At 39.8% G+C, this 123,451-nt stretch overlaps 3 protein-coding genes across 3 annotated transcripts; 1 reads left to right on the forward strand and 2 right to left on the reverse strand.

Moving 5' to 3' along the window:
- Nucleotides 1-25,592: 25,592 nt before the first annotated feature.
- Nucleotides 25,593-45,169, forward strand: dbh (dopamine beta-hydroxylase (dopamine beta-monooxygenase); the record flags this gene model as incomplete). The annotated part of the gene is made up of 12 exons (XM_080509758.1): nucleotides 25,593-25,961; nucleotides 29,599-29,745; nucleotides 32,022-32,279; nucleotides 32,568-32,744; nucleotides 36,332-36,434; nucleotides 38,713-38,879; nucleotides 39,043-39,186; nucleotides 40,825-40,863; nucleotides 41,334-41,393; nucleotides 41,574-41,701; nucleotides 42,041-42,200; nucleotides 45,077-45,169. 12 exons carry the CDS (start codon nucleotides 25,593-25,595, stop codon nucleotides 45,167-45,169), a joined length of 1,845 nt encoding a protein of 614 aa, XP_080365884.1.
- A 1,185-nt stretch (nucleotides 45,170-46,354) lies between these two features.
- Nucleotides 46,355-96,053, reverse strand: sardh (sarcosine dehydrogenase). Its single transcript, XM_080509724.1, has 22 exons — nucleotides 95,891-96,053; nucleotides 93,485-93,674; nucleotides 92,873-93,009; nucleotides 92,096-92,274; nucleotides 89,624-89,803; nucleotides 88,262-88,385; nucleotides 86,467-86,567; nucleotides 81,991-82,095; nucleotides 77,645-77,774; nucleotides 75,879-75,965; nucleotides 70,251-70,341; nucleotides 69,955-70,096; nucleotides 65,674-65,757; nucleotides 65,293-65,406; nucleotides 64,181-64,319; nucleotides 61,900-62,013; nucleotides 60,222-60,369; nucleotides 55,503-55,596; nucleotides 53,022-53,184; nucleotides 52,650-52,818; nucleotides 51,728-51,863; nucleotides 46,355-49,252 (listed from the first exon to the last, which is right to left on the reverse strand). Exons 2-22 carry the CDS (start codon nucleotides 93,667-93,669, stop codon nucleotides 49,124-49,126), a joined length of 2,751 nt encoding a protein of 916 aa, XP_080365850.1. The 5' UTR covers nucleotides 93,670-93,674; nucleotides 95,891-96,053; the 3' UTR covers nucleotides 46,355-49,123.
- A 3,212-nt stretch (nucleotides 96,054-99,265) lies between these two features.
- Nucleotides 99,266-112,770, reverse strand: cercam (cerebral endothelial cell adhesion molecule). The gene is made up of 12 exons (XM_080510282.1): nucleotides 112,376-112,770; nucleotides 110,016-110,126; nucleotides 109,160-109,277; nucleotides 108,831-108,965; nucleotides 108,504-108,708; nucleotides 108,144-108,263; nucleotides 107,933-108,009; nucleotides 106,950-107,056; nucleotides 106,007-106,139; nucleotides 105,703-105,830; nucleotides 104,799-105,002; nucleotides 99,266-102,402 (listed from the first exon to the last, which is right to left on the reverse strand). The coding sequence occupies exons 1-12, from the start codon at nucleotides 112,576-112,578 to the stop codon at nucleotides 102,168-102,170; spliced, it is 1,776 nt and encodes a 591-aa protein (XP_080366408.1). The 5' UTR covers nucleotides 112,579-112,770; the 3' UTR covers nucleotides 99,266-102,167.
- Between the last annotated feature and the right edge of the window lie 10,681 nt (nucleotides 112,771-123,451).

Here is a 123,451-nt window from a genome sequence, read left to right on the forward strand (position 1 = left end):
CGTGAGCCTTGAGCTTGTATTGATCAAGCTCTGCCAAATCGCAGTGCACATCTACATTCATTATCATGGGGATTGATCAATGCAGCTTTAGGTTGAGCATGCTTTCCATTTGACTGACGCACACATTCTACATTGTCCAATGAAAAGTTAAACTGTTTAAGTTGATGTACATTGGTAGATTGCACAAAAACATGGAACAATCAATGTGGTTTATTGAACACCTTTTGTTATAGCCTTTGGCCTGTAGAGCAGGGTGAGGCAATAAAATATCACAAGGGGAAATTATAAAAACTCAGGATTACTTTGGAGGGTTGGGGCCCAAGTTAAACTATGCTTGGGCCTCAACCAATTACCAATAAACAAAGAAAAATATTATAAAACATTATTTTTAGTGGAAGATCAAAAGCGTGTGATGATTGCAAGGTGTTTGCAAAGATCTACATTATTTTTTAAGCATGAAGCTTTAACAAGTCCCCGTCAACAAATGTCTTTTACAGCCTTTGGATCAGCTGGGAACATCTTTATCGTCGAATGTGAAAATACAACAAATCTGAGATCGAACAGAAATGTCCTACTGAGGTTGAATTATTATGAGAGCAGCTCGAGTTTAAAGTTAATGAGCTGTTCCACTTCCTTCATGGAAGCAGTGCCATGTCTATCGAGGTTAGATAGAGTAGATACAAGTACGCGTGGATCATGTACACAAATATTCATGTGGTTACTGATGTATCTTTGACATCGTGCAGGAGGAACAAGGACAAGAGAGGTCATCTGTGGCCGACAGGCTGTACAACGGTCAACGTGCTCTGGAGGGAGTCGACTTCCAGGGACAGATATTCATTTTACATCTGCTGATTTTGCACTGTAAACCCATAATTGTAACATTAGTCAAATCTAAACGTTTACACATATGTTCTATGATCTTAATTTTGGTGTATAAACGGGGATATTAAGTAAATAAATTTTTTTTTTAATTATATTCCAATAAAGATGTGCATGTTTAAGTAGGTAATTAAAAAGCTGAAAAGATCTACTCAAAGATAAGGGATATTACTGAGAAATACAGTTAAAAATGAAATATGATTGTGAAAAGTATATTCCTTCTAGCTGATAATGCTGCATTCCTTCTTTTATGGTGCTTTTTCTTTTTCAAATCCCACTGCTGAGAGTTCACCACTGTGGGCGCTGCCCACTGCTCTTAGTCTGTGCAGTGAAGGTTAACTATGAACAGGATGGGTTAAATACAGAGAAATGATTTTCCCGAGGGGATAAATAAAGTATGTTTTCTTTCTTCTTTTCCCCTCTGCACTGGTGATGTCACATTATTGTACAAAAACATTATACATTTGCTATGTTTTCTCACAACAGTGTGAAAATAGACATGAAAAAGTTGTCATTCAGTCACCATGTTTGGGAAAAAATCTATATATTTGGAAAAACCCTGCAGGCACTTGACAGATGTGGACACGGGCCCCTTTGCCTTTATTACATCCACAATATGGATGTGTCATGAGACCACAGCAACACACTGTATTGTGGATAATTGCCTGAAACCAAAAATAGGCCAGCAGGCTTGTTGCTAAGCTATGACTCAATGGTGCACGCCATTATCAGCAGCAAGCGCGCTGCAGTATTGGTCTGTGTTGTCAAGATGTAACTCAAATGTGACGTGGACACACCTTAAAATAGAAACACTAAAAAAAGGACTGCGAAAGTTATGACACAAGATATGGATTACACTGAGCTAATCATTAATAAATAGTAATATAACAGATTCAATGTTTCTTTGACATTGACTTTACTCCGGTTTTATTATTTCACCACCTGGCCGAAATGATGTCCCAGCTCCTCACATTCAGCTTACTTTAGAGTGTATGAGAGAGTAGATTAGCTATTTACAGAGTCACCAGGCAGCTGTGACATTCTCAAACTTGAAACAACACCCAACCTCACTGAAATCCTTAGTGGGTAACTTAATTCAATCGTATTGCCTTTCATTATAATTTGACTCTCCTAGACGTTAGAATGGTGTTTCTACTGAAGCTACGATATCTGCGGTGGTGACAAACGGCAATCCACTCAAGGTGCAGTGCAACTGGACTCTAATCTGATCTGCAAGCCACGCAGATCAAATCAATGAAGGAGCAGCAACAAGTACACACAGTTTCAGCCTCAAACCATTTAGAAGGAAATGTTGTACAATCCTAACTGTCAGGAAAAAAAAACAACCCGCCACAAAGACCAAGTTTATATAAAGGTCCCACATTCTATAGCTTTTCAATAATTTCACATAGGTGTCAGAGGTCCAACAACATTATATTCAAAGTGTATTTCCCCAAAGCCAGCCTTGGTCTTGATTTTCAGCCAGTCTAAAAGTCCCTTTCGTGAGCTCTACTGAGGACAGACCGTTTCTGTGTCTATAACATTATACGTTAATGAGTTGTGTCTGATCACTACCTAAACTGTGTCTCTTTTCCAGTAGCATTTGTGAGGGGGGGTGGACAAACTGCGCCCTCTCGTAATTAAAGAGGGCAGACCTCACCTACCTGTGGGATGGTCAAAGGGGAGTATCTACTCTCAGGGAGCGATTATATCCCAGTTAATGTCATGAAGGGAAAATCTCTGATTCGCCTGTATGGCTAAACATTCAAGTTTGTATCTGTTAAAAATCAAAAGATTTAAAACGATTATTAAAGTTCACAGTAAATTTTGGCAAACTATCATAATTGTTAAGATTTGGTATATACGTACTATGTAAACATATTACAAGTATTAAAGCATGCATTTCAGAGATTAATGTAATATGCATACAACGGAGAGAATTTGGAACTGAATGAGGCTCACTTTAAAAAAACCTAGGTGTAAATGATCCAACATTGCAGGATTTCATATAAAGAAGCATCTGACTTTCACAGGAGAAGCATCAAGCAGACAACCGTTTTTATTGTCCAAGATTCTCCAACAACGTTCAGCGTTTAACCATAAGCTGCTACATGAGGCAAAGTATAAGTGTCATGTGAGTGTAGAGTTATTTTGAATTTCACTGTCAATACGTGTACCCTGCTTCACTGTATGACCTTTTTGTTCGGTTTTCTGGTGAACTGACTTTAATCACTATGGAGATTACTCTAACCCCCTTGCGGTAAAAATTATTTAGCAGTCAGGATGTGACATGCAACCTTCCCACTCCCTCAGGCAAATCACACCCCTCTTAGTTGCATTCCAAATGACAGCCTTTTAACGCAACAGTGTCCTTAAATAAGGCTGGCATGAGAGGCAACACAAATTTGGACGAACTTCACAGAGAGCCACATAACATAATCAAACAGTATACAATTCTAAATCACATATTCTAAATAATCATTATATGGATATGATTTGGTCCAAAAAGGGAAAAACTGATGTGGATTTACAAGAGATAAAATCAGGGTGTTTCCATCATGCCCTCGTGTGTTAAATGATTGGAGATTGACATCTGAGTGCACACAAATTATGAAAACACCTGACAAAGAGCACAAAACAAACGGGACAGGTAAATCAAAACTGTATATTCCTTACTTGAATTTCACTTTCATAGTTTATTGGAAAAGTAATTACAGTTATTACTATACACACACACAGTGTCACTCTCCAAATGAGCACATGCATGTACTGTATGTGTGTGTATTTATATATAGCGTAGTCATAGAGCTGGCTAGACAGGGTGTGTGTATCTTCTGAGGCTCCATTAATCAGATCAGTGTGAGAGGGACGTGTCGCAATGAGGCGATAAAAAGCGTTAATTACAACACACATAGACTCACACACAGGCACACACGGACACAAATTAAATCCAGACCCCGATTTTGAAATCGTATTAGAAAAATTCTAAGTTGTCCACTCAGCTGGTTTTGCTGGTGTTCCTTCCCAAGTATGTTACAGGAGCACATACAGGGGGAAAAGGTGCGGACGCACACAAGCACACACAAACACTCACATGTAATACTTTTAGCAGTAGCTAACCTGCTCAGACAATGGGCTTTGGAATAAATTGCCACGCTCAGATGAAACATGGCAGGGATCACAGCAGAGGTCTTGTTCGGAATAATGGCTGTTGACAGGCTTTCAGTTCAATGGGAGAGGAGTATGCACGAGGTGGTGGATTTGAGCTGTACACAAGAGACAATAACATGCCCTGAGAACAATGGGAAGAGCTCCATTACAACTGTAGCTGTCAAAGGGTGACTCCGCACACACGCCACCGTGCATAAACACTCACATGGCTCTTGAAGGAAATGAAAAAAGCCAAACAGTTAGGAAAAATTTGCATTTTCCAGTGAACATGCTTAGGAATTTATAAGTTTCCATAACAAGAACCTGTTTCAAATCTCAGGTACCCTTTTTGGTTTTCTGAAACAAAGCTTCAATTTGGCAACAGAAAAAAACAAAATGACCAATACTGACAAAGCTTACATACAAACATTTTTGTCCTCTGCAAATCCTGCATGAAACAATACAAATGTCAATGTAAATGTATTGTGCTGTCAGTTTGCAATCACTAGTAGGGTTAGGGTTTGTTAACCCTAACCCTACTTTTTGTTTCTTCTTCTTCTCAAGTTTCAGAGGCACAACACAGAAAATGCCTTCTAATAAAGTGTGAAGAAACGCCTCTCACCACAATAACAGCAGCTCAGTCTGTTTGTGCCACCTTTTAAAGTGTCTTACAAAAACAATCATTAACAATGGATGTGTAGACAGGCATTTTAAATCACACTGTGTGTTGTACATAAATTAGCATACACTCTTCTCAGTATCTTGACCAATACTCTTTTGATAGTGTTATTTTGTGTGTCTGTCAGACTTGATCCTCAGTCTAATAAAGACCAAGAGCACAAAAAGTCAAACCTATAGCTCGTGTTTAATTTGTTTTATACTGTATAGTCAGGTTGGTAGAAAACAGTGAGCTCTGTGGAAGAGAATTGTCTCAAAGTGTGATGCATGTGATGTATACACACATTGAAACATGGTCCATGATTGTTTTTATATCTTTCAGCAATCAAGGCTCGTCCTTTACATGAGAAATTCCTTCTTTTTATTTTTTTAATGTGCTTTATAAACAAAGAGTAGATAAGATGATGTGTGCTCCTTTTGTTTTGTAGCTGTACACTATGAAATTGTACACATGTCCTAATCAATCAAAATGATTCCCAACATGATAAATAGTGAGTGTTTTCCCTGTGTTGGTGGGTTAACCGTTTCTCCCAAATTTCAGGATCTATTTGGAACTAAGAATAGAATAGAATAGAAATAGAATAGCCCCATTTCCACCAACCTGATAGAAATGTGCAGATTTCAGATTCACAATAAAGTGTTACATGTGCCTAAAATAGATCATGTTCACTGGTACCAATAAAATTCAGAATATATTGTACACAAGTAACTCTGTGACAAGTTGATGTATGTCGCAGAAGGAAGGATCCAGCACCTCACAACACAAAGATGGATGAATCAATTTAGAATATAGATGGATGGATGATAATGTCACAAATAGACCATCACGTGGCGCTCTGCTGTCTCATACAGCCTGACACACAATGCACTGCTCCTCGAACTTAGACAGCCATGGCGCAGGGTTCAGGGGGAGGCTGGTTCCAGGTCAGAAGGGCTCTCTGTGACCTTCTTTGGGCAAAGCACACATTGATTTGCAATCCTCCAGCATGGAGGTTTATCAAACTTTTTGAGACAGATTGAGGAGCCTGATCATCGAGAAGACAGGAACCAATTGGGATGGTTTGGGCATCTGAATAAGATGCCCCTCTGTGATCTTCGGCCTGTCTGCCAGACAGTCCGACTGGGATGAAGCCCTGGGGGGTCAACCATGGATGGATGGATGAACGATATCCCCACCAGGTCAATAATTCACATCAGAAAGAAATTAATAAATATTATTTCTTACTCATACAATATTTTTATATCAGAACTAAGCTGTAATGTCAACTCAAATACCTTAACTAACATACTTCTGATTGGATTCCTCATTTTTACTTAAACCTTTTTACACTTGCGTCATCGACAGCATCCTGCCTAACCACACTGGCCCCGACCATGACATTACTCAATGCCCTCTTCCTGACTCACGCTGTTCCAGTTAGAAATTTCACCAGGCACACATAAATGTCTTTTACCACCGTTTCTTTATGTCCCTGCTTCCACCTCCAGGAATAATGACAGCACACACAGGCCTGAGGTAAAGCTCTCTTCTTTCCCCATCCCTCTGATGAAAGCCACTGACCATTTCAGTTATTTCCAATCCCCGACCTTGAATCAGGCAGCACCAGAGAAATCCAAAACACCCTTTGAGCAGAGAAAAAAGGAGCAATGTGAGGTTTCAGAAGAAGCAAATGAAGATTAATTAATTTTCACTGGTAGCCACAAATGAAATCATTTTCATCCTTCCCACGTTCCAAAACATGGTCCGAGCAACATTCCTGTAATTATTTCCCCTCTATGAATGATACATCATGGAGATGACTCTCGGCTGGTATGAATATAGCCCGATGAGGATGATAAAAAAAAAAAAAAAAAAAAACTTAACAGTGACCTTGGGGTCTCTTCATTTAATTATACAGCCTGCTAAATGTCTCTCATTCGTCTGAGTGACCTTGCTTCTTTGTTCTTCTTGTTCATATTACTGGCTAATGTAAGAAACGCTGTTCTAACTTTGATTGGGTTGTACGTGCTCTGAGGTACTAAGGCATATGGAAACACCTTGTCCATAACATACTGTATGAATTGATGATGTCCACTGAGGCTTTTTACAGGAGTATTTATTAATCTAGTAGTACTACTTTTCATTTGAAGACACTAACAATGTCATAAAATGAATATTGCAAAACCGGGCAGATTAATTAAATTTTTTATTTTGCCAAACTTTCCCTCTGAGCAACATAACTCATATGTAATTGTTTTGAGAATGCAAAGTTAATACAGCATGTACTGTATCATCAATATTTATCATACCAGAAGTGGTAAGTAATCAAGTATTTGTTTTAAGTTACTGCACTATGTTTTTAGGTTTTTAGGTTTCTCTACTTTACTTGAGTATTTTTTGGAGTATTACACTCTATTCAAATTATTTGTACATTGTCCTCCTTATGGTCTTTAAACGGGTTCATTATTTGTTTTAACCTGTATGAGGATGATTCAGAGTTAGTGAAACATGAAGTGTACAAACGTTGACAAATTTAAGAGTAACCGCATTGCATACATATTGGCTGATGGAAAGCATTTTTTTTATATTCACAGATTAACGAATAATAAATGATACTAATAGTCATAATTATTGCATATGACCCCTCTCTCCCTGCCCAACTGTTGAGGCACCAAGAAAGTTCTGTATCAATAAATTCCAAAACTAATTTTTAGTTTGTAAGATCTTCTACTTTTCTCTACTTTCACTTTGGTAAAGATGTGAAATTGGTCATTTTATTTCTACCCTGCAGTTCTATTTTTTTTTCTCCCTGCCTCTATGTCAAACCCGATGGAGTAGTCAGCTCATGCAATTGGTGCCGAAATGTAGCAGAACATGGTGCTCCTGGAGAAACTTATAATTTGAGTATTTTTCTCAATCGTTCTGGTGCAGGTTCTCATCGTGCCAGAGCAGAGGAAACTAAATTACTGCAGACTTTATGTGAGCTCTGTGTGTCTGCAGTCAACACAGAAAAACTTCTCTATTTCAAAAAATGTTCTCCATGTGCTTTAATGTTGGTGCCTTGGTTTTCTTATGTCCGTTCCATTCTTTGTTGCCCATTACAGAACTAATTAGATCTTTTTTTTTCAAGTGAAACAATGACATCTATCTGTCTTCCTGACATTTATTGGTCTGTCCTCCTTTGCAGTTGAAGAAAATGAGCTTTTGCTTTCAAATCACCTCAAAATAATTGCATACAGTATAATCACATTTTTGTCAGTCTGTCAGTGCACTTCCTGCTCCTCCCATCTGTCATACAGTACTCTTACCCTCCACTGTGAAAATAATACCACTAATGTGTGTGTGACAGGCTATAATCTTGGCACCAGCAGGAGAGTCAGGGTTGGCTCAGGAATATTACAGTCCCTTGAACTTCACAGTTGATGCATTGAATTGCAGCAGTTAGTCCTAAATCTGAGTCAGTACACATACATACAATACATATATACTCTCACACACACACACACACACACACACACACACACACACACACACACACACACACACACACACACACACACACGCACGCGCACATATAATAAGGGGGATTATATATATAAATATATAATTCATATTATTCATATTTGCATACATACAGGAATAATCACATGAAGTTAGATAAAAAAAAATGCATGCTTAATAGCAAGCACTACCATAACATGCCTGTATCTTCCTGACACACAGTCACCTACAGATATCTTCAAAGGAAAAGCAGAAATTACATTTGTGCTCAGCACAGCACAAATACAGAGTAAAGCTATGGCAGTTTATCTAGTGTGTAATTTATATGCAACATTTCTGTTCATTCGTATTGAATTTTAGAGAGCTGCAGGGATGATGGATCTTTGCATTCACGTCACCCTCAACTAAAAGTCAATAGGGGGTTTCTATTAGTGTTTGGATTGTTGTCAAAAAATAACCTCTGTTACAAATTAAAGGCTAAAATTCCTGCTATTCTTTTAAAACCAAAAGAGTGCCCACCTGGACACATACGTTGATGCTTTTAAGCTTAAATACAATTGGCAGGGGTAAAAACACCACTGACTTGTATTTTGGTTTAGTGTCCTCACCTATTCTGCAAATGGTTTTGTTGTCTGGTTGCCTTTAAATCATTATGAAACTTAAAAAGCTGTTAGTTGCATGCTGCAGTTTGGAAAAAAACAGAAGATAACGATGTATGAGTTTGTGCCTGACATGATGGTACAACGTCACGAATAACTTCTGTCTTTCCAACCATGTTAAGATATTTTTAGGAGCACAATGTATTTCTAGCATATAAATAGACTTATTTTGGAATATTGCTGTATAAAATCCTGAAATGAGTTTGTGTGAACAACATTTTTTATGTTCCCAACAAAAATGCCATTAACTTCTGGACAAACAGACGGGACATGCAAAAAGTTCATATTTCAACAATGAACAGCAGCAAAAAGTGTATTTTCACTACTACAGAGCATAATTAAAATGCACTTCAGTGCCATGTTATATTCTTTTCTGTACTCTGAAGAAGCTGTCCAATAACACAATCACTTGTTACTGATTGGCTCCTGGTTTATAGGTTCTGGGCCAGTCAAATGGTCCCCTGAGAAATTATAGTGTCAGGCGAGACAGTTTGCAGAAACACTCAGAGCTCCATTAGGTCTGAAAAACATTAGTAATCCAAACACAACAACCAACTAATATTGTAGTAAGTCTTTCATTATGAGAGGTTAACACATTAATGCAACATATTTAAAGCAGGGACTGACACACACACACACACACACACACACACACACACACACACACACACACACACACACACACACACACACACACACACACACACACACACACACACACACACACACACACACACACACACACACACACACACACACACACACACACACACAGTTTCCCGCTGGCTATGTCTTCTGTTCAGAGTAATTTGGTGCCCTAAAATAAAAGTAATAGATTTTCTTTCCTCGCCCTTAATTAGCTAAGACACCGTTAAATTACATCGTTCCTTGACACTTGACAAGGAGAGCTCCAATTTTAGACTTTTCCCCTTACTTTGTAATCCCCTGCCAAGCAACAGGATTTTATAGGCTATTCAACTTCAGCCATTAAGTGAGATTGGGTTAATTTAGTTAGTTTTGATTACTTTGTGAAAAGTTCACCCATGTGTTTCAGAGAGGCTCCCAATGGTTATCGGTTAAACTGAGTACGGGCTTTTAAAAAACAGCAACTCACCACCAGAAGTCAGTTCATGACTCATGGCTGTTTTGTATCGTATTTCCGAAAACCATGGTGTTTACAGCCAGTCGACCCCCAGTGTGCCACAGGTTGTCATCTTGTCGAACAAAAGCTTGTGGCAAACAGAAAGACTGCACCCACATCGATCAGTCCTGAACATGTGGGTGAAAAACACTATAATTATGTGAAATTATAATTACTGCACATTACGAGACTTTGAAGTTGAACTCTGGGAGAAGAAACTTTTAACCTTCTTCACCACTTTTCTTTTCAATTGCACAAAGAAACCTTTTCTTCCCTTCAAATGTCTCCAGCAGCCCACACAGGATTTCTCTTGGTTTCCAGAGATGAGGAATAATGTTTCTCTTTTCAAATACAGATTAAAAGAAAAGTGAAAGGGAAGACAAGGTTGAGAGGAAGGCAGGTTTTTTTTGCAGACTAGAGTCCTGAGCTCCTTAAAAGTGAAGGACAAGTAACCTCGATACGGGTAATGGATATTTCATCTAAATGTATGCATTAAATTGCACCATACAGTATCTGAGGGACACGCACGCACGCACGCACGCACGCACGCACGCACACACACACACACACACACACACACACACACACACACACACACACACACACACACACACACACACACACACACACACACACACACACACACACACACACACACACACACACACACACACACACACACACACACACACACACACACACACGGCCAGATGCCATAGTAAATGTAGCAAACAAGAGATGGTCTTGTGAAGGTCAAGTCATATTATAACATTTTAACCTGGTTATCCAAGCGTTCACCACAACATAGTCCCTGCTGCTGCATTCAGGAGAAGAGAAAAGAAAAGAAAAGAGCATGACGTTTAGTTGATTTCCAGAGTATTGTTGTCCTGGTAACACCAGGTATATGACCTAAAGCTCACGGAATAACACCACTGGCATACCGATAACACAGTGCATCCTTGTTTGTACACCTGGGACACACTCAGTCACAAAAAAACACCTAAAATGCCACATGCGATTTTCCTGTGAATAAATCAATTTTTCTTCATCACAACATTGGCACAGAGCTGATGTCTGTATATTACTCATCATATCACACTAGATTTGCAACCTTTTGTATAGTAAGCAATCAAATATCATTAGTGTAATTTCAAAAAGATAAGTTTGCCTTCCACTTTCCATTATATATAAAGTGAATTCAGACCAGACTTTGGGCCTAAATTGCTTTTATGGAGTCAGATTGCAAAAAATCAATCAATCTGCAAAGGTTTTATAAAGTGAAATCAGACTGAAGCGTACAAGGCCTTAATTTCAGAATTCACCAAAGCCTTGTCACATATATATGCGACCCCAATGTGGCGCAGCTTGCAACAGTGTTTATGTGCTGTCAGCTTTATTTAATTCGATAAGGTATCTTGAAATGGGAAATTGGTTTTGTCTGAGTGTAACTCATATAAAGAAGGAAACAGATCTGAAAACCACCAACACTTTGTACACATTTTTGCCTGTTCTGTGTTGAAATTATGACCAATACTGCACAGTGAACACTCGCGTTTATATTTGTAACCGTTAAATCGCTAAATGTCCTCACTGCTGCATTTCATTTAAGTGCCTGTTAAATTTTGAGAACAGTCTATGTAAGGCTGAAAAGAGCTCATTAAGTGGAATAAAAGGTGAACCTTATACAGCAGCCCACATCCACAGGTTTGATTCTTTAACTGGAAATTGAACAATTGAGGAATCAGTTCCTTTTTTTTTTTATTTTCACGATATTTAAAAGTCAGTGTGAATAAACACCCTTTAACTCAATTTATGTGTGACAAAAATTTTGAAAAGTGTAATACTAATGTCAATCACACATATTTTACAATTTCAAGCTTTCGTAAATAAGGTTGAATACAAGGGTTACAGAAGTTGCGTGAATAATCCATGCAGTTTGCATGTTCTCTCTGTGCTTGTGTAGGTTTTATTTAGATACTCTTGGTTTCCTCCCATACTACATACTGTTTTTGATTAATACATTACTGCAATTTCACCATAGGTGTGAATGCTTATGGGTGTGATTGCCTGTCTCTCACTGGTTGTCCTGTGATGGATGGGTGACCTGTCCAGGGTGTGACCTGCCTTCACCCACTGTCAGCTCAGATCAACTCCAGCTCCCAGAGAGTCTCAGACGGACTAAACAATAATGTTGCAAATTATTTCTGCTATTGAACACAAACTTCCAACAAGATGCTGTTTGCCAAAAAAAAAAAAAAAGTGCCTGTAACATGACTTGCTTGAAGCACTGGGCGTATGTATGAACATGTACATACAGTTGCTTGTACTGGATTTACATGCACAGAACATACAGTTTGTTGAAGGTTTTTATTAATTTTTTTCCATTTCTAACTGCAGCAATCAGTAAGCAGCACAGACCCCGAGAAAGATGCTTCTCCAAAACAAAGCAGTGTTTTAGTCATGATAACTGTAAACAAGAACTGACAAAAATTTAAAAAAATCTATTTATGACGTTCAGCAAAAGCATTCAATCCTTTGTTTCATGACCATTACTAATTTCTCATGGTTAATTTGGAGTACAGACACGGTGGACTTGGAGACGAGTGTCAGGCGTGAACTGTGATCGAAGGGTCCCAGGTAGGTTGAAAAGTAACGTACAGTAGTATGCCCAATTTCATTGTATAGTTTAGAGATAGTGGCACTGACAAAAAGACTTGTGGCAGACCTGGCGATGTTGAGCTTTTCACTGGAAATTGGCAAAATGGACGGGACTAAGAATGAGTGCATTAAAGGGACGTCTTTTGATTGTGCAGCTTTGTGGGACAGGTCAGTGAGAGACGTGGTTGATATGGGTTAACTGTATGGCATAGAGGTGATAGCTGTGTTGGTAAAATGATCTTGACAATGGAGCTGAGAGAGAGAGAGAGAGAGAGAGAGAGAGAGAGAGAGAGTAGGAAAATCTATATAAATGTTCACTTGCACAATAAGGGGATAAAATTAGAAATAGACTGTAATGCAACATGTGCAGAATACTCAGTGGTACGCTTGACAGTTATCTACTGCTTGAGTGCCTCTTATGAGCTGCAGCATCATGTTGACACAATAGTGGACTTGTATAATTAAACTGTGGAAGGCCAATGAGAAGGGGCAAAAACAGATAACTTAAAGAAATTAGCAGGGGGAGGGAAAATGCGGCAGAGGTTATAGAGCAGGCACAGGGTGTGCAAAAACTGGAGAGGAATTCAAGAGTGAAGAAGAAGATGAGGTGACCGAAGGCACCCCTGAGAGGACAGAAGATGAAGATGTAGATGAATTGTAAAGATGGTTAAAGGAAATGTGTTAAAAGCTCAGGGCGGGCAGATGCCTGGTTGTTACTGCGAATGGTCAGCGCTCAAGAGCCAGTCTACGCAAAGATGGCGATGAACAGGTCTTCAGTTGCTATGGCGACAGGCCTATTACTGACTGATATTTTACCGTCACCTTTTCTATTTTTCGAGTGGGCGATTTCTGCTTAAAACTTCCCGACTGACTGAGTTCATTCTTTTTGGGCTGATGAAAAGTGAATAAAAGCGAAGGATGGGGGATTCAGACGGAACTGCAGAGTGAGAACATGAAAACATAGGTTGAAACATTGATAAAAACACATTTATGACTGAGAAACTCAGCCCCAATATGCATTTTTGTAGTGAACTCGTACTCGGACTCAGTCATGACCTTGCTGAGCTGGCTTGTTCTTTAATTCTATTCACTTCATCACTTTCCAAAAAGAGCCTGCTGACATTTGCAACATTTCAGTCTCAGATTTAACATCATAACTCCACATGCTCCAATAGTGACAATGAAAAAGAAATGCTTAGGACCATGAATCTGCTCTCAGAGTCCTTGAAGCATATACTGTTGATTACAGACTTAATTCACAGTGTCAAAGTGAGTGCAATATGCTGTCTGCCTTTATGTTTAGTGTGTAATGTATGCAGCCTGCTGCAGGCCATATGTGCAGACAGACAGACCAGTTGCACAAGGATCTAGAGGGGAAAAAAATCCATGCTTTTACAACATATTGATCTCATCTTACGTAGGCACAGCCATCATTCCTACTGAGTCTTGTAACATTTTAATCGAGCGCTGAGGTCTGGGACCACAGCAACACTAGAACCCCGTTGGATAAATTATATAAAAACCTTGTTTTTACCATTTTATCACGTGATAAATTCAAATACGAGTCATTCCATAGACTCTTTGCAGGTTTATTCACCGGAGCATGTTTAGTCTTTCCCACTTAACAGGGGTGATATTATACAGTTTGTGAATGCTTTGCAAAACTGCAACAAACAATGAATGGGGTTATTTGCTGCAGTAACGTTGAAATAATTTGTTTCACAAAACTGTGGCAAACTGCTGGTTTGTGTACAACCTGCCTGATTGTCTGATTGCTCATTCTGCATAGTCTGAATTTGAAGCAAGTCTGGTGATGCTGTCCTGTCCCACATATCTCACTCATTATGTCATCAGACATAATTTCATAATGATGGGCGGGGGGGGGGGGGGGGGGGGCTAAAAAGCCACAATAACAGCACACCCAGGTGTAGTATCTTATTGAATATATTTTGGTTAGAAATACTTGCAAATGTTGGTTTAATGCTAAGTTTGCGGCCCATGCAACTATTGGCGCAAATCACAACATACTTATGCCAATATTTCTTACATGGAATGAGAATGGAATGGAATGTGTATAGCTATGAATGAGACATATGGAGGAACATTACTACATTTTATTCTGCTTCTCGTACCCCACACCCTCCTCCAGCTCTCCCTCAACTCTCCTCTTTGCAAATGAGCTTCAGTTTTTCCCAATCACTCAGTGGGATGAGACCAGCTGACCAATGGCTTGTGCACACGTGTGTGTTCATGCCTGCATGCACATGCTGGCTGCATCGGGGTGTATGTGGGAATATGTTGGTGCACAAGGGTGATGTGTGACCATGTCAGGGTGTAGCTGTGAGAGTGGGGTGGGGGTAGTGAGGGGGAGGGGAGGAGCGAGGGAGGAAGGGAGGAAGGGAGGGAAGAACGGGTGGTGACTGTTTAACATGATCAGTGAGCAGCCATATTCCCCTCCCCCAGTCTCAATCCATCCACTCCACTTCTCTTTATCTCAGTCCAAAGCAGATGCACAATGAGTCCTTCTCCCAATAGTGCATTTTAAAGGTAATTAAACTGATATGTGACTACACTCCAAATGCCCACAACAAAGAAGTGATGTGCTGCCTGTATAACTGTACTCACTGCTGACCAGTCTCGCACTCTTCAAACCTCTACCTCCTCTTATCCATCCTCCTCTCTGTTTTATATGCCTCCTTCTCTTCACACCTTTTCTTCATCTTTTTTCATCACCCATCTGTCTTTGAAATTTGCCTTTCCGTCCTACTCATCTGTTTGTCCTTCAATTCACTCTCTCTCTCTCTCGCTCTCTCTCCTCTTCTTCTTCCTGCTGCTGCTGTAAAGACTGAGAGGCTGAACCAGCAGCAGCAGGCAGACAAGAAACACACAGTCTCTCATAGCCATGCTTGGAGGGGTGTGTGTGTGTGTGTGTGTGTGTGTGTGTGTGTGTGTGTGTGTGTGTGTGTGTGTGTGTGTGTGTGTGTGTGTGTGTGTGTGTGTGTGTGTGTGTGTGTGTGTGTGTGTGTGTAGGAGTATGACTGATCTCCCAGGGGGCCAAGGTTGGTCTGAGGGTCACTGAGGAAGTCGCCATGGGAACACAAGCCCCGCCTTTTCTTTCACTGTCGAAGACTCTAAAACCACAGTATGAGTGTATATATTTTCTTTCCCAACTCTAGCTTGATGTAATACTCACTGTATGCACCAAGTGGAATTAACTAATTTGCTGTACCGGTACTCATGTTTGCTATAGTAAAGTGGCATATTTATCGGCCACCGACTTCGATGCACAAGCTAATCCTACTTATAACTGAAAGAAACTATTTAGTGCTCTATTATTGTTTGTAAAGTGCTTAGTGTATGCGGAGGAGCTGTGATATTAAGAATAATAAGGGAGAGTAAACATATGTGATGCACATGTTACCACATAATATGAACGTTGAATGACTTCTGCTCATAGACCACCCTACTTTATTTTTTCTTGGAATAACAGTTGGGCTGAAGAGTTTTAATAATATCACAACTGTAGTTAGGGTGCATTACTTCAGATCGTTTTCGCCAACCCTCCATTGTAAAACCAAAATAGCTACCACAGCTTTCTGTAAATTACTTTTAATAGGAATAAACTCTCTCTGCTGGTAATAAAGGGAACACTTTTGTTAATATTAGCTTTAATTAGTCCTACTCAGCACACAACAATCCAGTATTCCCACTTCTACTACACACATTAATGGGGTATTATAACCACCACAGTGTTTTGAGCAGGTAGTTAGTAGGGTTGCATTTACAGGAGCTCTCCATTTCCCAAAACATGTCATCTTTAGCTGCATTTCAGTGAGTATTTTTTATTTTTTGTGCATGTGTGTGTTTTACGACCTAAATGCATTTCCATCCTGCCTAAAAATATCTGCAACAAACAGTTTGGATATGACCGTGGCTAACAGTTGGTGACAGTAGCCGTGGCTCACAAGCCATGCTGTTTAGTCAGCATGTGGCAAGCCATCCAGCCAGTCAGCAAGCGCCTCATACAAAAACACTGAATCTCTCAGCAGCCTTTAACCCTCTGCTTCTCAGCTATGACTTAATGTATCTGTCGATTCAACCTTTGCTCTCAGCTTTCACTGAAAGCTTCTGGAGACACACTGCCACATGTATATGATAGTGGTGGACGTAAAGACAATGGACTATTCATGTTGTGGATAAAATAAGGAGACGTGAAGGCAGCCAAGTTTGACATGTGGCAAGTGTATGGCTCTGTCCATGGTGCTGAAAGAGAAAGCGGCTCTTGCTGTCAGCTCTATCCTATCAATATAATTATTCATATATCCATCAATGCATGACTTAATTAAGCTGATTTAAAATAACGCGGAAAATGGTAAATTGTGGAGTAAATGCCGCTTGCTTTCTGAAAAGCATTACCTTCATCGATAAGAGGAATTCGCAGGGTCACATCGGTGAAGTGGTTGCTCCGTGGAGCTCAGGTCCCGATCACTGCTGGTTGGAGTTTAGTGTCGACCTCAGTCACTCGGATAATGCAACCAATGGCGAGGTGGGGGGAAAGTGATGAATTTATTCAAACGGGAGCTGGTAAAAATAAAGCCCACTGAGCCTGATCTTCTTGAAATATCACATAAATCAAAACAAACAAACAAAAAAAATCAGCCGGTAATTATTGTTATTCTTTGTTTGAAAATTACTTTTCAAATCGCCCTCTTGTGATGCAAAATATTTTCTGTCCAATTCCAGAGGCAAACAAACAAACAAACAAAAAAACACTCCGAAGGAAAAAGGAAAAAAGATAGAAAGAAAGAAAACGGGTCCAGCTCCAATAATGAGAACACCTCCGGGGAAATGTTTGGGATCAGACACACCATCCGCCGCTTCTCTGGAGTTGTTTGAACAGTACAGACTGGCTAACCGATGCAAAATAAAATACTCCTACGCAAACACCATCATCATCATCATCTTCTTCATCATCATCATCCTCATCATCAGCGCCAAGCTCGGCAGCGCGCGAGTTGGAGGAGGAGACGGGATGAAAGAGAATCTCGCCATCTCCATTTCAACAGCCAGTTTTTTCCACCGTGCCGGGAGGTCGAGGTCAGATAGTCGGTGTAGGGTTGCTCCGGGCTTTTTTACTTTCTTCCTCCCTGTCGGCTTCTCTCTTTCCGTGTCGCTCCTCTCTCCCGGTGCGCTCGTTACTGCACGTGAGCCTGCGTGCGTTTTGATGCTTGTCGAAAAGCAGACTGGCCAGTCGTGGGGAAGCTGTGCACTTCTGAACAATGTACCTCACTATTTAGTTGATGCACGGTTGTTGGATTACTGCGTAAATGCAGATTTTTGCATGGTTTTTTTTTCTAAGAGCAACGGGCGTACAGGCTTTACGACGGGTAAAAAAAAAAAAGGGGGAAAAATGCGCTTTTTATCCAGAGGTGGCTCTCGTTCAGTGCCTGCAGACCCTGTGAGTGAAAGCAGCCTGGAGTGAACAGCCTGGGAGATGGCGCTTTAGTCACAGCCTCAGATTGGCTATGGGTGCTGAGATGGGAGGAGGAGAAGATGCTGGCTTCCAAATTGAAGTCTGAAAGCTGTTTGAAGGGATCTTTACGAGGTTTGAAGACAAATGATGTTGTGACAAATTTGCTGCACTGCACATTAAATCTAACTGTATCAAGTGCAGAAATGTCCAAGAAAAAAGATTCCTTACACATGCTCCAGTTCTGAAAGTGTCATCTGACCCCATAGCACAAGTCCCACAACTGAGAGCCAAGCTCCAATCAGGCTGCAGCAGCATTTAAAAGCATACCGATTTAGCTTCCCATTGAAGTCAGTGCTATTGATCATCCTAACAAGATGTTTATGTGACAGTTAAATCCATAAGGGTCATTTTAATACTGCACCTGTCCTCTGCCCAAGGTTCAGCCAAGGTGGAAAAAACACACTGTCCCTCCACATGGAACAAAATGTTCATTAAACTCCATTAGGACATCAGGCACGATTGTACCTCGAAGGATCGTTTTTCTCACTGCACCTCCTGCTGTCTCATGTCCTCTCACTCAGCCTCTGCTGCTCTGCCTGCAGACGAGAGAAGCATTAGGATTCTCTCCATGGATGTGAAAGACTGCTTCCCACTTGTTACCCTCTGTGATGTGAACCATGAGCTCCTCTTTGTGCCACAATATTTTCTTCAAGCCAGCCTCTCAACACAAACCGTTTCACCACTTTTTTTTCCCCCTCGACTCCTTTTGCAGTTTTTTATTTGTCTTCTTTAATCATCCGATCCAAGCCTAGAACAACGTGCCTCTCTAATAATACAGCTCAGCTGAGGGGCAGTTTGAGGCCATGTTAAGGAGAGCGGAGTGTATTTTCTATTGCATTTATTATTCAAACTCACAGAAGGAGAGATTAGTGCAGTTTGCAAGTCTTCGCTGTTGAAATATTTATATCAGGAGAGAATGAGATGTCTGGATTGGTCTTGTTGAGTTGAATTCATTCCTCTCTTTTTTTTCATGAGAGGACTTGCATTATGCCATGTGTCTATTTACTCACATGTTCTTTTTTCTTGTCAGGACAAAAACAATTAAGAGGAGATTTTTAAACACAGATGGAGATTAAGCCAAACTTGAGGGTGCAATACCAGTTCAAACATTGAAGGAACATTAAAATTATAGGCTTTGGGTTGTGAAAATGGTTCGTAAACATTGAAGAATGTGCCATAAAATGAGCATTTCTATTGGATCAAATAGAAGAGGGTCAGAGGAGGTATTTATGCACGTGTCTGTGTGTGCCCACACCATGCAATCATGGTAATATTTGTCAATGGGGCTGGTATGGTCTTCTCTGCTGACACTCATTGTTCTTCTCTTCAAAAAATAACGTTTAAAAAGAGCTTTTATTTTTTTTGTATTTAAAATTGCATGGTGGAACTCACAAATACATCCGTGCAGTTTAATACAATTGAGTACAATCTGTTTGTCTACGCAAGACCATCAAAGAGTCACACAGAAGTGGGCCACTGCCTTGGGGTCCAAAACCCTTTGGGGCTTTAAACATCACAGCATCATTTTATCGCATGAGCATTTGAAGGAGGAATTTGCACTTAAAGAAATACCATGTGACTTTACAAATAACACATTAGGATTCAACTCGCATGCTTCAGAAATGTCTGTGTGATTAATAGAACTACTAGGCATGAAATAGAGCTGCCTTCACTCATATATTGCCATTGTGCACCTATCAAAAATTTACAACTGCGACATTCAAGCTGACAAAACATCTGCAGACTCACTTGACTTTATACATATTCGATTTGTAGATAACTTATCCTCCATATTAGGGCTTTTCTATGCATGGGAGCCTTCCACCCTTCACTGAGTTACAGCATGTACATTCCTATGCTATTGATCTGGGCTTTCATTTACAGAGGGCTCTGTGCATCTGCTTTGTACTCATTTTCATTGCCAAAACCTTCTTAAACAGATGAGTTTCTCCACTACTGTGGAGTGAACTCATTCTCTACGTGTCAAACAATACTATTGAACCCAAGTAGCCTATTTTTATATTGCAGCTTCACTAGGTTTGAATCCATCCCTCTTCTATTCTGCTTTATCCTGTTCAGGGTCGATAGAGCTGATCCCAGCTAGCTACTGTATGGCTGAGGGCAGATCACCGGTGGTTTGAATACAGGCGTTATAATTACATTGCTACTACACAAACAAGTTAAATTAATGGAGGTGGAAACCCTGAGGGTAGAAGATGTGAAAAAAGTAACTACAGCATAGCAGTAGACAGCCAGAGCTCCTAAACTCTGCATTGCTGTGACATCCAGGTACATCTCTAGGGAGTTCTACATCAGAAAAACAGTGTTATAGGCGACAAATTTAGTCCATAGCCCACAGTACAAGTAGCACAGATGTATAAATCCAACTTTCCTTCAGAGTGTAAGCACACAGATTTTCTTTTAGTTTTCAGTACACTTTGCACATGTTTATGAATGTGCAAACTGAAAACATGTCTCAAAACTACTGTTTGAAAATGCATTTATACTTTTATTTATCAATTGAACTTTTTTCCTGCAAATTCTTTCAGATGAGTTGGTTGTCCATAAATCCATCCATTTCATATCCATTTCACTTCATTGAATTTGCAGGGTTGCGAGGGGTTGGGGCCAATCCCAGTCGACAATGAAAGGTAGAAACACCCAGGACATTTCACCAGTCTATCATGACCAACACACACCCACACATACTATAAATTACCCAGAAACTATGTGTACTTTAAAATCAATGATTCTCTGCTCCTGTGGACTGTTCGGCTTGTAGAAAAACAACTTTCAAAGTACTCACAAGACCCACAAGCTACGAGTCAAATCGGTAATATTGTCATTGTGAGGCAAGAGCCATCGTGCCACTGAGGAGCCCTACGCAAAGTTTTCTCAAAGTCTTGCATACAGTGCAGGGTCGGGAAATATTATTTCTCTATAGTGATTGGTCTCAGCATCCCTGAGCTAATAAGACAGCCACCATGTCCAATTCGCTGACTTAATCGGAAGTTGGTGTTGACTGGTACATGCACATTGCCCTCACTGTGGCGGGACACTTGGTCATCAGTGGGAATTAAAAGTAAAAGAGTTTGATCCCTTGGATCTTTCTAACAGATTAGGTGAAGTTTATTTATCAGTTTATCAGTTGATGAGTCGAGCAGAGCTGAATCACTGAGGAGGTAAATAAGTGGGACATTTGCATGATGCTGCATTAATTATTTTGTCCCTGTTCATATATTGTAAATAAGCAAGCAATTTACAGCGTTTAGCAAACCTGATGGCAAAATTAATCATGGCTGTTTATTAACAACCGAGACAGTAAATGTATAATGCACAGTATAGCCTCGCATGACCACATATGATAACACTCTTTCACAACGCATGAAACGACAGCATGTTCATCCGTTGGGGACCATTTGTTGCAAACATTTGTTTTTGCCCGTGTTGATGCTTGTCCCTAGCTGAAAGCAGTGCATGGTGGGTAAGTGTTTGGGGCAATATCCAAATTGTCCCAGGCAGGATAATGTCACATAAAAAACAGGCTTTCTGCATAAACTGGCAGACACAAAGGAGCATCATTTTCCTCAAATCTGTCCTCCTCCACTCATCCAAACTCCACCTCCCCTCCTCTTCTTTTACCTCAGGATCACAGCTGACTTTTACGGCATCTCCTCTCATTTGTGTTTGCTGACACTTCAGCAGTGGCAGCAGGGAGATAAGTGAGCATGTAAGAGAGCTGAGAAGGTGCAGAATGAATGAAAGGGATGATCCAGCAGCAACTGAGTGCAGCATGATGGAACAGAAACAGATGGGTAAAGAGGTTGAAGTGCGATGGTGTGAAAGATAAAAAAAAAAAAAAGAAGCAGTTATTGTACAGACGGGAGAGCCACATGGAGAGGGAAGTGGGAAGACAACTCGGCCTCACACGAAGGCCAGTGACATCAGAAAGACGCACAGATCTCTGTTTTTGCCTCAGGGAGCAGCCTCCTTTATTACATTAACCGACACAATCCCAGCCTCTCTGTTCTGCTCCCTGCTGTCTGCTCTCATCCAGTCTTTTTTTTTTTTTTTCTGTTAAGAGCCTCTTCCAAAACAAACAGACAAAAAATAAAATCAGTGGTTTGACATTATGCATGAAATTTAAACTAATTCAAGCTGAATTTGCATCAAAGATTCAGCCAATAACATGTCACATTTCAGATTTCTGTCATGGAAACTCATAAAGGATCCAGGCATCTCTGTAGAAAATAAATGTTTCTTTGAAGTTGCAATTAAAATTTGTACTCATCCACCTAATCAGTAGGAAGCTCACTAAACTAATCTGAATTTTGTTTCCACTGATTAAAAGTTTTGCGTCTGCATCTGAAAGCATTCCTTTGTACAGCTCAGCGAGTTGCTCTTTTAGCATTAAAAGCAGCAAAAGAAGCTGTATTGCAATCAGTCCATAATTATTCAGAAGACTGCTGGTTTGTTTTTTGTCATTTAAAAAAATATTTCTTCATCAACTCTCTTTGTATGTATTTTTTGACATGTTTCGGGTTTTCTTTCACACTTTCACAGTCAAACTAAAGGCTTCACCAGCTGGTTCAGGCACTGTTAAACAGAGGGAGAGAAAGCATTATTGAAATTGCCTTCTGGGATTATCGTTGGAGTTCACTTTTTTCCACAGCAGATATTTCGTCTCGTCATTATTGAAAAGGCTTTGGTGATACAATAACCATTCGCAGTCGCTCCTATTTGGTCGAGTGACACAGTGAGGCATGAAACCAACGTAAAAAAAATAAAAAAAACTCTGACATCAATGCAGCCAAATGGAAATTATTCTTTGTTAACCTTTTCTGACATGTCAGAATGTCTGCTGTAGAAATGATTCATAATAATGCAATGATCCAGACTGTACATAAGCTTTACTTTTACTCCTGCAGAACTCAAGAAAAGCCAAAATATCCATCTTGCAAATTTGTAAAATGTTCTACAGCTATAATCCACCAGTCCTCTGAAAAATCTCAAAAATCCTTACTTCTCTCAAAAGAGGTGACATTTCTTCTTGATCCAAACAATTGCTTACAAGGAAAAGTAACTCCTGTTTCAAATGTCCTCCTTATATAATTTGTCTAACTGCAAATAGCTTTAAATTTTAAGTCGAACAACAATCCATGTTGTGTAAGTCAACATATGGGTCAGAAGACAACACTGACAACAGACATGGAAATGCCAAAATGTCATAACTTATAAGCTTGAGGACCTTACTCTATGGAGTTTGCATGTTGTTGTTTTTCCAGATGTTTCTCCCCCCAAAAAAAGCAGTTTGAATTATTGATTGATGGCTCCAAAGTGCCCATAGACATGAATGTATGCATTTGTTCTGTGAGGGACCGGTGACCTCTCAAGGCTGCACCCGGTGTTCACTTACAGTCAGCTGTGATAATTGCTCCAGCAGTGAGACCAAGTTGGATAAAGTGGTTCAGTGAAGAGGTAATGTTAGTTCTTCGATAAAGCAAAATATGCTACAACCAAAAAAATCTTCTTGCCACTGTAAGTCTCTTCTACCTAACACAGTTGTAGCCTATTAAAGTAATTTGTTTCTGCAATTAGAATGTATGTAAATTTTGTTTTCCATGATAGTGGCAGAGAAACGGTTGTTGAAGTCATGTTGACAGAAACTGATGGAACAGGTTTGCCTCTTCACATATAGAACTAGTCATTCAGGTAGCACTTAAACAGATTGTCATTAATTTACGTAACTCTTGCTCTTACTTGTTTTTCAGTGTGCTATAAGGTTCTGTATAGAGGTTTCAGTGCATGTGAAGAGGCAGTCCAGACAAAATTCTATGCCGAGTGGATGTGTGGACATTTTGTTTTGTATTTTATTTTATTTATTTCCACACATGTACAAAAATAAAAAGAGAAACAAACAGAATGAACAAAAAAAGAGACACTCATTCAATGAGTAGTCCAGAGATCCCTCAACATACACACAAATTTTACGATATGTGCATAACATGTTGGAATAAGGGGCAGGAAGATGTATAACTTAATTCAACAAGCTATTTCCTGTAAATTTGGAAAGTACTGTATGTGAGCACTTGCTTACCTCTCAGCAAGCTGTGTACATCCTGAGAGAATAACAACTCCCACAGTGTTGCCAAGTACAAACTGAACATATTGGTTCTTTTATTTAAAAGAAAAATCACTTTATAACCAGTGGTAACCATTAGTTCATCTGTATCACATTTGAATGCTATTGGTCAAGTACTCTATTCCGAGTCAGCATTCCAAATGCAATTATTCAGTCAACAAAGCTGAATTGAGCTCTTTCTGAATCCTTCCCTTCCCTCTCCCTGAACTCTTGACTCAGCACTTCCACACCTTCGAGACACGTTTCCTGAAGGTGAGGACATGATCAAGTACAAGGTTTGTGCACTTATATGTAAGTTGACTCACTGTGTTTAAGCTAAGTATAAACACAGGAACAAACACACACACTGTGAACCAACAAGGACTCATTGTCTCTAACCTTTAAAACCTTGACCTTTTTGCTTTTGAAACCTATTATTGACAGCTTGATTAGGTCATCAGTAGCCTTAGGCAATGGCTTAAGAAAAGCACCCGATACGTGAAAGCCTCATTTATAAGTCTGCAAGACGCTGCTGTCCCCAAAATCCTTGTGAATTAAATATCCTAAAAGCCATTTAAAAGAGAGGAACAGCGGATTTTTCAATGTACATGGAGATGCATTAACCACCCTCCCCAACGCCAAAAAAGACAAAGATGGAGCGACCAATAAAGTTTAGTTAGTCGAAACTGATTGTCATTGATAGTGTCCATGGTTGAATTTGGATCAATTAGGGTCTGGCAGATGTGCAGAATCATGGTTGACCCCAGGGCTTAAAGAATACAATCCAATTTTCTGCAATAAATGTAATACTATTAGCCTGGATAAAAACAGACAACTCACAAGGGAGGAGTCTCTTAAAAACAAGAGGTGGATGAGACAGAGGGAGACAGAGCAGCATCTCAGAGGAACGAGACAATACCCACAAGCGCTTCACAACATTACTGTAACGACTGCAAAATCGGTGATACTCAAAAGAAGGTCAGACGTTTTCAGAAATGAGAGCCTGAGAGGAGGGAGAACATGCAAAAGAAAGAATGAATATTCTGCACCTGATCTCAGAAAGGGAGTCTACTGTTGGCCTGAAAGTGAAGAAGACAAACAAAGGGAGTGTTTGAGTCCGGAGAACTTCAGCTTAGACAGAACCACAGAAGCAAAAGTTGACATCTTTGTGAAGAGAACAAAAACTTTGATTGGAGAAACTTAAGAAGACAAGAAAGGAACAAGGTGAAACCTCCCCGGAGAGAATCTGTCCTCCACTGCCCTGGAGCTGGCTGCGATCGTCTTCAGCTATGAGGATCTTTAACAAAAACCTTCGCCTTCAAGACGTCACCGTCATGTATTTCACCGCTCTGGCTGCTCTGATGGTCATCCTGGTGGCGTCGTACCACGCGCCCGACAACGCTGTCGACCTGTCCAGCCTTAAACAAAAGCCTTCTAGCCCTCTTCCTTATCTCCCCATGCCTTTCCGCGTCCCCCTTGATCCTCGAGGGGAGCTCCAGTTGGCTTGGAACATCAGCTACGCCAACCAGGAGATTTACATGGAGCTGACGGTGGCGGAGCTCAGGGATGGCGTCGTCCTGGGGATGTCTGACCGCGGAGAACTCACCAATGCAGATCTGGTGGTGCTGTGGGACTCTGGAGACAGCAGCTACTTTGGGGTAAGAAAGCCTGCAATGTGTATTCACAATAATACAAGTTTCTCGAATGTGACTTTTAGAATTTAAAGATGTACTTTTACAAAAAGTGACGCACAGCTGGTTTTCAAAAATGCAATAAAAAAAAAAAAAGAAAGAAAGAAAATCAGGCCAATTCATAAACCACAGGGTTTGGATGAAACCCTTTTTAAAAGAGGAGATTTGCATCATTCTCACACTGTCTGAGGTCTTTGGGGTGTATGATTGGTGTTTTTCGCTCGAGGAGTCAGCGGACGGTTTGCTTCATGATATCATTAAAACAAAGGGTGTCATCAGCCTCTGCTAATTAGAAATCATTCAAACTGCACAAATAACTGTTCCCGTGGGAATCATTAGCAGGTATTAACATATCAACTTTGAATCCTGTGCAGATTAAGATGTGTACATTGCTGTTTCTTATTTTTTCTTTTTTTGCCTGAATAAAGCTTTTCAAAATGAGAACATTATCTGCCTCAAATTTGTTGATAAATTACTGTGAAAATATAAAGAATTAATTTTTACCTAGCCTTTTTAATTGAATATCTTCCCATAGTCTTAGTATTGTGATAAGAGCTGCTGTGGACACATTATTAAAACGCAAGTGTGGAGCAGCTAGGATAAGTAGGAAATACAAATTCATTACAGTGAACACTTATTTTTTGAATTCCTCCTAATTTTTTCTTTGTGTCACATTAGTAGCATGAGAAAAGAGGCTATTTACTTTACTAATAACTTGTTTGGTAATTAAATAAAAAATATAAATTCCCACCTTGACAAGATCATCCAATATTTACAATACAAAAGAAATACAAAAAACTTGGTGAACTGAAGCTTAACTAACAATTTTGTTTATCAATTGCTCTGTCCGTTATTCTCAACTTGACAAACAGTCAGGCCACTAACATGCAATCAGCACCATCTTTAACGACTGTGTTTCTAACAAATGAAATTACTGTCTCACAAATGAAAACGGACCCTTACTTATAAAATATATTGTACCGCTCCTCGATGCATTTCACATGATCATTGTAATCCACAGAGTTACGCACACGCATTCACACATCATTGGTGGTGGCTGCCATGCAAGGCTTTCGCACCCCACTGGAAAAAAAAACCTTGGTTTTCCTTGTCTTGAGAAGAGCACTACAGTACATGGACCATCTGTGCCACAGTTCCTTAAACTGCAACATGAGCTGCTGCGTCAGAGCGAAATTGTTCTGAATAATCACATAATTGTAATGAAGAGAATGAATAAATTATGCAATGAGTAAAAGTTTCCAAGGGATGGTACATTTTGACGGTTGAATTTGCTGACATTTACAACATTTGTACGTATATTCGAATCAGTCTGAAATTTCCCATGAAAAACAATTTGACCAGAATAACACAGCACTCCTGTCAAGTATTTTGCAGGTAAATAAAAAGATGGCTTCTTTTCCAACTCTCTTTCTCAACCACTTTCATTTTTCTTCAATCAGCAGGGCAACATGACCCTCAAAGGTCACTGCTGTGCAACACTGTCACACTTGTTCCACTGCACACTCACATCCACATAAAGACAGACACACCCACACACCACCAAGAAAATACAAAGAAGGAAAGGGGAAAAAATAATAAAAGCCTATTCAATCATCATTCTGCAACCTCACAAATGGCCTTGAGACAACGTTACCAAATCAAGCTACAATGACTTCTAATCGTCTCTGGTCAAATCATAGACCATTGGAACAATCTTCTTCATCACTCTCATCCTCGTCATCATCAATAAACTGTGCTTTAATGTGGTGACGTGTTCCGTCGCTTATCATTCATGCCTTTATATAACCATGAATACTGTGGTGGAAAATGTCTCAAGTCTCGTCACATTTTAAAATCCATCGCACTAATTTAAAACATAGTTCCCTTAAAGTAGCATCATGGTGAATAAACTAATTCATCTGAAACAACTAAATACATGTACTATATAAATACATATTTACAAACAAAATCTATATTTATATAGATCTTTCATGGGGGGAAAAACTGAAGCTGTATTTGATCCTCTAACCTTTGCTACTCTGCACATTTACTGCTTAAAATGTTGGCTGCCAAACAAGAATGACTACTAATCCCTAAACTGGTTAAACATTTAAAGTTATGACACAAAAGAGGCTGTACTCATGCTGATCTGTTGGTGTGCAGTTTCACTGTGTTTAACCGTTACCCACTGGCTCATGAACAAGATATAAACTAAAATATTGTGTATGCAGATTAAACATGAAACTATTTTACATATTCATGAGATTCTTCTCTAAATGTTATTAATATTTAAGTACGGTTGTATTGTATTGAATAATTACTAAAATGTTCTCATGACAATTCACATATTCAAGTGTATGTTAAGTTAATTTAACTGTAACTTATACCCCAACAATGAAATGAAATTTCCACCTTTGACTTAATTCTACAGGCAGACAAACTGTAATGAGATGGATTAGATAAAGAAGTGGACATACTTATTTGTTTACTGCCAAGTTTGGAATTTTCTTTAACAGGCTTTTTTTTAAACGCGTCATTGACTACACTTTTTTTTTTTAACTGTCAAAATTTATGAAGAGAGAATTGCCCGCATTTTTTTTTATTCTATACACTGCATGCTTTTTTGCAATGGCACTGAAAATGTCCCTGGTTTTCATTTCATAAATGAATTCACTTTATGCCAACTGGTCATTGGTGATAATGATATTTGTTTCACTTCTTTTAGTTTGGAAGAACAAAGTGCTGCATTGCAGCTATAAACAATAACCTAAAAAGTACACGCATGCATATTCAGAGGATTTGGGAAAAAAAACACCTCTTTGTTTGACTCAAACAGAAACTTAGCTTTTTCATCCCTCGTTCAGTCATCCACTGACCAACAGGCCCTGTAGGAGCTCTGTTTCGGTACAGACAGATAAGAAAGATCACTGAGCCCTCTAAACACATGCTACACTAACTCATAACCATCAAGATGCAGAAACTTTTTATATAAACAGGACACGGCTCTGTATATCAGCCATCTGCAGCACAGACTGCTTGTGTTCAGTCTCCGATCCATAGAGGTCACATACAGCTCGTGTGCTGCAACTTGTATCTCACATCGCCTACATTTCTTCAAGATTATTTTATTTTTATATATATATATATATATATTGTTCATTTTCTTTTTAAATCACTGGCTTCAATATCTTCACAGCTGCAGAACAGTTACATAAGAGGGACATAGAGGGAGACGGAAATAAAGAGAGCAATCTCAGGTGCTATTCTGGACAGGTATGAATGTGAGAAACATAAGAGAAGACTGAGCAGTGGCAAAGCCTTCTGGCACAGAATAAGAATATCTCGTACATTGGGTTGAGAAGGTATCACAACATAAACTGCAACAGTCTTTGCTCATTTCTAATTGTGCGGTTTTCCCATCCGTTCACAGACACAGGTGATAATTACCTATAATAGTTCTTTGGGTACCTTAACATTTATTTGAACAATTTCTCTGTCTGACCTTGCTCTCACACCCATTAATTAATTTCTTTCTAATTTGCTTTGCTCATAATTAGCCATTTATAAGTTTCCAAAAGCTTTCACATTGTATCTTCTCCTTCAGGATGCCTGGAGTGACAGCGATGGCCACGTTTCGCTGGACAGCCAGCAAGACTACGAGCTGATTGAAGCCAAGCAGAAAGCTGGGGGTTTCTACTTGCTGTTCAAGAGACCGTTCAGTACCTGCGATCCCAGAGACTACCTGATAGAAGTGTGAAAAATCTCTTTTCTCATCTTAGAGTGTGAATATGGGCACAAAATTGTTTTTGGAACTTGGTAGCATCGATACTTTCCACCACCGGCTTTTTCTTGAATTTATTTTGAGAGTATTTTAAAGCAAATTTAATATGATGTCTACATTTGTAGAATCTGAATTATCCAGGGATCAGCTTCCCTTAACTCAATCTCTTTCACATTATGAGAGAAAATTGTCAATAGTGAAGTTACACTGAAAAAAATCAACTAAGCAGTTGTTTAGTTTACATATCCGAAATATATTTGATTAACATGAGCAAATTAAGTTTCTCCTTGCTAAATGGTTCATCGTAATACATATTCAGATAACATGATTAACATGGATTCAACCTACTTAATCTGAATAGATGGAAATGTATGACATGATTAAAATACATTAAAATATTCATAATTAAACAAATAAATTGTTTTGAGCACTGGTGCCTGCTCCATACTTAACTGATCCAGATATAAAGGACAGGTCAAATCTTTATTCGCTGTATAAGCTACAGGGGCAACTAGTCAAAAGCTCAAAAATTCAACTTGCATATATTGTACATATTTGGAGAATATATACAAACACTGATGTTTGATAGACCAACCACCAGTTTTCCCACTTGATCGTTACAGCTTGTGCGAAGGGTGTGTTCTTCATGTCACAAAGTGACATGGCCTAAAGTCATATAATGTCTGTCAGTCCAATAATTGACCTGGTTTGACATGTGGCAACTATAGCATGAGTCAGTGGCAGGAAGAACAGAGTTTTAAGTCATCACATGTGTACAACTCAGTATTACAGTGTCTTTGTTTTGTGTTTGTGAGCACCCAATGCAGCGTGGGAGTGTGTGTGCATGCTATCTTTTGTGCATATAAAAGCGAGACTGCTTATTAAAGACATCTCAAGGTTTCATGGGCAAACATAAAGTGCTATGAAAGTTGGAACGATCAGCGCTGCTCCCTCTGAAGCACTTATTGCTATGATTATGGTTTCCATGGTAATACATTAGAGTTTCTAAGTAGCAGGCACAAAATCAACACTCATCACTATGGCAACATAATAAAAGTTATCTTGCATTTTCTTTTTAAGGCCTTTCAGCCACATAGCTTTTCATGAGAAATGACTCGACCACTACCAAGTGAGTTTAAGAGTGCAATGAGAAGATTATTGGATGAAAAGGAAGACTGTGATAGAGTCTTCTGGCGACTTACTTGCTGGCTGAGCAGAAAGACGCTCGTTGTGGGTGTTTAGCAGATCATTCATCAAACCAGCAATGGACCCTGCAGATGGTTCCTAAAAGAAGAGATAAGAAGCCAGAAGGAATTTTATATAAAGATCAAAAAACACACAAGTTGGCAACGGATGTGGCAGAAGAATGAACTAGTGGGACAACGATTAGATGGGCTTGAATCGTAATGAACGGGAGAGAATGAATCAATGTGAAGGAAGGACTGATTTAGTAGGATGAAGATGAATGAATGAAGTAAAGGATGCGCAAGTGTGGCCGAGGGATGAATCGATGAAAGCAGGATGACAGAGAAGGATGACAGACCAGGATAGATGCATGAAATCATGGATGTTGGGGAAAGGATGCAGGAATGAATGAATGGATGAAAATAGGGGTGGGTAATGATGAAAGTGAGATGAATGGTCAAAACCAGGGCTATAGGAGATGGGTGTAGAAAGAGGATGAATTGACAGGAGGTTGAGCAGGATGTATGATTGAAACCAAGGATTGTGGGGTAGGAGTGTAGCATGAAAATAGATGGATGAAACTCCAGCTGAGTAAGAGGGGAAGTAGGACAGATGGATGAAACAGGGATGGTAACAAATTAAGGCAGGATGTGGATGAAATGATAAATAGGTAAGGGCGGAAATGAGATGAATGGATGAAACAATGCATGCTGGAGAAGGGATGTCAGAATAGGATAATTCAATAATGGATGAAACAAGGCATGGAGAGAAAGAGCATGACGTAGCTAAAACAAAAGATGGCAAACAAGGATGGAAGGATGAAACCAGAGTGGTCGAGAAGCCAGTTGAGGAGGAATCAATAGAGTGAGGGATGGGCACAAGAGAGGAAATTGAATGGATGAGAGTGGGGAGCAGAGCGGGGCTCAAGTATGACCTTGCTCCCAAATTAATTTCATTTATTATTTATTGACTATTAATATAAAATGCACATCATTTGTGGTCATATTCACATTGCCAGCAAACAAACACTTGTGTATTTCTGATTTGTGTGTGTGATTTAGGAAGGAACTGTGCACGTCATCTATGGGTTCTTGAATCAACCGCTTGCCTCACTGGAGCAGCTAAACCTGTCCAAGATCCACACGGGAGTACAGCGAGTACTGATGCTGCGCCCTGACACGCCGTCGCCGTCCCTGCCTCCAGATGTGCAGACGTTGGACGTGGTGTCGCCAAGTGTCATCATACCAAACCAAGAAACCACATACTGGTGCTTCATCCACAAGCTGCCTGAAAATATGCCCAAGAACCACATTGTTATGGTATGAAAGCCTCTTAAAGGCAAAATGCTTTCATGGGTTGTATTTACACATAACCAAGTGGGTGGTTTCAGATGGAGACTGTGCACAGAGCTTTTACTGCTCTTTATTTACCAGCTCGGGCCAAACAAAACATCAACTTGCTTAGTCATGGTTGCACTGAAGAAACGTATCACAAGCATCAACAGTATGACATTTTTCTTTGACATGCATGCCTCAGGTAGCAAAACTGCCTAACATAAATAGTGATGGATAAAAACGTTTTTTCTGCTCTTTCCCTCTATGTGTCAGTACGAGTCAGTGATAACTCCAGGTAACGAGGCCATCGTGCATCACATCGAGGTTTTCGAATGTGCTCCAGATATCCGCAATGTTCCCCAGTACAGCGGCTCCTGTGAAGACAAGATGAAGCCGGGCAAGCTCAACTTTTGCCGCCATGTGCTTGCTGCTTGGGCTATGGGAGCTGAGGTATACTGAGAAACACACATGCAATCACTAAAAGAAATCATATTATTCAGCTTTTCAACACTTTCACATGGGTCTTCCATGCCATTTGAATATTGCCTCATTTTATCTGCATTTACAATCTGCTGTGTCTGTGTGAGCCAGACTGGCTCTGCCCACACATGCCCACTTAAGGAAGAGAAGGAAATACTTCCTCTCCTGGTACCATGTACCAGAACAGAGTTGCCCAATTGTGGGAGCAACACACTTTTTAAAAACTGAAAGAAGCCAGGAAGAGAGGTGACAGACTTTTTCATTCCTTGAGGGTCATTCCCAGGTATAGGGACCCATATTACTGTTTGAAAACCATTTGAAAATTTATTTAGCATAATATGACCCCTTTAAATACCAACAAAAGTGGCGACTTTGCCACACCTTCTCTGGCTATACATGAAGAAACAAAAATAGATCAGCACTCACTCAAATTGTTCTATAAAACTCAATAAACCAAAGATTGAGCATAGAGATTGACTTTGAGCCAGTCATTGTGACTATTACGAGAGGTAAACAGAAACTCCTACATAAGGAATACACATGCCTGAAACTCCACGTATTAAACAGAGTAAAGAGGATCCCACACACACCACATGTCTATTAGGAGTGTGGAGACAGTCTGCATGTGGGAAGCACTCTAAAACACATATTAACTTGCGATCCTGGAAGTACAAATACACAAATGAATATCACATTTTCATGATATTATTAGCTCCTACTAAGGACACTCATGTTTTTTTTTTTTTTGAAAAGCAAATCTGTGGTTTTTCACAACTTGAGGAAACTGCACTTCACAACTGATTGCCGCATTCCACTTTGTGTTTCGTGTTGAGCTAATATTAGTTTTATGAAAATATTTGATCAAGATTTATTCTGCAGTCAGTGGAGGCCGGAGGGGCAGGGGGCAGAAGGAAAAGCTCAGCTACAAACCACAAGGAACTTTGTACTATCAATCAATCAACTTTATTTGTATCGCACTTTTGTATACAATCAAAGTAATAGAAAGTGCTCGACATAATTTAAAAACAGTGCAAAGATACACTAGATAATTAAAAAACACACACACACACACACACACACACACACACACACACAATGTGGTTTGAAGACATGGCAGGGCACTGAAGACTAAGGTGAGGAAAGGGCCACATTTGTGGGCCGTTCACACTGGGGGCAGCACAGATTCTAACCACAGGGGGCGCTGCCACACAGATCCCCCCCAGCCCGGGCAGACTGGCGAATCCCACAACATCCGTAGGGGACCAGCCAGGTGTCCGGGGCAGAGAAACCCAATGGACCGCACCACCAGAGGGGAACCTGACCACCACCAGTGTAGTGACCCCTGAGAGGGACTACTGGAGATAAAAATTCAGTTATGAACCCAATAAAAGTAGATAAATAGATGATAGGTACGGTAGATAAATAGATAAAGTAGATAAGTAAATAAACAAGACACATATCTGCATATATACATATAAATAAGTCAGTTAAAAGCCTGATTAACAAGGTGAGTTTTTAACCGTTATACTATTAAAATATAGTAATGTTACAAATCAAATAAACCAAGAAAATGCCCATTTTTGAATCTGATGAGGTGGGTTGGTGTTTTGAGGCACTTAAAGGTCCACCTCCACCGGTAAAATCAAAAATCCCAGATCACCAGATTTAGTTTCATTTTATGGATACGACTGGAATTCCAGTTTTTCCTCCTGTTGTTTCCGAGGAACAATCATTGCAGTTTTGTTTTTTTTAATGCAAAGCACGTGCCTGAAAATCATCCTGCTTCCCTTTATAAACAAGTCAACCCACTCTTGTCAGTCATTTGTAAGACAAACGATGCACCACACTGAGGAACAACAGCCACCGACCAGCCAGCGAAGTGTGCGAGCAAGCCGGCAGCCTGCTACCCACATAAAGCAAAAAGGACAGGGAACGGTGCGGCTGTCACCATATTTCTCTGCACTACTCCCCACTGTATCACAGCCAGCCTGGCCCCTCTCCGATTGGATTATCTGCCAGCCTAACAAAAACAAGCAGGATGCCTTCTGCGAGCTGTGAGCTGTGAAGACAAGATTAGGTGGGAAATATTCAGGCCCCTTTCATCACCTCTTAATAGTGTTGTTTCATTCTCTTCGGCGCCACATCAGAAGAGAAATGTGGCCTCAACAAACACAAACCAAGAGAGAATGAAGCAAGTAGAGTGAAGGAAGTTGGAAGAGGAGTGAAACAACAATGCATGACACTGTCAGGATTGCAAAGAGAGGACAATGCTGGAAAAAGAAGTAGCGTGTGTGTTTCAGTGTGTGCATGTAGGAGAAGTGTCTGAGGATTTTCTGTTGCAACAATGAGAATAAAACAACTCTTTGTCTCATTGAAAAACACTGTGCATCAACAGATGTGGCTCCAGATGAGACTGTATGACATAAGCAGGGGGAGTGACACTGAATCCAGATTAAATCGTACGTGCATTTAACTTTAGTGATCGTGACACCTGCACTCAATGACTCAAAAGATATTTTCTTTTAGGCTACAAAAGGCAAGACTGTTCTCGTCATCTCAGGGGAAACATCCATGTGAGAATACAACCTTTGTCTGTGTAAGAATAATCAATATGTGGTTGTAAGGCAGTGCATGGAGCCACACGAGACCTCAGACACATTTGAAGGCTCAAAAAAGGAACTCTGCTGATGCAATCTATGAGCCGATGCTCGGTTTTCTGCAAAATAATCAATTTGTCGCAGCTATGAATTTTAAATTCAGTGCTTCACGAATTTGGAAGAATCTGTTTATCTTTGGAAGAAATCATAATCTTTCAAATGCAAGCAGTATGTGGGATAAGCTTGATATGTAAAAATGACTCTTTAGAAATAAGACTTTTCTGAGAGGCTGATGGGTATACTTTTGCTTAACAAGAAGAATATCCCAGATTTCAGCTCAGACTGGAGGGTTTTATTGTGGAGAGATCACATTTTTCTCTGGCTGCTCCTCCCACAGTGAGAAAACATTCATAAGAGGTTAACTGGTGACTCTAAATAGACTGTAGGTTTAAATGCATGTATTTTTTGTTGCAATTTTCTGTTGATCAAGAGAGTCACAGTTTATGAAAGCACTGGACTCAACTTTCTAGACATCCTAGAAAATATTAAATCAAACTCACACCTGTAACAGCTGACAAGACAAGCGTCCAGGAAAGGCAAACATTAATGCCCCCACCCCCATTTCTTTGGTTTCAAATGGTAAATATATTCTGGGTTACAAAATGTATGTTGTTTTTTTTCTGTCATCCTCTCAGAATGTATTTAATACTGAGGCTTCAACTGTCAAAACCTACTTAAACTCTCATTTACATGTGGATATCGCCACCACTGAACTGTAGCGCCTACTCCCAGATGAGCAAGTATGCCAACCTGCACATATTGTGAAGCCACTGGAGTAAATCTGGAACAGGTTCTTCCAAATCATCACTGAGATACCTGACAAATAGTTCAAGCCAGAGCTCCAAATGAGAGAAGAATTGACGAGGTATTAAACCATGCATGTCTTCAATGTCTTTGCAGGCTTTTTACTATCCTCCCGATGCTGGTCTGGCTTTGGGCGGACCCGATTCTTCGAAGTTCCTTCGCCTGGAAGTCCATTACCACAACCCTCTCCTTATATCTGGTACATTCGGGGTTGAGTCCCGCACATGCTCAGATACTCTCTCTTTTTCTTTCACTCACACGCGCACACACACACACATCTCCATATCTCTCACTCGGAGCCCTCAGCTTATCTGAAACTGAGCAATTCATTTAGAATGATGCGGTAATAACTTTTGATCTCACTTTTACTAGTCAGTACACGCTTTGCCTTCTATATCCTGATCTGACCTTACAATACACATACATACATCCCATTTACAGCTTGTCTCCATTTTGATCTTTTTTGTAAGACTTTGACTCTTGCTTTTCAGTAGTTTCATGTTCTTTTGTTACGTTCTATGAAACCTAACATTCAGAGACGTAAATATAAAGTAAGGTGAAAAGTTATGACAGAGGTTTGCATGTGGATGATAATAAAAAAAAATTGTATAATAGAAATGCGGCATTTTAGCCTAATGTAATATGATAGATATATTAAAAGTAAAAACACAAGGCGAAACACAACTGCAAACATATGTTGAAACGGGTATAACGATGATGGGTCTATACAGCATCGAAGCACAAATCCAACCGATTTCCACCTTTAACTAAAAGTTTCTCATTATTACTCCTACTGTACTGCTTTTCTCAAGTTCATAGAGCCTTACAAAAGTTTTCTTCAGGACAATCTTCAGGAAGTCCAATATAAACCAAAATATGTTGCTTCTTGAGACACAAAGTCTGGTGTGTTTGTGATCTTGGAAATACTTGTGTGACTTTCACCCTTGATGGCCTGAGAATTGGCAGCACTGCCTTACTTGGATTTAAAAATACATTTATTTAATGTGGGGTTTTTTTCTGGTCTGTTGGAGAAGCAGCTATAATCACTGTGAAAGGGAGAGATTCTACGCCTCCCCTTCTCCATGATGAAGAAATAACTTTCTGGGGTAGATCCCACCCCATCTCTGCAAGCAAATTGCACCCTGATTATGTCCTTTGGCCACGTTGGCATCTCATTTATTTGTATAACTTTAGAACTTACCACAATGTGGCCTAGAGCAGGGAAGTCAAACATACAGTTTGTGAGCCAAAACTAGTCTGCCAGAGCCAGCAAGACGAAACATTTGGAAGTGTCATTGTTTACAAGTTATTTTGCTTCCATTTTGCTGGTCTCTTCCAATCAAGATTGAAAAGAATTTGACATCTCTGGTGTAGAGGATATTTTCAAGTTGTTTCTGCTTCAATGCCCACTTAAAAGTCAAATCAGCAAGGATGGCAACAGAGGACTCTCGACAAGTCCACTCATGTTTGGTCTTTATTTTGTTGATAAACAAATGTTGAGTGTTCTGTTAGTTGAAAACCTCAAAACAATTCAAACCACATTAGTAAAACAAGTCACCCTCAATTTGACGCCTTGAAAAAAATTGTCAAAAGAAACCGCTTTCACCATATAACTTTAATGGCAATTAAAGAATTGTCCAACAAATTTTTCAGGGATTAAAACCATTGAAATTTCATTTTCTCGTTTGATCTTGAACCAAAATCAAACAATCTCATTAACCAACATTGTTAATATAATTGCAGAGTGTGAAGAAATAATTTTAAATCAGAAAACCATGGCAGTTTTGAATGAGCACAACCTAAGTTCACCCCAAGCCCCAAGTATTAAATTACATCACAATAAATATCTCAGGGCTTTAAAAACACCCAAATGCACCAGATCAAATAAATGTCCTACCAGTTGCATTACCACAGGGATCCATGCACCGAAGCAAACAGTTTAGCTGCTCCTCTCTCGAGCAGCATGCCACTCCACGCAACCAAAGGGCCACGCCTGCCCATCGATCCGCCCACTGAGCGCAGGCTCTCTTGCTCTGCCTACACACCAGGTGACACAATCTACCCTGTCCAGCTTGCTAGTGCCCTCTTGTGCATTCCTCCAGACCAATTACTGACATGACTGAAACAAAACTAGAGGAATTGTACAGACCAAAGGAAAAGAATTGAAAAAGACTCAACATTTATGCAACTGAGCTTGTCACTGAAAGTCCACTGGCTTGAATCCCACTGCCGCTGTGTCACCACCGTGGGTTCAATCAAACATCCAGTGCCATTATAAATCTCACACCTATATTTTCCCCATCGTTCTTCCTGCAGAAGTCGGTTGCTCGAAGCAATACATATAATACATGAATTATTCCCTGATTTATCTATATTTCATAGTGTGTCAGAGTGCACAGTGAATTTGGCTGTTGCACAGTGAGTAGTAAAACCTCTTGAATGCTCAATACATTAATGATTCAGTATTTTTCACACAGGCCGGCGCGACTCATCTGGGATACGACTGCACTACACCCCGAGTCTGAGGCGATATGATGCCGGGATCATGGAGCTGGGCCTTGTTTATACTCCTATAATGGCTATTCCACCCAAGCAACAGACTTTCTACCTGAGTGGATACTGCACAGCCAAGTGTACTCAGACAGTATGTGGACAAAAAAAAACCCCATATTGACTGCACTATTTGTGGTTGAAATGTTAATAACATAAGGTCAATATTCCAGGTGACATGCCACTGTCCCTATAGACGTCTTACTTGGAGCCTGACCCAAAGGCTTGTTTCTCTGCCCGTCTATTTGTGTATCCAGGCTTTGCCTCCAGGAGGAATCCATATATTTGCGTCTCAGCTGCACACCCACCTGGCAGGCCGCGGAGTGAGGACAGTTTTGGTGAAGTCAGACAGGGAGGTAGAGGTGGTACAGGAGGACCAGCACTTCAGTACACACTATCAGGTGAGAGAATGGCTGCGTTTATACTCCGAGGAATTCCACTTTATACAATGCACCTTAAATTAGACTGCGGAAAAGTGAGCGTTACCTCATTTCTGGCTGAGCTTAGTCCTTCTGGGATAAAGATCCTTTATATATCTGTGAAACTCTAAGTGTTTCCGCTTGCTGCCATTTCTGCATCTTTAAATTCTGTCTCATGAGAGTTGGTCTTTAATCTTGCAGCGCGAGACACCTGCACACAAAGAAAGAAAGCTTAACCAATGTCACGTATTGAAAGATAAAGCATTCATTGGGCAAAATTCCAGAGGTATCATAGTTAATTTATTTAATGTTTGCTTGGACCTGATTTTAACAGTAATTTCTTAAAACATAGAAAGCAAAGAGAAGTTTTCATTAAATACTACTCATCAGTGGGTGTATGTACCTTTCACAGATGGCTAATTTTAAAATGGTTTATTGGAGCATAGCTGATGCTAAATAGATTAAGGAGTCTGTTATTTCTTCACCAGAGAGGAAAAGTGCAGGTCTAGCATGATCTTAACAGTTTACAGATTGTAGTTATTGTAATTAAATTCCAACTAGAATAATCTTTGTTTAGTTTTCAGACAACAGTAGAACACCACCTTTTTTTAACACTGCTTTGAGACATGAAACACATACAGTCTGGGTTTAAATGAATTGGAGTTTTAGGTGTATAATTTTAGAGGACAGAGAGCAATGTTTGTTAAGATAAAATAATTGTTGCTTGCAAGATCTTCTGCTGCCAAAAGAAAAAATAAATGGATGTAGTCAAATTACCAGTAGTTAATAGATTTCAGAAGGTGAGTTTGGTTACAACAGAGTGAGGTGAATCATAAAGTGAATCACAAAGACATGAACGCTGGTGCTCTACAGACATATGGAGGCCTTTTATGATACACAGTCCTAAGTTGTTTCGTGAATTCGAAACTCATCAAACACACACAGAAAAAAAAAAAAAAAACACCTATTGATTGTCAGCTGGACATCTAAACCGACAAACAACAACATTAACATTGTTGAGAGACAGCAGTCGACATCTGTTGTGCTTTATTTATGCTCAATAACCTGAGGCAAGCAGTCTAACACACATGCACACACACACTTCACACACACTTCACACACACACACACACACACACACACACACTGGGAGCAGGACATCTGCTGACTGTCTGATAAAATCTCCAGCTGCTGTTGATGTCAGGCTAATGTGAGTGTACCTGAGTGGTGTTGTTTCAAACCCTGCAGACTCATTAGGCCTATGAAGTCTTTATCAGAAACATTCTGAGCAAACCTAATGGACCCTTTGATGCACAAAGGCAGCAACTCTAAAAGCTCAGAGGCAAAGCTTCGAAAACGGCCACTGTCATCATGGTGCACTTGAAATGAATGCACAGTATGTATCCAATTAAATCACAAATCCAGATAATAGAGAAGGACATTGCGAACTCGGTACTCTACAGAATATTCCTCCATGAAAAACTTAAAGAAAGTACTGTTCAGTTCAAATAACAACTTTTTGTCCCAACAGAATCTGTCGTTTACTTGTATTTTCTTGTGAATAAGAACAGAAAAACCTCACATACTACTTATTACTTTAATGTGCTTCTTTTTTTAACAGACAATTCGAGTCTTGAGGAAAATGGTGACTGTTCTACCTGTAAGTATAAAATGATGACGATGGCTGCAACTGGTAATTCCAAAAGCAAGGTCTGCAATTTGCTTTAGATTTCCACTGTGATGATTGTACCCTTGAGAGAATCAAGAAACGAGAATGAATTTTGCTTTTTCTGCAAGCTCAGCTGGGAAGGCTACATCTGAATGGTAGTGCCGCAGATGCATTTTCACTTCTTCTCTTTGCATTTAAAGTATTGAATTAGAATACTTCACTGCTGTGTTGGGTGTTTAAACAAAGGGGAAGTAGGGACAGACTGTCAAAAAAAAAAAAAAATAAGTGCTGTGATAGAAAATTCCTGGGGGACGGGCCGAACAACAGCAGCTGAGCCGCAAACTGGCCACTGGCTCTCTTACGTAATAATTTCTCTTTCAGTAACCTTATTGTCCGTGCTCTTTGGTAAATGTAAACTATGGTGGACTGCTGGCGTTTTGTTTTTCTGCTTAATCCTGCAGGGTGACGTCCTCATAACAAAGTGTACTTTCAACACAGAAGATAGGAGCAAGCCGACAGTGGTGAGAGCATTACTATCACCAAACGTCCCTTTGATCGCCTCTCAATAAGCTTGAATGAAACTTTAATCTCACTCCTTTAAGCTCCACCTTATTCCTTTCATCCTTCGATACCTGCAACTGATTTTTGTATTATATCTTTGAAAATTCTCTCATCTCTCGACGTTGATCTTTCTACCTCAGGGAGGTTTCGGCATCATGGATGAAATGTGTGTCAACTACGTTCACTATTACCCCCGTACTCAGCTGGAGCTGTGCAAGAGCCATGTTGATCCTGGGTATCTGCAGAAGTACTTTAACTTCATTAACAGGTGAGGCATGCACAGACCTTCTCTCCCCATAAGTCATTATCTTGGCCCTCTCCTCCTTCACCCTCTTTCCCATTGAGCATCTGCTTCTCCATCTCACGTGTGACTAAGCAGTTTTCAGCATCCCTCCTCTTCCTCTTCCTCCTCACTCTGTCTTTCAGCGCCCTCTGGGACTACAGTGGTGATTACTTTGTTTAAGCTTGAAGTGCGTCGTCCTTTCAAAGTGAAACTCACACAGTTTCTTGCCCACTTTTTTCAATCTCTTCCTTCTTTTGCAATCTCTCTCAGCCATCGACTTTCATCTACCTTTTCCAATCTCTCCCTCCTCCCGCCTCCCTCCAGGTTTCATGGAAATGACCAGTGTGTGTGCGGCGAGGTCGATGTGACAGAGCAATATTCTCAACTACAGTGGGATCCATTCACTGAGGAAGTGCTGGACTCCCTTTATAACACGGCTCCTATCTCGATGCACTGCAACCAGTCGACTGCACATCTCTTTCCTGTAAGTCACTGCTGTAGCACGCACACGTATACGATCATCTACCGAGCCACCAATTAAACCCGTTCAAAAGCAGACATGAGTCAGACTGGCTGAACAATTTGCAATATAAACACAGACACACTGTGTTTGGATCAGAGTGAATAAATCAATTACAAACTGCACAGATCAAACTTTTCTCTCAGAAAATACGAGTTTCACTGGTGCAAAGCATCATACAAACCAAGTGCAGCCACAGAAACAGAGTTCAGTGTTTTAGTGAATACAAAATGGAGAGGGCTGGATAATAAACACCCAGCAGTGGAAAAAAAGATTCACACATTTTTCATTCATTCATTCATTTGAAGTGATACATTTATTTTATCGAACTCAGGGTCACAAGATGCTGGGGGCCAATCTCAGGTCACTATGGGTAAAGGAAGAGAACCCCATATTCAAACCTCCAGACAATTTAAGGCTACTGGTTGACCTGGATGCATGTTTTGTGGACGCAGGATCAAACCGGTGGAAGTCTTTTTTTACACCTCATGAATCACGAGTACTAAACACTACACCATTGTATGGCCCTCTACCTGAGTAAAATATAACCCAATGATGGACCTGTAATCTATTACAGTTGGAAGTCCTGCATACAACACAACCTGAGTCGTTGTATGAACAGTGAATGTGTTTCAAGGTGTCACATTTTAAAGCAGTCAAGCACTGGCATGAGGCCAGCATATTACCGTGAAAGCTGGTGGAGGGGAAAGTACCTTCATTTACGCTGTTCTCTATTACACAGGAATTGCAATTTCAACTTGAAGGAAGCTCTGATCCACAAGTAAATTTTTTAGCTCCTTCTCTGGTTATTTAAATGTTTTTTGTTCATTTAAATATTTAATGTGAATTGCGTGATAAGTTTAGAGGAAACGCTGTTATCAACTCAAAGATGTGTTAAATGTGAGTAAGGTGGAAGAAAACCACTGGTTTAATTTTTTAAATTGTGCTGTATTTTTTTAAGCCTGATATTTTTAACTACCTAATCTAAATTTGAAAACAGACACTGTCAAATGAAAACAGAATAAATAGTCACTGTAGGTTGTTGAGTGTGGAAAAAATTTCATCAAATTGAAATTTTAGCTCAGTACTACAAGTGTAGCGAATCACAGCCTGTGATTAAATGTACTAAGGTAGTATTGGCATGAGGCCAGCACATTGCTGCGAGAGCTGCTCGAGGTGAAAGTACCTTTATATATGCATTTATCATTTACACAGGAGTTGGAATTTCAACTTGAAGGAAGCTATGCTCCACATCTATTTTGAAAAACAAGCAATGAATCCAAAACAATAACATTTGCATACAGCACATGTACTTATTATAGATCCTGTCTCATGTGTCATTCAATATTCCAATTACGTTTGTAAAACAAATCTTTCTCTTGCATCAATAATAACTTTGTGTCACTGTTAGTTTTGGAGGAAACGTTTCTGGTTTCAAGAAAAAATTATATCACGCACTTTGATTTACAACAGTATGGTGGTGACAACTTTCTCCTCATTGTGGGAAATTCACAGTTTCAGTCTGGGCTTGGGGTCCTTTCGGAATGGAGTTTCTCTGAGTAGTTTAGTTTCCTCCCACATTCCCAAAACGTGTTTAATTAGATCATTTGAAACATTTGAAATAACATTTTGATGTGGTGGGCTGCACAGTGGTGCCCTTGCCCCACAATGAGATTATCACCCAGTTGATCAGTCTGTCTGGTCTTTTTTCTGGAGAGTTTACATGTTGTCCATGTTGTCCTTCTTTTCAGTAGGAACTTCCAAACTCCTAGGTTAATTGGTGTCTCTGAAATTGCTTGTAGGTGTGAATGTGGGTGTGTGTGGTTTTGTGTCCCTCTGTGTTTTCACCTATAGTCATCTGGTATCAACTTCCAAGTGATTGGTAAGTGATAATAATAATAATCATCATCATCATCATCTGACTCGGATGAGTCAGATGATGAAAAACCCATTTCAGAAAAATGGGTTTTTATAAACTTCAAAATCGACTGCAGTTGCTCGTCTTTTTTAATAAAATGGTCTTTAATGCACTAATGGTCACATTAAAGGAAGGCATAATGTTTTCAAAATTATTATTCTGGCGATATGTGATGAGCCAAAAACCAAAAAAATAAGTAAACCTTCCACTCATTCAGCAGTGATGTTTGTACTTTTTTTTCCCCTTTGAGCTGCCAGCACGCTGTAAAAAACAGTAGACGCTGTTTGGCAGGGGGATGATGAGCAATGCAGCAATTGCTGGCAGAAGCTTGTGCAATAAATCAGAATTTTATGAAGCAAAATGATGGGATTCGACATGAGGCAAACATGTGCAGCTGAACAAAGTGACTGGGAGCCTGTGCACACAGTTGAAGGCCTCACAGCAGGCCGCCATATACAACAGGAGTTATTGTACTGAACATTGCACATGCTAGTAAAACTTGCTTCAGCGCATCGTCGTGCAGACAAAGTAAGTTGAACACAAAAGACACGCCTCAACTCACAGGTAAATAAAATCGAAAACACATTTGTTTCTGTTAAATTTAACTGCTGCTTCAGCTAATGCTCAGTTTACACAATCTGCTTGCCGTTTTCCTTTTTTGCGCATCTCAGACAAGGAAACCACACTTACTACCACAATGCGCAAGCTTTTCCACACAAATAAAAGCGATGCTCCAATCTAAAATACACACAAAGAAATGCAGTTGAGTGAACCATTTAGGAGTGGCACACTGCGTAGGACCAACTGGGTCAATACTTCAATAAAAGCCACTGTCTAAATAGCGATGGCAGAAGGTCATTTGATGAGTTTTGGGCCACTTGACACTCCAGATGTGAAGAGCATTATTTATCTATTTCCTCAGGGGGAGTGGGAAAAGCAGCCTCTACCTGTGGTCACCTCTGTCCTGGAAAAACCTCGCTACCCCTGCGAGGGAGGCAAACCACCAACGAGCTGATCTCTTTGAAGCCCAACATGCATTTCAGCCCAGCGAGGAGGTCCCTAACACATGGAAATTAAAGCTCTTTGGGTTTTAGCCATTTATTTCAAAGTCGATGATGTCCTCTATTTGATGTAATATGTTGTTTACACAAACCACTGTGTGCTGTATTTCTAACAATCTGTGCAACAAGTTTGTGACTTCAATGGGGAATAGTTATGATATAGCCAACCTCTTTCCTCTGTCCTTCACGGATTCAATTATAGCATTATGCAGAGGTGGCAAACAACAATTGTGTACCTTACTGTACTTAAGTAGAGCTTTCAAGTATTTGCACTTGAGCATTTTTTGGGATGATGGTATTCTTGTACAGCCATCTTTTTAAATTTAAGAAGTGGTATTGTGTCCAATTCAAAACTATAATCATGAGCTGTATTAGACACACTATATTGTGTGTGCACATGTACATACATGTGTTTATATGACCCCATCAGCCGCAAACAGGAAGTTTGATGCCGATACTTTAATGTATTTCAGAGCACTCAGGTTTTTTTGTTTTGTTTTTTAATTTGTCTCAAGTAAAGATGCAAAAGTGCTTTTATCAGACTTTGTTTCTTTAAAAAAATCCTGCAATTCTATTTAGGTAAAGAGTGTGAGTACTTCTGCCACCTCTGACATTGTGTGCTTTGATGAATATCTTCAGCCTGTGATAGAAAGTGTCTAATTCTGTCTAATTTGAGTGGCATTTCAGGGAAGCTTATCGCATTCATACAACAACTGAAAAGAAAAACAAAATGCAGATTTGCAATGAGATACTCCAAACGACCAGGAGAAGCCTCAGTTTCTACATGGATCCGATTTCTTCAGATAATCCAGTGCGACATGCTCCATTTCTATAAGGCGATATATCTGAAATGCATTAAAAAAAAAAAAAAGTCATGTATTCGTGCAACAGCAAATTAAGTTTTGTTAGGTCTCCTGAAAATTATGAAATCAAAAAACTGAATAAACTTATCTTGTTCAAAGAGAACAGTGTGACCTTTTCTTATTTGAATCTCTGTGACATGAAAGAAAAAATCCAAAATATAAACATTTCATTGGAATAATATCTGGAATTTCTCATGTGTCACTCGCTCCTGTGCTGCCTTGAATTTTCAAGTCTTGAGTAATAAAGGTTGAAAAGCAGTAAATGTCAAATATAAATTTATTGATACACAAATTGCTTTTGACAGGAAAAATGAGTTTGCATGAACATTTACTTGACATCCTTCCACAGTTTATTCAGACTTGTCAGAGTAATAGTCCAAACACACACTGGGGCCCAAAAAAGGCTTTGCACTGAGAAATTAAATGTCATTATACTCAAGAATTCATGTCACAAGTTCTTTTTGCAATATTTCCATCACATAATGGGGGAAAGGGAATTCTATCAACTGTATAGCATTAGAAATGATCGCTCCATACACATTGTGGCAGAGGACATATAGTGTTTCATCAGAGTTTCACATTTCCCATATAAATCTTTGTTATTAAGCTGAGCCACTCCTGAGAACCACCATTCCAATGATGAATGGCCTCATGGGCAGAATCAATGAATCATTCCACATTAGTAAACATTTTGTGCTGAACGTGCAGCAACAAACATCTGAGAGGCAAGTGGGAGTCACACATATGATCTCCTGCTTTCACGTACACACCCTGGATTTGGCTTCAGTTCACAAACTGTGCGAGACGAGTGGAGGTTATCCTTCAGTCTGAAGTGAATTACCATAAATTGGAGTAAACAAAGAAAGAAAATCATATTTGTAAATAGAGCGTTGGAGAACTGTGTGTAGATTGTATAAAAGATTTCATAAATTCACATAAACACAAAAAAATTACTATACATAACAGCAAATGTAATTTTCAAGTTTGCTTTAATCTAGACTTCTTATGAATTGCCCTTAGAAAAGCTTGGTGAGACAACGCTAATCAAATGCGAGACAATTCTCAAGTAAATATCTGTACATTTCTTGCTTCACTCACTTCTCTTGCAGCCACGAGATGATATTTGCTTTCTAAAATATGAACTGATGAGTATAATCTGACTTTTAAAGCTCATGGCTTCACGGATCACGTCGACTGTATCGAAACAAAATGTGATTATTCTCATGCTGCTGGAAGAGCAGACTGTACAAAATGTTGATTCTGATTTGTTGCTCTCATAAGACAAAATGAGAGTTCTTGCCACTGCTTAAGAAAATAAATTTCGCCACGCTAAAAAAACAACAAAGCTGGAAGAATTGAGTTTGCAAACAGTAGCGACAGCAGATTAAATGTTGTGAGAGCAGCATCGGGGACATGGTTCCCAAAACAAAAGCGGTTATATCCATAAAAGCTGCTTTGAGATAACGGTTGTCTTCTTTTGTCAGTCTTCAGCAGAATTTACTACACTGGGCCTTAGGGGTGTTTTTTTTTTCTCCTATTACCTCCAATATTGATAAACTCTCAGGATGCCTCCCTCAGGTTTTGATAGCATAAGACAGGTAAACCTGATTTTCGTCATCCCTATCGGTGTCAGGCACTGTAATCTCTCTTCACCTGCCTGTAAGGGAGACTGTATCATCTGAGAGTTATTATAACTCTAACACAAGACACTGTGGCCTCACAGGGTCCATTAGAAATGAAACATGCGGCAGTAAAACATTATATATTGTAGTGCACAATGAGGACAACGTTAAAATTAATAGGTTGACGGTAAAATCTGAGAGCTTCGAATCATAATAATAATTTATTGGATTTACTTTAAGCAAAACACACACATACGCAGGGTTGTAGCAATATCTTTGTGGGGCCTTCTCATTGACTAATGATGCACTGGCATAGCCTCTGACTTGAACCTTCAATACAATGTTACGTTTGATCTAAAGCCACATCTTTACCTGCAGAAAGTGGGGGATCCTACATGTTGTGCGTCAGTTCTCACAAGTGTGTTGTGATCTCAGTTTTTAGACCGGGTATCGTGGAAAAACCAGCCCACTCACACACACAGATTGTGTTGTGTTCTTTTTTTGGTTGCTTTGCTACAAAGGCAACAGCTGTGTGTGCTTTGTACCAAACATCACCCCACACACCTATAATCATGATAATGAATGCCGTCCAAATGCTCACTGTGAAGCCTGCTGCTGGAAAGATTAAGACTGTAAGTGAACCCATGACTCCACTGTAAAATCTGTGGAAGTCACAGATTATAAACCCATTAAAAGCATTTCGTTAATTTGACTGATTTTGTTTAGGCGTACAAGGGCAGTCTAGTTCATGAGTATGAATACAATTATTTGTGTACTTCACTTTAGTCAAGGACAGCTAACGGTCGGCTGTGGAATGACTTCATCTGTTTCAGTTTAAAGAATTGAAAGTTTGATAGTGAGAGGCAATAAGACTGGTTTGATCCAACACATTAGTTTTAAAGTGTTAACTGCTTACATGAAAAGGCACGCTATAACACATGTTGATATGAGGGGAGTAACAACAAAAAAATTGTCTTTTAGATGGATTTGAAACACGTATGATGACTACATTAGACATTGACGTCGATTGCACTTCAGCATATTCTGTTTGGAGCAGCTCAGAGGGCAGTTGGCTAAAAAGGAGAAAAAAAAAAAAAAAAAAAAAGAATTCTGAAAGGCAACATTTTATATAGTCTGTAAAGAACAAGCTAAAATCAACTTTCAGCATCAGACTAATTGTACCAGATTGGCACCGACTTTAAAACACACGCTAGACCATCTGAAAAAGGTTCTATTTTAGAATGGGCCTGTTTGATCATATAAACTTCAGCTTTATCAAAATGACACATAATCCAAATAAATGCTCAACATTGAATGTATACAACAGAGGTGTTAAGATAATTTCATCCATTTGAAAAAACAAAGTTGTACATTTCATCATGTGCGTTTCTCCTTTTTCTTTTGTCCACATTGGTGGCTCCCCTCAAGCGTAGATGCCCTTCACGCGTTTATTCTCAGGGTCGAATGGAGACTTGAGGTGGGCTTTGGCCTTGTATGTCACGCCCATCCTTTCCAAGGTAAACTCACCGCTCTTTATGAAATCCGCATTGACCTGATAGAAAAAGGCAGAAGAAAAGAGCGAGGGAGACGGTGACTGAGAGCATGCACATGAATGAGGAGTAGGAAGGAATATGAATTTGGGTGTGATAAGAAGACAATGTGGATTAAAAGGGAGAGTGAAAATGACCCACTAATCCAGTCGTAGAAAAAAGAAAAAAAACAGAGTGCTGCAGAACAGACAATTTCAAAGCATCCATATCTGTCAGAGGAGAACCGAGCAGGAGTTATAACACCATGGAAGCAATTAATTCACTCATGAGTCAATGTGAGTTTCATCGTAACACCGAGAGCTAATTTCCACGGACCGACTCCCTTTTCTCTCCCTGCAGCCCTCCCACTGATTTTGTCACTCCATCTCTTTTACATTCACACGCAGACACCAGGTTGTATCACTCGTTTTCTTTTGACATAAACCAGTCAAGCCAAATCAGCTTTATTTATATAGAACATTAAAACAGCTGCGACTGAAGCTAAAGTTCAAATAACAGACAAGTGATAATTACAACAAAAGAGGAACTAACACTTCTTGCCTCAAATTCAACTAATCCAGCAATATAACTGATATGTTGGATGAAATGTGTTAGTTACGTTTAGTTGATTGTCGACTTAACATTTGTCTGGGCACAAAGCCTCGACCCAATCACTCACACATAAACATGCTGCTTTTACCTCAAAACATCAACTTTACTACTATTTGATGTGCCGGTAAAAGCCCACCCAGCATGGCTGTAACTCATTTTACATAACTCACAACTCCACACACTGCAATAATCCACCACGAAGAGGTCAATTACAACATCAACCTATAGAAAGAAAACCTTCTCTTATTTGGTATTTTGTCTCACTTTTCAGAATTAGATACAGCTTCAAATATTTCAAGTCAAAAGTAGCTATTACATAATGATAAAATGGGACTTCATATGTTCAATTTAAAAGAGATACGGTATGGTATGGTAAGAGCCCTCTCGAGAAGGAAATATAGCCAATTTAGCCAAGACCTCACTTGTTGAGAATGCAAACCACACTTTGCATGGCCACATATTTCCAGAAAATGTGCATGGTTTATTTTCCTTCACCCGATTTATCAAAACAGGAGAGTGAACAGGCCAGTGAACATACAAATTTGACAGAAAATAGTGCCTTTCATTTATACAGACTTTATGGAGAGTACAGTTACAGTGAAAAGATGAGAGGATGAGGAAAAAAGTCAAGCGACATCAAGCCTGTTGCCAGGGCAGAGATAATATATAACGCTTGACTTGTAAAGAGGATCAGGTGTCCTGTCACTCAGTGTTACACAGCGCAGCTTTAACATTCACTGCTCGTGTCGCTGTGAATGTGTTTCCAAACATTTGTCACCAACAAAGCAAAAGGTCAATCCATTCTGTTGTGTGGATGATTGCTGAATCGATGAGCACATGCAAACACAAACATGTTTCCATTAAACCAGAACTGATTGAATGAGTTTCGCTTTGCTGGCTTGCACGGCTTTAGACAAACAAGCTACTGGTTGGATCAAGTGGGCATGGCAGAGGGGAAACATCTCTGCTGGATTGGAGAAATGTCTTGGTCGACATCAATCAAAAACCCCAAAATATAACAGGTCAGCTGTATGGGTGGTATTGAGAGATATGTAGTAATCAGGAGAAATAAAGACTATATAATTTCATATAATCTTCATGGGTGTTTTCATACTGAGGCTTATTTCCACAATTTCAGTGGATGTCACATGTGACTTACATGTACTTACTGCAGTTAAAATGTCCCATTATCTACCTTCACTCTGACCTTCTACCAAGTGTTTACCCACCCTTGTTCAGAAAACTTGGCAGCAGAAATAGAGGTAAGTGGGAAATAGCACCTTTTACTACACCTTAATTCTCTAATCCCTACATCTCGCAGAACTAAAAAAAAAAAAAAAAACTACACCTGCTGATGTTTCAGCTCGTCTGTTGGATGTTGAACTTGTTATTCTGTGCATCAGTGTGATAATCGTGAGTGTCTAACACTGAACCGTGCCTCTCGGTTTCTAATTATATTTGTTTTTCTACAAATTACAAAAGAAGGTAACAAGAAATACAATAACATAAAATTCACAAATACTGAAAAAATTATAATTTAAAGAAACTTTATCCACCTTTACTCCAACTTATCATCAACTCAAGAGATGTTTTTGCTTGTGTGAAAATGCTAGAGATATTGTTAAATAAACATCTTTTAAAGCTACTGCCACCTTTCTTGAGATGTTTGTTTAAGATACTGCCACAGAATTTCACACTATCCATGACAAATGGGCTCATCTAAGCGTGCTTGTAAAATGTTATTCAAATTCATGTTCAATATGAGACCAAACTTACCGCAGAGAGCTTGTAACAACGGAAATTAATTAAATGTAGGAGGTGCGTCTGCGCGCGCGCGTGCGTGCGTGCGTGCGTGCGTGCGTGCGTGTGTGTGTGTGCGTTCTTACCACTCCTCCAGTTGGGTTGCGGATGTAGCCATAACCGATAGTTTTATCAATAAAAAAGCCATAGTCAGAGCGGCGCAGGTGACCAACAGGAACTCCGTTGCGGAAAATAGCCTCCAGGCCAAACATGGGCACTTTTCTAGAAATGAGGAGAGGGAAAAAAAGAAAAACTAAAATTAATACCTTCTGAAGTGATTGAAAAAAACATGAACTGTGGAAAAACAAACAAAGAACACTGGGCTGAGTCCTGTGGACCAATAACAATAATGATGAGAAAAGTATCTCTATTTCAAAGCAAGTAATGAGTGAATACAAAATATCGCAATAAAAAAACAAAAAAAACATGAAATAAGGAATATTAGAACAACATTTTCCTCAATGAAATCCATCCTTCATCTGTGGCTGAGTTTTTGATCTGGATTGATTCACTATTTATGTACATAACAGCAAGGGAACTGGATGGAACCTGGCTTAACTACGGTAAACCTGTAAGCCTAGACTTGGGGCAAAGATAAAGATAAATAAATACAAATAATAATCATAAAGATAAATCTCTGTCATAGCAGGAGAACAGTGTCCACTTCTATAAGCAGCCAACTGATAGGCTGAGGTGGAGACAGAGACATTTGCAGGTCCTGAAGTTATACTCGTACAAATTGTATTTCAGACTGCCAGTCTTACAAATTTTTATACACCTTTGCAGATCTGTGCAAGTCATTCCATACACCCACAAGCAATTCTCATTATAGACAGAAAACTTTCAATTTGTATCCAAAAATACGTACAAGCCTCCAACAGCTTCTGTTAAAAAAAAAAAACATCTCAGTGCCTAAACTACAGTAAATCAATTAAATCTTGTCATTAAAACACTTCCCTCATTTTCAAATTTCTTTGCAATCACAAAACAGTGTCAACGAGAACTGACTCATCGATGGTGAAGCAGACGATACGCCTCTTCAGCCCCTCCTCCTTCTGTTTATCCAGGATGTCACGGCCCTGGAATGGGATTGAACTCTTCAGTTTGCAGGTGAAAGCCAGTCCCGCCTCCAGTGGTGTGTCATCGGGGCGCAGGTCAGCATGCCAGTGTCTGTACCCTAAAGGAAGTTGCAAGATGGAAAGCAGCAATCTTAGTAAAATTATTGCAAATAAACGTTATTGAGCAAAAACTTCCTTGACTGGTTCAAACCAGCCTTACACGCAACATTAACGTTAGCGAGTTGTTTTGTTTACTCGTAAAGTCTCGGTAAATCAGGGCCTGAACTGGCAGTGCATGACACACACTTCGGCTGAGCATTACCTTTCTCTATACTGAGCGAATCGATGGCTCGGTAGCCAGAGTTGATGATGCCGTGTTTCGCGCCAGCAGCCATGACTGCATTGTAAACAGGAAGGCAGGCGTCTTTGGGAATGTGCAGCTCCCAGCCGAGCTCGCCGACAAACGACAGACGCATAGCTCGCACCTGGACGGGAGACGGGGCAGAGAGGAGGTGATGGATGTGGACGACCAAGCTGTCCTGGCTCTTCTTGTGCACAATAAACTCAAAACGTGCTCGCAAACACGCACGCACACAACCGATTTTCAAGACCCAAATGTAACGGAAACGCATTTTCAGACTGAACATTGGATTTCACATGCTGGAGCAGGATAAAAGCAGCGCCGATTTAAACATCAGTCGAAAAGAATGAAAATAGATGCAAGGAAGAGATAAGATGTACAAAGAAGGAAAATGTAATCTCCTTGGAAATGAATGTCGTGCCAATACACTAAAACTGCACTGGAGGTGACAGGTGGAAGAAAACGACGTGTAATGAAAGCAGAGAGAGACGCTTCAAGGGAAAAGTGAAAGTACTTTCTCACATTCAATACACCAAAAAAAAATCATATATATATATATATATATAGCAAACTGTATTTTTGCTGAATGGTAACATTTCTGTACCAGAAATCAAGTTGTATTTATGTTTCTAAAAGCAACGTCTGAACTGTATCTTCCTCATTATGGTAACCTGGTGAATTAGTGACAATGTGATAAAGAAAATACAATCACATATAATGTTGGAGGCTGTGTAGAGTCACGGTCAATGATCACTGATGTTTCATGGATCAGAATAACAATTCTGGAAGATTGTAAACAATATTATGAGAAAACATTTCTGTATATTAAATACCCGATATATTCTCTGTGATGTATATTGGAAAGAGTGACAGGAGTCATGGAAGAATATGAATATTTGATGAAATGTCACTTCAAGCAAGGGAAAACTATCAAAAGTAATTAGTTGAATGTAAATGCTCAGTGACAATGGATTGAAATTGTCAATCAAAATTATCTAAAAGTTGATGAAACAATATGATAAGATGGAATGTGACACCAGCTAAAATTAATCTTGGAAGCTTTTCAAGATTACTGTTGTTGCTTGTGTGCTTTTGTATTCGTAGATTGTTCGATAGTATGTTTATGAAGAGAATATGTAAAAACTAAAACAAAAGAAACATCCTGTGAAACAAATTTCTCCTGAGAAGATGTGAAGGCATTTAAATGTTTAAATACTGGCAGAAAGGGACAACGGGTCAAATACAAATCATAGCAGGGAGGAAAAATGTGAGGAGAAAAACTTCTTCCAACAGAGTCCCTCATGTGTGCGGTGAGAAAGAGCCAGGCCATCTGGTCTGTAAGGGATCACCCTGGGCTCCATATGTAAGGCATGAAGCTCAGGGGAGGAAAGTACATGTAGATCCTGGCTTATTCACAACAAACACTAGACATGCAAATGACAAACCTCAAACACAGAGATGCATGCACGACAATGTCACTCATACTTTTACCATGCAAATTTTTTTTCTTTTTTTTTAATATCCCAGTACGCTCACACAAGGAGCACAGCAATGCATACAAACATGAATTCGTATGACCTGACATGCAAGCCAACGCTCTCACAGCCAGAGACGGGAAAGGAGAGCGAGAGAGAGCGAGAGCTCAGAGTCTAATGAGCTATGAGGGAAGCAGAGGGCAGGGAGAACGCTGCTCTCACAGCAGTGCAGCCATTAAAATGTCACCCAGACAAGGCCAGCAACCAGCTGGAACGCAACACAACTGACGCGCCCGCACACATGCACAAATACTCCTGCCGAGCCGCGAGAAGATGCTGACTGGGATCACCAGAGCGTTGCATAATTCATGCGAGCGCCGGAAAGGCGGCACGAGTGTGTGTGGACATATGTGTCGCTGCATGTGCTGGTACAGCATGCTTTTTTTATAATCTGAGGCGAGAAACACCTGAGAGGTCAGTGCACGAGGTCGAGGCTAAAGACCACAATGCTGCAGTTTACCTGCAAACAAATGGGTATTACAGTTGTAAATATGTAAGAGAGCTCTAAGTGTGAGACTTTCCTGGAGAATGTGAACAACACTGTGGTTGTCTGTGACTCGACCCCAGGGGTGGCAGGTGACAGGTAAAAAGTGGGAAGAGGAACAGAAAACATTTGGACACGCTTGACTTGTAAGTGAATCAAAAGGAAGCCTTGAGGAGAAGTCATCCGTCTCCTGCCATCAGCAGCCTCTGATCTCTGGTGACTGAAACCTTTGAAATAATAAACCTGTTTCACTCAACGTGATGTGATTTGCAGGCGGGAAGTGTTTTCTAATTAACTGCATTTTTCCATTTAAACACTTTTGACAAGGCTATTTTGAAGCAGACAAATGTACCACATCCAAATATTGCAGGAACGAGCTGAGACACGGCATGCGTGCGTGCGTGTGTGTGTGCGTGTGGTCACCTGATGTCCTGCTGCATTGACGACTTTGTGGGTTGAGAAGGGAAAAGCTTCATTGCTGAGATCCGTGTCCAGAACCTCCTGTAAAACTTCACGACTGCAAATAAAAACCAGAGAAAAAAAAAAGAAGTCAAAAACAGTATGGAAGTGGGTCAATGTATTTCCTATTTTGCAAAACAAATCTATGTGCTGATGAGACAAAGCGTTTTCTCTTTAGAGAGAGCTAAAAGTGCTGTGTTTGTCGAACACTGATTACTGCTCACAAACCACTTGAGAAGGAGATAAAGAGTGCTCTTGGTTGCAGAATAAATCACAGCGTGCTACTGTGCATTTATCTATGGGCTAACTGCCCAGGAAGACAATTATTTATTCAAATTGTTGTGTTACTTTAGTGCATTTAAATTTAAGAGTGTCGTGCTGTATTTGTAAACCAATTACACAAATCTCCAGATGCAGCTTAAAAAAAATTGAAGACAATTTACTGTTGTATAATTTTACAATTTTTACACATTACCTAAAAAATCTCAAACCTAATTTGTGTTCTTTAAAATGCTGGCTTATGTCATGGATATCCAAAATAAATAATCTTGAAATACTAGAATATTTGATAAATTCTTGTTTTTTCTTGTTTCAAGAATTTCTCTTGAGGATTAATCAAGTATTTCTATTCCTTTTTTTCTCTTACAGCAGGGGACTGCTGCAGGTCCCAGCAGCTCCCCGTACCACTGCACAACCACAGGCACTGTCTCCCAATGCGTGCAGTAAAGGTTAATTATGAATAGGAGGGGTTAAATGCAAATAAACAATTCCACCAAGGGAATCAATACAATAGTCTTTCTTCTGTCTTTTTTCAATTTTTTTTTACCAGAGGCTGTAATCATCACAAAGTTGTGAAAAAAAAAAAAAAGGATTGAAATGTTTTAGTTTAGATTGCCTAATCTTTATTTTTTGTGTGCATTTTCATCAGTGCAGTAAACATATTTCAGTGTATTTCTACATGCATGTTCTGTATGTTTCTTGAAGCAGAAGTGGCTTTATCGGAAAATGCACTCGCTCAACACACACACACACACACACACACACACGAAAGTCAATATTACATAAAGATGAGTCAACAGAAAGAAAAGCACTAAGTTTAGCCGTCTTTGCCGTTTGTGTCTTTGTGAGTGGGCAGGTGGAGAATACAATGCGTGAGGCCGTTACTGGGAGTTATTTTTGCACTAGTGTGGCAAGAAATCAGGGTCCGAGATATTTGGGTATCGGTTCAGGTTGTGTGCATGCATCTTCGTGTGTAGGCGGGTGGTTATTATTTTCCCTACAAAGCAATCGATGCAGTCATAGATGAACGTGGAAATGTGAACATGAGGATGCTCATATATGTGCATACATTTCTCACACTTGAGCTTGTGTGCGAGAATGCACACGAGTATGAATTCATAGGCGCCTTTTTATTTTTCTCCAGGCAGCTCCTTGAATTTCTGTCTTCCTCACTGAACTCACGAGCCCAACAGCAAAGGCCAATTAGCTATATATAATCAGTGAATTGCTTTAGTGTGTGTGTGTGTGTGTGTGTGTGTGTGTGTGTGTGTGTGTGTGTGTGTGTGTGTGTATTTGGGGGCAACTTGTAACCACCAATTTGTTTCTCTGGCTTTCCACGGAGCTGTGGCTCTCAGCTGTGGGTCTGAGGATGCACACAAACATGAGCTCCTCTGAAGGACGTCGTGTAATTTCATCTATTATGCACAACATTCATAATTACAAAGCAAAGTGGATGAGCACCCGTCTCGCCATGCTGAAACCCGCTGCCAAGTCGTGTGAGAGACGAGCTGCAAGTTTAAAGACTCCTTTCCCCAGAGGATTTGAACGAGACATTTCATAGGGGGGGGAAAAAACACAAATGAAATTCCATAAACGCTGTAATCTTCTACCTTCTTGAGCTATAAAGAGATCAATTTGCTTCGTCAGAAAACAAACCCAAACATTGGAGGAGTGATTTTCTGCAATTCCTCAAATGTGGATGAGACAATGTGAATGAGCCAGAAATCATTTAAGTGCTGAGCAGAGAGGGGCAACGCCGACGCCAACCTTGTACCAACACACATAAACACCCAAACATTCAGGAGCCAAGTGCACTCTGGCTGCTCAGGAAAACTCAATGAGATCCATAATCAACATCCCATTATGTATGTGTGTATCCGTAATCAAACCCAGACACACACATGCATATGGGCTGCTGCTGGTTTTCTCGTTTGACGTAAGCAATAAGTGCAACGCAGGAGAGAGGAAAAATGATAAAGGCAACTGAAGAAAAGGGGGAAGAGGGGTGAGAGGTAGATACAGTCTACAGGGACTGAGAGAGGGAGAAAAAAAAAACGAGGAGATGAGAAAAGCCTCAAGGAGAAGATATCGACAAAACCCACACAGAGAACAGAGTGGACTAACCCTGCTGCCGGTGAAAGGGAAGAACAAAGACACACGGCGTTGAGGTGGGGAAGAGAGGAGGTGAGAGGGGAGGAAGAGATAGATGAGGAGTGCAGAGAATGAGAAGAGGTAAAGGTGGCCTGGCGTGCTCTTTGAGTCAGGAACAAAGGGAAGCTGTAGGAAGCGAGATTAAAGTGACAAGCTTCAGCTAGCTCCCGCGTCCAAATGTGCAGCAGCAACTTTGCGCGATGCTGTGCACCGTTGCTCCTCCACACATGGAGAAAGCATTGGACGAGGCTAAAAACAGGAGTGCAGTGACATTTTCACTTCAGAGAGTGATATTTTAGCTGCTTTTCTAGGGGGAAAAAAAAAGTCGAGATTATTGGAGCAAGAAAAGTGTAATAGCTTTTTCGATGAATATGTCAGACAAAAACAATGTATAATGTCCTCTTTAAATCGTTGAAATTACAGAATCAAACCAAATCAGATGGATTTCAATCCTCCTTGAGCCGAGATTTTCCCAGTATCTACAGTGGTGGAAAAAATGTTTTGGGACAAGCTTTAAAATTTGACAAAAAAACAAACAAATACAAATTATTCATTTGTTTGCTTACAAGAAAACTAACAAAACAAAATTCTTGACAGTTTCAAGATGTCAGTTCTCAACAGTGTCGAAATCATAGTCAACAAATTACAGAGAATGTGTTGAAAACTGAAGTCCGTCATCCGGCGGGTTTCACGGCACAAGCAGATCAGGATGCTGATCGTTCGTCAGTATTTCTGCATTGAATCCAGCTGCTGAAGGACTGCATCTGCACTTAATGGCTGTGTGGCGGCAGCTGTACCCATCTTGGCTGAGAATCTGTATCTTCAGGCGTGTTTCCTGTTTTAGGCACACCATCTGAGGCCACTGGTGGTTCAGTGTGTTGCCCAAGGACACCTCGACAAATGGCTCAAAAAACAGATACAGCAAAGCAGACCACAGCTGCTGAGAGTGTAGATATTGATAACCATTGAAAAGGACCAGAATGTAGCAGTACAAAGTGACGTAATCTTGCTTACATACATGCAAACGGATAAATAATGCAGATGGTTTTATTACGTCCTTGGCGGACATAAATGAAAACAAGCTTTTTGATAGCTTCAAGAGTTGAAGGCAGAATAATAAAGAAGCCTTCCAACGTCTGATCTCCATTTGAAAAAAAAAAAAAATCCAAGCTTCGCTGCTGTGGATGTCACTGAACAAGACAGGGGTCTGCCGTGGGACTCCTGTTACTCCTTTATGAGAATAAACTTGAAGTGCTTCCTAATCTGGGGTCCAGGATCCATGTGGAGGGTTTCCAGTGATCCCAGTGGAGGGAAATCGTTTTCAAGGCTCCAGTTTTTATAAAATAGCATGACCCAATAGTATTATGTAGTTTCTGCATAAATGTGAACTATATCTACATCAATAGCCTGGTTAAATACATATATCTTAAATAACTACTTTTTTAAAACCATCACCTCAACATACTATAGTTTCATTAAGATGCCACACTGGAATCATCTGCCTGGCTTTGAACCACCTTCTGTCTGAATGATGACGAGTTAAACAGGCTCAGATTCATTTAAGGGGGGATGGTAGAGAAGCATGTTTAAAACTCTTCAAAAGGTGTAAATTGCTTACAACATAAATGCAGCAAAATTAAATTTTTTCTTATCAATACCTCCCATCCTCATATGGTGCAAATCATCCACAAGGAGAGAGGCAGGAGTTCTGATCCCGAGACCTGAAGACCTCGTCCAGCTCTACAAGAGGGCTCCAAAGCCTCCCCACGTATAGCTGTGATACTTTCTCATTTTCTGCACCCTCAGTTCGACGTCATTGAGGTAACACATTGTCGAATCATAATTACCACTTACTCAAATCAAACATAGATTTTTTTTTTTTTTGCAAGGTGAACAAGTTCATTAAACAACCGATGGCTCCATTCAACTGCAGAATTAACCTCGAGGCTTCCCGCTTCTCCCCACCTCAGCCTCTACACACACACCCCTGTGGCCAGGTCCCGAGTACAGCCACTTAATCTGCTAACCTCTCATTGATTCAACTACTTGGCTTCTCATTTTCTCACCACTTCTGTCCATGTGTGAATCATAACACATCTTCACACCAATCAGCTGCTTCCATTTTTTTCCTCTCTTCTCTCTGCTATGACTCTGACCCACTTTATCTCATATTAGTGTTTTTTTTTCACCCGGAGATAAATCATGGCACAGCCAACAATCACTCATGACCCTCCATCCCTGTCTTTCCCCCACCTCTTTGGTCCCTGGATGCTGATCATTCCCATGTCTTCAGAGTGGTCTGTCAGCTGGCAGCGGAAGCCTTGATCATGAAGAACCGATTTAATGTGGTTCCAGTTGTGCTCTGCGACTCCACCGCCAATAGCCAAGTAGTACGCATCACCTGGAACAAAGGGAGACACGCATTAGATGACTGAAAGTATATTAATGCTTCAGAGCATTTGCACTCTGGTGCAATTTACATCATGTACTTTGCAACAAAAATTACAAGACACTCATGAGTACTCACACAATTTGAATGAATTTTTAAAACTTTATGTGAATTCTTGTTGCCCATATTTTTTTTTATTGAGATTATATAGTGTACTTCCAATAGTTTGTTTTTAAATATATCAGTTAATTAAATGCCTGTTATTGGCAAAGTCAAATAGTTAAAGAGTAACTAATACTCACTGTAGTTTTTAAAGGAGACTACTCCATGCCATCAATCAAGTGTTTTGAACTGTGGTTTTGCTTTAAATTGAGTGCAATGTAAGGAATGTAACAGCGGTGAAAGAACAAATATTTAATACTTTCTCCACCACTTTAGATGAAGGAAGACGGCAAGAGAGAAACTGAAACAACAGACACACATAACAACTTCTTGCATCACAAACAGCTTGGCAGCGACATCAGATGATATTGTGATCAAAAATAATAATCGATTTAAGAGGGCAAACACGGACAGAAAAACAATTAGCTCTCCAATTAGCTTCAAACACTGTAGGAGTAAACCCATTCAAGCAAATTAGAGAACATCCCAGCTCCAGACAGAACCCCTAGACTTCAACCACTCTGTGAGGTAACAGTGCTTACCACAACACACCACATCGAAATGTTATACAAGAAATTTTCAAATCATTCTTTTTAGATTTTGACAATAAATAATTTAAAAAGATAATTCAGTTTTGTTTCATAAAGGAACATATTGCACAATGAATCACTTGCCAGACAGAATGTCTTCTCCCACCACAGTTGGCATAATGTTATCATAATTACTTAATAACTATTTGCACTCATTTATACCATGTGATATTCATAAATAGCAAAATCTTAACACAGACTGTGGTAATTTAAACCCATGAATCTTCAACTCCATCTGGTCTCCCACATTTAATTTTCGAGCTGTCGAGTGAAGTTGAGTCATATAGTTAGGAAGCAAAAGGATAAAATGCTTTCATAATGTCAATGGCTTTATACATCTCATCTCCATGCGCCTTGTACAAGCTTTACAGTTGTATTAAACAGGGCTGTTATTGCTTTTTTTTTACTGTAACAGTGAAAAGTTCATTCAAAAAGGAATAAATGAAAAGACAATGTCACTGAAAAATAGTTCACACAAATATAGTGGCAATGGAACTAAAATGATACAGCCCAGCATCAAAATTCACAGAAGATTACGGTGCACTGCACACAATACTCAAAAACAGCAGATAAACCAATGAAAGGGAGGAAAACGAGAGCAAAATAAATGAGATACAACTAAACGATAATTATACGAAGGCAGCAGATGAAATTGAGCACTTAAAATGACAAAACAGTCACAAACTAATAACCTGGCCAAAACAAAATGCCAGAAAAAGCCAAATATATTAAGCAGTGCAAACAAATAGCGACTAAATCCACATGTACAAGCATGCAGAGTGTTTCTCACCGTTGGACTCTGGTGCCAGGGGCAGGATGGAAGCACCGGGCTCCAGTCTGCTCACTGTCAGGTCGGCCTCCGCCCCTCCTCTTTTATTCAACATGCAGGTATACACAGTGGAGCCTGAAACACGCACAAACACAAGCATAAACAATTAATTTGTTTGGAAGACGTTGCAGGCGAGCCTTGTGGAGGAATAAATGAAGTCTCAAATGGAAAATGAACCGAAATCAGTCTTCTGATTCCAAGTATTTTATTGTGAGAAATATACTTCATAGGCTTTTGTGAGATTGATGTCTGGTTCCTTCAAGAGAATAAGAATTGATTTTCACCACATCCAAACACACTTCCACAGAGTTCACGCCTTTGTTTTTGAGGAGAGATCATTCTCTCAGGGTAGTTACAGAAATTAAAATGACAAATCAAGCTCATTGTGAACTAGTTACCGGAAAAACTTAAATATGACCTGCACAACGTCCACAAAGGCATCAATGAGAACAACATTATCAAGGAGAATTCATCATGTGCACAATCTGAAACTAATCATGCATTCATGATTGCCCCGGGTAGCATAACAATTATAAATAAAGCAACATAGCCGTCTCCAGCAGCGCTGCTTTGTTGCTGCCGTCGTCTTAAACATCAACCAAGAGGAGGATAAAATGAAGCTGAGGAAGTACATTTTATTTCCCTACTAGGTTTATGCACATCTGATGTGGAAGATAACTCACTTATGCAAGGTGCGAGTACATTTTTCATCTAAAACACCGCCAGGTTGAGAAACATCAAACCCGCCTCTGGGAGCAATTCAAATGCTCCCACTTTCCCAGTGGGAAACTCCCTAGTTTGACAACATTTAGAAGTATTTTTCCTTGATTACCATTGACGGAGAATTACACCATAATTAAAAGAGACATAAATCATAACATGTCCATCACCTCTTTTTCCAAAGACTACAGTGACAAGCTTATGTGTGAGTTCCCCCTCGTGATTTTCATGTGACATATTACAAAAAAACCATGACCCTTGTTTAGACATGACAATGCTGGGACATTAAATACTGTCAGAGCAATGCTGAAGCTTCAAAATATTCTCTTTTTCAAATAATGAAGGCAAGACAGTGATTGATCAAGTGATGGTCAAGTAAAACGTCATAATGGGGAAACATTTTCAAGACGTGTCTTTCACAGATGGCTCACAGGTAGACAGTCTTCCCGAGGCTGTCCACTGACTTTACATATGGGGGTGACTGCAAGTTTAACTTGTAGAGAAGGAACAATGCACATGGAAGGAAACCTTTTAAATAAGAAAAGCATACCAGATGCTTGCTCTAAGCCACCCTGACATATAAAATCCACACATAAGGACTAGCATTTTTTTTTTTTTTTTATCATTTTATCTCGTGTACACATGGCACACGCATAAATCCATCCTCCCATCTGCTGCCTACACTCACTTTATACTTTAGATGTTCACAGTGGGCTGGAGTGGGCTGACATTTCGAAAAAGACAGGATAAATTGTAAAAAGGTCATGTGTTTACTGCAGGGCTCACAAAGCCATAAATGTTTGTATAATAAAAAAGTTTTTTGGGTGCCATACCTAATGTATGAATTATAATAATTTATAATGTGTTTTTAACTTCTCTTGACACTTGCTGTCTTAATGACCTATAACAGCCACTTTATTACTTTATTACATATCTTCAGTGACATTGAACGATTATGAAAGTCATTTTTAGTTGCAATTGTTTGTATAACTTCTGTTTTATGGGATGGGGTTACACAGATCACGCCTTGCTTTCAGCCAACAATCATTCCACCTTCATTTAGAAAGCTGTTTCGCCCAAAGTGATGCACATTAAACAAATCCATTAGTGGTTGATAATGCTGAGTCGCTGATGTCGTTTTCAGATCCTGTACAGGTAGAAATAACTAATAACCTAAAAGGTACACGTGTCCTTCGATTAGTGTTGTGTAAAAGGCCCGGCATTGCAAAGCAAATTAAAGTGAAAAAGGGAACAAAATCGCACATCTTTTAACATCTGTCACTGCAGAAATCAGACATAGCCATGTGTTTCAACACTGGGAGAAGTGCCAGTAAAGTCACAGTGGTGACTCCCTCTTCACCACTTCCCTCAGCACCTCTGAGACCTTTTACTCGTGATTTGGCATCTTTTGAGGCCCTCCATCAGTTTATCTGCTATTTTCCTTCATCTGAGTGTTTCTCCCATCTGTCCGCCTTAGTGAATTGTCTCTCTGGGCGTCTGCCTCTGCAGCCGTTGGACCGACCTGGCTTCTTGTTGACATCAGCAGTGAACAGCCAATCCGCCGCCTTCTTGGCATCTGGTCCGGTGAGATAGAACTTTCCAAAGTAGGACATGTCGAACACAGCCACGTCATGTCGACATGAGAGACACTCGCTCTTAATCTGAAGATAGAAAGCGCACAAACCACTTTTGGCAAACACAAACAAACACTGCAACTTTTTCAAGGTGATTGTACATAAAGGCTACATTTATTAAGATAGGAAATCAAATGGAAAAACTAACAAAAAAAAAATCAGCAACATCAAGGTTCGTGTCCTTCAAACTGCTGAGTTTTTTTCAGGACTCGCACTCTCTATCCTTTATGCGCCATTAGAGTCATTGATTGCAGTCTCATCATGCTGTCGATCCTCAAGCAAGCCTGAAGCAAAGAGTGCAGCCTTACCACAAAACCTGGACTCGTACACAGTCACGAGTTGCTTCTCTAAAATGTAGTGGCATTATTTCAATAGTGACTTAAACAAAAAAAAATAGCTGAGACGTCTGTGCTTTATAACTCGATGTACTCATCAGTCCGCAGCAGCTGATTGAAAGTAAAGCAGCAATAAGCATCAAGAGTAAAACTATCCACATACAGCAGGAGACAGGAGCTTTAAAGATAAGCTTATATTCATAGTGGAATTTGAGAGGAGCATTCCATGTAATCTGCCTAGAAAATACAAAAAGTGCTGCTTTTTAGAAGAACTAACATTGTGAGACTGGAGAAATTAGAGGCTGCTGTGAATGCAGCAGAGGACGCATTGGTATTCCATAATGTGAAACATTATACCAGCTATTGATCGTTAAAGAGAGATTATTGTATGCTTAATAAAGAATATTGATCAACTTCTGAGAACCCTATATGGATGTGTGCCTTTGATTGGCATGATATATTTTCTTTTTACAACTTAATTTTCTATCCCCACAGACAAGAAGTAACTATTTTATTAAAATCAAAAGACATCTTTGTGTAGTTTCACTTGTTTAGTGTTACAGTAGTGCGTTGCTTTATAGTCATATAAATACAACATTATATTATTAGTTGATCACAACGCAATTGTTTAGAAAATAGCGTTTACATGCTTGTTGGAGTCTTACCGCGTTGTGATGTGGAGGGAAGTCAAAGGTGTACTCTTTTCCCAGCAGCTCGTTGTATTTGTAGTTCACGTTCTTCTTCACATCGTAAGATCCATAATAATCATAATCTTTAAGCTTTGCAACAAAAACAAATAAACAAATGTACGACAATTAGTCATGATTGCTTCTCAAATGCCAGAAAGACAGAGCTTTGGGCTTGATACTGTGACAGTGTGGTAATCACTATTGGCACTCAATCTGTTCCATCCAGAGATGGCATGTGAAAAAAAAAAAAAAAATCTTAATTATTCAGGCCTTTCCAAATGCCTTCTGTCAATATGTGGAGGTAAATAAATCATTAGCATGCACGTGACTGTGTGTGGAGTGAATTGTGTGTCTCACTGGAGCGGGTCCGTCTTTGTTGAACCAGCCAGGTCGCTCCCAGCCGTGGCGCTCCTGGAAGACGCAGCCCTGCTCTGTCAGCACCTGCAGCAATCGGCGCACAAACAATCAGGTCATCTGTGTTCCGCTGTGAGAAAAACGTGGTTCATTATTTCAGTGATTTTGTTCGCATCTTCAAAAACGAGTGCATCCTGTCATTTATTGAGCAACCACAGATGATGAGACTTGAACCGTGTATTATTTTCACGAACAGTCAAAAATCTCAGAAGGCTGAAAAAGACATGTAAAAACATAAATAACAACGTGCTGCCATTTGCTTACTTACTACATGTGTGAACACATGTATACACATATTTATAGTTTGTCAATCTGAGATTAACACTTTCATTTAACAGTCTTTCCAGTTTCACACATTTTATGAGCTCATCTTATCCTGCCGGTTCAGTAGTTGCCCCGTTTGATTGCATTGCTGTCAATATTTGTATACTCAGTTTAATGGAACATCGCCAGAGTTCATCTGGAGCAAGGATGTTCATCGATTTGCCGGGGGTCTCAGTTCTATAGTTTTGTGCTCGACAGATATGAAACGTGTGAACAGAGCGATCAGACCAGAGCTCATTATAATTGAAACAAACCAGCCGGGATTCAACACCGCAGAAAACATCCAAAAAAGAACAGCTGAAATGTGGTAATAACCCTCCTTTTCACATGAACAATTAGTGCATCTGTATTCCTAATACATCTTGACACAGTAAAAAATTTACGATCCTATAATTAGAAAAACAAAACATTAAAGATGAAGAGATGAGGAGGAGTTGCACGCAATGTTTTCTTTCCAAAGCGAAAATCATATGTTTCTTAATTCCTGACTTCTCGAGTTCAGATGAGATATTTCAGGGCGCTCAAGCCTCCTTGTTAAAACTGACAGTCGCCCACAGTTGGTAGGTATGTGCTGCGATGCTCTCCCCATAGAAGGCAGCTAGCTGTCTCTTGCCAAAGCTTCCCACACCAAGCTATATTTACCATCTGTGCTACCAAGGTGGAGAAAACATGTAAGCACCAGTGTCAGAGATGGTCTGCTTCAGCTCTGAAATACACTACTCACAAATCGTTAGGGACATTAGGCTGTCGGGTGAAATTACAGGACGAGCTTAAAATGCACTATAGGTTGAGATTAATTTGACATTCTCTCTATTGAATGTCCGTCTGTTCAATGTTTCAGTTCTTTTTGCACAAGTTGCTGTTCTCTAACGAACAGCTTAATGGGAAAACAGATGTTTGATCCATGAATGGACCAATACATTTCCTGGCTCAAGTAGAATTGGTATTGAAACATCAGGCTGATCAGGTTGTCATCATGAGACCAAGACGACACCAAATGATTTTTTGTTATACTCTCCACTGTTGATGGTTTTTGTTTCAATAGTGTGAGATGACGAAATCACTATTGCTCCCCCATATTAATTTATCAATGACTGTCCACAACTAGTGGACTCTGTCATAGTCCACTGGATATGGCAATTTTCTCACAGGTCTCTGTGAAATAATATTCCTCAAACACCTTTAGCCACATTTTCCTGTGTCTTTAATCCCTTTTTTTCCTTTTAATGTGAGTGTCATCATTTGCGCTTCACTTCATAACCATATGCCGGTCCATGTAAAGACTAGAAGGTTTGCCACCCTTCTTTGATCTCACGAACATTCGGTGCAAATCCTCAAGAAAGTCAATCTTGAACAAGTACTTGGGGAAACCTGGTTAATTATGCATGAGAGGTGCCAAGAAAGAAAAATGAAATGAGCTCTGAGAAAGCAGTAAACATGAGCAACAAAACACACTGACAACACTGCTAATGGAATTTCTTCGACAGTAATCTGTTGTGAAAAAATGGCCACGTGTGAGCGCAGGGGTAAAAATTGCTACAGTTAAAGGTAAATTAGTCTGGAAGAGGAAAGCATGTCAAAGTGGATCATTAATGCATAAAGTATGATGGCAGGGCCCATTAGGAAGTTTTTTTTTTTTTTTCTAGCTTAAAAGAAAAAGGGAACTGAACGACATCCAAGACCAGGCTACCAAAGCTAAGTGTTTCATTTATAGACATTTTGGCAGGGATAACATGAATAAATGTAGCTACTGGGGATAAGTTTCACTGCTAACTGCTTTCGACCTGCCTGAATCAGCATTCTGCTCTCAGATTTGATCGGAGGAGAAAGAATGAGAAGGAGTGGAGAAAGCAAAAGAGAAAATGAAAAATGCACCACAGAGAAAAACAGAAATATACCTCTGAGATGTTATCAGCATTTAACAAATTATTCCTTTGCAAACACTCGGGCATGCTTTTTTTTTGTCTCATTTATCCGGATGCTGATAGACATGCAGAAAGCCAACAACCTTGGGTGCCAGCAGCGTCTCTCAAATGTCAATTTGTTCTGTTGTTATATCAAAGCCTCGAATTGTTTGTTTTTTTCCCCAGATATTGAGGATAAAGGAAGAGAACGCTTTATAGTGATATTCACAATAACACTCATATAAGCTCTATTATGAATAGACAATGTCCCTAATAATGTATTATTCAAATCTGACATTTCAACACATTCAGTGTTGAACACTGTCCTCGCTTTCTTTTAAAACAAACTTTCACTTCTGTCATACTTATTTGTTCTGTTAGCTTTTTTTTATGTATTAGCCTATATCATAGAGATGTATTTTAATCTCTCAGGTCATCCACTTACTGGTTATCTCTGCCATTTTGGACTTCATCTCCAGGCAAATCAGTAATTTTATTGAAGGAAATGAAATAAATTTAAAAAATGCTCAGTTATAATATTTTATTACAAATCTGGATAGAAATTTTGAATTTTACCAAGGAAGTGTTAGAATGTTAAAAGCCCTCATTTCTTTCTTTGTATTTCATAGAGGAGCAAGAGCCAGAGCAGCAAGCATCCTGTCTGCAAGTCTACATAAAAGGAGAGACTATTTTTTGTAAACTCTGAACCCAGTACAAAATTAATTTGGTGAACATTCATAAATAAAGTAAAACATAAATAAATTCAGTTAATGCTGGAAAACATAGTGATTCAGCAAAAATCTGAAGAATTCAACACTGGCAAGATCTGGTATGCAAAAGCGTTAACTATTACAATATTTATGAATTAGAGAAAAATCAAAAACTACCAGAAAGCAGAGAAAAGAGCTGCGCACCTACAGTTATTAGACCTCTTCAATACGACCAATTACAGAAAAGATTCAATAGGTCACACGTTCTTAACACGCTGTAATATTGAAGATCAAAGTTGAAGCTGTCTTGGAAAGCACTGACTTAATGCACAGTTCTATCATTTTCCAACCATGAAATTAAAAAAGAAATCCAGTCAGTCTCAATATAAGATTTTGATACAAGTTTATCTTTCAAGATTCAGATATAAAATGTAACAATGTTGTCCTTACAAAAATACTGTCATAGTGCGACATTCTTCTGAAACTCCCATCATCCGCCTTGAGGCCAAATAGTTTAGATGAGAAAAATAAACCTGAGTTTTTCAATCACAAAAGCTTCAAATTGTAACAAGAATGATACTGGGAACCACAAAAGAATGGAAAAGGGAGGTGAAACTCATATACAAACAAAAGTTCAGTCACTGCAATACAATGGACATAGATAAATATGTACAAATACACAAATAGAAAATTACCAGAGGACGTATGTGGCTAAAGGTGGAGATTCTATGTTTATATAAAAGGCTAAGACCGTCAGATATTGCCAGGAAAGCCACCCTGATATTGGAACAAAAACTTTCCTTTCAAGTACACACAGGTCAAAAATGTGTTCATCCAAGTCATTAAGAGATGCACAAGAGTGCCCATATAGCAAACTGAAAGTGCTTGAGAAGCCAAGGTTAGGTTTAATGTTTCACAGATCAAGGAAATATATATATATATATATATATATATATCCTCATGCCCTACTTCACATAGCAGCTTCTGCCAGCCTTACATTTATGAAGGTGAACTTCCCTTGTTCTGTATCTCAGTGTCATCATGCATTAAAAAGCAAGTGACTATTTGTGGATTATTTTTCACTAGATTATCCTTTAAGCTTTAATTCTTAAATCTTGTTTTTTTTGTTTTTTTTCTAAAAATAATTCTACATGACTTATCAAACCAGAGTTGAAATAATCTGGCTAAGTCGTAGCGGAAAGACGCCACACGCGGGTTACATCCTTGAACCCATCCGCATCGCTGCACCGAAACTGCCTGTACCGCAGTTCAAACCGCTCATTTACCTGATGGAAAGGGTCCTTCCTCATGTTTCGGCTGGCCAGCGGCTCATCAAAGGGGAACACCACAGAGTAGTTTTTAGCATAGGACTCGTGGCTTCTCTCTCTGATCCAGCGCTGGTTGCCTGTCAGCGAGTTATGGAAGCGCCTGAGAAAGGACGATAGCAACTCAAAGGATTAACGCTCATTAGAAGTCACAATCATTCAGGCTTCATTAAAAATTCATCATCACTGCAAGTTTCTGCGACCCTTGAATTAAAGTGCGGTTGGATATCTTTATGCATTTGTGTAAATTAGCATACCTGATGTCATATCCATACATGTCTTTCTCGGGACGTCCGTGTATGACCCAGTGAGCCAGCTCCTTCCCACAACCACCTCCCAGCATCATACCTGACAGAGATGAGAGAAATGTTGCGGGAAACGTGAATCTCTGATCACATTGGCTCACAAAAACTATGTAGACTATTTGCTGATCCATTCAACCCTTTGGAGTTACCAATTAGCCAACATGCACTACTTTGGATTGTTGGAGAAAACTTTAGTAACTTCAGAAAATCCCATGTAGAAGCAGGACTCCACACAGAATCCAGCCTGGACCTGTGAGGCGACAGTGCTCATCACTGAACACTGGCTTCCCTACATTTGTCTGATCGACTCGTCAAAATCAAATATTTTAATCTCTTGGAGGTACAGTAAGCTTTAAGACATGCCACATCTGTGGGATACAGCTTCTGCTTCAGCTTCGTTTCTGCAGTGTTCTGATATTTCAGAAGGCTTTTTAAATGTGTACTTTCCTAGAGGCGAGCAGAAGTGTCGAACTCATTTCAGGGTACACATACAGCTCAATTTTATCAATTTTTTTGCTAAATGATAGCATAATAAACAACATATGGATATATTTTCATGTTTTCAATATCCAATTCATATGGAAAATCACAGTATTTGATGCTGAAAATGGTTGTTAAAAATGATTACACAGCAAAATGAAGTTCAACAAATCTCAAAAACTGTAAACTGACCAGATGAGAAAGAGAAATAGAACATCTTTTCAAAGAAAAAGTGAGAGAGCGAAAGAGATAGGGTCTTTCCTTTGTCACGCTCCTGCCTGAGGGATCGTGAGAAAGGCTCATTAATTGGGAAAAGAGAAAACTCACCACGGAGTAATGTTCGTCCTCTACCACTGCTTCTATATGTCAGCTATGAGCTACAGAGGATTGTTTTGACCTTTGTTCCTTCATTTGACCCTTAACTCACAGGAGCCCACGAGCAATCTGACCTCATCATCTGCACCCAAGGGCTGCAGCTCTGTTTGAAACCAACCCCCACCATCCAACACACAATATTTCATCCATCCAGTCCCAAAACTGCTGGGTTAATGAGCAAGGCCCTTTTGGCAACCCCCTGCTTGTGTTGTGTTGCTGGTAATTTGCATTCGCCGCGCTGTGCGTGTGTGCGTGCGTGCATGTGAACACACTTGCATGTGCTGGGAAACTCAACATCAATATGCAGCTGCATGGACAGTGTGTCCTTGCATCATTACTTCATCCCCACATCTCACAGCGTCCCCTCATCACTTCATTCATCTGTAGGCACTGTCACTTCCAGCCTGGGTGGACGTTTGAATGAATAGATGGATGGATGGATGGGCGCATGAGACAGAAAGAGGTGGGGAAGGAGGTGAGAGGAGAATGATGGAGTTCTCTCAAGACGATGTGGAGACACCCAGCAGGGCGGGGTGGCACTGATAAAGGTCACCCAAGATAACTGCGCTGACTGCTGAACAGGTGGACTTGCATGCTTGCTCCCACATTCCTTCTCCTTTTGCACCCCTCTGTTCTTTCTTCATCATGTATGCGGGTTAGTTTACTTTCATGGGGCAAATATTTGCTCCCTTTAAAGTTATTATCCATCACTCACTTGCAGATCCATCCTGTTTTTCTGACATTTACAGAGATGCTGCTGGCTGTTCAAAATATAAAGTTGTTGTTTTTATCTTTCACCTTAAGCGTAGTTATATCCACCATCTAGGTCAAAATAATGTGTGTATGTTAAGAGTGGCACGGGAGCTGGCATTTAATTTTCATGGCTCAGTATAAAGACTGGTGGCAGAAATAGACACAGAATTTGGACCAGGTGACTTTTTGTACCTGTCATTGTTCGAAGTAGTTTAGCAGTTTGCCTGCACGCATACGACAACTGGATTGTTGCTATAATATATACACGAGTTAGATGCACAGGACATATCCAATAAATATTTCCACTTTAAACTTTAACGGCCATTTTTAAATGTAATGACACTTTCCAGCTGACAATCAACATTTACACAAGCAAGTACACGTATCTAACACAAATTACACAAAAGTATCATTTGAAATTAGGAACCTTCAATGATACTAAAAGCAAAAACAAAAATCCCCTATAATGATTACACAGTCATGAGACCAAAAATTGAAAAGTAGTACTGAAATACAAGAGCAGTGTTGCTTTTTAGCAGTAGTGAGGTATAAACATTTGGCCTCAAGGCCTGTTGAAAAAAAGACTTTACTTATTGTGCAAATAAAAAGCTGTTTCTCAAGACTATAAAACATGAGTAAATAAAACCGAAGAAAATTAGTAATTAATCCCAACCCTTTTTAATACAATTGTAGCCCTTTGATACATAGAAAGGTTACATATAAACAATTACCTATTGTTTATCTTTATTGTAAATATAAAAGATTAGTTTAGACTCTTGTCTAAACATCTACCTCAGTAAGACTTCCATACGTTTTGAGAATAACTGTGCAATGAAGCTTGAATGGAAATTCACTATCCACCCATAAATCTGTACAGATAAATCTGAAGTGTGTGAACGTCTTCCTGAGTTTGTCTTCTGATGGAGTGGTGAACTGTCCAGCGTGTACCCGGACTTTCACCCGGAGTCAATTCACTTCACCTTTCAGACACTCTTCAGCTGCACAGATAGAAATACAATGTGCAAGCAGGCTCATATTTGCATATGTGGCTCTTAAATTGCAATACAAGAAAGGATGCACAACAAGTTTGATGTGAACAACTCATATATCATCAGATGTCCACCGAATCTTTTGAGATTCATGCAAATCCTTTAAAGACTGAAGTGTCGTTTTTCAAAAGTGATCACATGACTTTTTATTCATGTCTCATAAAGCACAAAAACAAGGGTTCAACGATGTTCATTCTCACAAAAAAAACATTTTTGTCCCTGTAATTGACAACTTGTAAAATACTAAATGAGTGATTTGCATCTGTAATTCAATTTATGTGTTTGTGCCTCAAATAGGGAACTGGATGATTTGCATCTTTGAATATAAATTTCGATTTGTGCTTCTAATTTTACTTTTCACTACACCACACTGACAGCCTTCTGAGGGTGGCGCCAGGTTTCATAAAAAAATAAGTCTGATTTGTTTTCCTAGTTGGTACAGAATGACGAGTTATAAATCCACCATCGAAATCCCCTCGTCCCTACCGCAACCCCCTCTGTATCAAAGAGAATAGCGGACTGCAAATATGACATCTGCACTGACGGGCCTAATGTTTAGTAATGAGGCCTGTCATAGCTTCATATATCACAGTGAATGAAAAGGAACACTTCACGTTGGAAATGTAATTAAAAGATACAAACACATAATACATCAAAACAGTGGGAAACCTCTCAGCCTGAACCGTAACTCAACTGACACTACACTTTGCTCAGTGAGAGGTGAGCTGTTAGCCCCACATTTTAATTATTTTCTCTTTAAAGGATTCAGACATCTCTTCTGAAGGTTGAAATCACCGCCCAATCGGACATTCTGCTCTTCAGTATCCAGCAGAGCTCAACCACAGCTCTATCTGAGGACATGGTCTCACTGCACTATGTTCTGAACCTAAAATCTGAGCCTTTGTAATGAGAAGAAAAGCCCAATACATGACGTTAAAAAAGGCAGCGGCTCATTTTACTGATTAAAAAGAAGATGGGCAAGACTCTCCTCATAATGAGTTTAATATAAGCACAACAAACTTAAACTTGGTGAGCAAAGGAATCTAAAGAGAGCTTAATAATGTGTGTCCATCAAACAAGTAGATGTGGACCATCCCTGTTGTGTTGCCTTCGAAAACAATAATAGGTCTTTTTTATATTACTATTATTATTATTAGGAGTGATATCATTCAATCTGGACCTATTTCAAATGAGCTGGATGTCAGAGTGACATTTTAAAATGCAGACTCTGAAGTGAAGGCATTAATTTACCACTTTTCAGAAGAGAGCAGAGCACAAAGTGTCCTGAAATCTTTATACATTTTGCCAGGAAAAAAAAATTGTCTGCTCTGAGGTTGTCTCAGTCAGAGTTGCAGGTAATAGAAAGATATCCTCTATTATCAAGATACTAGTGGGTATGTCCGCTGGTATGTGACTTTTTCACAAATCAGAGATCAGAGATGATTGTAAAACATTATCTTGATGCAAACTGGGGTCCAGTTGATGCCATATGAACAAACATTTTTGTTTACGAGAGACTTGAAGCTTATGTTCGGACAAAAGAAAAAAAGAAAAAGGAAAATATCAAATAGTTCAGTAATAATGTCATTTAAATGTGTTATAGTGCAGAAAATGCCTCAAATGCGAAGATAAATTTCAGTTAAAATATGATTTCTCTGCATGATAACAGGCAAAAAGCTCTAATAGATGCAACAAATGAAGTAAAATAGTTTCTTGAAAAAATACTGGCATTTCAGCAACCATACGAGACAAATCAGAGGACACAAATAATACCTCTGCAGGTCAGGGACAGCAGTGCATGCAGCCCCGTTAACCTGACAATGGATAACAAGGCGCAGCACGATCAGGCTGATGGACAGAAAGCTTCACGGATAAGTGGTTGGGGAAAAGGAGAGCAAAGGAGGAGGTGAACCTTGAGGATTAGTCAACAATTTGCTGGGATGCAGCTGCACTTCTGAAGCAATAAAAAGGCAGAGAAGAAAGATCTGTGCATTATGTGCCAGAGTTCAGAACGCTGCATGCCCACTCATCAGGAAGACGCCTCGCTGCACCTCCCAAGCTTTTGTGACAACTCCAGAGCTCGACCCCACAGTCTTCTGCTCTTATGCAGGAAAAAAGCTTTCTCCCAACTGTCTATTAATGGTTCTGGTGATTACTTTACCCTTTACGCCCCCTCTCTTTCTCTGTTTTTCAGCCTGCTGAGACACTTGCACTGCTCCCTCTCTAATGTCAGAGGTAAGCTCATCTTCGAGCGGAGTAATGGAGAGACTCGAGTTGTTTGTGTTGGTGTGTGTGTTTGTACATGTTCTCCACAGACTCTGAAATATGAAAACCACTCCATTATTCATCTGTGCTTTGAGAGTGTCCACGGAGATTGCTGGAGGATGGGTCAAAGTCTGGTGAAAAGATTCTTCGGTCATTTCGCCTTGCTTGTTTTGACATCGACTGTCTTGGAAGACTTCTTTAATCTTTCTCGATACGTCACCTGAGACCTCAAGGAGAAGTTTGTGTTCTAGTGGCTCAAAGAAAGGCAACAGACACCCTCTTTGATTCCCCAAAGCATTACAGTGAAACCAAATGCTGGCAGACACACCCATTCTAGTAGAAATACAAATCGACGGCGTTCAGAGAACACAACAGGCAGTCAAAGGTTTAAAGTAGAATCTCAAGTGTCTTAAGTGTCTTATATTAATTTTCTTTCAAATGTGCAACTCTAAGAACAGACAAGGCCTCGGGCTCCCGGCGTAAAGGGCCCAGTATCGAGAGCATTTTGTACTGAAACAAATGCGCCACTCAGTCAGGGGTATCATTTGTTTCAAGTAAAGTTTAGAGAGCCTTAATTTGGGATGTATTTACTCTTGGCACACTTGCCACTCCTGTTCCGTCTGTTTATTTATTATTCATTAAAAACTGCACAACCCACCAGCGCTGTTGAAGCCACAGCCCAGAAAGAAACCTCGGACCTCTGGAGCTTCCCCCATCAGAGGCTTGTGGTCTGCGGTGAATGACTCTGTAAAAACAGAAGCAAAAAAGAAACTTTTTAGAAGAGAGCGGCACAACAAGGGAAGCAAATTTATCACATACATCCTTCTTATCTAATGATATTTACTAATGACACGATTGGCACAATTGCGCAACAGAAATGCTAAGCTGGCCATTTGAGGTCAATAATGCTTTGTTGCTTCATTGTAAGTCATTAAATAGAGAACTTGTCATAAATCCCACTCAAGCACGCGTAAAATTACATTTCATTCATTAGTCATGTATTTCTAATTTCAACTCCTGCTTATAACCCAAACAAAACTCAGACTTTGGATCATATTTGAAAAAGGTCCCTCGAGCAAATCAGACCTTGTATCTCCAAGTCTGTTTCTTGATAAACTGCCGGTGTAAATTAGGATTAACAAATAAATTATTTTGGTTTTGAATTGTGTATTTATTTGTATTTCCACAAATATAAAACCACAAACCTGACTGGACTGGGAATGAAACACTTCATTTTAGTGAATTCAAAAAATAGAAATTTAGGACACCGATAAAGTTCAGTAAAATACAAGTGGGATTAACTTCTTGGTCGATGGAAAAACAAGAGCCTCTCTCGCCAATTAATAAATAAACATATGCCTGAGACCTCAGAGATGCAAACATGCAATTGACGGCTGAATATGAGCAATAAAAACATGTTAAACATCAGGAATTTGTGCCTCTGCACATAAATCAACAAGAAAACCAGATCGTTTCCATACGAGATGAACTCAGTGATCACTAAACAGCCGAGGATTCAATGAGATCGCGCTAAAAAAAAAGTTATGCATTTATCCATGTGGAGTGATTATAAAGTGCCACAGCTGGACTTGAAGCACACAAGAGAGGAACAACACATCATTGTTTTCACATTGACTTACATTTTGTCTCTCTATTAATACCTGGAATTTTATTTTTCATTTATCCAAAGGCTGATGCCTTCTTTCCGTCTGCACAGACTTTCTTCCTAATATATGTTTACTTGCTTTCTCGAGTCGCCTGCCGGTGTACGTGTCCGCGCTTCAGTGAAAAACCGCGTTTCAGGTGTCACTTGTCTCACCTCACGAAATCATTCTGACTCTCCTCGCAGCTGCATCCCACTGCGATGATGAAAAATCCAATAGGATCCTGAAACCACGCAGCGTGGCTTCGGATCGGATCAGTCAGGCAGCTTGGCGAAGTGAGATTGCCCACTCTGGGTGTCAGGATTGAGCTAATCAAACGATCTCCTCAACAAACATGACTCATGGGCCACTAGTTTAGGTATTCATGAGCAAGTGCACTATGGAAGCAGTGAATATGGTACTATGGAAGAATTTTACTTTTAAATAGGAACGTGTCCAATATGAGACGCTTCATGGAAGCCGCGTGTTCCCTGCTGCAGTGCATAATGTGAATTTGCAGCGTGTGTTTGTGTTGCTCATTTTGTGATGGCATAATTCTGCTTACACATTGAAGGAACGTGCCTTTCTTTATTGACACAAAAGCAAATCTGCAAATGTTAAATATTTAAATTTCTGTATGGAAATCTCTTTGTGTCAAGGTTTGGACTGAGATAAGCAGAGGTTTGTCCTTTGGATTACTGTCACTGTATGACAATAACTGCAGTGCAGTGGATTTTTGCCAGATGGAAGTGATGGAGTGTGCGTACGTGCGTGCGTGTACCTGGTCCACACACTGTTGACTTTATGCCAGTCTGCTCCAGAACAGGAACTCTGTTGATTGCGCCTTCGATATGCGTCATGAAAACATCCCAGTCCAGGTCAAACAGGCTGAAGGCAAACTTGTCGGACACCTAGCAAAAGAAATTGGATGCAAAAATGTTTGGGAGGCCTTTTTTTGTTAAAGACAAATATTTACTTATTTATTCATATGGGATTTTTAAAAATACAGGTAGTACATATGGACATGTAAAAAGATCATTTCTTTTCTCCATTGTGTAAAATAAAAAATTTTTTTAAAGTTCATTCCGAGTTCATCAAAAGCAGGTGTTTGAAGCATATGACCTATGGACCATTCACTGCATTTTGCAGACAGAGGCATCCTTTTAAATGTCATAATAATTGTGCATGTTCTGCATTTGTGTTATTCATTCTACTTTATTTAAAAAAAAAAGAAAAAGATCACTTCTAATGTAGATATTAAGATGAAAGTTTTGTACTTGCTGTTAAGTGACTCCAAATAAAGACAATTAAAAAAAAAAATGTCATAGTAATTAAAGCGACTTGGTTTTCTTTAACGTTTCAACTCGTTTAGTCTTTGAAGAAGTGCATGTTTATTTCAAAAGCTCTCTCCACATTGCAATATCACCTTTTTGCACTAAAACATTTGGAGCGGTCATTACTATTAAAACTGGGATGTAATGGACCCCAGAACTCAGATTTTTTTTTTCTTTTTTAAATTTATAAACCAAAAGAATTAGTTAGGGTTAGGGTTAAAACCCACTTTTTATTCCCCCTATTGTGCTATAGTGAACTGAAACATATGTCATTAAGAAACGGTCTCTTTAACCACCAATAATCATCTGTCCAGCTGTAACCCCAACAGCATTTATTCCAAATAACATCCAAAATATGACATCAAATAATGTACGTAGGTTTGATAGCAAACTTTAATCTGTAAAGATCTACATCACCAGCCGTAACAACAGAAAGATGCGAGACAATTCATTTTGGGTGAGCAGGCAACAAGAAGAACAAGAAGTTGTCATTTCTTTCTCTTGAGGCCTGTGAATTATTTTAAATACAAGTGCTTGGAGAATAGTGCACAGTGACTGTAGTGATTCCAGATGGAGAAAACAAAGTGTTAAAGTGGCTTAAGCCATAAAGAGCCAAACAAAATGTGCCAGTTCTTAATATAAACAACAGAAACATAATAATGCAAGGTGTAATCATGCCAGAAATCCTATATATTACAAGATGTATCTTCTGTCGACAGGACTGATGTGACAAATGAGACTGCAGCTACATCACAACCTGCAGCATCTGTGAGACGGACGTCCTCACCAGAGAAACATCGGTCAAACGAGTCCAGTCTCTTTCAGTTGTTAGTCCAAGCTTTAACTTGTTCCCATTTGGACTCCTGCAAGTCCCTCTCAAGTCTCCTGGGCCTCATCCTTTAGCTCCTACAACTCGCGCTCAGGAGCACAGACTGCCTTGCCTTAGCATTCTCCCCTCCTACACTAATCTGGCTGACTCAGGGCACTCAGACTCCAGAAGTCCAGCTTGCCAGCTCGCGCTCTGTGCAGCAGTTTTATCAGTCACGTAATTCTCTCTATATTCTGGCACCGATCCAGTCGTTCCTACACTCAAACTTGACTCTTCTCCAGCCTGGCTCCCTAATGGTGAAATCTAAGTACCAAATCCTAGAAAAACAGGATTTTTTTTTGATATGGCAGAGAGGTGGCAGCTTTTCTGATGCGGAGCAGGGATACATGGACGCAACATCAGTGTTCCTCCTGAAATGTGTAATATGTTTATAAGTTAAACATAAAGTGCACACTGGAAGGGGTTTGTGTGACGTCGCAATTACCGTCACTGACGGCACTTTTCGTTTTGAGGAAGATGTCAAATGAAGTTGACAGAGGCAGCTTTCAATGGAAAGAAAGAGCTCTGTATTATTACCGGGCACTGACACTCAACCAGAGTATCTTAGGAGCAGCACTCTTTGTCCTCGTCACCACACTTCTCCCAATCCCTCCCAAGCCATCAATCCTGCTCATCTTCACTTGCGAGGAATCTTCTATTCTCCTCGTCTCCCTGCTAATTCTCCTTTGCGCATCTCCTCTTTCTTCCCCCATCCGCCTCATGACATCAAAGCAACACTCGGCTACAGAGCCAGAACAAAAGACGCCGTTTCTGCACAAAGAAATTCTCTAAAATGTAAAACCACTGAGGAGTCTGCAGACAGGCAGGCAGCCAGCCAGACAGAAGGACGGAAAGTTGTGCAAGGCAGCCTGACAGGCAAGAAGATGTAGTCGCTGCTGTGCACAAAATAAAATCAATGTGTTTCATTTACTTGTGAACAGCGCTGGTTGGGGCTTCGGCGGCATTTTAAGACTCAAATTCTACAGAAATAATTGAATAAATTAAGAGAACTGCAAGAAAAGTGGTGAGAGCAGAGCTGCAGGGCAGAAAAAGACAGACAGAAACATGCTACCAAACCTGCCAGCCCACTTAAAAATACTCGACAAGCATCTGCTTGCTATGAAGCACAGACGCATGGTGGTCAGACCATCTGCTTTGCAAAATAATTTTACAAAGATCAATTCCTACAATCAGGCTCCATTTCATGAGTCTCTGCGTGAAGCAGCTGTGGGTGACATTAGATTTTCTATTTACCAAATGCAGAGGTATTTTGGTTTTATTGTTACAGTAGAAAACCTTTCCACAGTTGGCCAAAGTTTGTAGAGGTTGGTGCCAAGAAAAAGTGCTGAAATAAATTCCTTCCCACTGGAGGATATATACTTTATATTAATTCTAAGTATTATAGTCATTTTCAAGGTCTGGGGTGAGCTTCCCCTGAGCCTCAGGTGAATGCATTCTTCCAGCAAGACATTTTTACTTGTATTTTTTGAGAAGAACTCATTATGAGGAGAAATAAGTTTAGGTTAAACTCATCAATTATATTATTAAGTCGCCAAAGTTTAACCGCTTTGGCAGTTGTATGCTTTGTATAAAGGCAAGATACTGTATTTTGAATTAAGAGTATCTATGTAGCACAATAAAGCTTGTGATATAAAATACATCAGAAAGTCCAGCATTAAACCAAAAATGACATCTTGTTTAGAGAAAAAGCAGGTTATGAGTGACAGTTTGTGTGGACATGACGTGTATGAAGGGCTATGTGGGGATTAAAAAACACCAGCGTGCTTAGAAAGAAAGTATCAAGTGTACAAAATATGAACCAGCATGTCAATACGCAAGATGATGAAAATACTGTGCTGTTCAGATACATTTCAGTTTCAAATACTAATAATGAGTGACACCGGTGCAGATGGACACAACGAAGTCTGACGTGAAAAGCTTCATAACCATTCTGATGAACAAACAAAATACATCATACATTATTGTGAAAAAAATATTTTTATCATATTTTGTCAGTCTTGTCAAACTGGTTCAAATGCCTCAGCCTTTAAGTTAAGCCACATCAATAAACCTTCAGTTCAATGCAATGTTTTCAATAGTTTGTTGATTTGTTGTCAATTACGTTAATACTTCCAGGTTTCATGTAAGCTACATTAAGTCAATATTTTTCCTCAGACTCCTTTATTTCCTATTACTCATAATGCTTCTATGCTTTCTTAAAAGCCCCAGTAAGATTTAGTAGCATCAAACTGTAAATCTACATCGAGACCAATGTATTAGTGCAACCTTTATCTTCTGCATCTGTACATAAAAGAGAACCAATGAAGGCCAGAAAACTACTCGCATGAACTAAAAACACCGTGGGTGTTTTGTTCATCCAAACGAAGTTACAGAATAAAAGTAATAGTACGATGTGGTGGGCTTTGTGGAGGATTTTCCATTTCCTCTGCAAATGTGGAAGAATGAATAGATCTGCATAGATAAACACACATCTTACGGGGTGAGTAGACATTAATGTCAATATCTTAAATATTACTTAGTTTAAGTAAAGCCTTAATAATGGTATTTGTAGAAGACGATAATTGTTGCTTTTACATATTCATTTGCATTCCAAATGAAGCAAAAAGAAGGAAACAATGGCTGACATACATACAGCTGTGAGAGCTGTTATGAAACCAGTTTGATACGGCAGCAGATAATGAAGACTACAGAAAGAAGGCTATTTAATAAGACATGAGGTCAAAGTGTGTAAACATTACACTACAGTTTGTCTTCTAAATTGACGCTTTTGATTTTCTGCTCTAATGAGATGTTGTGTCATACCAAACTCACTCAGGAATACGTTCGTTATGGTAGTTTCACAATACGGAGGACTGCTGCAAACCACAGGGTTGATGATTAGAAAAAGAATATATAGATGCTTACGTCATCCCAGAAGATAGGGTTGGGTTCATAACCACCCACAGACAGGGCGTCACCTTGAAGGCGCAGGTACACAGAGGCATCGTGGTCTCTGACATTTGGCATGTTCTGCAAAGAAAAAAACAATAAAGTGAATAAAAACTGAATTATTCAAAGCTCATTGTGCTGTTGGGAGGAACCCGATAAGGACATTAATGTAAAAGGATTTTATTCAATGTTTTTTTTTTTTTCCTTTTTAAGCAATTATTCATTTGGCCTTTAAAGTAACAAAATACACAATACAAGTTATTGAGAATTCAGTCTTCATCTTAAAAATTAATGACTCTGGCAGCTAAATGTGTTAGATACTCCTTCACATTGAAAAGAGACAAAGGAAAGAGAGAAGAGTGCTTGAATGTTTGGTATTTTAACGTGACACGAAAGATGTTTTTAAATCGCCAAACTTTAATATTCCCAAACAAGAGACTATCTGTTTGCAGAAACACAATCAAGGCCGTCAAAAAGTTAGTGGTAATTAGCGGAAACAAAAAACTAAATAAATAAATGTCCATGTATTGTATTTCAAGGGAAAAAGGAAAGCTTTGATTTTACATCACACAGTTACCTGAATCACTGTTGTGTGTACAAATGAAGGTATACAACACAAATCACAACAACCATAAAACAGATTTTACAGCCCATATTATGAGATAGCTCCTGAACCACGGCAGATTTCATTACGCTTGGCATCGCAGCTCAGAAAAAAAAAACAAAAAAAAAACAGGAAATTTGGTTAAAAAAGAAACACAACCAAGATGCAATTGATCCCCAGTGAACAAGTAAATATTCTTGCTTACAAGGTGGGCGTTTGCAAAGGCGCCACATAAAAATAAGAAAAAAGAGAAGAAAAAAAAACAGGTATCACCAAGTTTCTTGACTTTCAAACTGCATTCCATTCAGCTTGATTAGGTTCACATTGACAGTACAAGGTTGCCTTCTGAAATATCGTAATTTTTGTGGCATTACTGGCAAACGTTCAAGACGGTGCTCAAAACAATCCTTAGAGATTTTCACCCGCTGCAAAACGGAGCTACTGCAGATATAGTTGCTGAAAATTCATGATGTGTTCCACATTATTCCAAAAGTCTTCAGTTGGACTGAGATCCGCACGAGATCTGATAAATGTGGGAGGACATTGGAGTGCAGTAAATATCATCACCATGTTGAATAAATTGGAACGATGTTAGTTTTGTAGCATGATGGAAGCAGCCATCAGAAGGGGGGTAAAGTGTGGTCATAAAGAGATTCACATGTCAACTACAATACTCGGGTCAAATGCGGTGTTTAGAAGATTCTATATTCATACTAAGGGGTCCAAAGTCTGCCACAGCGCATCCCACACATTACACCACCGGTAGCAGTCTGAACCATTGACAAAAGGCAGGATGGATTCATTTTCCATGTTGTTCACATCTAATTCTACCCCGACTACCTGAAATAGACAATCAATGCAGGCAACATTTTCTTTTTTTTTTTTTATCTTCTTCTGTCAAGGTTTGTTGAGACTGTGTGAAGTGGTTTGACACGTTGTACACTCACTCTTCAGCCTGCCTTGGTTGAAATGCTATTTACTCTGTGTTCTTTTCTGTGTTGAGCAATGCTACAAGAGTTTCCCCGCTGGGATTAATAAAGTATTTCTATTCTACTCCGAGTGGATATTTCAGTAAATGCAGGCCTTCTACTATCTCAAATCAGTCTGGCCATTGTCCTCTTACATCAACAAGGCATTTTGATCGTAAGAACTGCCGCTTACGGAATATTTTCTATTTTTCGGACCTTTCTCTGAAAAGCCCTCGAGGGGTTTCTGAAATAAGTACACCAGCCTTTCTACATTCCAAGTCATCTTAAATCGCCTTTGTTCTCCACTCTCATGCTCGGTTTAAACTTCAGCAGCTCATTTCATCTCCACGCCTGAAAACATTGAACTGCTACCATGTGATTGGCTGATAAGCTGTTTGCAATAACGGGTATTTGAACATGATGAAGTGGACGGTGAGTGTATATCTCTTGTTGTAGCATCCCTAAAATATGCTTGACTTTGATTTCAGTACATTAGTGTTTAGATGTCTTGAAAACGACACCCTGCCTCAGTCTTTCTCACGGCTCCTGCAGTCATGAGACGTTGTTATTGTTGATTTGCTAAACAACACAGTGAAAGTAGGCAAAGGTATCCCACAAGGACAGAATAAATACACTGTTAAAAAGAAAAGAAATTAAGAAAACGGCTACAAATTGAAAACATGCACAATGTAAATGTAATTCCATTTGGTTCATACTTTCACAATCGCCTCATGCAGGACAGCTGAAGGGCTGTACAATGCCCAGGTCTGGTTTAATGGATAGTTTCACTTAAACAACCTTGTCTCTTCTGTATTCACTCTATGATGAAGAGATTCTTCTACCCCGAGTCCATTGGTTTTGCGGGTACCAAACCAAAATACCAGTGAGCAAGCTGACATTTTCAAAGCAGCTCACTACTGCTCCTTTCTTTCTCTTCAGCCCAATCTGCCAGCTCCCTCCATGTGATCGGCACTGAACGCTGCACTGCAATCTGTCCTTCATGCACTCACACTGATAAAAGCATGCACCCTTTACAATCTGCAAACCTGGTATTTCCACATTTTCACAAACTACAGACACCGCGGTGTCCTTGAAAGACACTTCACTATTCACACGCACACGCGGTCAGTGTGAAATGTTTGACCTGACAAGTTGCTACGCTCTGGTAGGAACAGATTTCCTTAATGACATCCGAGTGTGTGTGTCTCACTGTGTGTGTGTGGGCTGATGTCTGTGAGCATGATGTAGCAGTAATGCTGGCTAAGCTGCTCTTAAACTACATAACACAGTGAAGCTCTGACAGCCAGCCTAAAACCACCAGCCTCGAGAGGATGAGCACGGTCATTCATGTGTGCTCCTACTAAACCCAACGTGCACGAGACTCGCAGTCACTGAATTGCAGTGAAGCGTTTACACAAGTCTCGTCAACATGCATTACACAGTACGGAGTGGCTCTCGCCTCCTGTAGCTCAGCAGGCGCACATATTATCAGTATTAACTGACGAAAACAGATCAATCTTCCGTTTTCTCTCACACAAACGGGCACACATATCTCAGTCCAGCACACACCAACAGTAGCAGGTGACAGAGGCAATGTCAGTTGAAATCTATTTGGAGAGAGCGCCCCCTGCTGTTCATATGCATGTAATACAGACAGGAGAGAAATGTCCCCTATAAAACGCAGGATTTTACCACAATGAAAGGGTGTGACATTCATAAAGAGTGTTTTCTTTATATATATAAAAAAAAGAAAAAAGAAAACAATGTTTGGATTTTTTTTTTAAATTGAGCCACAAAATTGTACTGGAACTTTAATGACTTGGCGAGTCCAGCACAGGTTCACAGACCATGTTATCCCTTTGAACCCAAGCCTATTTTCTGGGTTCCCGATATATTTTTATATTCACATAATGGAGGCTTTTTATTTATTCTATAGATTGTGTGCCACAATTAAAAAAAAAAAAAAACTTCCATTGGCAAACAGTTAGTGGTGACATGGCAGTGGTCAGACATTTGTCTTTTGTCCCATTTATTGCTGATTCCTTCAGTTTTGACAAAAAGTATTAAGTTATTGGGGGGAGTGGGAATCATGTTGTTTTCGGTTATTAATAAAAACAAATCATAGAAGCTCAAAGATCATAGCGCATGTTTAGCAGTAGTAATAAAATCAAATATCTTTCGTGGAGTTTAGAGACATGTTTTAACTTGCCAGGCACTTTGCATGTGTATATTTGTGTATTTTCCTTGTCTTTGGTTAAAGTTAAAAGTGCTTTTTTTTCTTTGTTTGTGTTCACCTGTGTTTTGTTTACCTTTCAAGATAAAAATGGAAGCAGTGTTTGGTTTGATAAGCTTCAGTCAAGGTCATTGTCTCACCTGAGGCGCCACCAGAAGGAGTCAATCTGTTTTTATTCTAACAGACATGCTAATATGATCAACTTGTATTGTGTTTTATCTTTATTTATGCATTTTACATTCATATTTGCCCAGAAACCCAAAAACTGTATTTTGTGCCTTTATGTTCCGAAAATGAAACAACAAAGCTGCATCTGGATCTTTTAGGTCAAACAAAAGCATATTTAGGCTTCATCTTAGATTTTCCACAATATGATCACAATACTTGACATTACCAAGACCAAACAATTAATCATCTGTCAGAAAAATCATTGACAAGTTGCCAATAATGAAGATGCTGCCTTGAGTCTTCTTAAAGTTATTTTAATCATCTACAATGTAAACCCATCATCTCACGTCCGTTTACATTTTTACAAAGCCTCATCAGTAGCAAATCAAGTTGTTATATTTGTTTTTTTTTTGTTTTTTTCAAAGTAAAACCCTTATTTTGTGCACGAGCAACTTGGACTTTACAGGAAGTGTCCTCACCTGTATGCCTTCAATCCTCTCAGTGACCACATATGCATGATGCATTGCAACGAGAGGAACCTTGACTCCAGCCATGTCCCCGAGTTTGGCGGCCCACACACCTGCAGATAACAACAGCTTTAAGGAAATGTCTTATACGAGTATCACCTTGCAATTATACAAAAATATAAACTGAACAGAAGACAAAAAATGCATTTGTTGGATTACTTCTAGGTTGGGTTTTTTTAATGCCAGTTTATTTCCCTTTTAACAATTACCACATTTGTGAGGTAATTGAATTTGTTGGATTTTTTTTTTTTTTTTTTTTTTGGGGGGGGGGGTCCTTTTTTAATCTTTGCCGAAAGAAAAATGACTTAACTTCCAGTATCTCATCTTTTGAGTGGGGGGTTTGGGCAGGAGGGTTGTTTTTAATTGCATTTATTCTCATTACATTAAGGACTTTCTGTCATAGATGTTTTCTCCCTTTCATTTTTATGTTTATTTCAAAATGTTCAAATGTTTCCCATCACTAAGAGATCGATATCCATGCATTGAAATTTTGACCAGATATTAACAGATATCAAAAAGAAATACAAAATACAAATGAGACACCATGAAAAAAGGAAGCCAATAAGATTCTACCAATCACACAACTCTGTACATTTTAAGCTGAGATTACTTTCAAACTTGGTTCTTTGCATCATTTGTTGAAAGCCTTGGGAACAATTTAATTTGAACCTATACATCACACCCCCACCAAAAAAAATATATAAAAGACTTGTACATGTAGAGAAGCCAAATACATCTGTAGTCAAAGATCACACTACATGTTCTTGTAAATATATAAGCAAGAAAAAGTAAAACCATCCATCAAACATGATAAATGAGAAAGGAGACAAATGCAGCTCTTTATTCATTCCAAAGGGCTCTGTTCTGTTCAGGGTGAGTGCAATGCGTCTCCCTGCTGAGCGGTAAGCTGATAATGTCACCGCCTCGAGCAGAGAGTGACATTTTTTTTATTTCCCACAGTTGTTGGATAATTATGAATCAATGATTATTGATCAATTAATGAACCAGCAAAGCCATAATTAGCCCCCGCTTAAACTCAAGCAATGATATAATCAATGTTTTGTGTGCTCTTTTGTTCAGAATCATTCAGATCTTCACTTCTATTGTTATAATTACGTATCCCCATAAGTCGTGCTGGATAGTGGTATACGTATGGGTTAGAGGTTTTAATCATAGTGAGGAAATGCTCACTTGGGGGTGTTTTTTTTGTGCTGTCGGCATGCGTTTTCTTCAGGTGCTCCTGTTGCCTCCTAAAGTCCAAAAACATGTGTTTGAGGTTAATTGGTGACTGTAGGCATGAATGTGTGTGCGATTGTCTCACTGGATGGATTCTCACAGCTGCAAACACTCGGGGAGCCAAGGCTTTGGGTGCTCTGGGTTGTCAAATTAGAGCGCCGCAGGTCAAAGAATCCCAAAACAAAGTATTTTCTGTCATCGAGAGCAGACCTAACAGGCTTCCCTGCGCTCTTATATGTTCGCAAATTCCATGGGTCCGTGAGCCTTTGACTTTACTAGAATGTTTTAGCAAATCTGTGATCAGAGAAGGCGTCTTTCTTCCAAAGACTCGTGGGGTGCTTCCAGTAGAATTGGTTGTTCACCACTGCTGTGAATAACGTTCTTTATGTAAGGCTGTTTTACTGTAATTATCACACCTCCTGCAATCTAAATTTTACTTACTGAGAAAAAAAACCCTCCCATTTTCATCAAAATTCACTGGTTTTAGTTGGCTAATCTGTCCAAATCTTACCTGCACAGTTTACCACGCAGGGCGTCTCAATAGTCCCGTGGACAGTCTCCACTGCCTTCACCTTCTTCACCCCGAGGTCATCTGTTCGCACTTGAATGCCAGTAACAGGGCAGTTCTCGATCACCTGATTCAAAGAGGACAAACTTAAATTATTGACATGCAAAACTGAGATGGTTGCCAAATGGGCAAGTATGCAGCATCACCACAGTTTCAAGCTCTCCACATAGACTGTGACATCAGTTTCCATCTGGCTTATATTTGATATAATTCCTCACATATTAAAAGCACCTAAGCTTTATACATTTAATTAAAACTGAACATCAACTTGAAATGAACTTGTCAAAAATGTTGTACAGAAAAATCATGTTATTTAAGCTTTACACATAAAGACAATTAATAACAAAAAACATATAGTATTATAGTGCAATGTCCATGTAAAGCCGAACTCACAAGTGGATACTAAAGATGTTGACAGATAGTGTTCTGAGGAGTTTAACACAACCGTCCAATAATTGTAGTGTGTCACTTGCTTTCTTTTGAGTGCATTTTTAGGGCTGTGTTTTAGGATCACACAGCTGCTGTGCAGTGTCTGTTACTATGGTGATCCACCCAAAAGTCTGCCTGCAACAGAAACCAACACATTTGTGGTCTGAACCCTCCTTTTTTCCAGGAAAACACACTATCTGAGGCGTACACACTATATACAGACAATCAGATAAGCAAAGTAATCCATTACATGTATTTATTCAACGTCAATCATACTGAATATTAATGTTTTGCTCGAGAAAAGATTGTATCACGTTATCTACACATGATTCCACCTTTAAGATCAATGTGATATTTGTACTGATTGATTTGTTGAAACAGTTTCTATAAACAGCATTTAATATATCTGAACAATTGAAAGTGTCAGATATGAACTAAACAGAAAATCATTTAGAATAGAAAGCAAAAGTTTCAATCGTATCCACACAAAATGAAATCTATCTTTTGTTTAAAATTCTGGCAAAATGTGGCAATAATAGAAAACTAGGTCTTGCTGAAACTCCCAAACTACCGTTTCATTTGGTTGATTTGATAATAATTTATAAGTGCAGCCGTGCATGTACTATTCTTTCAATGATTGATATCCTTTCCCGCTTTCACATTAAAACATTTCGTTTTTAAGAGCTGGTGAGATCCATCAGCAAAAACAGATCTTCTAGGCTTTTAAAATGGGATTGGGGTGGTCATACTATATACTGGTTTATGACCGGTCATACCTGCACAGCAGCTTACCGTCCATTTTAACAATTGCCTTCAATACATTTACATTAGATTCACTTCTGCTAAAACAGGAAAAGCCCACTCGATATAGTTTACCGTTGCTCCCCTGGCGGAGGCCGCTCTGGTGAGGGTGGTGCAGGTTCCTGCTGGGTCCATGGTGCCATCTTTCGGGACGTACAGCGTTCCATACAGATCATCAACGTTCATTAGAGGATAAAGGTCTTTGGTCTCCGCAGGGGACAGGACATAGGACTCAATACCATAAACTTTGCCCAGCTGCAAAGGAAACATGAGTTTTCATTTAAAACTAACAGTTGCATAGTAAACATTCATAGTACAGGAAAACGTATGTGAACTTGGATGTGCTGGTTAAAGCTTCCCTGCAAAATAAAATAAAAACACACAGCAGTTTTGAGTTTGCCATTCTGAAAAAGCATTGCCCGATGCCTGAAGCGTCACCTCCAACAAAAGATCTGTCAGAACACCTATGATCAAGAATTGTTGGTGAAGGCTGGTACACACTACTGGATTTTTCAAAGCTTCACAGATTTAGAGACCACATAGTTGATGATGACAAAAGATGGATCAGACAAGATCTTCCTCTTCTGCTCTTATTGTGTGTGGTGTGGCTACCGAGCTCATCACACACAAACCGATCCTTGAGCAGAGTATCAGGCTCTTCATGCTCAATGACCTGCATATATTTAGAATAATTTGATTGGTGTGCAGATTGTACCACCCACTTGGGGTTCTCAAGAGTTTTTAGAGCGATCTTTTTGACATAATAATATAAAAACTCATCACTGACGCTTTAAAGGATGTTCTTGTTCCCAATTCTGTTTACCTCCACAAGGTTGATCTGTAATAACAAGGTTAATAATGGCCACGTCTGATATAACTGCAGAAACATGAATTTATGGAGCGCACATCTTCTTTGCTATCACAGTGAGGAATTAATATTCCAACACAAAATGCACTCACACTGGAGAAAGCAGCCTCAAAGCAACTTGATGGAAGATACAAAGTAAAAGAAGAGTAGTGAGGAATAATAAATAAAGTAAAACCGAGTGATCACAGTGGTGTGCAGGTCCACTTACACTTAAATTCTATTTACAAATAGACCAATTTACAAAAAGTAAATCATTGAGCAAGAATGGAGTTCATGGAAGGACACCATGGAGGAAGCCATTGCTCATTGGTTGAGGTTATTGCTGCCAAAGCACGGTCCACCAGTTATTAAATCCAAAGGCTCACATGCTTTTTCCACCCAGCACTGTGAATGTTTACATGTTGTGATGCATAAAAAAACATGGCAACACATAACTTTTGTCTATTGTTGTGACTTAGATGAAGATCAGAACACATTTTATGAAATCCAAGTGATCCCAAATTGTTTACTTAACTGTTTCTGGCAACTGTAACATTTGTCGAGTCAGGCAATTTTGCTGCTTTTGTGTGACTGGACAGTACGAAAGTGACATTTAGAGTGAACTTTGAACCGCCAGCAACATGTAGGTCAACACACTCTTCCACCCTCATGTTGAGACATAAAAAAAATTGTATTTAAAAAGAAAATTTTCATGAAAAGCTGAAGGGTTGTAGTAGATTAAAACCTGTTTAATGGCATTGCTAAAAAAAAAACAACAACAACCTGTAATTACTTGACAGGCGAGTCTGTAGCACACCCACATAACCTTTCAGTTATTGTTCTGTGGTAATTGTGATGGCTGCATTCAGTGATATGATGGTACAATTATTCAAGAAAAAGAAACATTCTGCACATTTACTTGCATGACTTGCATGTCAAGTGTTTCTTTGGGAATTTACTTTAGTGACCTGGAATGACTCCTTTTAGATTCAGAGGAAGTCACATTTACTGTGACTTGCAATATTGAGTGCATCTCAGTTTCATCCCTTCTTTTTTGGGAAAGAAAATGGATACGAGGAACATGATTGTGAAATGGCATCCTCTTTTATTCTGCCTCCCTGCTCTCTTCATCATGCCTCCTCTGAATTAAATTCATTTTTGTACTTTACAAAAGATTTTTCTGCTTTTACCACCACCTTGATTATAGTTCACTGAACAACATAATTTGGAATGAAAAACCTTTTTAATAGAAGCCCCGTTTTATTTAAATTTCATAGCCAAAATAACTTCAATTATAAAGCTCATGTTACACAATGTAACTGGACACTTCAGTAATTACTAGGCTTGGAGCAGAAAATTCATTTTGTTTGGCTCCTAGTTTTAGAATTTTAAAAATCCTACATAGTGAAGGAGTTGTAAAGAGAAGCATACATGCCAAATCATTTTAATGGTGACAGGACAGAAATATAAGTGTTAAGGCTATAAAAAAAAAAAAAAGTGTTTACTCCTCTGAAACATTTCTCCTTCAGCCAAAAACTTGATTTGATGATTATTTTCTGTGCATTTTAGGCAAACGGGCAACAATTTGTGATCTCACGTGAATAAAAAGTTATTCCCCTTCATGCAAGAAGAACTCATTCAACACTTCAGTTTGTGCACAAATCTTTCCTCCAGCGCATCACGGCTCCCTGTGACCTTACCGACATGAGACGTTTGTACTCGTCCAGCCTCTGCTTGTTAGAAGCAATGAAGATTCCTCCATTCTGGATCCAGCCTGTGTGGAGGCCCGTCTCCTCCTCTAGGTCTTTGCTGACCACATTTCTTGTGTGGGCCAGGAGCTCCACCTCCACATCACTTGGACGAAGCTGCCACAGCAGGCCTAGTTCACAAGCGAAAACACACAAATATTAGCACAAAGAACAGCAGCAGTAACAAAGGAATGCAACTTATATGCAGGAAAAATATCTAATTCTAATCTGTCCTAAGGTTTAGGAATTCCTGGCATTTAAAGGAAAACTAGGGACATTACAGTCTCAAGTCCAATCTCCTCTTTACCAAACCATCTGTGGTACACATCCAAAATGTAATTGATCATGCACAAATGTACTTTGGACCAAGTGATTGAGATTCAGAGACGTTATCAGACCACGAGGAACAGATAAAGAACATTATCAGGTGTAAAGTTTCAACTGTCTTTGTCCTGCAGACCACAGCTTTGACACACTCTGCAGAGATTCAAGGCAACACATTCATTAAATGCAGGTATTAATGGAGTGGGAGAAACTAAAAAGACCTGGATTAGACTGATTCAAACAGAGCAATATAGCCTTCACTAGACATACTTTGTATATAGTGCAAACACTGAAGAGTTGAACTGACACCAACACTCCTGTTCAGATAATCAGCTGCTCCTCTCTTCAGCCTGTATCCCGTCAGGTAAATATCCTCCCCTCCCACCTGTTCGCCCAGTGACTTACCTGCAGTGTGCCAGGTGGTGCCAGCCGTCAGTCTGTCTCTCTCCAGCAGGACCACGTTGGTCATCCCCATTTTAGCCAGGTGGTAGACGGTCTGACAGCCCAGGCTGCCTCCTCCGATCACCACCACATCAGCTGACCTGTTGGCAGGTGAGCTCAGGGAGTCATTTTCAAAACCGGGATGAGTACGTGACCTAAAACTCTGAACAGTTACAAACTTTGCTGAGGTTTTTTTGGGGGGGGGATTTTGTATATGCCTCAGCTATAATCAGCTTCAAGGTATCACAGCTGGGAAATTCCTTTTTAAAAAGTCATGATAAAAAGAAATGCATCACTCATTCAATGTAATGATGTTTTCATCAACGAAACAATTTTTAGAAATGACTTTACTGTAATTGCTAAGCAGAAGAAAAACAAAGTTCTAAATGAAGCTTTAATGAAACAACAATAAATGTTACAATTGCATCATTATAGTAATGCAATTGCCTTTAGATCCCATCCCAATATCTGTATAGAAAAACTTTAAAGTCCAGCATTCAACTTAAAATTATTTAATCATCCTTGAAAAGGTTTGGCGTTTCACACAACTGTAGAACCATCAAACTTCAAACTGACCTGGGTAAAGGCTTAGTTGGACCAGAAGCAGCTCCGCCCTCTTGTTTCAGTGTTTTCTCATAGGGAACGCTCTTTTCTTTGGTGGGCTCCGAGCTGTAGGACCTGGTGCTTGTTCGGCACAAAGGTGAGAGGGGGGTCCGCACCGCCGCCGCCACACGACGAACAACACTCCCAAGAAAGGCCATGGCCTCTGAGAAAGTCACGGGACACAGATGGATTGATGCTACGTTATCACGTATTGTTCAAAGTTTCATGACAGTCAGGGAAAATTCAGGAAACAGTTAAGTCAGCAGAGAGCTGCAGGTTTCAGGAAATTCTTTTGAACTTGTGATTCAAAGATCAAAATGAGCAGAGATTTATCAGATACTCCTTGTTAGATATAGAGCAAAACCCACTCGAATTATAACCAGAACAATGTTTTTTGGGTTTTTTTAGATCACCACAAATAAGATTATCAGGATCGACTTCGATCCACTAGAATCTGAGCCCTGCCTTTTTTCCAATGGCAGATCAGATGGGCTAAGCAGATATGGGTTCACGCTGCACAGGTGACCAGTTCACACTGAAATACACATATGCATATTGCAAGTTAACAATCACGTCTTTGGATTGTAGGAAATAACCTGAAGGAAAAAAAATTACACAAAGAAGAACAAACTCTGAATACTGCTCAGAAAAAAATGTTCACCAATCCACAAAGCTATATATTCTTTCAGTTTTCTGCTGCACTCCTTGTCCTCAGCGAGTTCCCCGAGTTTCCCAACAAAACAATTTACTCTGCAGCTGGCTGCAATCTGAACAGCCAAAAGTGAGAGTTGCTGGAAACAGTGTTTCTGTACTGATATTGAAGTCCAGAGAGTCAAACGACCATAGAATACAACACGGTCAATCATTGACAGTTGTCCCAAAAGGTAAAGCAGGAAAGATCAGCTCAGCCACCAACTCCAGTAAAGACGTTTTTTTTTTTTTTTTTAATATGGTATATTAGTTTGAGTGGCAAAGCAATCACATTTTATGATATATGCGTATCTGTGAAGATTTTCTGCTATCCATTTTCACGGTGCATCTATTTCTTGAATCAACCCTTCACCAGGCAAGTGACTTGATCTGGTCAACTTTGGAATTTATTCTAAAGCAACTAATGGAAGGTGATTAAAAAAGAAATCCTGGAATAGATCAACAAACAGTTGTGCCACAGACAGAGTTTTGATGTTTGTGAACGAGTTCTGAAATGCAAAAGGGGGGTGGAGGGACACTTTTGCAGCATATTTTGCAAAATGATATAGACACTTATGTTATGCTGTTTTCCTTCTCTTCATCCTTTTCACGGAATGAATTTGATGCATTTACCATGGAACAATATCTTAAAATTGTGGCACCATTTTTTGTCAGATGCATTGTGTATTATCACATTTAGATGTTGGAAAAGGTTAGTTAAATTTATGGCGCAAACATGAACAAATGGTAACCCTTGTCCTCATGCTTCGAGGCCTGAATTACAAGTTATATATCATTAGTTTCACAGGTAATGGTTTGATGGTGGCCATTATCAGCACATCTGAACCAGGTATCAATTGAAAATAGAGCAAATTCCTGTATGACTGAGTTTATCATAGAGTAAAATAGAACTAATGCATACATGTTGATCAAAATTAAAAATATGCAATAAGTCATTACCATTAGCTTCTATAATACTCATGAACCTTTGGTGGCGTGGGGGGGGGGGGGGGGGGGGGTTTAATTAATCAAGTGATATTTTAGATCAATTTTGTGGATTTGGTCAGAATTGCACAAGGAATTAATGAAACCCTTATTAAGAGTCCCGGAAATATTGACTTGCATGTGAGTTACATTTAAAACAGTTGGACGTGAAGAACTGCTAACACTGTATTGGTGTATACATAATATCAGCTCTAATAAGACACGAGAAGAGTTGTGTAATGCGTAAACAACAAACATAAATTACAATGCAACTAAGACATTTCTAGTGAACGCGTTTTGTTTCCGTGCAACATGTGCTTTTTAAATCCTAAACAACAGAACCTGATCCTAAATGCACTTTCAGACAAGTTGTTTCACACACGTGGCAGGAATGAACGTCATGTGGGTCGGGCTGCAATGTGCATAAGAAAGTTTCAAGTCAACTCCTTTAAGTACACACTAAGCTGGAAAAAAAAGACGGGTCTTGAAAAGAAAAGCAATAAACGTCTGAAAGATGTTGCGGAGAACCTGGCAACAGGACGACGCACTGATCCGACCAAAAATGCGCAACATAGAAACATATTGTGTTTACAGCTCGAGCGCTCCAGGAACTGCAGGCAGCGCCAAATGTTACCGAACCTGCAGGTCAAACGGTGTCACTTCGCAGCAAGAGAGGAGTTCGTTGCACGCATGGAGTTCACTTACAGTCGATTCCGTCTGCAAAAGAAAAAGAAAAAAAAAGAAAAAAAAACAGCGTCCCGGAAGCAGTGGTCGATGCAGGATCTGAGCCCTGCTGGCAGAGGAAGAGGATCGGAGAGAAAATGAGAGGAAAGCGGTGCCAAAAACAGGGACAGCTTTGCTCCAGTTTAGCAGCTGTCAGGTAGTAGTGAAGGCTGCAGAGGGAAGCGCTTCCTGCCTTCACCCCTCCCACTGCAGTGTCAGTATGCTGAGGTTATGCATACGTACGCAGACTGGATTGGACCGAAACAGCCTGCTGCACAATAACTTTGGGGATGAGAGGAGTAACATCTCTGCAGATTAGAGCATAAATATACAGTTTATTCACAGATCCAGAGAATGTCAAGTGGCTTACTGTCAGTTAAACAATAATATAGATTAATAATGCTTCATTTTACTGGTTTAGTTTGTGTATTTATTCCTGCAACTTATTTTTGTCCATGTAAACAAGCTCTGTATAACTTCAGTGTTATCCACTGGGCTTGTCCCAGTTGTTACAGTAAGTCATTCGACAGATTCCCACACAGCCTCAGACGAACAGCACTCTTGTAGCAATTGCCATTTATCACATAGTACATCCATCCATCCAACAAGGATCTGTCAATCTTATATACTGCTTTATCCAATTCAGGGTTTCAAGGTGCTGGAACTGATCCAAACTGACAATAGTGAAGGCAGAGTACACCCCCGGACAGTTCATCAGTCCATCACAGGGCAACCATAGAGAAAAAGACTCATAAGAGTGATTTAGGGTCACAGAAAACAAGGGGGGGAAAGTTTTCATGATAAAAAAATTATCATTTTATTTATTTTATTTTATATGTTTCAGTTAAGTATTGGTTTTACAACCAACAATCAACTAACCAACATTTGGTTAAAGATGCAGTCCAGTATACAAAGTAAATGATGGAAAATTGTAAGTTTATCTATTGCTGCCTTGCAATACCACATCATAGCACAAAATGGTGTTGTGAGTCGATCTACCAGTCTAGTATTCTTGCACCGCCTCAACTGGCTCCATTCATTGTGGAGGGATTGCTGTTCCACTTTTTGAGTCTCTTCCATAAGCTGGAGTTCCTCCCTCTTATCACGTTTCATTTCCTTTTTTGAATACAGTGAAGGTGTGAGCCACACATCTGCTTTAGTCAATTTGCCATATATAAGATTTTCCCTGACTTATCCTTGATCAAAAAAAGATAAATGAATGGAATCATTCTCCGTTATGGTAGAGTAAACAATTAGCGTGCAATGCAGTCGCTGCAAACATTTAGAAACGGCCATAAAATATAGACCTTGTGTAACCAGTACTATAGAAATGAGGCCATACCGGTTTAAATCTGCACAACGTAAATGTAAGGACCCATAAGCATATTCTGTGAAAATGCAGCAAAAAAAACTGTAAGAGCCCTGAAAATGGATGTTTGTAGTTTGTTCATGTTTTTTTTTTTTTTTTTTTTTTTTTTTATTATTATTTTTAAATACTTTACAGTCATTCCAATTTGCTGTTATAGAGAAAATAGAAAAGCCCAACATATCCACATGAGCAAGCAGGTGTGTTTGCGACTGTGGAAAGGAAAAACTCCCTCAACAAGGAGAAACCTTTGCAGAAACCAGACTCAGAGGTGGCGGCATTCTGCGGACCGGTTGGGGTGAGAGGATAGAGGAGAGGAGAGGAGAGGAGAGGAGTTCATGTTCATGTTGACTAAGCACGTGAAAGAGCGAGTGATAGAAGGGGACGCCACACGGTCACATCTGCTGTGGAAACCCTTTGAGGGCCTGGAGCCTAACCAAGCAGAAGTACACCAGAAGGGAAGAGAAGAGAAGAGAAGAGAAGAGAAGAGAAGAGAAGAGAAGAGGAGAGAAGAGGAGACTCAAAGCCATTATGAAACCTTGCACTCTGCAGCTCTCAGCCATATGCATGTGCTAAGTTGGCCTAAGGATCTCCACCTCCTGCCCTCAACCAATAAGGAGCGGTGTTGAGGGTCCCTCCTGTGGGAGGAGGTTCTTTCTAGTTCACACAGCCTTTAGCTGGGCAGGGGCAGAAATGTTGCATCGTTCTCTCTCGCCCTCTTTCTCTCTCGATAAAAGAAAATAGTTTGCAACAACCTTTGAACTTTGTCTCTTTTGCAAGACAGTTTTTTATGAGGTGTAGTAGCAGGTTTTTTTTTTTTTCTGTACATGCAGAGCTGGAAGCAGCATGACTTTTAAACACATGCGTTGCATATTGTAACTTATCTGCAGATAGAATTCATTCATTCTAATCACTGGCAAGAAAAAGAGAAAATTAGGTCATGTAAACCTGAAGCACGACTGTATGGTGTATGCTTCAGGGTATTCTCCCTTGTGTCTGCATCGAGCATAAGTGCAAAACTTTACATGAGTGCGTTTCATAAAGCAAACTTCGACGGGCCCTCCACACATTCACGTCGGCATTTGTTCGAGAATCACTAATTATTTCAAATGCATGGTTTTTGGACAGTGAGAGGTAAATCAAAGAAAACCCAAGATCACACAGGAGGAACACAAACTCTGGACAGAAAAAATCCAGAAACGTGGACTCAAACTAGTATGTGTCCACTATGAGGCAACAACACTGTACGACCCTGTGACCATCTGAACATGGCACAACAACATGGGAACAAGAAGAGGCCCTCTGTGCCAAACATTCCTGAAATCAGAGACCCAGTCATTCATTTATAATTAGCATGTATTTTGCTGTTTCACTGTGTGGCTGTATCATTTTAAGATTTGGACATATGCATTTCCAGGCAGGTTTTACTCATGTTCTTAAACTAAAAAGGGCAGCAGGTATCTGTATTTTAATTCAATTAGTTTTTTAATATGTCAAGATTGGAGAAAATAATCATCTGCAGGTGGACTGAGAGCCCACACATTATGATAGATGTATTTTAATAAAGAAAATACATCTCACTGCAAAGAGAACTGGGCTTAATCCTTGGTTAGCACATTTTAGTAGGAGCTTGTATATTTTTCTTGTGCCTGTGTGGGTTTCCTACAGGTGCTCCAGCTGCCTCCCACAAGCCAATAGCCAAAAGGATATTTGTTGGATCTAAATTTCCTTGTCCCGCCTTTTAGCCCAGGAGTAGTTTGGATGGGATTCAGTCCCCTGCAACTTTGGATGAAATCAATATAGACCGGAAAATTAAAGAAAGCCTGGTAACGGTAGGTGTGAAAGGGATGTTTATACTGAACATTTCTCTTCTTTGAGCCAAAACTCAAAATGTTTCTCTTCGATGAGGTCAAACGGAGATGTGGGATACAAACATAAAAGCTCCAGAAAAACATGTGCTCATTAACAGAAACAAGACCATTCTGTAGTATCTGCATATGTAATCAAGGATCATTACAAAAAAGTACAGCTGTGGGGGAAAAACCTTTCAAGACAAAAGAATTGCCACTGATATACACTTGAGAAAAAAAATCATCCCAGACTGGCTATTCAACTATTCAGACTATTGGTGACAATATAGATGATCTATACACAAGAATGACTGCAAAAAGAAATAAATAGCTAGACAGGGCTTTATTTGAATATACCAGCGAGAACTGCAGACACGGTAGTCTTCAGGTCACATGCTAGAGTCAATTAAAAAAAAAATAAAGCTAATTATTAAGAATCATGAATTGAGTTAATTTCATAAATACATACATATACATTTAACATATTTTAGGGTTGTGCGCGTGTGTGTGCGCATGCATGCGTGTCTTTTTATGAATATAAATCGTTGGAAAAGTGCACAGTCACAATTTGGTAGTGAGGATGAGTCACCATGATCAATGTTGCCCTGGTATAATGTTTCAGCATCGTGGTCAAAAACGATTGATACCCCAGTTCAAGGCTTTGGGATTGGGACTCCTCTGTGTTGTTTGCTTGCATGCGTGGGTTTAGATACTCCTGTTTCCTGGAAATATGCCTTTGAGATGACATGGCAATCCTAAATTCCCTGTTGGTGTGACTGAATGTGTGTGACCTTCTGTTTTTCAGAGTTTAGATCCTGTCCAGCACCCTAAAACCCTAAAACCTGCATAAAAGATGGATACGTAGCATGAAATTGAGCTAATGTGATTATTCTTTATGACAATAAACTGCCTCTACTCAAAGTGTGAATGGAGCTGGGAAGTGGTAAAGCCCATCAGTGAAACATACAGAGGAGGTGTTGGTACATGTGGCCGCTTCTAAAACCGACTTAACTAGACTATTTAGTCACATGATAAATTATGCCTGCATTAGTACAAACTCAAACACATTTTGTTGATTAACAACCTAAAGGTTTTATCCAACTGGAATGGTTTATCTGCCCGATTGTAATTCACTTTTAAAGCGTGTGACTGCACAGTAAACAAAGAGCTGCATAGGCATGATATTGTTTCAGCTTGACCATTGGGAAAATGACACACTTTGTTTAATCTAGTGTAGAGTCATGTTACAATTGCCTTAAACACTAACTGTGACAAAAACAAAACAAATCCACAAATATGGCAGCCAGCATTTGAGAAAAGTATGGGCTTGGCTGTGGTATAAAATCGATAATGTCTCCCTCTTGTGTTGAGTCCTTGTCATTCCAGCATCTGTAAACGATGTACACTCAAATAAAGTCCGTAAGTAAATTAAAATAATAAAAAAAAGTTTTTTTTATTATTATTATTATTGGACCAGTTTGAGAACCAATAGCCTTTGCATTCTGTTTTACATGTGTATTCCTCAAAGACACAGAGAGGCAGAACTCCAGAACTTGTGAATTGTCTCAAAGAAAAAAAATTATTACATACAGGAAAAAACGAGTGTCACGGATTTGTATGGAAAATCATTTAGGTTTGGAGTGGCTTAAATCCACAAATAACTGGCATGACATGAGATGAGAAGTACATCATCACACGTGGGTCAATATACTTTCACTTCATGATGCAGCAACAGATACATTTTCTTCCACTGACACTGGCACATTTACTTTAACTTAACTAATGTTTTAATAGTCAACGCATCTTTAAGACTACAGTAAATCTCTGTTTACAGATGTGTGAGATTGTTTAAAAAGGTTGAGAAATAGCTTTTTCCTGCCAAATCCAATGGTGAGCTTCAAAATGTTGGCTGTTAAAAGTTCAAGGTAAAGCTTTTCAAAGTGCTTGAAGCATATTGCACTGCTTCCCAACTTTCACTCTGCACATGTTTAGTTTCACACTAAACAGTTATTTTTATTTCAAGGCTGGGCATTAGGTTGTTTTACACATAATTGTTAACCAAAAAGTTAATTTATCTCATGCTACTTCGATGTTGTTCATTCTAAAGTTGCATTGTCTGCTAATTGAATAACTATTACACTTGTGGTTTTGCACAGAAGTATACTTTACCATTTTAGTTAGTCTCCACATACTAATCATTAGGGTCACCATCCATAAAAGTTGAATTAGTTAATAAACTATAAGCAAAACACTTAGCGAACCTGCAAACATTCAAGGTATCAGTGTCACTGACTATATATTTGCTGAGTATAGTCCGACAACACCGACACAGTTACACACTGTTCTCAGGTAGTTCAGCAATAAAACTGTTGATGTCAACATAAATATGAACAGTCTTATCATGGCTTAACAGTCCCTGTTGTACATTGAGTAATGGAGAAATGAACAAACATTAACATGCATCAACAGAAAACTAGAAAAAAACAAAAAAAAACAGGTTGTCCAGAATTGACTTGGTGCAGTGAGCAGAGCAGCTTCTGGAGCCACAGTTTGAACTCAACAGATAAACCAAAAGTCCCTGAAACGTCACCTCATTTTGGAAAAACAGATGAACATTGCAAATGCGTAGTCATCACAAGCGCAAAAGCGCCACAAGAATACATTTAAAACAAAACTATTGTATGTTTACACCAGCTTTTCTCTGCATAAAGACAAAAGTTTGATTGTTCTCAGGAGAATCCTTTGTGCAAGTTCGAGTATTTGAAATGTTAAAGACATCTGCACGACTATCTCCTATAGACAGCCTTAATAATAAAAATAATAATCCCCCAAAAAAAGAGAGTTCTTTGGGTTTATTTTGCCCAACACAAATGATCTTGTATCATACATTGTACCATCGAACTCCAGTCTGAAAGAAGGTCCATGGCGTGACATTGAGCACTCTGAAATAAAGTCTGAGAACACTTTCTCCAGGCAGCATCTGTCTCTCTGACCTCTTGGCCCTTTGACCCGCTGGTGCACCATGGCCACGGTCTGCGCCACATTAAAGTTCATCCCTGTAGGCAGCTGACAGCATCTCAGGCGCCGGCGCAGCCCCTTTCAGGGTCTTGTGGGAACCCCTCCAATCGGTCCTGACCGAGTCGTCGTCCCACAGAGTCGACGTCTCCGTGTCACTCACCCAGTGAGGGTCACCGGCGTACTGGCACGGCTGCACCAGGAGAGGGTGCGTGCTGAAGGCCTGCAGGTTTCTGTTGGGGAAATGGGACTTGTAGTCTTCACTGCAGAGAGAGGAGAGAGAGAGAGAGAGAGAGGGGTGGAGGGTTTACATTGGTTTAGGAAATCAAATCAATTTCATACAATGGTGAAGTCACAAAAAAAATAAACGTACAAATTAATTTTTCATGCGTATGATTTTACTCCTGCATCCATAGAGGATATAAATGTGTAAGACTCCTAAGTCACATATGGAAACAGTATTAAATGATAATAAAAAATAAAAAAAAATCTGGCCAGTATGTTAATCACACATCCCAGTTAAATAAAGTGATTTATCTGGAATACACTGCGTTGACGACAGATCGGAGACAGAAGCAGAGTTCAGTTACTCTTAGCACGAGGGGGGCGACAGAAGGACCCGCGCATGGGGCGCAGTCTCTGTGCATTCTTAGTGGTGTAGTCAAGCATATCAAATTAGAATCACAGAGGTGAGAGACACACACAGAGAAAACAGAGAAAGTGGGTTGGCTATAAGCCAGTTTTCCACACATGACGGAGCACAGAGACGCTGCCAAGCCTTCTGGTCTGCAGATCCTTCGGCACAAGGTGCGTTTCATTTCTTACAGTCGTGGAGTCGAGGACTGTTTGTTGGTGAGGGAGCGGTGAAGGCGTTGGGGTATGAAGGTTAGAAATAGATTAGCGTCTCCTCCATGAGATGAGACAATATTTTCACTGTATTTTACAATATACAGCAGAAATTACCACAAATGACACACAGGCCTACCATCACATTCTCTACATTAAACCAAGTCTTTTCAATATAAAATTGGTTTTATTGGAGGAATAGAAACATAAATGGAAGTGAGCTTTTTTTTTTTAGAAAGTTCTGGGCAAAAATTATTTTCTATTGCTGTTTTTACGAAGGCTTTGTTTTTAAATGAACTAGACCATTTGTGAGTCCAAATGAATGCAAGAAATGAAGTAAAAGACTTTAAGAGGAGAAAAGCAGCTGTGTGCTAAACTTAGTAACAAAGATGACTCGATCTAAATGCATACATGCCCACAAAGACACGCCAGTGTTAAGAAAGTAGATTCTTTATGACAAAGATGTGTAAAATACTTATCAAACTCAAAATGCAGCTCAAGCTGATAAGAATGGTATTTGGCAGTATAACAAACCAATGTCGATATAAAAACTCTGCTCAAATTAAGACCTGATGGTGGCACTAAATCAGAAGAACATGGACCACTGGAATGTCGGGACAGACAAAAATGTGTCTACCAGATTTCATGGCAAGTGTTCACAAAGCTAATCAAAGCATTTTAAGAAGTTTCGACAAAATTATAAGCCTCTTGATTAAAAGTAAGAGATCATCCAGATTCATTGTCTAGAAATCATCTGCATAATATGGGAGCCAATGGCATATTCCCAGCAAAAGTCTGAAATCTGTATCTATCTAAGCCTAACATTTATTCAACTCTACTCTTAATAACAGGGAGGCACAGGGAGGACTTTCTAGTCCCACGGTTTCACATTGGTTCACTGGGAATACAGTCACCCTGCCACATCATTCACAATCAATGCAGGTCATGTTCATCAACTTTCATTGATGATGGGAGGAGGAGAACATAAAAAGACTGAATCAAGGAACTAATATTTTTTTGACAACTATAAGTTTAAACTTTCATCATGAGAGATCTATAGATAGATCAACTCTTGGCTTCACCCTCCCCTCATAATGAAGTCACACTCATGGACAAAGTACAATGAAGCAATAATCTAGCAACAACGGCTAAAACATTTCGGTCCAAGCCGTCGCAGTGCGCTGACCTCCTAATTCTTGCTGTTCGCACAGCTAAACAACAAGCGTGGCTGAAAATGCCAAAAGAATTGTTTCTCTAAGTAAACCACAAGCCTGCTGCAATTAAAACAAAATCCCTGCTGGCTGTTTAAGTGCGTGCTTAAAACGGTGTCAGTCTACAAACTGAAACAATCAATTCCAGATGAATACGCTGCAATGAAGCACAAAAAAAAAAAAAAATGAGAGCAAGGCCTATTTTGAAATGTGGCGTTTCTATTCAGCTTTATAATAAAGTCACCTCTTTTAGAGAAACAAAACCACAGGGTTCTCTAAAGTTCTTTAATCTACCAGTGCCACACAAAAATTAGCTGAATCTAAACAAAGTGCATTCAAGTTTAGGCAGCTTGAACCAAAGAGTGTTTTTAGTAATTATGAGGTCTGGGTTTAGCTTTATAGGTCCTACAAGTGGGACATTACAGGGCCGTCAGTTGTTATGGGAAATCAGCTTTTAGGCTTTTTTCAAAGACAGTTTGAGGATCTCCCAAAAAAAAAAAAGACGGTTGCGAATCACTGACATTGTGTATGTACTGTAAATAAGCCTGTTTAGGAAAAAGAAAGGAGCACATTTACGTCGGTGCAGTAGATTTCATACTTACTTTGGATGTTTGTCATACATGATGGGGAGAAATTCATCGACCGGCAGCATCTTGGAAAGCGGCTCAGCGTTGAGCATTTTCTGGGCTCCCTGCAGGGAGATGATGTAGGACAGAGTCCAATACGAATAGCCGGCCACCACCAAGTTCCGTACATCCTCCACTGGCTCTTCATTACCAGGATTCACCTGTTTCCTGCCCAAATATCTGCAGAACACAAAGTCAATACACAAAGTCAATGCAAGAAACAATGCAGAGCCGATCACAAACATCATGTGAATAATAAAATCTGTTCTTGTCATGGAAACTATTTTCTTCTTCACTTTGTGTGAGTGTCCAGCAGCAATGTGAATTTGATCAAGATCATGTTGTAAAACACTGAAAACAGACACACACAGAAATCACACACACACACACACTCGGGAGAAAGAATTTGCCCCCGAGGCCACTCAACTAAGTGAAGAAGCGCTGACATTTGCTGCGTTTCCAGAAGTTCATATTTTATGACCTCCCCCTTCAGCACACCTGGGGATAAAGTATTTTCTGTCACATATTTCAAATTGTGAATAACTCACAAACAAATAAAGCTGAGCATTATGCAGAATCTGATGGGACTGAAGGGGAAATACACAATCTGGTCTACATTTCTCATCATCTGCTTGAAAGTTTTTACCACAGGGAGGAGTTAAAAAAAAAAAATGCTTCTCCCTCTCGAGGCTGCTTCACTCACAGACTGGACAATTAAAACCATTTTTAAAATGTCACCATAAAAAAGCTTTTATCACTCGTGCACTGAGATTAAATACTTATACCACACACTGTGGTACACTTTGGTTAAATCCTGCATTTGAAAACTATAAACTGGTGATGTCATTCTTTTTTAATGAATTGACTTGTTCTGTCTTACATGATGTCCCAGTCCAGCTCCACCTGCTCCACTTCCTCCATCAGTCTGATCAGTCGACGCTTGAAGTTGGCCTGGAAACGAACGTCATCTTCAAAGATGACCGCCTTTTCCATCTGCATGTCAACCATCTGAGGATAACAGAGAACATGTTCAAACACACTATAAAACTTCACCAAAGCACAGAATTATATTCAGAGAATATTAAATGTGCACTCAAAATTGCAGTACATCATGTCGATAAATCCAATTATGCATCACTAATGAGGGATAAATGTTCATGTTTACTGTATGGACGTCCACTAACCTCCTTCCAGATGAAATAGTGGCTGAGGAAACAACCCACTTCTCCTTTAGTCAGAGTGCGTCCAGAAAAAGGGTCATAGTAGCCTGGCAGCAAGTCAACACCTAAAATCTTAATGTCGCTGCTGTTCAGTGCACTGCAAACCAAACAAACATACAGTGGTTCAGCTGTGGCACAATCTTGAGCAATAATAAAACACCAAATGGAGTATTCTTAATCCATGTGCCCAACCTTAAAAAAAAGAAAAAGAAAAAGGTTTTTTTACGAGTGCTCCCAAATAAGAAAATTGCTTGTGTGTTGACGAATTAATTATATTTAGCTTCAGAACTTTTATAGCATCAAAGTCTTCATTTAGAATCTGTTTCAAATTGGTTCTGAAAGCAGTTTTGAAAATGGTGTAATGAGCACTTGTAAGCTGAACTACGATTGTGAGGCAAATAAAACTGAGTCAGAGAGGAGGCATAAACTGTATTTAAATTTCACGTAAAACTGAAAGTATATGTACAAAGAAATGTATATTGGAATGTGTCACCTTAGCACTAAAACACTTCTGTGTTTGGATTTCAGTATTTTCAGCCAAACTTGGGTTTGATTTTTAACATTTATCCTGTCTGGGTTTGCTCTCCGTGAATGCATTCATCCATTTTCATACCATTCAATTCAACTAAATAACAACATACACTGATATTGACTTTGACAAGGCAAGAGAGTTATCATTTAATCCCAGACTCAAGTAATTAGACTGTTTAAACGGAGTTATCAACGTATTTGAACAAGACTTACACAATGTGTGGTGCACTAAATACTACTCCATCATGTGGCACATTTACTCTCAATATTGGCCATTCTGGCATTGTTTGCTTCCCTCATTGTTATGAAAATACTTCAAATGCTCTTTCCAGCCTGCTTTGACTGCATCAAACCATTTTTCCAAGCATGAACTCACTTTCCGTCAATGGCGTCGACCACCTTCACGTCGATCTCCAGCTCGTTCAAAGAGAACAACATCCTGTCTCTTCGGTCAGGACGGCGCCGCAGATTAATCAAATATATCTGATGGGAAAGAATGAATTGTGAAATCTATACCGAAGCTTTCAGGACTTCAGGTTTAACATGAACTTTCTGCTTTCAAAACGTCTTGGTAAACGTTTAAAGCAAGGAGAAGATTCAAAAGTACGGTCAATGATGGTGAAAAGAAGCGAAACTTTGGTTTTCAAGCAGCTCAGTTTTCAAACAAACCGCTTTACAAACTATGTTAAAACTCATAAATGCCCTAACTCTGCTGTAAAGAAATGTTGCTCAGCAACAAGCAGTCGCACAGATCAATCAATGCAGCCCTCTATGAACAAACTCTGCAAAATGTACGTGCTCCACACTGTAAAAACTTTGATATTTCTTGGGATATTTCCATCAGTAAGCCACTATGTGGACGAAGACAGTTGTCAAAGCAAAAAAGGCAAAGACGTAAGTAATTAGTAAAACAATAGAGGTGCAGAAAGAGATAATATGGAAGCATGAAAACAGCACCCGGGTCTTAAATGTGGCTTTGAAGTTTAGTTTCCAAACATTAATATCTCTTTCTTCACCACTCCTCCACTTGTGCCATCAAGACTCCTTGGCACAGGTTAGAAAAAGAAGCAAAAAGTAAATCTGTTTGATAACTTTATCCAGTTTGTGTGTTATCATATAATACTATATTGAAATTGTAGACATTTCTTGATTATTTAATATGGATTTTTATGCCAAATATTTTCATTTTGCAACATTTCAGTGACTACTATGTTGAAAAACTGAGGTTAAGCTATAGTAACAATTTGAATAGTTTTATGCTCTCATCTTTGCAAGTTCTAAAGTGTAATGCAGAGCTCATGATATGGAAAAAGGCACAATGAGATGAGAACTTCCACAAAACAAAGGAATGCTTCTCACCTCATCAAATCCCATGAGGTCTCTCTGTTTCGGGAGCATGTGGACAAAGCGGGAGGGATGCATGGGGGGACCATCAACTATTTAAACCAGCGTGGGGAGAAAAAGTAAATATCAAAAACAGTCAAATCAACACAACATGAACATCTGCAGATGTAGGCTGTAGAAGAAACATTTACAAATGTGCACTGTGTGTTTCTCTGTGTGTTCTTACTCATGGACTCAAGCTGGACATGGACAAAGTTGAGGCGGTCATCTTCGACAGTTTGGTGAGGCTTGGCCGGGACGTTCAGGTAGCCGTAGCGCTCCTTGTTGCACAGGTACATTTGGATCTCTGAGCAGAAGATCAGCCAGGTGATGAGTGAAAGAATGGATGAGAACGAGAGACAGGAAAACGTAAACCCAGTTCAAAAACTACAAATTTAAGGCCTAATGTTGGTCTTTAAATTGCCTCGACATGTGAAAGCTGACGTGTGTAGAAGTCAGTGATATAGAAGATTAATGAATGGATGAGTCGCGGCCTGTTATTGTATCTGTTCTTCCAGCCATTTCATGACCGTGAACAGACACGAACCTGCGGCCCGGCAAGAGAAGGCAAAGATGATGATGTCATCATAAGGCCACGAGTAGTCGTCATGAGGAGGGAAGAAAGCCAGCTTCTTCATGCCCTCCTTCCTCAGATCCAGCAGCACTGTGCTGTGAACCATCGGCACCGGGAAGCAGCCCAGTCTGTGGCGGTGACGGGTGGGAAAGTATTCTGCTGTGCGACGATAATATCCCTGACAAGACACACAGAGAGACACACAAAAAGGGCAACACTTTTTTGAGGCTTCTGTCTTCTTTTCTGGCTATTTTTATCCCGCACTTCCTTCCTGCTTCATGTTTCAAAAGCGCTGCTCACCTGTGGAGTGATTCCACACCAGTAGTTGGAGTACGCTCCCTGAGAGTCTAACATGGGAGCGATGACTGACTTGTTTTCTGCTATCATCAAGTTGAGGGTGTCTGGGTTTGTGAGGATATTGTCTGTGTCAGCGTACTGAAACGGAGAAACGGAGAAGACAAAAGAAGAGAGACCAAAGCCCTGAGAGGGAGTGCAGAGTCTTTTCTCAATAGAACAATGGCTGGCACTAACAAATGAAAAGAAGAGGACAATTTTTATCTTCTGAATGAAGAAAGTCATTGATGTGAATCTCACACCGCTATCACAAGAGAGGCTGTGTTATAATGTACCAAGATGTAGTCAGCCCAGCGTTTCCTGGCGAAGTTGAGTGCCCCCTGCTTCAGCTTCATCACATATTCATATCTGCTGTTGGGCCAGTGCTTCGGACCCAGCTCTCCTGCATAGGATCTAAGAGACAACAAATATTATCGAAACACTATATTGCTATAATCCTGCACCCATACTCCATGATCTTATATCTTAAAACCTATAACTAAGTTAGGCCAAATTGTTTCTGTAGGGAGACGCATTTCTTAAATGAGTAAAATCTTCACTTAAGCTTCTGAAAATGCTTTTTGCTCCCACTTGTATACAGTAATGGAGACCACGTTGCTCTAATTACAGAGTCAATTTGATGCATCACAAATATAAAAGCATAATCGTTGTGATATCAGGACATGCCACCAACACACAAGATTAGGTTTTACATGTAAAAGAATTCTTAGAAGGTGGGATGCACATAAAAAGTGTCACTATTAAAAAAAAAATAGGTCTAACCCTAATGTTAATGTTCAGACAATTTCAAGATTAGATGTGTGGAATTTGTGGAATTAAGAATTTGAATGGCTGGAGCTGTTCAATTCACATTCACATACAATCCTGTTCTCACTTTGGCTCATCCAGTAAAATGACAGCATAATGATCGATGGACAATTTCTTTTTTCCTCTCTTATAGTTTAAAGAAACATCTGAAAATATTAACATTTAATGAATTCCTTTTAATGAAATTGAAAATGGATGACACGGAATCTCTGAATAAAAATAGAAGCGCTCTGAAATGTTATTAATGTTGGTCAGGACACTCTAACCCAGTTCTAACCTGGGAAATGTTGGAATAGTTGGACACTGCTGTATAATTGAACTCACATGGGTTTATCCATTGGTCTCCACTCAACATAATGGTAATATTTCTGCATGACAGTCAGCCATTCTTTCAGTATGGCCGTGGTGTTGTCAGAGTTGTGATCTGTAGCTGCCCTGGGAGACAAAGAGAAAACAGAACATTAAACTAAAGTGACAACAATTAATAAACATCTTTCCAAGAACTTCCATCTCCAAAATGCTAGAGTCCTTTGAAAAGCTGAGTTGTCCCATCAATCGGCGGGTTGGCAGAGTGAGAAAAGTGATCTGCTGTACTTTATTCTTTTAAAACAACAGGCAAAAGCAACTGCACAACACACAGCATGGTGATTTTCACATGCGTGTTATACAGGTTATAAAATATTGAAGGACACATGAGTAAAACAAGTCTGAGTAAATTGGTCAAATCTTACAGTGAAAGCTGTTCTGGTGCATGAGGTTGAGGTTTATCCATAGAACTTCTGCTTCAACTGCCATCATTTTCTCATGACTAGCATATTAGGTATACGTTCTCCTTCACACTGTTGGTTTCTCAGCCTACAGACTAATACCTCTTTAGTTGTGAATTTCAGAATGAGTGTCATCAAACTGCTCACTGACCACAATATAGAGTGGGACCAAGATTTTAGGAGCAATGTTACAAACACACTAAATGTTCACGTTTGACTTACAAAACCTAAAAAAAAAAAAAAAAAGCCTCTGTGTATATAAAAGAACCACAGATGCTGGGAATAATGATTACAGTTTTAGCAAAAGTTCATCTACTCTCCGTAGAGTTTACAAACACGGTGCAAAAATTAAAACACACAATTATCTTTGGCCTTTGATACAACAAAAGACATTAGTAGCATTGGTGGGGAACCCACCGCAGCTTCCCCTGGAAATGTGATGTTTACCCACTTTAGTTGACGTAAACATGCCGTTTAACATACCACACGTTTGTGTGATTTAGCTGCTACTCTGCTTTGCACCCTTCGAAGGAAAATCTCAACTTCATTTTGACATTTGATCATTTTCAATGAAACGTGCAGTAAATATCATCCGTTTCAATTAGTTTCCTTTAAAAGTGTAACTCCAGTAAATCTTTTCTTCAGGTGAAGCAGCTGGGGGGGGTCAAGGGCCTTGAGGACCCACAGCGGGGAACCTGTCAGCAGTAGGGATTCAATCCTATGAACCTCTGATCTCAGGCCCATTTCTGTAACCTCACCATCGCCACTAAAATGAACAAATCATGTTGACATGGAATACAATATATTAACTACAAAATTGCTCCAATAAAAACATCCTCAAACATTTTCAAATGTTATAAATCTCTTGATTTCTTTCAAAAGTATTTAACACACTTACTCAATCATATTATTTGTGACTGCTCGTGTATGTTCTTAACAAATGAGGTTTAGAATATATGTATGAGCTGCTACTCTGGTTTGCACCCTCCAAAGGAAACTCTCAATTTCATGTTGACAATAGACGATTTTCAATGAAACATGCAGAGATGTATGAGGAACTAATAACCAGTCACTTGCCGAAGCAGACTATAGCTATGTATTACAACTTATTGAAAATATGCGGTTCGTTTTTGTGGCTTTTTTTTTTTTTTTTATCAATGAAACTGTTATTGTCAAATTATTGGGGTTGTAAATTTCCCCTCGGTGTAAATGTGTGTGGTTTGTTAGTCTTTTATGCGTTTACCCATAATCGGCCCAGAGTTGGATAAAGTGGTGTAGATGACAAAAATAAAAGTAATTTAGAGGTTAAATAACAGCAACATATATCCATCAATCTTCTTCAACTTAAGCCAGTTCAGAAGGGCAAGTACACGCTGGACAGGTCCATCAAAGACATACTTAGAAATATACAACACATATGTAAATAGGTGAACTAATAAAAGTTCCATACTCAAGTTAAACATTATTTGAACATTTACAATGTTCAAATAATTAGGAAAAGATGTAAACAGTCGGAAACTAACTAGTAAAACTGGAGGACGATTCTCATTGTCACCTCAATCAGAATCTTTTGCGTAGATTTTCTGCCTTACATTTCAAACGGGATGAGTCGTGACACATCATAGAGGAATGGCCTGATCAAGTCAAACCGGGTCAGCTCAAATTGAAGGTTCATGATCATGTTTACACCTTGAGTCATCCAAGAAGTTAAACCGGGGCTCCACAAGCTTGAGAACGAACTCTAAAAGGGAGACAGAAATGCAAAGCAGTGCCTCGGATAGGGGCGCACGGGGAGGAGGAGGGAGCACACTGCTGCTTTCACAAACTCATTTAAATGCAATTGACCTTTTGAACGGCTGCTATAGTCGGATAAAAGGCGGACAACAGACTGCCGGGGCATGCACACAGGAAACCCACCATAGTGAGATGCGATCTTTGGGGTAGTCGAGTCTCTCCAGGGCTCCGAGGTAGTAGGGCAGCGAGTGCGCTGTGTTCCGGGCGATAATAGCGATCACCACGGTGGGAGGCTGCATTTTCGACTCCTCCGGGTACTTTTCTTCCGAAAAGTAGCAGTCAGCCCGGAAAAACAAGGCCCCTAAAAGTAGAAAGTGGAGCAACATGGCTGTGGAGGAGAGTGCGTAAAAAAAACAACACCGAAAAGCTCCACGGAGCTTCCGAGCGTCGCCTCTGTACGCGTCAGCAGTCCGAGAGAGGAAAAAAAGGGCTTTTCCCAATTCCTCTGCCCCCCCCTTTTTCACTTTATGTTTCTCCTCAAAGGACAAATCCAACCCAGATCCCACAGACTGTTACGTTTCATCTTCCGCTGTGAGGAAAAAGGAAAAGGATATGGATGTGATATCCATAAAAAGAAAACGAGGGGGGAAAAAAAGAGGCGTGATTTGAAGTGTCTGTGAAGATCACAAAAAGAACTGAAGAAACTGAGCCTTTTTGTCACAGTGGAGGACAGCAGGAAATATCACATCAGCAAACTACATCAGGGTTAATCCAACAATAAAAAGTTACAAGTGAACACATAAAAAGTTTAACTGGAGTCATAAATTATGTTACGAACGCATAAATAGATAATGGTAAAGAAACTGCCATCCCAGTGCACAGCTATATGTGATATTCACAAAAACCACTCAAGGTATTAGTTGTAATTACTTACCTGGCTGTCTGGGTGGCGTAGTGATTAGCACTCACCTTGCAGGAGAGGATCCCTGGCTCGAGTCTTGGTAGTATGTATACTGCAATGAATGACACTCTCACGATTCAAGGTTTATTGTTGACTAAAATGATACAGTGTGATTGTTTGTCTCTATTGACCCTGTGATTTACTCAAGGCCTGTCCAGGTTCAGCTTGCCTTCAACCAGTTAGCTGGAATTTTCTTCAGCACCCCCAGTGGGGGAAATCAGCATAGAAACACACATTTCCTGAGATAAGTTTTGTGAATAAGCATCGTTTTAAACGATTATACAATAAAAAAATAAAAAAATAAATAACTGAATAACAATTCAAACAGTGGATCATCTTTGTGTCAATTTCAGCTTTTGAAAAGAGCAAAATAGATCACATGCTGTACATCATACTTGAGTATGAGTAAAGTTACCTATTTTATTATTCCCACTAAAAGACAAATACTGCAAAATTCATCTTCGTCCAGTGAATGACTGAGTACTCTCAATAAGTACAGGCAAAAATGAATAAACTATTTGGCATGCCTGAAAAAGAGTCCAAGTAATGTGAGCATGTTGAATCACTAATTCTACCCAACATATTTATATTCCTATATACATTAAACAGTTAAATTATTTAATTATATCTTGGGCACACACTGGATAAAGTTGTTGTAATATAAATCCAGCAGGTTATTTGAATCATGAGTTTTTTTTGTCACTTCCCAGCGTCACCAGCAGGGGACGCTTTTGATTCAGGAGAAGGACCCTCATTCAGGCTGCCCTGAGGGCCTCTGATCTGATCTTGTGGATTTTTTTTTTTTTTGAGCTATAGCTCATTTAGTTTTTATCAAACGCTGCACTTAAGCACGATTACGAGGTTAATTTAACACACCTGAAAGAACCACTCAATATAATTACCCTGCTACTTAATAATACACCTATAATGTGATATTCTCATATTTCAGCCATACGATTATCAAAGTATTTCACATTCAGGATGATAAGATCAGAGAACTTCTTCCACCACTTAATCAGCATTATTGAGAGATCACCCTTTTGCCTCTGCTGCTATGAGGCTTCATAATGATAATATCATCACACACCATATGTGTCAAGGGGGAGTTTGGTTTTTTTGGGGGACTCTGTAATAGTTACAGCCACCAGGAGTAGGAGGCCTTCACATTAACTCTTGTCAAAAGACAAGTTATTATATCTGTAGACTTCATGTTTTATTTACGAGACTGGTTGGGGTTTGCTGCTCGGTGCTAACTTCAATATCAGAAACCTAATGGTCAACACTTGGACATCAACTTACACCCTAAACTGCTCTTTTTTTATTATTATTATTTCCAATAAAAAAATATGTCACACTGTACTTTTTAAAAATATATTTCTACAAAAATATCGCGGAGCACTCCGGTTAAGGCCCTAACCTTTTGATTGGCTGCTACGGTGGATTTTCAATTCAGCGCCGTTGCTCAAGTGAAATTCAAGATCAGGAGTCGAGCTGGACAGGGCGCAGGCTGCGAAAAAGGGGAGTGATGGGAACAGAAGAAAGAGAATGAAAACAGAGGGTGGAAAATAATAAGCAAAGTGGTATATAATGAATTTTGAGGCTTTTGGCGGGCTTTGTGAATAAGCGAAGGCAGTCAAGGCTGACAATAGCGGACTTGGGGTAAAGGGGCTGTTTGTGTGGACAGGTCAACAGGGTTGAGGGTCAAATCTCTGCTATTCATGACACCCCAAGTGTTGCCACGCTCACACACAAACACACACGCTCGCACGCACCCAAAGACGTATGTCAGGGGCACTTTCTCAGCGTTTGTGGCTGCAGCTGATCTGGGAAGGTTCAACCTCGGGCGCACTAACTTTTCACTGCGAGGTCAAGGGTGGGGATGGCGTTTGTGTGTGGGGGTGTGCGAACCAGGGTCAGAGGGAGAAGGAATGAGAGAAGAAGACAAAAAGAAAGCCTTCATTGTTTTGACCAGATCGCTGCAGAGAAAACGGACCGTGCCAGTGTGCACCTTCTACTTCAGTAGCAAGTTAAACAACAAAAACCCACATAAATACAGTTAGTTTGATTTTATCTGCGTTTCTTATTGGAATGCGTTGAAACATTGTCCCTGTTATTTTAGATAATAAACACAGCATGAAAACCTGCCATTCAAACAACTGCATCAGGAAAAAGCACCTACGGTGACTATGTTCATTGCAGAGCAACGAAAGTGCTCCAATGTACTGGAGTGACAGAAGGAACGCCAGATACATAGAGGTACATAAAGGTTTGTACTTTTTTTGGAAATCTTGGAGGGATTGACCCCTTAAAGCATAGTGGGGGGTCTATGAGGGGCCCGCAACTCATGCATCTGTACACTCACACAAATGCAAGTCCGAGCAGTCACTAAGCCACCAATGTCTCTTTCATCTTTTCTTCACCCGCTCAGAGCGCTTTGGTTAGCGTGAGAGAATGAGTGGCTGTAGGTTGGGATGTGACAGAGTGAGAGTGTTCCTGTCTTTGTGTTTATGTGTTTGGGACTGGGGCTGGTGGGCCAAGCAGAGAGTGGTGACATTCTCACAAGCTTCCGGGACCTTTATTGCTGTGGCAATAATCAATAGCGTTCCCACAGAGACATCTTTTGGCTGGGCAGGTCAATACCTGTCACTCAGGGTCTGAGTCGTGGCACATACCCTCTTACTCAGCAGCTACGATCAGCCCGCCCCCAGCCTCCCCATGTCATCCTGTATGTATCTCAGGGGTGTGATGTTTTCGCAATTTAAGGACTTGTGCGTTTCATATTACTGTGTATAATAGCCCCTGTAGGGCAGCTACTGAAATCATTGTCTTCATATTTTGTAAATACAACCTGTTAAATTTACATTTTGGTTGGTTTGAAATGGTTTGATACCAAGAAAACCTGAAACCTGCCACATTAAAAAGACGAAATTTAAAATTTTGGAAGTTTCTTCTTGATAAACCCATAGCTATCTGGACATGTTTTGCAAATCCACCCAAAGCTAAAATCCCTCCAGCACCAGATAGAGGGATTTAATCATATGTTGGTTTAGAAAATCAAGTTTGTCCAGCCTGTTTTTAATTGACTATGACTGCCACTGTAGTTTTAAACAATCCAGGGTGTGATTTGTGGGGGAAAAGGAAAAATAAGGAGACGGCAGGACATATGAATGTGTTAAAATACATGAGATATATGAAAATAATGACTGTATGACAGTTTTAAACCTGGCTTCACCTTGGCTACACCTGGCTTCCACTTCCCTCTAATAATGTTTTTATTGCCTATGGATGCCTACAGCTGTGAATAAAAATGGTCTATATTGTGAAATTGCTTCCACCAAATTATGAATGACTTTTACTCTCAGTGCATGTAAACGTGTTTACTTTTCAAAGGATATCATCCCCCCTCTATGATGAAAATACTTCAGCTGAAGAGGTTGCCATAAGGACTGGAGGAGGGTGTGACCCACATTCCTCTCTTGAAGAAGTGCGCAGCAAAACTGAGTTTAGTCAACATATAGTGTACAGCATGTTAAGAATGGATATTAAAGAACGTTACAAATAGACGAAAAGGCATAGCTGAATAGCTGAACATTGTTGTTGCAGCCTGTGTGACAGGTTCACACAAAAGCATCTATATGCCGAAGTGTCATGCTGAAATACTTGACCTTACAGGTGTCATGTTTCTGATCACCACTGACAGTGTGAAGGGGAGCTGTGGGGCTGACAGTATAGATCAATTGACTTTTAGGCCAGTGGGCTGTTTTTTTTTTTTAATCCCCCAGGTGGCCAGTATTGCTGTTTGACTCAAGCACTTAAACAGAATTGCTTCAGTAAAAAAAAATGACCTCTTTACATCAAGTCCAGTCTTTACACAACAAGACCTCGTCAGCACAAAGAAATCGAAGCTCAGGCTGCAATGTAGGAGGTGATGAGATTAAGAGGTCGGTGATACAGGTATGATCGCATCTGTTGCAGTGAATACTAAAACTGAGTATCAACAAAACATTTGTGAGTTTGGTTTTATATTTTAATTCAATGCTGAACAAAAGTATTCAATGAGGCTGAGCAAACTGACAGTGACAGTGAACCTCCACCCAGTGCCAGGTGTTCCCAACTGGGAGAATGTCAGTAATGAGATACTTGGAAGGTTTCTTACTCTCATCTTCTTATCAATTGAGAGCATTCAGACTATAATCGACTTATAGGGGTTATATTTTTTCACAATTCAGTTTTCTTTTATATATATATGTTTATTTCATACGCCAAAATGTGTATATCACACCCACAAGAATACCTTTTTATGTATTTCTAATATTGTCATTGTTCAGTTGTGCAAAAGCTCACAATCACAAATGAGAAAGCAGTTGGAAGCATTGGTGCACCCTCTGATCTGTAGAGAGCAATGTGGAGGCTTGTGCAGACTCCTCATCCTCTCCGTTACCCTCTGGATGACGCTGTCTGTCTCTTTGTTGCCAAGCAACAGTGCAGCCACTGTCAAAGAATTTAGGGGGATGTTTAGGCAGCGGCATGCTTAGAGGGGGGGAGTGTGTGTGTGCGTGTGTGTGTGCGTGTGTGTGTGTGTGTGTGTGTGTGTGTGTGTGTGTGTGTGTGTGTGTGTGTGTGTGTGTGTGTGTGTGTGTGTGTGTGTGTGTGTGTGTGTGTGTGTGTGTGTGTGTGTGTGTGCGTGTGTGTGTGTGTGTCAAAGGGCAAAGAGAGTGTATCCGTTTGAGTGGAGTGGGAATTTCTTTTAATCTTCGTCTTTACTCCAATTGGTTGTTTTTCGTTTTTATTTCGTAAATCAAAGCTCAGTATAACTGCCACATGCAGCTGCTCCGACCACAGATTTGTTGAGTTTTTAACACAACACTCCCTTTTCCAACACAGACATACTGTTTCGCATGGTTTAATGGTTTGCCTCGTTTCAATAAAACAAGTATAATTGATCAATTTGGGTAGATATCTCAGTAAAAACAACATGTGAAGGAGTACAAGATTAGTTTCCTCACATACGCCTCCAAAGTCAGTTCAAATATAGTGTTTATGAATTTTGTGGGACTGTATCCATGTGGAGGAGTAAGCTGGCCCTATACACTGGTTGCAATTTAATATTCACTCAAGACATGTTTGCACGCATGTGTTCAATTGTATGTATACTTATTTTCCTGCATTATTTCATCATTTGTATACTTTTTTCGACACCAGGGTCAGAGGAAACAGCATTTAAATTCTCCACTTGTCTTGTTTGGTTTGTACAACTGGAGCCGTTTCGACGATTTCATTCCATTTATCACTTTTCCTTTTATGAAAGCGTTTCATCACCTCAACTTGATTTCTGACTTTTAGTTACTCAAATATCAAATGACTTCTCAGTTTTTTTCCGTCTGAACATTGTAGGGCAGCCTTGTTTCAAATCGAGTTCAATCAGCTTGTAAAGTTTCAGTGTGTGGAAGACGTGTGGAGGCACGTATAAAAGACCGTGTGATGCGGAGTGAATGTAGAAAGCTACAACTGTCTCTCTTGTGCTCCATGACCTCATGACTTGGGAGCATTTCTGTGCCTCACTGTGGGTTCCTGCCTCCTCTCCAATGCCCTTGGTTGTGCACATTTCCTATCTATCTGTAACCTTTTCTCCACTAAATGCAGCAAGCATCCAGTAAAGACAAACAAGTGCCGCTTTTTGGTTTCATGCTTGCTGAGTGAAATTAGCTGCTCCTTCATAAGGATCCTCTCAGATAATACAATGCACCAGCAGGTAGATTTATGGGAGGGATAGGGGGGGGGGGGGGGGGTTCTTTTTAGAAACTCTGCTCCCTATTTACCTCTTTGTCCATTTGACTTTTCGTCCCGGCTTGCCTTAAAACAGCCTTCCCACTATAAATTTCAGTGACATTGCCTGCCTCAGAGCTTTCCTCTCCTCCTAACCCCTCGACTCTGTTCTTCATCCTCTGTAGCAGTGCCCTAGCAGTGGGAAGGAGATGCCTTCACCAGAGGAGGTTTATTTTAAGGATTCCCCTGTTCCCTTTGTCCTCTCGCTCCTCTCCATCCCATGAAGGGATGGTTTCACGGCCCACCTCGCTGGCTGGGCCTCCCTCTCCCCTGCCAGGCCTTTTAGCCAGCGGGTTAAACATTGATTTGTGAATGGAGAGAAGCACAGTGGCCCCTGCATGGTGTGCAGCGGTCCCCTACTGTTTCTGTGTGTACACACACACCCCTACTATACACCACCAAGACTAACACCCAACATGAAAGCTGCAACTCCAAAAGGGCCTTAATTCTACAAATGCTGATGGTTGATGGTTATTATTTTTAAGTGCTGCACTTTTACTTTTAATAGTTGGCCATTTGCATATGCTTTGGCTTTCAGAAAAGTTATTTCACAAAATGTATTGATGAAACTTTGAGAGCACCACTGCAAGCTCAAAATGATTTTAGACGTTCTTCAAGCACATATCAAAGTAGCAAACGTCTATGACAGATGTCTCTGTGATCTGATGTTGTACGCTTCAAAATGGTATAGTGCAAAGACTCAGAAGTAGATAGTTGACATCTCTCTGTGATCCTATGTTGTATTTAATGAGGTTTCAAGGTAAAAAAAAAAAAAAAAAAAAAGTTGTGCCAGGACAAACTGAGAGTGCTAAAGCTCCTGTGTGAACCTTCAGTGTGGGGCGGAGAGGAGAAAGTGGCCCCTCTTGACTTCTTGCAGGCTATGGAAGAGTCAAGGCATGAAAAGGCAAACAGGGAGAAAGTGAGAGTGAGAGTGAGAGAGAGAGGGAAGATAGAAAGGGTTTGCTTTTCACCACCCCAAAAAAGAGTAATGAATGAGTGACTGGTTGAATGAATAAGAGGCAGGCTGGGGCTGAGAGGGGCTCTGGCTGTGTGGATCAGCAGAGGTTAACTCGGCTTCTTCAGAGGGATGAAAAGGGAAAAAACGGATTGAGCTTTAAAGAGGAGGACCCCCTGCGCCCGGGGCGGGATCAGTCAGGATGATTTATTAGGGAGAGAGAGAGAGAGAGAGAGAGAGAGAGAGAGAGAGAGAGAGAGAGAGAGAGAGAGAGAGAGAAGAGAGAGAGAGAGAGAGAGAGAGAGAGAAAGAGAGAGAACATTTGTGAGCATCAAAAAGCTGCAGCGCAAACGCAGGATTCAAAAATGCTGATATGCACTCCATGTGGATGGGCTGGTTTCAGAGTGTGTGGCTCCAGACCTCCAGCTACTTGAATCCTGCCCATTTCCCTCATATAATTTAGACACACATCTCATCTCCTGACGAGCCTTTAAAGTTGTCTAAAAGCATAAACATAGGTTGCAATTTGGCTCCCAAGTGCTGTTTCAATCTAATGCTTTTAAGACACATCTCATTTGTCCTGTCTGGTATTTTGGTACATGCATCCAGGAATAAAACTATATTTAACCTAAAGGTTTGGTGTTTGAATCAAATCAGCTGCTTAAGTGCAACCAAACAGGAGTTTCGTGTGAAATGCATTGGATAGCTCCTGCATTGTGTTGTTTGCTCTTTTGATTTATTTCATTGTATAAAATGTGCAGTACAAATGACAATATTTGACGTATCATACAAGCTGCCCTCTGTCGCCCCATCAATCGGCTGTCACATGAGCGTCAACGTTTTGCACAGAGGCCTACAGTAGAGCTGTTGCTGCTGCCTGTTCTGGAGCAGAAAGGCTGCGCATGGCGCTGAAGGCATCGCTTTATGTCCAAGTGCCTGGTTACAGCGTTGCACTAGTTTGCTCACACAAGAGAGGGGGCACAAGAGAAACACTAAACGTCATGCAGTGCGGTCAGAGAGTAAACAGTGTCGGGATTGTAATCTCTTTTTGGGTAGAAAATAGGGCTGTTGTGTCTTTAAGAGGGGCTGCTGGTCCCTCATCGCAGCTGCTGGCTTGTGTGCTTGTGTGTGTATATGTGTGCGTGTGCGTGTGTGTGTGTGTGTGTGTATGTGTGTGTGACATAGAGGACAGCGGAGATTCATTACTTAAGCAGTACAATGGACATTTATCACCCCGTGGTGTTATTCAAATTCAGTACCAAGCGAGGACCTTCTCCACTCTTCACTCCGCCTTGCGTCGCGGCCGCAGCGCTTATTGTTGGAGCGGCGCACAGAAAAAGGCAGCAGAGCAGAGAGACCTGCAGCCAGTCAGTCCCAGAGACCCGCTGAGGAAGGATGGGAGGAAGGCAGGAGAGAGAGCGTCTGTCCGGACTGTACCAAGCCACCGCAGCCCTCCTGCTCCGCAGCTTCTTTTTGTCGCCCCTCGCCGCGGCTGGCTTGGCCGGGGGCTTTTGGACGCAGCAGAGATCCGTGCGTCGTGGGAACCGAACCAAGGACGCACCGACGGGAACTAAGGGGTTTCCTTTTTTTTTATTTAATTTTTTTTTTAATATATACGATTTCATCGTCAGCTATTTAACTCCAGAGGAAAGAACTCAACCGCCCTATAAGCTTCTATTGAAATAGGAGGGAGATCTTTTTTTTTTTTTATTTTTTCTTTTTTTTTTTTTTTTTTAGAATTTAACATCCGTGGAAAGCCATTGTGCGTCTTGAGGCACCAGAAGAGTCTTCCCCTAAATCGATGACACCATACAGGTGCAGAAATGGCGTTTTCCCGGCATTTCCACCTCCGGACTTTTAGATAAAAAACGAGGTCTAGATAAGGTGCTTTATTTGTCTTTACACTCGTTTTCAAACACTTCAAAAGTGCGATTTTCGGAGAAACCAAAAGAGAAGATGACATTTGATTTTTTCTTTAACGACAATGGCCATTCAGCCATCTTGGCCTAGAGATAAGGACATACTAACTTTACAACTAGCAACCAGTGCAAAAGACATGGAGAGATGACTGCAGCTCTAAAACAAAGTAGCAAAGACCACACATTTTTTTTTAAATGAATGCCATGTAGGAGCAGAGCGAGTCACACTGTGACGGTGGCTACATCAACCTCCTTTTTAGCTTTATCAAACATTTGCCAAAGAGGAGGATGATCTTGCTGGTGATGCGATGATCAACAGAGGAAACGAGTTTCGAGTTGACATTGTAGGATTTGTGCAGCAGAGGAAGTTGCACAGGTTGTTGGAAAGCGTGTCATGGCAGAATTATCTTCAGGTTTAGTGTCCTTCTCCTGCACCAGCACCATTGCACAGGGGAGAAGGCTGCTTTTTTTTTTGTCGAAATGAAAGGTGAATCCCAGAGGTGGTGCTGAGCAGTGGGAATGTCAGAAATAATGCAGAGCTGTGCAACTACCTATCTTGCAGGAGGGGGGAAAAAAAAGGGGGGGGGGGGGGGGGACTGTTTTTCGTTTCAGCACAGTACAGTCAAAGGGCATTTAAGCAGCCGTAGCAGGTGCACCCATGGGCCTATACAATAACTGCCCCCCGTCCAACGTTTGTGATTCAAATAATCAAAATGCTTAATTTCTTCTTTTCATTTCGGGCAGGGTGGGGGGTGGGGGCATACAGAGTCTTTAGCGACTGATTGTCCAAACGCAATTCTTGAGTAAACTCAAATTCAACCCCAAGAATTGTGTATGGACATCTGTTGCTGCAGACTCACATTCATCACTGCTGTCTTTGGCCGAGCGCCACATCCAGATTGTAGGCCTCCAAACCACAAAAGAGCTCAGAGGAAGGCCTTTCTCTCCCGTTTTGTTTTATAACTGTCTCATTGCAGGTAAGATCTCGAATCACGACTTGCATGATATGGAGGAAAAGGAGGATGCGGGACTTGGGCCAATAAAGTGGAGGAAACCCTATTCTGCCTCATGTAATGTGTTTTTTCGGGGCGTGCGTTGTGGTTGGCCCGATTGGTATTTACACTTTGTCGAAGATCTAATCAAGAGTGTTTGTTTTAAATGGCAAATATCGACGAGGAGCATTGATGTATCGACTGTGTTTGGCAAATAGTAGAAAGCAGTGAGTTGAGTGCTCACAGACTGAAGGCCTGCATGCAGCTGAGATGCACGTTTTGGATGAGATGCTACAAACTGGATCGTATGTATATTTATATATATATACCACAATAGAGGAAGAGCAGAAAATAAAACCAGCCAGAATCGGTTAAATTAAGGCCAAAGTATATTTCGTCAAAGTCGAGTTTGAGTGGAATAAAAACGGGTTTCAACATTTTAGTCATTATCATACAAAGGACATTAGTGTGTTCTGTGGGAGGGCTCTTTCAACAACAAAAAAACCTCATTGTATTCGTTTAAGACAAAACGAAATCAATCTACTTCATATAAACCTGTGGCAATATTTCAACAAACATTTAATGAATTAAATAATGAAAATGGAC

This window comes from Blennius ocellaris (genome assembly GCF_963422515.1).
Source record: "Blennius ocellaris genome assembly, chromosome: 15".
NCBI lineage: Eukaryota > Metazoa > Chordata > Actinopteri > Blenniiformes > Blenniidae > Blennius > Blennius ocellaris.

Excerpts from the sequence above, each read along its gene's own strand:
- sardh (XM_080509724.1), bottom strand. The coding sequence starts at position 93,669 with ATGGCCTTTCTTGGGAGTGTTGTTCGTCGTGTGGCGGCGGCGGTGCGG. Across the intron at positions 88,386-89,623 it reads CCTCCGCCAGGGGAGCAACG|GTGATCGAGAACTGCCCTGT; the intron begins GTAAACTATATC and ends TCTTTGAATCAG. Across the intron at positions 53,185-55,502 it reads TCAATGCAGCAGGACATCAG|GTGCGAGCTATGCGTCTGTC; the intron begins GTGACCACACGC and ends TCTCCCGTCCAG.
- cercam (XM_080510282.1), bottom strand. The coding sequence starts at position 112,578 with ATGTTGCTCCACTTTCTACTTTTAGGGGCCTTGTTTTTCCGGGCTGAC. Across the intron at positions 105,831-106,006 it reads ACTATTTCATCTGGAAGGAG|ATGGTTGACATGCAGATGGA; the intron begins GTTAGTGGACGT and ends TGTTATCCTCAG. Across the intron at positions 105,003-105,702 it reads GAGCTGGACTGGGACATCAT|ATATTTGGGCAGGAAACAGG; the intron begins GTAAGACAGAAC and ends TGTGTTCTGCAG.